This window comes from Diadema antillarum, unplaced genomic scaffold, assembly GCF_040938485.1.
Source record: "Diadema antillarum isolate AM-2024a unplaced genomic scaffold, OU_Dant_1.0 seq00001684_RagTag, whole genome shotgun sequence".
Lineage (NCBI taxonomy): Eukaryota > Metazoa > Echinodermata > Echinoidea > Diadematoida > Diadematidae > Diadema > Diadema antillarum.
This window is the reverse complement of record NW_027272379.1, coordinates 159,664-303,842: the sequence shown is the minus strand read 5'-3', so window position 1 is coordinate 303,842 and position 144,179 is coordinate 159,664. Positions and strand designations below refer to the sequence as shown.

General features: G+C 39.0%; 6 protein-coding genes across 6 annotated transcripts in view; 2 read left to right on the top strand and 4 right to left on the bottom strand.

Annotated features, from left to right (window-relative positions):
- Window positions 1–56,332, bottom strand: part of LOC139711683 (5-oxoprolinase-like) — a 58,371-nt gene extending 2,039 nt beyond the window's left edge. Inside the window, exons 1-28 of the mRNA XM_071623542.1 lie at window positions 56,321–56,332; window positions 55,548–55,672; window positions 47,390–47,579; window positions 44,782–44,973; window positions 40,261–40,392; window positions 37,421–37,527; window positions 36,225–36,340; window positions 32,726–32,858; window positions 31,848–31,960; window positions 30,892–30,980; window positions 30,134–30,251; window positions 28,228–28,370; window positions 20,168–20,296; window positions 19,383–19,495; window positions 17,321–17,491; window positions 14,843–15,119; window positions 13,991–14,167; window positions 11,848–11,985; window positions 10,905–11,015; window positions 10,046–10,147; window positions 8,994–9,168; window positions 8,166–8,275; window positions 6,905–7,126; window positions 6,082–6,216; window positions 4,209–4,358; window positions 1,742–1,816; window positions 827–909; window positions 267–427 (exon numbers count right to left, since the gene is read on the bottom strand). Of these exons, the coding sequence (XP_071479643.1) occupies window positions 267–427; window positions 827–909; window positions 1,742–1,816; window positions 4,209–4,358; window positions 6,082–6,216; window positions 6,905–7,126; window positions 8,166–8,275; window positions 8,994–9,168; window positions 10,046–10,147; window positions 10,905–11,015; window positions 11,848–11,985; window positions 13,991–14,167; window positions 14,843–15,119; window positions 17,321–17,491; window positions 19,383–19,495; window positions 20,168–20,296; window positions 28,228–28,370; window positions 30,134–30,251; window positions 30,892–30,980; window positions 31,848–31,960; window positions 32,726–32,858; window positions 36,225–36,340; window positions 37,421–37,527; window positions 40,261–40,392; window positions 44,782–44,973; window positions 47,390–47,579; window positions 55,548–55,672; window positions 56,321–56,332 (3,799 nt within the window). The remainder of the gene's footprint in view (window positions 1–266; window positions 428–826; window positions 910–1,741; window positions 1,817–4,208; window positions 4,359–6,081; window positions 6,217–6,904; window positions 7,127–8,165; window positions 8,276–8,993; window positions 9,169–10,045; window positions 10,148–10,904; window positions 11,016–11,847; window positions 11,986–13,990; window positions 14,168–14,842; window positions 15,120–17,320; window positions 17,492–19,382; window positions 19,496–20,167; window positions 20,297–28,227; window positions 28,371–30,133; window positions 30,252–30,891; window positions 30,981–31,847; window positions 31,961–32,725; window positions 32,859–36,224; window positions 36,341–37,420; window positions 37,528–40,260; window positions 40,393–44,781; window positions 44,974–47,389; window positions 47,580–55,547; window positions 55,673–56,320) is intronic.
- Window positions 56,333–73,028: 16,696 nt separating this feature from the next.
- On the bottom strand, window positions 73,029–84,399 carry LOC139711676 (N-terminal EF-hand calcium-binding protein 1-like). Its single transcript, XM_071623536.1, has 11 exons — window positions 84,281–84,399; window positions 83,222–83,246; window positions 82,755–82,889; window positions 81,160–81,257; window positions 79,206–79,342; window positions 78,622–78,734; window positions 76,527–76,648; window positions 75,911–76,020; window positions 74,953–75,030; window positions 74,524–74,615; window positions 73,029–73,190 (listed from the first exon to the last, which is right to left on the bottom strand). Exons 1-11 carry the CDS (start codon window positions 84,320–84,322, stop codon window positions 73,159–73,161), a joined length of 984 nt encoding a protein of 327 aa, XP_071479637.1. The 5' UTR covers window positions 84,323–84,399; the 3' UTR covers window positions 73,029–73,158.
- Window positions 84,400–89,006: 4,607 nt separating this feature from the next.
- On the top strand, window positions 89,007–102,112 carry LOC139711684 (small ribosomal subunit protein uS17m-like). Its single transcript, XM_071623543.1, has 2 exons — window positions 89,007–89,165; window positions 101,454–102,112. The coding sequence occupies exons 1-2, from the start codon at window positions 89,055–89,057 to the stop codon at window positions 101,760–101,762; spliced, it is 420 nt and encodes a 139-aa protein (XP_071479644.1). The 5' UTR covers window positions 89,007–89,054; the 3' UTR covers window positions 101,763–102,112.
- Window positions 102,113–109,194: 7,082 nt separating this feature from the next.
- LOC139711675 (RNA polymerase II subunit A C-terminal domain phosphatase-like) lies at window positions 109,195–117,335 on the bottom strand. The gene is given in 7 exon segments (XM_071623535.1): window positions 109,195–110,782; window positions 111,533–111,780; window positions 114,148–114,273; window positions 115,238–115,328; window positions 115,604–115,653; window positions 115,655–115,688; window positions 117,100–117,335. Coding segments are annotated over 7 exon segments (2,373 nt in total).
- Window positions 117,336–125,844: 8,509 nt separating this feature from the next.
- LOC139711679 (centromere protein L-like) lies at window positions 125,845–133,462 on the top strand. Its single transcript, XM_071623539.1, has 9 exons — window positions 125,845–126,323; window positions 127,392–127,567; window positions 128,154–128,247; window positions 128,783–128,982; window positions 129,480–129,567; window positions 130,341–130,470; window positions 131,015–131,117; window positions 132,280–132,342; window positions 133,354–133,462. Exons 1-9 carry the CDS (start codon window positions 126,173–126,175, stop codon window positions 133,432–133,434), a joined length of 1,086 nt encoding a protein of 361 aa, XP_071479640.1. The 5' UTR covers window positions 125,845–126,172; the 3' UTR covers window positions 133,435–133,462.
- Window positions 133,463–142,729: 9,267 nt separating this feature from the next.
- The window catches only part of LOC139711685 (transmembrane protein 208-like), a 4,685-nt gene continuing 3,235 nt past the window's right edge, over window positions 142,730–144,179 (bottom strand). Inside the window, exon 4 of the mRNA XM_071623544.1 lies at window positions 142,730–144,179. This exon is cut by the window's right edge and continues 242 nt beyond it. The gene's annotated coding sequence lies outside the window, so the exon portion shown is untranslated.

The window sequence follows — 144,179 nt, the reverse complement described above, 5'->3', positions numbered from 1 at the left end:
TGATATCAATACTGATCATTATCTTTTATCACCATAACCATAATCATTATCATCACTGTCATCCTCTTCATCTTATTGTCATCATCATCATCATCATCCATCATCATCATTATCATCATTATCATCATAAAAGCTATTATCACCATCATTAGAATAAACCTCATCTAGTTATCAACCATCATTATCAAAACATTCATCACCCACTATCAACACAAAATCATCGTCATTATCACAGTAAAAATCATTCAGCGTGTGTTCTTGGTCACCTTTCATTCCGTAAGGCCTGAAAGCTCTTCGCTCCATGAGCAGAGAGATGGTCAGAGGCCGCCTGAAGATGATCTCTCTAATGACCCCGTCTCCTCCCCGGTAACGCCCGTCTCCTCCGGTGCCTTCATTGAGCTGAAACTGTTTCAAGATCACTGGGTACCTGAACAGACCAAAAAATGTCTCGATATCTACCCTCAGCATACAGAACAATCCTTTACAGCACATACAATAACATGACAGATATCCACAGACATTCATCTCTTGTAGAGGTTTATATAATGTAAAACACAATATTTTCGCGGCATCAAATTTTTGCGAATTGGAGCCAACGGCCTTTTTCACGGCATGAAATTTTCACAAGTTGTCTCTAACATTCAATGCACATGGTGCAAACAATAACTTTCGCATGCATTTCAATTTCGTGGATCTTGCCTCTCGCAAAATTTGCGAAATTACAATGCATGCGAACATTCCTTGTTTTACAGTACCTTAGATATTGTAAGGTAATTTGGTACCAAATTAAGTGCTAACTTTTGAATGGTTTAGAAGAAGGACTTACCTCCTTTCAAAGAGTTCAGGATCGGTGATGCGAGTGTTGGTCATGTGACTATGTACTCCACTCCTACCATGCCAAGTGGGACCCTGTCGTGATGTCAAACACGAGCGAAGAAAAGAAAAAATGTACAGCATCTCGAAAACGATAGCTTGCGAAAGCATACAAGGATAAAAAACTAAAGACAACTGATTTGATCACTTCACATCCCCATGTAATCATATGAATTTGTGACAACTGTTGTGTGTGAACATGACCAACCATGGTCCGCAAAAAGGGCCAGACATGTAAAACTGGATTCTTGCCCACTGCCCCTTCATCCACAGCTTTGCGTTCACACCAAGGACCATCCATTCAATGGACAGACACAGACTAAATTGAACCATTTCAAGTGAATTTCATGAGGTACACAGCATGTGAATCCACAATCAACTGGTATGTTTTCCTGCAAAAGTCAATATTGGGAAGTGTTTTAAGAATGCACATACACATAAAACGCACACATCCATGGTACGGGACTACAAACACAAAAGGAAAGTTCAAAATAGACTGTAAATATAAGCCATTTTCATCATATGCTTTTCTCAATACCACAATGCTCTTTAACTTGTAATGGTGATCATCACAGAGTTTTGCTCTATCCATGAGGCAGACTCCTCAAGCTTTCCACGACTGATCTGACATTCTCACTGTCAATTTACTATCAAGTCATGGAATGTTCTTCTAGAGGAAAAAATTAGAAATTTTACGGTAAAAGTCCACTAAAAGAAGCATGATTTTTGTATTTTTTTTTCTTCAAATCTGTCAAAAGCCTACAGGGAATTTGAATCATATATCTTTGCTCTTGCTCTCTACAAAATGAAGTCTAGTTTTTAATACTGCAGATGGTTTCTAGGGATCTGAAACAATGTTAAAACTCACAGCTCCAGCTCCGCCTGCAATCGTCTCATAGTAACCAACGTCGTCATCTCCAAAAGTGAAGTTATTCATGCAGCCCTGCGGAAAATAGACAAAATAAAATAACAGAATGGGTTGAGAAAATTCCGCGATCTCATTAGTGGAAAGCTGCGTGCTGATCTTTATTAGCAGCACATTGCCTCACTGATAGCCACTGTAAACATATGTGACCCGCTACAACAAAAGGATCCTTAAGTCGCTGACGGCTGAGCCGAGAAAATTGAGTTTGAAGTTGCATCATCAAAATTGGTCAAAACAATCGGATTTCTGTTTTCGGTATAATTTTGTAGGCTAATGTTTTGTCTATCATCTGCCGAAATTTTGAAGCTAAATGATCAAAGGAAACGCAAGAAATTGGCGTTTTTCTGGGCCATGATTTTCTGACTTTCAATGTAACAGAAACGTGTCCAAAGATTTGGATTTGGCACCGCAGCTAGACTCCGCCCCTAGCAACAAGGGAGTGATCTTATTGGTCAGTGCGTGGCATCCTGATTACTGATTGGTTGTGCATAGACCGCTGGCACTAAGCTTGAATGAACATTGCGGAGGTCGCTATGAGCATTCCTTCTATTGTCAAGCGGTGAAAACTGTCCCGCCTCCCCTTGATCATGATAGCGTGGGAAGGAAAACTTTGTAGCCATTTTTCTCGAAACTCTGATTTCCTTAACCACTTGACATGCGCTAATAAAATCATTGATATCTCCACAAATGAGTGCTTTCATGAGTTGTGCTATACATGAAATTAAAGTAGAAGAGTAAGGGAATAATGTTATATCATTTTCAGAAAATTGTCCTACCCCGACTTTCTGATCCTTCTGTTGTAGCGAGTCACATATTAATATGCACTTGTAGCAAGAGTATGTGCACTTAGTAAGTGTTAGCACTACCAGTAAAAGATGCCAATTGACTAGCTAACCATGCATCCAGCATATTTATTGTGCATCCAGTAATTACTGGATGCTCAGCTGGAAGTACTGGATGCTTAGTATGCATTAATGGCAAGCTAAAAGGAAACATACCGAGTAAATTTGTAATCCAGTAGTATGATTAAAAAAGACGTACTTCTGGCAAAAATTTGTCCACCATTCTATAAAACATCTGGAGGAATACTATTCAATATTTCACAATGTTTTTGAGGTTTTTCTTTTCACCTTCCTTATTAATAAGTAAATACTAATCACATATTCATATATTTCACTTATTACCTAGGGGAGGAGGTTATGTTTTCATTACCGTTGGTTTGTTTGTTTGTTCGTGTGCAAAATAACTCAAAATGTAGTTAACGGATTTGGATGAAACTTGCAGGAAATGTTTAGAATGATACAAGTAACAGATGATTAATTTTTTGGTAGTGATCTGAGAATTTTGGGGGAATCTATGAAGGATTTTTGATACTTTGGCAGGTAGGGTCAATGAACTTCGGAGTTCAGGCGGCGCGTATTTGAGGTTTGCATGCGCGCACTAAAGCACGAGCTCTAGTTTCTGCTAGGGAGAGGCGCGCCGTGCAGCTGAGGGTTTATGACGTAACAAAGGCTTCTATATTGGGAAATTGGGCGATTTTTTAGCATGTACAGTGCTAGTACATCTATGGGTGGAAATCACTGATCTCTATGGAAGAGCCCAAAGAGCTTTTAAAATCTCTTTGGGAAGAGCAAAATCATCGGTGGAAAGTAGCTGCTTGGCGGAGGTCTGCGCTCTCAGAGTGCTTTTCTAGTTATATTTTGTAATGTCAATGCATGCACTTTGTATCTTCTGTAAAAAAAAAATGTATTCATATGTTTTGTTAGAGATGAAAAAATGAATGAATGAATAGTACGAATGGTGTCACTATGGAATCTAGTCTACACCCACTCAGCTTGTCCTTGTCGGTTGAAACAATTCCATAGTTACCTTATGCACACATATTGGTACATTTAACTCTCACCCCTCCCCCCCCCCCCCCCAAAAAAAAAAAAAAAAAAAAAAAAGAAAGAGAAGCAGAAACATGTTTTATTCTTAGGGTTTGTTCTCAAAACCATGGAGGTACACCCCCACATACTGTAAAAGTTGATATTTTCACATATAAAAATCATTTACATATTTTGTGCTCGGACAGGCCAGATGAACTTCACGTGTTTTTGATTATGTAGAATCAAAATAGAAGTAGTATTTCATATCACATTAAACAAAAAATTAATTTGTCCTCTGAAATATGCAAACATTTCCACATCTCAAAAATTTCCACTGTTACAGTAATGTTCTATCCCTTGCCACATGTGGTGCTCACAAAATGAGTTCTATGCATTTTTTTTTCATTGCTACACTGTATTTTGTGAGTATTTTTAATGTATTCATGGCCCTTTGTTAACAATGTCTGTAATTCAGCCTCCGAGCTGCGATAGGTATTGATGAATAAAACACCTTTTCAATTCAATTCAATTCAATTCCTTACCTGAGATGCAGCACACACTTGGAAGGCTTTGAGAATGACATCAACAATTCGCTGCGAGGTCTCCACGTTGCCTCCGATCACTGCGGCATTTGGGGAGGGATTTAGGACGGTTCCCTTAGGAATGATGGCTCGGATCGGTTTCAGACAACCCTGCCAAGAAATAATAGATGCACTCACGTACTGGCTTTCAAAATCTCATTTAAAGGGACATTCCAGACGATTTTCATAATTTCACATCATGTAGTACATAAATCGCCAACTCCATGTACAGATTTGTGGAATTTATTGTGGTTCTTGAGCAGAGAAACAATACTTTGAAAAACCTTAAACAAATTACACTGAACAAGGATGATGACATAGGAGGTTCACATATTTCAGAAATGTAGCAATGTAATTCCATTACAATACCGCTTGCTTGCGAGTTCACCTGTGCATAATCTATGCATGCCTTCTTCTTTTGTTCTGTTTCCTTGAGCCCCAACTCATGCATTCTTATGGTGACTCTGCCATGTCATCATCCTTGTTCATTGCAATTTGTTCTAAATTTTGAAAATATTCTTATTCTTCATCCAAATTATCACAAATTCTGAAACTCGGTCCTCAGTATAATTAATTTATAGTTGTTAAAATAAAAAAATCTGAAAATCATCCGGAGGTCTCCTTTAAGGCCTGTTTCATCAAGGTGTTTCATCAATCATGGTACAGTGTACTCACATAATAACTAAGTCCCTAGGACTAGCGTTTTCCTTTTGTTATATCTAAATGTCATTATATGTCAAACAATTAAGTATGTAAGGATGTTTACAGTTGGTAATTCTGGGACCTGAACTTTTACTTCATTCAAACAAGAATTTCTTTATAATCGTGTTCATTATAATGGGAGTGCACTGTTTACAGAAATGAATGTAATTAAGCGCAACCATCAATGTAAATACGACCGATTTACATTCTCTTTGTAACAGCGAGCTTTAGATCAGTGATTCTAATGTTTATACTCCAGGGCTGGACATTGGGAACAGCTGTTTGCACACGTGCAAAACATGATTTATGCGTTATAAACCTTAAGAGTTGAAGATCTAAAACTTGCTCTGTATCAGGACATTGCAAAGAAATCTTTTTTTTTTTCAGGGATCCTCCTGTAGGACCAGGAAGACATGGCAGCTTTGCAAGATGAATTCATATAAACTTTGACAACAGCATATGAACGCAAAGCGTGGCAGGCAGAGGTTTGGTTGGATGTAGAGAACTTTATCCAGCACTGAAACACGTTATCAGGACTCTTGTACAGGGTAGCCAACATTCACCCATTAAAATCAGAAGGTTTCAGAGAGCAACCAAGGAGATACTCATGCATTAGATGTAGAGGCAATTATAATAACTCCAAATTCGAGGAGACTCTTTATATTCTCTCGCAAAGAGAAGAAATATTATGTTACCACTGGGAGCAGTGATAAAAAATGTTTGAATTATCACATTTGATACATATGTGTAGTTCAGTCGTATCACAAAACATCCTATCATATAAAACTTTTGCAATAAAGCCACAAACATATGGAGATATCGCTAATTTTCGCAAGAACCATAACTGCAGATAGTTTAATCTAGAAATGATTTTAGTAAAACTATTGTTCACATTTCGTATATTAAACAAAACTTAACATTGATTATACTGACTGATACTTTGACATTGATCGTTTCTATAACTCACATTTTTAAACCGTTTTGAAGCACTGAAGCTTTTGTTTTTTTCATTTGCAAACAATAAATGGCGCCTTTCAGTTATCAGGAGTGTTCTGTAGAATTGGGGAGACTTATTGCAGCTCTAAATGATCCCTGGCAGCTGGCAGAATGCATTGGTGAGGTGCCTACATACCTGGTTGAGTGGAATATCGTGGCCAACCATGCAGCGCAAGCAGTAGATGATTGCCGACATTGTCACCGCTGCTGGGGCGTTCATATTGCCGTACACCTCTGGGCTGGTTCCGCTGAAATCGAACACTGCTGAACCCTGGAAGCAGGGAGGTGAGGGTAAGGCTTACGAATCAAACTTGTCACAAATATAAACCATTTTTCTTTCTGATTCATCCCCCGAATTGTGGAAAAATATGCATTTTCCCCTTTTATATCTAATTCAAATAGATTTGCAATCATTGTTGCAGTAATTGCAGTATTCGTAATTGGATACAGTAAGTAATAATCAGTTACTACGGCAGCAGTCAGGGAACATGTAATCAGCTCTAAGCACCAAAGTTGTTTCCATGGTACCTGTAATTATTGCCACTTACAACAAATAAAGACATCTTTATGAAACGGGCCAAAAAGGGGAGGACATAGAGTTACTGTCTGATAGGACATTTTAAATACTTCATAACAAACATAGTCATCAAATATGTATATCAAATGTTTATAGCACATGTAGATATAAAACATACATCATTTATCATTGCTGGGGTGACAAGACCTGGTATCTCAAAGTGTGGTGAAAACAACTTTTTTTTATTAATGGTCAGACAATCAGTTAAGTGATGCCCTGTCCAATCCTAGTTGTCTCACCCCCAAAATGAAGCCACCACGGCATGTCAAAGGAAAGACTATCCCATTTGATATAGTGCTTTGGCTGCCATGTTTTTGGCTCTCTTGAACATTTGACATTTTGTAGATATGAGGTCTTGTCATGACAAATATGATGTGTTCACCTTCTCTTCATCGATGTTGATCTTGAGTGCCAGCTCAGAGCCGTCATCCAGAAAATCCCTAGCGGTCAGTGTGGTGTGACCTGTGCTGGCCAGAGTCTTCTGTCCAATCTCCTTCATCATGTCTCTGACCGCCACCTCGGCATTGGCCTGAATGTGCTGCATGTAAGCCTGGACCACGGGCAGCGAGTACTGGTCAATGAGCTCCTTGATGAGGTAAATCCCCTGGACAAACATGACAGGATGGAAGTGATGGGGTTAACAAACTTTTACACTGAACATAAGGTCAAGAACCTTTTAACTCTTTATTTGCCATGGTGGAAACCCCCTGTGTACCACGTTATTCTGAGACACGAAGGTAGTCATGCTTTGAGAAAGAATTCTGTTTTTCCAATCTATACAACTTCTACAAATTTCTGTTGAGCTGCACATAATAGTGAGCAAAGTTGAAGAGGAATGCCAAGCTTTGCTTTGCTATAAATTGTATGACAAATCTATTTCTATTTATTTTTTCAATGACCAGTTGCTACATTACTGTAAAGGCGTGACTTTTGCACATGAAATCGTGAGAGAAACTTAGAATTTATACGCAAATTTAATTGGGGACACCGCTTGATAGTCAATCACCACATAGAATGCAAACTGTATGTAAAAGGAACAAAAGCGCGAGAAAAGCTTTCATTGTACCACGGGATTAGGCAATTTATCGATCGGTTTAAGCGGATTAGTGCGTTTGAGCGGAACATGCGAAGTTGGCACGCCGTCGACTGAGTGGGACGTGCCGACATGGCACATAAAGAGTTAAAGAGATCGCCACTGCTGCAAGAAAAATGTTAGTGATATTTATTAACGGTCTAACAAAATGACAATCTGTGACAATGAACAAGTGCAAAGAATCTCTGATAGAAGATGGGAAATGACCCTAGCAATAAATCTTGACAACTATTTCAGGATAGGAATATGACTGCTGCATTAAAATTAAATCTAAGGTGGATAAATAACATATTCTAGAAGAAGTAAATGCTTCCTGGAAAAAAAAAAAGGTAGAGAAGTCAATTTCCAAGAATAAATGAGACCTTTCATATCAGCTTGACATTTTCATGTCTGCATAACACTTACGCAACGTACAGCAGGGAAAAAAAAAAACAACTCAAAGTGACTGAATAATTTTGGCAAATGAGGTTTCAAGTTGCCACGACACCTGAGCAAACTAGGAAAAGAATGAAAGAAACGAATAACAGTAGAGCTTGTAGACTGAAGCTACCTTCTGATTGGCTGCAACCTGAGCCTGGAGATCACTCAGGTTGTCATGGAGATTCCTAGTACCACTGGATCCTGGGTATTGGGCAGGTTTCATCAGTTCAGCCGTCACAGCTAGAGGAGTGGGGATATAGGGAAAGGTAGTGGAAGGATCAATAGGCAACTTAAATGATATATTCATATGTTTCAAAGCGTATTCAAATGTCTGCTCATCTCGTTCTGACATTCTAAGTAGTAAACTATTCTCTAACCTGTTTCATGTGATTAAAGTTAGCTTGTCTAAACCCACTGGAGTGGATTTTCCATACATTACTTGTTTCTAGATTAGACGGACCTCTAGCAAGCTGATTTGTTGTCATGGATAATCTTTGATAAGAAAAAAAAAATATGGATGAGATTTGAGTGTAAATTCAAGGTGGTAGGGCCTACAAAATTGTATATGTCCTGTACTTCGGGCCATATTAATGAAAGAGACACAAGCAAAATTTCCCTTGCACTGATCTGAAAGGCAATTTGTGTCTCTATTTTCTAAAGTGTCCTAAAAATGTAGAAGCAACAAGGTGAGAAAATGAACAGAGGTCAGTTTTACTACACTCAACATTTATCATTTTCTCTCATGTAATGTGCATTTCACCAAAATACACACTTTATCTATCGATTTGTGAACATCATTGTTTTTCTCCATTTACCAGAAATACTCTGAAATTTCTTTTTAAACCAATTCAGGTATTTGCACTATCAAGAGGGCATCCTTCCAAAAATTTACAAACTTGCCATAAATTCCAAGAATTAGTGAACACTGGAGGATTCCAGGAACTGAATCCAAACAAACCTTCTTCCTGGAAGACGCCCGCTTTGACCAGCTTGAAAGACATGAAGATGGCACCCTCCTCGTAGATTGACTTGGAGTGAGGGGGCATCGAGCCTGGGTGGGTGCCTCCTATGTCCGCATGGTGGCCACGGCTGGCTACATAGAAGACTGGTTTGGGCTCGCCCGGATAAAAGACCTACAGGTAGAAGGAGAGGTGATTTCACATGAACAACTCAATTGCAACTGATTGAATACTTGCCGTTTATTGACGTAAATACACACCAATTATTCTGTGTTTTAGTAGTATCCATGATAAAAAATTGTGGGCAAACACGCTTTGAGTTGGACTCAAACTAACACTTTCCTGCTAACTATAAAGGCGTTATATTCACGAGACTACTGAGCTTCCACCCTACAGCCAGTGCAGGTTCTTATCCCTCATAGCAGCAGGTACTGTGTCTTTATTCAAATTAATAAATTCTTGCATCCAGTTGTTTTTATTGAAGGTGATTGAAAAATTGGCTTTCATCAACCTAAATAAGGAACCAGGAAAGAAGTATACTGCCAGAAAAAAAAACGGAAAAAAAACAACTCCTGTCCTATGGAATGATAAGAAGACGAAGCAACTCTATTTGGCAAAAGAAGTAACTGATAAGCACACTTGTGTCACACTGTACCCGAAATGTAGAAACAGATGTTTATTTAACAAGCAAAGCATCTTCAAAAAGTTCATGTTTGTTCAACCATATGTGGCAATATATGAGATCTTATCAAAAAATATAATTGTGATTATCTAGTTTGAATAAAATCCAACTGTGAACAGTGCAACAATAGAAATAAACAAATTCATAAATGCTCATTAATTTTTTTTTTTTTCATCCAGAATAGAGTTCCACTGCTGGAAAGAATCAAACAAACTGAAGTAACACAGTTATGTTTGATATTTCATTTTTGCCTGGTGAAACTTGCTCTAACTCACATACAGTCACCAGTGTTCTTCAAAGGAATGAGGAAATACAACAAATTATACCAGTATAACAGGTTAAGAAATGACCATTCTGAATTTTACTTACAGGAGTGATGACGGTCAGATCGGGAAGATGGCTGCCTCCGGCAACGGGGTGATTTGTGAGGATGACATCACCTTCTTTCAGGTCGTCACCAAGTTCACGCATCTGGTAGAAAGATTTGAGAATATGAACAATTTCATGGCATGATGTTTAATACAAGTGGGCAGCCAGACAACTTTCATGGCAAATTTCTTGTTTATAGGAGATTTTAAGTTCACTTTTGTTTTTTTTTTTTTTCTTTTGTTGTGTTTTACTTTCCATTTTTTCCTTATCCATACAAAGCAAATATATCATATTCAATTTTTGTTTTTTTATTGCCCATGCAAATATGTGTCTGAATAAGAAATGATCATTAGATGAACCAGTACTGGTGTAAACCCCTCCCCATCAAAAAAGGGGAACAAAATCTGTCACCAACACATACAAATTTTTAAAAATGAACAAATTATGCAACTTTTAAATTAACAAAAACAGGTTAATAGCTGTGAGCACCACATATGTTACCTCTGTATTATACTGTGTACGCCGTATATTTCACAAGTCTAAATTTTCGCGAATCGGGACTTCCCGACAATTTCGCGAGTGGTAAAATTCGCGATCGTGGAGTCCTGTGCTGAACGGAGAAATGTATACATGTACATCACATTCATATCGGCAGTAGAGTCAATATTTTCGCGTGTTTTTAATTTTGCGAATAGCAGATGACTCGCGAAATTCGTGAAAATAAAAATCTCGCGAAATATTCGGCGTATTCAGTTACCCTTTGTGTGCTTTGAGCGCTGATTGGCGAAGAAAATCTTATAGCTCTGTACACAGTGACAAAAGTCCCTGGCTTAGAAAGGGTTAAACAAAGAGTTCATACCTGGTACTGGACGGTCTCTTGCATGGCGCCGAGGTGGACTGGGATGTGAGGAGCGTTGGCCACCAGTCCTCCATCATGACCAAACATGGCACAGGAGAAGTCCAGGCGCTCCTACAAAAGACAAACAAACATGAGAACAATTTGTAGCAATACTACCTAATAATTTTGTGTGAAATATGTATAATTAACCTTCATGCTATTTTGTTCCTTCAAGGTTGAGGGTAAGGTGGAATAATTAAGATTATCATGCATTTGCTGAGCATAGATCTGGTAAACTCCATTCACAGGTCATGCAGTGTTTACATGTTGTGGTTGAAAGACTGCACATGCTGAATAGAAGACAAAACAACAACTTATATTTAAAATATATATTTTCTTACATTTTGAAGAAGAAAAAACATACACATATCTTTAAACATAATAGTTGGCAGCTCTGCACTATCACTGTGCAAACAATTATCATGCTATGTATCATTTGTCTTTGAAGAACAGTATGTAATCTTTTACTTTACCATCATCATTATCTACACATATATTTTTACCAACTTCAGAGTTGCATAAATTCGTAAAAGACAGGTGCTTGAAATCAAGTGGCAAGGACCACTGTGGAGTCCTAAGAAATGAAACTAACTCTGCAGAAACAAATAGCTTGATATCATCACTCGGTTTTCCAGTAGTTTTAAAGTGGTGATCACTCTAATTTTAGGTCTAATTCTCATTATTACTTTCATGATCACCTCTAATGTTGTTGTTTCCATCATCATCATCATTCCCTCACACTGTCATCAACATTATCATCCCATCATCATCTCATCCTCAGCATCAGCATCATCCTCACCACCATTATCATAATCATCATCATCATCACGATCATCATCTTCATCATTGCCATCATTACTGGATGAAGATGGTGATGATGAAAATGATATTAAAGGCACCTTACCTTGATGTTGGTGGAGATGGAGGTCCTCTGGAGGACACGCCCCATCTGCTCGGCAGTGCTCATGAAGCGATGGGAGAAGATGGAGAGCTGGATGGTGTCAAGCTCCGTGCCGATCACCTTGGAGCTCCCACTGCCAACCTGGAGACAATGAGGAACATTACAAACAAACAATGCACAGTGCTGAGCATGTTGCGGTGAGGGAGCACATTGTGTAAGTGTATCTACATTGGTGTGAAAGACACAATGCAACATGCCTTACAGTGCATAGCAATGACTCCATGTCTGTCGCAGACTCCAACCCTCCCGTTTTCGAGGGGAGATCTCCCGCCGAAAACCCATTTTTGCATAATCTCTCGTTCTCCTGGTTAAGATTTCATTTCTCCCGCCCTGGCTCTTTGTCTCCCGTTGGAAAGGATTTCTTACTTATTTCTATCGTGTGTTGAAGAAAATAAGCCTTAAATAGCACCAGAGAGCACTTCGCACTTCGCACCCATCAACTTGGAGTCTCCCGTTTGCTAGGGGTTTTAGGCGGGAGAATCTCCAGATCAGAAGGTGCTTTGGGTTGGAGTCTCTGATCTGTGTTTAAGTGTATTTACTGTTTAACAGTGTGAAACACACACAATGCACCATACCTGACAGTGCACGGCAATGACTATTAAAATGTCTGTGTGTGTATTAACCATTTCTATGCCAATGAGTTCAATGTGCACAAATTTCACACATAATCCTATTGAGCGGTATCCTACTGTGGCACACAGAGGGATAAGGTATATTCACATTGGTTTAGAAAACACCATAGCACCAGATATAGCAATATCTCAATGTCATGAATTCAGCCCAGTGAAATTGATTCACAGGAAATGTTTGCTACATACATTTATCTCTCAGATTAGAAACTCATGTGATATCAGATAACAGAACAGATCAATCAAGTTTTACACTTCACACCATGTACCAGCACTCCACAACCAAGTGACAGAGAGCAATATACACCCTGTACAATGTATAATGCTCATTTGGGGTTGTTCCCTTGCTGTATTTAGTATTTCTCACAGTAACTGTATGCACTTCCTCCCACTAATACAACATGCAATGCAACCTTCAACATACACACTGTAACCACCTTGTGCACTACAGAACCACGATGATACTAATGCATATTACCCACTTGACATCATTTTTGTTCAAGCCAGCACCAACTCAACTGTACAATAGCATAGCTCAGTATACACAGTAATATTCTATTCACATGTTCTCTGACCACATATATTTCAGTACTGTAAAGCGAATTGGAGCTGACGGCCTTTTTTGCTGCATTAATTTTTGCCACTGGCATTTGCTGCCGGTAGTATCAACAAGAACTTTCGAATACATTTAAAGTTTACAAATCTTGGCTTCCGCGAAAATTGCAAACTTAAAATGCACGCAAACACTTCTGGTTTTACAGTAGTTGGAGAGCAGTTGGCATGTGTCAGTAGATGCTATGATGGGTGGGCTAATCTTAGGCAAGAGTTCTCAATGTCGTGATCATTGGTTGGAGTAGTATGCATGACTCTTGAATACTTATGTGAATCAGTGTATTCTTATTTCCCTGAAATGACTGCGAGTACCAGTTAAAGGGATGGTACAGTATCGGTAGAGATGAGAATTGGACTTTTAACTTTTTGCGAGATACCAAGAAAACACTTATGAAATAGTACAGAGCATACCATTTTAAGAGGAATTCAAAGTTTATTTCATGAAAATCGGGTTTGGAATGACTGAAACATCCAAAAACAAAGTAAAACAAAATGATCGTAATAAAATGTGGGTCCCACACTTTATTAGAATCGCTCTTTTTTGGATATCTCAGCCATTTCAAAACCAATTTTCATCAAATAAACATTGAATTCCTCATAGAATTACATGCTCTTTCATATTTCATCAGAGGTTTCTCATTATCTCACCAAATAACATTAGAAACCTGAAATTAGGTCTCAACCAAAACTATACGATCCCTTTAAACACTTTTCTTAAAGTTCTTATAGCACAACAGGGACACTAAAAATGATTTGCAACAGTCTTCGCACTGCATGAAACCAATGCATGTCGAACTAAATAGTTTCGAAGAAACACAAGGAATGATAAATCAGAGAACACTCACCTGGATTTTGACGTCGCCATTGTCAGTGATGGATGCCACACAGTTCGGCTCGACCAGAATGGTACTGTTCTTCTCAATCAAGATGGCCGGTCCACGGATGGTGTGGTCACATGACAGCTCCTCCAGGCGATAGATGGTGGTGTCTAACTGACCCTCCTCAAAGTAACATTTAACCACCTGTGTCATGTAGGAAGCAGTTTCAAATCTTGATGGAAAAACCTTTGCTGAGAAGCACAAATATAGTTTGATCTGAGGACATCTCAACAAACCTCCCAACCTTTCTGACAGGAAAATAGGGATGGTTTGGCTCAAAAGTACGAATGAAGGAGCCATTCCAATAGGAACGTGTAGTAAAATCATTAAAAAAAATTATTCCTATATACCCCCTGACACACTATGTGTCGCAGAAGTATAATAACAAAATTCTATTGAAACAAGAGCTGGGTGTGGTCAAAATTCAGATTCTTTTCTCCAAATTCAGAATGGTCAGGAGGTTTGTCTCAAGCACTAGATTCTGCCAACAGTGTTGACATTCTTTGCGGACCCAAGGTCTACCTACATGTAAATTATCATGAATATTTCATACGCATGCATGCATTTTTTTTTTTTTGCTTCATATACACTAAGTTGATTGAGCTAAAGTGGTATTCACTTGTACTAATCTATAGCTTAAATACCCATTCTTCACACATACAGGGAAAAATTTACTGATTATGTTGTCACTATAATGAGAATTTGAATGATTGAATCAAATTAAATTAAATAATGGTTTATTGAAATGATAAATCAAATGATCATATTATCACTACAATTATAATGATAACAGGCACAATGGATATTCCCCCTTCCCACCTTTTCAACTCTAGGGGGAGCCCCACTTGGACTCCTCTTTGTATCCATGTCAATGAACGTCTTCCCGACACCTCTCACTCGGATGTCGTCGATCACAATGCGCCGCTCCGGGATGACGAAGCCGAACTCCCTCTTGTACCTCGCCATGAAGGCTGCCAGGAAATCGCCATGGCGACTGGTGCCATCTTTGGCAGGGTATGCTGCCGGCGAGCACATGAGGGCGCAATCCGTTTTGTCATAGCGCATGTGCAGGAAAGGCTCTGTCTCTATGTGATCCCTGGTAGGTAGAAGTGAGTATATTCCATGTAACACTGTGACTATGAAATATTTCTTTTTGTGAAATTTTACACATATGTGACCCGCTACAACAAAAGGATCCAAAAGTCGGGGGAGGACAATTTTCTGAAAATGACATGATATTATTCCCTTGCTCTTCCACTTTAATTTCATATATAACACGACTCATGAAAGTATTCTGTTGCGGAGATATTGATGATTTTATTAGTGCATATCTAGTGGTTTAGGAAATCAGCGTTACGAGAAAACCGCCTTCAAAGTTTTCCTTCTGATGCTATCATGATCAAGGGGAGGCAAGACAGTTTTCAACGCTTGACAATAGAAGGCATGATCTTAGCAACCTCCACGATGTTCATTCAAGCTTAGCGCCAGCGGTCTACGCACAACCAATCAGTGACCAGGATGCCACACACCGCCCAATGAGATCACTCTCTCGTTGCTAGGGGCGGAGTATAGCTGCAGCGCTAAATCCAAATCTTCGGACATGTTTCTGTTCCGTTGAAAGTCAGAAAATCATGGCCCAGAAAAACGCTATTTCCTTGCCTTTCTTTGACAATTTGGCTGCGAAATTTTGGCAGATGATAGACGATACATTAGACTACAAAATTCTGCAAAAAAACAGAAAACCGATAGTTTTGACCGATTATGATGATCTGACTTCAAACTTGATTTTCTTGTCTCAGCCATCAGCGACTTTAGGATCCTTTTGTTGTAGTGGGTCACATATATCTGCGCAGGCAGCGCAATATGGAACAAGTACATGAAAATACACAAACAGATTAATCACACAAAATTTCCACTTTCACACAAGCATGATTTGCCGTAACTGCAGGAGACTACAACATATACAATGTCACTGGATGATGTAACATCACACAGCACTCAACTATTCACTACAAAGAACAGGCACAATACACATTGTTCCACAGTAGTATTTTCATAACAGCATACCATAAGAGTGGAAATTTTCACACATTCATATTATGATGTTTAACAATCGCAAATATGAAGGCACACAAATTTTTTGCTTGTTTTGTATATAATACTACTTTACATTTTGATTTCGCATAATTAAATATACATGAAATTTATCTTTCCTGGCCAAGCATTAAATATTACTAGTGCCCACTGTTACCGTACACTGCTAGCCGGATGGGTAACTAGATATATCGCTACGGCTACTGATATGCCTCCGCCATAATGCATGGTTCTCCTAATAGGTCTATAGTACAATGTCTTGACAATGTGTGATGACAGTTTCACACAATTGGCAAAATATTAAAATGACAGGTTTGACACAAATGTGCTGAAAGTTCACTTTCCTAGAACTAGGTTCAATTGGATGAATGATTAAAATGTCAGAGTGCAGGTATTTGGGGAACTGATGATTTTTAGTTGACTTTTGACCCTTTTATAAGTTTATGCATTGAGTAATTTTCAAGGTATTGAGAAAAAGTATAATTTCAGTATCAAATGGGAAAATAGCATTATCTAAACCTGGCCTTTGACCTTTGACCTCACAGTTCCAAAGAGAATCACTGTTAGGTTGAACATGCATAAATATGTAAGTTTCATGATGATACCTTGAGTTACTTTCAAGATATGGAGGAAAAAGTGCAATTTAGCACTTTCACTTGACCTTTTACCTTTCGACCTTTGACCTTTTGGCAAGAAACTTCCCCAAAAATATATATTGGGTAATACATGCCATACATCAAGTTTAAAAAAAAAAAAAACCTTCAGGCATATTGCATTTTAAGGAAAGTAGTGATATTTTGAGGAGTTGACCTTGACCTTTGACCCCCCTGACCTTTGACCCATGACCCCCAACTTCCCTAGATAATCACTGCCCACCGGTACAAGCATATATACTAAGTTCCATGAAGATACCTTGAACCATTTGCGAGATATGGAGAAAAACATGAAATTTCAATTTTTTTTTCTTCACAAAATAACCTATGACCTTTGACCTTTGACCCTGTGACCCTAAAATCCACACAAAGTATTATCCCCCAAGGATATACCCTCATACCAAGTTTGATGTAAAACCACCACACGGTTCTTGAGATATCGACAAAAACAAAACGGGACGGACGGACGGACGGACGGACGGACGGACGACCCGAAAACATAATGCCTCCAGCCACTTCGTTGCGGAGGCATAAAAATTAGGTCTCCTACCTCGCAAAGCCCTGCCCCTCCAACTCCTTCACACACTTCTGGGCGAGCTCGTCAATCCTGGCATCGATGAGCTCGAAGGCGGCCTGCTCGTAGCTCTGGGCACTCGGCTCCTGGATGTCGTGCACCACATCGGCCAGGGCCATGCCATAGGCAGACAAGATTCCAGAATACCTATTTGTAGGCAAAGGGGATGGAGACACAAAGGTGTGACATCACTCTCACTTTATCAAATCAACTGGATTAAAGGTACAATTTACCATTTGCAGATGAAAAAAAACCCAGCATTAGTGCTTCAAAATAGTTCTAAAATACGAGATAGGGATAGAAACCGCTGTAAAAATTTGAATCAGCATAATCGATGTTAAGCATTGTTAAATATACAAAATGTAAACAATAGTTATAATAAAAATGTTTCCAGACTAAACCATCTACGGCTATGGTTTAATGAGAAAAATAGTGATACCTCCTTATATTTTAGGCTTTATTGCAAAAATTTTACATGATAGGATGTTTTGTGATACAACTGACCTACACATATGCATCAAAAGCGATATCTTGAACATTACACTGCTCCCAAAGGTAAACAGCACCTTTAACAACATTTTTCTCATTTGGTGTTGTATTTTTTCATTATGATTGGTACTATGCATTTGTGGCGTTTCATATGGTAGAGTCATTCATGTATTCTCTTTTGATCATGTCTAATTGTCCGTTTCTGCAGCAGAACTGTCATGAGTCTTTGAATTGCTTTATTTATATCTGATCTGTAAATTGGCAACACATGTCAGAATATCAAGATGCCTGTTTCTCAATTGGCAAATCTTTGGAATTTCTTTCTGATACTCTGCAGATTAAGTGCATTTAACCATTTCCATTTAACCTTTATCAATTTTAAGATATGCTGTGAAATTCACGAGTGACAATCTTCTATTTTATTATTTTTTCATGCTCAAAGGATGATAATTTCTGCGGTAAAGTTCTTTCTTGACTTGATGAAGCAGAACTGAATTCCACTCCATGTCCAAAGCTGACTTAGATAAAGAGATTTGAGCCAAACAAACTGTACAGCGACAGTTCACTGAATGTAAGACAAAGAGAAGAACACTGCGAAATTGGAAAGCTTCTTGTTTTTCTGAAGCATCAATATCAATCCAATCAAATACCTAAGTAAAACGAAGAGCTATTATCCCCTAACAACTTTAACATTGGTTTGTACTTCAATTTCTTTTTTTTTTATAAATAGAACACACAACAAGAAATCATAGAATGCCATTATTGCCATTATCACTGCAACTCTTGAATAATGTTAAGGGATCCAATACCTAGAAGAGAACATATGCTCACATGTTTGGACACTGTCAGACAGTGCAAATATAACCTAATTAATACCCATGACAGGATTGCTAACTAGACAAAAGAGATACTTATCAACAGCGCTTTAAATACAGAACTATAAACACGCCAGTTAGTTCCACAAGCAGCACTTTCTTGTGTGATTAATAGGCAAGCCAACATGAAAGCGGTGCTACATGTATGTTTTCTAATTACCAAATCCTCTAATGGGTCTCAAAATTAGATTTTGAGTTGTCAGACAGTCAGTGTCATGTTGTCAGACAATTCCCATCACAACACTGTCCAATTCACACAATCATGCAAGGACCACCAGAAGGTGACAGTCGCAGAGGTAGGCAGCCAAAATGCTGTATGTACAAACATTAAAGAATGAATATGACTTCAGAGCGCCCCACACTGATGTGCAGCAATGAGGACGGAGCCAGTTGACAATGACTGATCTCCACAGCTTCACACGTCTCCTCTACGATTTCCGCATCACAAGATGAATGATGTGGGACAGGACTGTTACACTTCAGCAAATCTTATTCTTTGGGTGTTTGTTCCTTTTAATGTGAAAACTGCTCTTACTTACTTTTTTTATTCATGAAGATAAAGAAACTGTGTGTTGTGTATGGGTCTATGGGGAGACTTGCAAGATGTAACAACTATTATTAATCTGTGTATAAAGCATATTCACATATGTATGTATGTATTTTTGGTAACTCACCTGTGTATAAAGACAGTTGACATTCCAAGAGACCTTGCAATGGCACATGCATGCTGCCCTCCTGCACCCCCGAAGCAAGCTAGGATGTGACGGGACGTGTCATGACCTCTGGCCTTGAAAAGTTGAAGAGGTTGCAACATCCTTAATCAAACAATTTCAATACCTTGCTATTACTTTTAAGAAGAAGACCTGTATGCAAAGTATAACTATATTTAAGCCGTCATTCATTAAACAACAAATAACCACATGTTCTTATACATATAAACACAGTGCTCATTAGATAATCAGGAACTGCTTTAGTGGCAACAAAACTTAATGCTGCCTCTTCCTTTGCATTGGCAGGTTCATAGGCATCATGACTTGATATGTACTGTGAACTCTGCAAAGGGTTATATTGTAAATCAAATAAACACAAGGTGTGTTCTGGTCACGCATTTGTCCTAACTACGAGATCGCTGTGTCCTTTTTTATCTCCATTTTGTGTCTGCATGTTGTAGCCAATATGTACTTGCTGGCATGGATATCAGTGGGTCCTGTGCATGGTTTAGTGTAATGCCCATATCCTGGCCATCATGTCTGGTGGTTTGCAGAGAGCAATACCAGCCAGCACTTAAGAGGAACTCCCGCTTAAACGGGAGAAAAGCTTGTTTCCTGGCCCCTCCAGATTAAGCGCCATCCACTTTATACTCTATGCCTGCACATACATACAGACATACCAATCATTCCAGTGTTAGATTCACAACTTTCCTCAGAGCTATGAATGAACTAACATATTATATGTTTACCTGAGTGAGAGCCCTGATTGGTCGACACATTGTCTCATTGGCAACTCTGATGAACCCAATGGCCACTTCCTGTGGGGTCATGGGGTCAGTCTTGCTGTCACCTGATTGGCTGGCCAGGAACTCATTTACCTGCATACCCAACAAGAAAAACAATAACACTTTCTCTTCATCTTTCTCTCGATCTACACATTGTTATGTTCTACGGATAGTCCAGATTACAAATCAGTCATTTTAGGAGGCGGATCTTGAGAACAATTTAGGCAGCATGGTTACTGCTATTTTATTGTGTTGATGAACTGCAACATAACTCATGATGCTCATGAGCGCATGAAATATAACACCAATGAACCTAATGGTATCATGCTACAACCCCCTTTCTTTCTAAAAAAAAAGGAATGTTCATTCTGACAACACTTGCTAAAGTGTGGCTATGCTTTCCAAACAGACATATTGTGACATAAACCTTGATTCAAAATACGTTTGAAATACGTTTCCTGTCATCTTATGTATTGACTACTTTTGTATTCTTATCCGAAATTAATTAACACTGAGCATACCCATACAGTGCATACATGTATACTCATCTGATACCATCTTATCCTTAAAAAGAAAACAACAACCTATATTCATCATACTCTGAACACTTCTTGCTGTTCACTAACTACTACTTAACACTATTTCATCTACTTCGGCGTTAAGGTATGTACTTATGTACATTTCACGCAGAGTCACGGTATCTTTCCGGTTTGTGAACTTGGCGTCCATACCGTGTAATGTACTGAGTGTTGGTGTCTGTGTTGTCCTGGTGATTTGGTTTGTCTGCATTTGTGTTTTGCCTATGAGGAGTGCTATACTCATACTTGTCTGCGTGTGAGTATGGTTGGGGTTGTTTGTAGGTCTCTCGAGTTTGACGGATGTGTCGCCTGTTTCTGCGGAGGACGTGACCACTATGGGTATCTACATCGTATGATCTAGGCTCAGACCGCTTGTGGACGATGCGGCCTTCTTCCCACTTCCCGGTTTCTTGGTTCTGAACACGGACACTTTGTCCCGTGGAAAGTGGAGGGAGTGGTTTGGTATTTTTGTCAAAGTCTGCTTTCTGCCTCTCCTGTCTCTCCATCAAGCGTTGTTTCACTTCGTCTCTCCTGGGGTCCTGATTACGAATGTGGACGGGTAAGTTTGTACGAATTTTTCTGCCAAACATCAGCTCAGCAGGTGATGGTAGGTGTGCATCTATTGGGGTTGCTCTAAGGCACTGGAGGGCTATGTTTGGGTCCACATGCCCGTCCTTTGCCTTTTTCATGGCAGCTTTCACAGTCTGTACCTGGCGTTCTATGTACCCGTTTGATTGGGGGTACCTAGGGCTTGACGTCACATGGACAAAGCTCCATTCATCCTTAAACGTCTGGAACTGTGCGCTGCTAAACTGAGGGCCGTTGTCGCTAACGAGCTTTTCAGGGGTTCCTTGTTCCGAGAACACCTCTTTCAGGGCATTGATGACAGCTGTGCTTGTTGGATGGTTTGGCATCTTCCGTACTACAGGGTACTTGGAGTACATGTCTGCTATCAGCAGGTATTCTGTTCCTTCAAGCATGAAGATGTCGGTTGCAACAACTTGCCAAGGCCTTGACGGTATCTCGTGAGGCCTGAGGGGTTCAGCTGGTTGTGCGTTGCCGTATTTCTGGCAGATTGGACACTTGCCAACTAGTTCTTCGATGTCCTTGTTGATTCCATTCCAGAAAATGCAGGATTTTGCCCGCAGCTGACACTTGGTGACTCCTTGATGGGCCTCGTGTATTTTGGTCAGGTATTCTGCTCTCAATCCTGCCGGGATGATCAATCTGGATCCCTTGAGCAGTACACCATTTTCGACGGATAATTCGTCTCTATATGGCCAGTACTTTCGAAGGTTCTGACTCAATTCACGTCTTTCATCAGGCCATCCTTGGATGATTTCGTCTCGGAGAGCACAAAGCTCTGGATCTTGCGATGTGGCTTGACGTATCTCTGTCAACTTCTGGTCTGAGAACATTACAAAGTTGACCTGGAGTGGCTCTTCTGTTCTTTCGTCTGGAAGTGGATGTAGTCTGGACATAGCGTCAGAGAGGAGCATGTCCTTGCCTGGCTTGTACCTGACTACCATATCATATCCTTGCAGTCGGAGGAGTAATCTCTGCAGCCTTGGGGGCGCTGCTCCGAGATTCTTCAGTGCTATCATCTCAAGAGGTTTATGGTCGGAAAGAACGGTGAAACGTCTTCCACAAATGTAGCTGTGAAACTTTTCACAAGCGTAGACCACCGCCAACATCTCTCTTTCTATGTTTGCATAGCGTTGTTCTGTGTCTGTCAGTGACTTGGATGCAAATGCTATAGGTCTGCCTTGCTGCGTGAGTGCTGCTCCAAGACCTCTTGAAGAAGCATCGACCTCGAGCACTACTTCCTTCTTTGGGTCGAAGTATGCTAAGGTGACATCTTGGCATATTGCAGCCTTGGTCTTCTCGAATACCATCTGGTGCGAAGGTGACCATGCAAATGTTGTGTCCTTCTTTAGCAGGTCTCGTAGCGGTGCTGTCAAACTTGACAGGTTAGGAATGAAGGGCGACATGTAGGTCACTATTCCTAGGAACTCTTGTAGCTCTCGCTGAGATGTAGGAGCTTGGATAGCTTGAACTGCTTCTACTCTCTGAGGGTCAGGGTGAGCGCCGTGTTTGTCGAACACTAAGCCGTAGAAGCGAATGCTCTCCTGCTTGATCCTACACTTGTTCCAGTTGAACACGAGTCCATGTTTACTGGCTACTCGCATCAAGTTGTGTAGGTTGGCATCATGCTCTTCTACAGTTTTTCCTACCACAGCAATGTCATCTGCCATGCAGATTACTCCTGAGCACCCTTCTAGGATTTGGTTCATCTTCGTCTGGAATACATCCTGGGATGTGCAGAGTCCAAAAGGGAGTCTCTTGAACCGATATCTCCCAAAGGGGCTGTTGAACGTTGTGAGTCGGCTTGATTCTTCGTCAAGTTTGACTGACCAATACCCATGTTTAGCATCCAAGGTGGAGAACACTGTTGCTCCTTCGAACCTATGTCTGGTTTCATCGATGGTTGGCATCGAGGTGTGGCTTCTCTTTATTGCCTTGTTCAAATCTCTTGGATCCAGACAAATCCGCCACTTTCCGTTAGGCTTTTGGACATACACTAGACTTGACATCCAATCGGTCGGTTCCTGTACCTGTGTAATCACGCCTAGCTCAACCATCTGGTCAATCTCAGTCTGGATGTCGTCTTTGATGTTAATGGGGCACCGTCTCGGAGGGTGGACGACTGGGGGTACCTCCTTATCGATGACTATGTGATGCTCGCCTTTGAAGTTACCGATTCCTTCAAACCGGTCTGGGTACAAACTTCTCAAGTGCTCCTCGTTCTGGATGGGACAACTCAGCTGTTGCTCCATTCCACAGTTTATGATTATAAGTTGGAGCTCAGTACACAAGGGCAAGCCAAGGATTGCAGGGCCGTCAGTGTCGACAACGTAAAAGTCGGAAGCTGCTTCCCGATCTCTGTACCGACAGTTCATCGTGTGTACACCTAGATGAGGGATAACATTCTTGTTATATCCAGTGATAATGGTCTGACACTTTTTCAGTGTGTCCTTGACTGGGTTCCCTTTTGCGTCGATGTTGTTTGGGTGCATCTGTCTGTATATTCGTAGGGGTAAAATGTTGCCTTGGGCTCCGGTGTCTGCCTTAGCCTTCAATGTCCCCTTTCTGTTTCCGAGATCCACCTTGATCTCAGCAAACATTTCATTGTTCTTGACATAGTCGATAGTGATGGTCTCAAACTTCAGGTTTTCAAACTCGTCAACAGGTGCTGTTTCCTCTTGCAGTTCGTGCACTGCATTCTTGTGAGCTTTACTTGTGTAGGAGCCTCCTCTCTTGGCTTTCTGCTTTTGTCCACTTTGCTTCGATCTGCAACAGGCTTCCCAGTGATTGAGTTTGCCGCAGCGTTTGCATTTGGTTCCATATGCTGGACACTTCCTCGGTGGATGTGACAGTCCACAAAAATGGCACTTCTTTTTTTCTGTTGTCGGTCCATTTTGTCTTTGGAAGTGGCCTTTTTTCCTCACGACATCAAGGTTGAGAGATTTCTCATTCAGTGACTTCATATCCAAACGTGTAGCTTCCTGAGTTCTTGCAACGTCAAGAGCTGCATCTAGTGTGAGCGTATCATCTTTGCCCAGTAGTATCTCTTGTACTTTCCTGTTGCTTGCACCAATGATGAGTTGCTCAATCAATCTATCGTCAATTTCCCCTTCCTTGAACTGACATCTCTGTGCCAATGTGCGACATCTAGCCAGAAAATTGTCAATGCTTTCATCTGGCTCCTGTTTCAGCTTCTGCAACTGGAATCTGGCCAACCGGAAGTTGCTCTTCGGTTCGAAATGCTTTGAGAATGCCTCAAACAGCTCGTTCGGTTTTTTCATTTCTTTGCTCCATGACTTGTAGATTCGGATACCTTCTTGTCCAAGCCAGAGAAGGATGTATGTGATTTTCTCTTGGTCTGTCTTTTTGTTCAAGGGTCCTTGAAATATCAGCTCGCAGTAATGTCTGAAACTGCGAAACGCGTTGGGAGGATCTTTCGTCTCCCAATCCATGGAGGGTGGTGTGATACCTGACATTTCTCCCATACTGAATGTGCGCGTGTGTGTGTATACAGTTTAGCAATTACTGCAATATGTGCATGCAATTCAAGTGCTTACAATTTGTAGCTACACATACATAACAAGCAATTATCACTGTGTAATCTCTGTACACTATCACTGTAACACAAAGGAGTAAGACCACTGTCTTATCCTAATTCAAGTATCGTGCGCGTTAACTACTAATACACAAAGGAGTAAGACTACTGTCTTATCCTGATCCGAATTCAAAATTCGTGGAATTCTACTAGTACTACTCATACACAAAGGAGTAAGACTACTGTCTTATCCTGAATTCAAATTTCGTGGAATTCTACTAGTACTACTCATACACAAAGGAGTAAGACTACTGTCTTATCCTAGTTGTGTGTCACAGGACTATATACTGTGCTGGTACACTAGTACATGGAGAAGTTTATAGACTGATGATATGCAAAAAACAGCATTTGGAATATTGTCTACATTCTTTCATGCTGCAAAGCGTCCATTTAGTTCAAGCATTTATTTCCAGCTTTGTATTTCTAGCGTTAGCGTCCGACTTGAGTGGCTATCGTACCACTGCCAATGACTGGCAATGTACCTCAGAGCTTCTATGATCTAGGTCTACAAGGTCTGTCGTAAATCACTCTGGAGAGCGTCCTTTAAAATATTGACAAAATTGCTTCCAATCTATCGAGTTATTCAATCACACTCCACGGAAATCTTACATTGAAATCATCAAATGGTCAGCGAGGCCAGCGATGTCGGTGATTACGTCCCTGTGTTCACCCGTCGTCGTCCAACGGTGATGGTACCGCTCTCGGTCCGTCTCAGGTAGCGATGTAAACCGGCTGCGCGTACGCGTTTCCCGTCGTATACTCGCAGGCTCTGCTGGTCTCCGTCCGCGTTGGGCTAGTTCGGTCCGCTCCGCTCAGCGCTGACATCAGGCAAGTGCACGATGAGCAATGGCAAACTGGACCGAAACATCTGTGTCGACCACAGTCAAATTCGCTATTCTGTGTTCCGTGAGCTTCGGAATCGTCGGTCAGCAGCGTGGAGAGCAGTCAGATGTATCGCTGACGGTCACAAGGGTTGGTCTGGTCCGAGCCGAAAATCAGTTCGGAGAAATCGTACGTGGAATTTACCCGTCTAAGGTGCTGCCTGTTGACTCGTAATCTTGCATAGGCCTATAGGGCCCGTTGTGTAGCGAGCGGAAACGATGTCACGTATGTACGCCAATGGGCAGTTCGTTGCGCGTACGTGATCTACGTGTGTATCACTGATGTTCATGTGTGTATCAATCCGCGACTAGTCACAGTCGGAATGTTCAATCCCGCGTCGTCTATTATGTCGCGTCGTCTGCAGGCAAGCTCTGCGTAGCTAGCTTGACATGGCTTCATGAACTCAGTCTTTTGCGTGTGACCAATATAGCACAGTTTTCCCCAAGCGGCGTCCGTCCGGTCCAACTAGGCCTGGCGCACAGCATAAAACTTCGTTGAAAATAACTCAGATAGACATGAACTTATCCGATTTCAGTCTTGTGGCGTCCATGCTTCCCGCTTGCCACCATGTTATGTTCTACGGATAGTCCAGATTACAAATCAGTCATTTTAGGAGGCGGATCTTGAGAACAATTTAGGCAGCATGGTTACTGCTATTTTATTGTGTTGATGAACTGCAACATAACTCATGATGCTCATGAGCGCATGAAATATAACACCAATGAACCTAATGGTATCATGCTACACACATGTGATATCAATCTCCACACACCAGTAACCGGATACAGTCATTACATTGTAGTTGTAAAGATGTAAAATATATGCAATCAGTGAAGCAAAATGGTGTATGAGAATGTATCTCTGAAATGTGAATTGTTCACAACTTGTGATCTTTTTCTATGCCATGAAAACTTGATAATCTTGCACACTATGTCAGTAACAGCACAATTTAAAAATTTTGGTCAATACACTCCTGCACTGTACATGTAGCATATATGAGCTGCTTCCTGTTGCACCATAGACAAAGGGAGGTCATGGTATGTAATGAATAAGAACTGTACTATAAGACACTTTGAGTTTGGGAGATTCAACCAGAAATCAAATACCGCTTATAGTGAGAGCATTAGATTTGAATGACACATACCTTGCACTAAATGCAATTTAGAAGAGCAAAATATATGATTTGACTCTGAGTTTTCAACTTTTGACTGTCCGTGTATACACAGTGCTTACATCAACGAGTTGCTGTTTTGCGTGGTGTGTGTGTGTGATGGGGGGGGGGGGGGGGGAGGGTAGTTGCACTGCTTCAATACCAGCAGCTACAGTACAAACAAAGTCCTAAAAATGGTAGTCATCAAAAACATATCAAATGACTTCTTCTTTCCTTGAATTTCCAAGGACGAAGCATAATATGCAACAAACAAGGGAAAAGAGAAAAGAAAGTCTGTCCTTTGAAGTAAAGGCAATACCAGGGTGTGGGGGTATTCATATGAGATTGAAACAAAACTTCCCATATCCTCATGAAAGACAACACAACAATTTATTCATTAGAGAGCTTTTACTTTAGGATGGAAGTGCTCCAGGAAGGAGAGTTTAGCGACTACAATGCCCGTACAATCTAGTCTCATCTCTTCATTGAATGGCACTTTCATGCTTAGGACAGAAGGGAAATGCTGTCAAAGAAAGAGTGTTTAATGCTTTTGTCTGTCCTGCTTCAGACTTTCAGTTTGTGCAGAGTATGCATAAATACCAATGAAAAGAGACACGCAATTAATGTTTGCACACATTATGTAAATTGTTGGTTCTGTTGTTGATAGAGCTACTGTGGAAGCTCTGAAGAACAAACACCAAATACAATGCATAGGACTGCTGGTGGTACATAACCTAGCAATTTGACGCATCAATGGACAAAGTTCAGTCTCAGTATTCCAAAGTAAGGCGTGAAATCAATAAATTCCTTTACCTTTTAATTGTAGATCACATAACTTTGTTTCCAGATTTTAGAAATGTAAAAAGAATTACTAACTGAAAGATTATTCAGGTGAATACGATCAGTTTTGAGTCACCTACTTTCAGTGACACGTGGAAGTTTTAGCAGCGTGATGGGAGTACAGTGCTTCTGTCTACCTTCAAGACTGAATACACAAGTGGCCTAGAAAAAGGGGACAGACAGTCATCTGATTTGCACACAAGCAGATTAGTTTTGCCATCAATATACCATCCTATCACCCTAATCATCTCAATAGCTCCCAATTGACAATTTGACAGAACAGACCTACTAAAATATGAATCTCAGAATACACTTTGCCTACATGAATATTCTACTTCCGAATCAGCAGAAAGCTGAGTGCAATATATAGCAAAAACATTCCAGAAAAACAGACCTGTGCTGTAAGTCCTTCGAATGCTTGCAGGGAAGCCTCCATGTCCAGTGGCTGGTCTTCAGTCTTACCAAAGATCTTTGGGAAGTAGTCCGGCAGGAGGCGGCCCAGCACCAGGTTGGCATCGGTAACACACAGGGGACCCCCTGGGAGGAACGCGAGGAATCAGGTGTCACAATGGAATGTACAAGTTTGCTCTATCATTTATGTACCTGCATTTCATCTTTTGTTCATCTTTCCATTATTTCTAGAAATAAGACAAAGGGAGGTCATGGTATGTAATGAATAAGAACTGTACTATAAGACACTTTGAACTTGGGAGATTCAACCAGAAATCAAATACCGCCTATAGTGAGAGCATTAGATGTGAATGACACATACCTTGTACTAAATGCAATTTAGAAGAGCAAAATATATGTTTGACTTTCTAAAAGGGCTGTGGTGGAATCTGCCCCCCTCCCCCCCCCACCTCAACGTTTCATGCAATAAATTTGTACCCCTCAACCCCCCCCCCCCACAACGTTTTAATGCAATAATTTTGTAACACAAGAAGACCTCCCCATGAGGCTTCTTGACTAGTGCTCTGTTATGAAACTCATTAAAAACACACTATTTTTCCTATAAATCACTTTGACTGATTAATTTCATGCAAATTATGGTAGAAAATTGGTCAGTGACGATTTCCAATGAAAAAAAAACCAAGAAAAAACAAAAGTTGAAACCAAAAATACATTAAAAACTTCCAAAAACAATTACATATAAGAATTTAAATGACTTTTGGAAGTATTTATGATGTACAATTGTGAGACTAATTAGACTTCCAATGCTTTTAATTCAATTGATATTCTCACAATTTCTTATGACAAGAGTGTCGTGCGTGTCAAAATTTCGTCATGATCCCACCAGTGCTGACTGAGATGGGGGGGGGGGGGGGGGGGGGGGAGGCATCAAAAAGGCTGACACCTTCTGGTTCACAATGTAAGCCATGACAACTGTTTGTGCCCTTTTGAACAAAATCAGTAAATGAAACATAAGAGAATGGCTTTCTACCAAGAGGGCATTTTCCATATTCCCTAAATGCCCTTCAGGTTTTGAGACAGCATGGTCTGTTGGGGAATCAGGCAGCACGAGTCAGAGATGGTGGCTACACACATGGTCACACCCTGGTGAGCTTCTTAGGCATGCTGGATGGGATTGTCCAGCTTTGATCAGCTGATGGCTTTATTACTAGGCAGCCAGGTGGAATTTCATTTGCACCACTGGACACACAACCTTGATTCTCTCATGAGATTGTCACACATTTAGGCTTTGCACCACAACCTGCACAGCAGGGCAGGGATTAACATACTGTGAAAGATATGGTGTGAATCAGAAAATATTGCTTCGAGTGGGGTGGCTATGCCTTAGACATTGCTTCTCAGATAAGACAGTCCTATTTTCATGCTTGTTCACAATCTTCAATACCTTCACAAAGTAAAAGGTAGTTGAAGGGGCAAGAATTCATCATCACCATCATTATCATTGTAATCTTCATCACTACATCATCATCATCATCATCATCACCATCATCATCATCATCATCATCATCTTCATCATCACATCTCCACCAACATCATCAATCATCATCATCAACATCATCTTCATCATCACCATCTCCATCTTCATCACAACCATCATCGTCACATTACGACCATCATCACCATCACCATCATCATCATCACCATCTCCTTCACCATCTCCTTCACCATCATCATCATCCATCATCATCATCATCATCATCATCATCATCATCATCATCATCATCATCATCATCATCATCATCTTCAATTTCACATCATCATCATCACCATCATTATCAACTCCATTCCCATCACCAGCACAACTGTTTCTGTTATCCTGAGGGGCTCACCTTTCCTGTAACACGTTGGCCCGGGGTGTGCCCCAGCTGACTCCGGTCCAACAACAAACATCCCTGAGCGGAAGAACAGTCTTGACCCTCCTCCCGCTGCTACTGTGTTGATATCCAGCTGAAATCAAGATCACAGCATAGAAATGCTTCATGATATTTTGTTTAAAAGTGTATATCGTCGCTGATTGTAGATATGAGGTCTTGTCGCCCCAGCGACGATTTGCTATAGGTTTGAAAGTGACCCATTTCCTCAAACAGTATCATATCCAGACAGCACAAATTATTAGTACAAAGTAGCTTTGTATACTACTTTAAACATATTTTCTGGATACTTAAGTTATATTCATCTTTTCTTGCTGGCCTTAAAAATAGCTTTACATACCACTTTAAACATATTTTCTGGACACTCAAACAGTATCATACAGCACAGAGTATTAGTACAAAATAGCTTTATATACCACTTTAAATATATTTTCTGGATACGTTCATCTTTTCTTGCTGACCTTAAAAATAGCTTTACATACTCCTTTAAACATATTTTCTGGACACTTAAAGTTATATTCATCTTTTCTTGCTGAACTTAAAGACTTCTTCAAATCTTTGGAGTGATGGTCGTCAATATGGCATGTCCCATCTCATGATATATAAAATTTGAGAGATTTAGCTTGAAGTTTGGAAATAAATATTAGATACATGTCCTCCTGAAGGGCACTGCCACTAATCTTGTGTATTTCCAAAGGAGAGCACATTCTCCTCACCTGTGGAGCTTGGATTGTCACTCCAGCCGTGGTGGTCTCAAAAACATGCTCATACTCTCCCGCATACCGACTCACATCGGTGGAGGTTCCTGCGGTGCGGAAATTTCAGCCAAGAATGAATTTAAATTAAGGTTAGCTGGGTTAGGACATTGCAAATAAACAGGGGCTGATACAGTAGTGCTCATGAATGAAAAACAAACTTGATCAGGATATATGTTAATGAATTCAGAGAGATTAAAATTTATGCAATTACAAGAGCAGATGTACACATGATCAAAAAATATTGTTCATACAATCCCATCATCAATATTACGCTTTTAAGCGGCAAAATCATCATAGGCTTATTGGCACTGTCCTTTGTCATCATAGTTGTTTTTCTACAATCATCTTTGCTTAACAGCAAAGATATCATCATTTTATCTTCTATGGTGACATCATTAGCCACCTTTGCCACCTGTTTCTACTTTGCCCCCTTCCCATTATCACCATCTCATGCAATTATAATTTATCACTATTGGTACTTCCAAAGGTGAGCTTGCTCAGTCTGTGACATGTCCACCCACCACACAGGAAACATGTGGTTCACAACCCTGAATGACCCACTGAGCCAATATCATGTGATCTGCTGTCATGTGGTCTGTCACATGCTAAAGCACTCTGTACCATTGATGAGGCATACAGTGAAGGTCACATGTATGAGAGAGTCACAAGTCATGCGTGCAAACAACTCCACAAAGCCTGGGTGAAAACTTGAGTGAAGTGTTCCACTCCAAACACACTACACAGGCATATGAGTGGATTCAATGGAGCCTTCATGGTCTATCCGTTAGTGGCAAGTATGTATCCAGCATGATCAAGTATAATGTTTAAGGAGACACTGGGCAGCTTCAAAAGCATTTTGCTATTCTTTGATCATCATCACTGCCCAAATACTGTGGTCATTGTGGCGTGCTCACCTCCCATGTCAAATCCTATCACAGGCAGACTGGACACTCGATTGTATGTGGTCAGTGCATGGCCTACTACTCCGCCGGCCGGCCCTGAGAGAATAGCTCTAGACCCGTTGAACCTGACATGGAAAATACAACAAAAATACATATGGTAATTTATTTCTCAATGCCAACAAGGAATGGTTTGGGTTACGTTTAGAGTTCAGAGTAGTGTAGAGTCAGGGTTATGCTTAATTTTTCTCACAAAGTCTTTCTAATTAGAAAACTTTATTGCATAGATAAGGCTGGGAGAATGTTCTTGAGAGAATGTAATTGCCAGGGGGTGTGATGACTTAAATAACCAGTGAACGTAACTTTTAAGGGAACATTTCGAATGAAATAAATGCACATGATATAAACACAACAAAAACAACACTGACAAATTCATATGCATGTGAACATGCATACCAACCAGCACAGGCAACAGAAAAAAATGAAAATGTAAAAACTCTATTAACACTTTCACACTAGAGGCTAAATCTCAGGTACTTGTATGCATGGCAAAGATTGAGAATGTATCAGATCAAAATGTGTTTGTGGGAATGGGGAGGGGTGGAAAGGTTGCCAGCTTGACATGATGTTGACTGCTACAGTACAGCTTCTCTTCTTACATACTGTAAAACAAGAAATGTCCATGTGCATTTTAATTTTGCAAATTTAGCGAGAGCCAAGATTCATGAAATCAAAATGCATGCAAAGGTTCTGGTCTACACTATTGCATTGAAAGCCAGAAGCGATTCACAGAAACTTCATGCCGTGAAAAAGGCCATCGGCTCCAATTCGCAAAAATGTCTTTCTTTACAGTAATAGATGGTGATGGAAGGAGAGGGGGATTGGGTACATACTTGTCCATCGGGGTAAGACCTCCGTCAGACTGCATGAAGAGAACCTGCTTGTCTTTGAGATTGTCTTTGAAACCTGAGGAGAAGCTGCTGACGTAGGACTTGATGCACGGAGTGAGGTAGGCATCAGCACAGGCTACAACAGAACAGAGAGAAGGGAAGGAGTACTGAACCTGGTCCATTTCAATTCCAAATATATGTTGAATTTCAATCTGGTTTGTGGTTTCATTTCACTTTCAATCTCGCTTTCATTTTTTCAAATGGATTTTACTTTAATTTTACTTTAATATTTCAAATTGATTTCAATTTCAATTTCACTTTTCATACTGATTCTGCTTCCATTTCATTTTCATTTTGAATCAAATGTAAATGTCAATTTCACTTTCATTACTTATCTTAATTTCAGTATCATTTTTTATCATATCCAATCGCTGAATAGAATGAGGTGGGAATTGGCAAGTGTATGGATTGAAGCATAACACATGATTTTATATTTCATTGACCTTTCTTTTTACTTTTGAAAATATTTTGAAATATCTAAAATGGGCAGATTTGTCAAATAGGTTCATTTTTTGTTTATTTCACACAAATGTGCTATCAAAGTGTGTGAGAAACCATGATTGTTGCAAGGCTGTGAAAAAAAAGGTTGGAATTTCCTCTCCCCAGGTTTTTATCAAAGGTAATGCTGTAACTGAATTTTTATTAAACCTCTAAGAATAAAAAAAAAAAAACTTAAATGATTGGCAGTGCATGTACATAGGTTGCAGTGGGTGAAGACAACAGCTAGATGCTTTTTGTGTCCTAGTTTTGGCAGTATACACTGTGACATCATACACTTTCTTTGTAAAATCAAACTACAGTATAGTGAAAATGGCATTATGATAAATACATGTAGACTAGAGAGGGGCCGTCATAGGCGGCAGACCCACGCCTAAGTACAAAGTCGGGGTAAACATAATGTGCATTCGGTCATCTACCAGAATTCGGCCACTTAATTGCCAGTGTGCTTTATCACCAGCCAGTGAGTTCTACCAAAGATCGTACACTGAGGAAGTGTACGATCTTTGGTTCTACAGTCACATCACACGCAAATCACATAATTACACATACGGTATTAACACTCATTCACGTACAGGAAAGTCCTTAAGTCTCCTCCAAAAATCCATCGAAAATCCCAAATTCCACCGTCAAAAGTGCAGAATCGGAACTTTTCCAAGCGCGCGCGAATTAAGTCCAGTTTTAAGAGTATTGTCTACGCGACGGGTCGCGGAAAAAGCTTTCTTGCGGGATATTTTGATTATAGCAAGCCGAGAGTGTGATGATATCAAAGGTCGTATGAGTGTACGATCTTTGATGGTATCCACAAAAGCAAAAAAGAAAAACAAAATTTACGTACCCCCTAGGCAATTCAGTTCGGGAAACCCACTCACAAGGGGGGCCCCTCCTTATAAGTAACCCGTCCCCCTTATAAGTAACCCCGTCCCCCTTATAAGTAACCCCCGGGGCACCCCTTATAAGGAGTCTCCACGCTTTTTTGCAATGCAACGCGAAAATGAAAGGACTGCGGCAATTCGCTTGATTATGTCCATAAAGCTTCACAAGTTTCCTAGTTACTCACGAAATTTGAGCAAAATCGGTTTGAGGCATCATATCTAAAATCATGGATTTAAATGCGATGTCAAACGACCCATGCGAATGCTGAAATGCGAGCGATTACTGGCGTGAGTGTCGCCAGCCGCGGCGGCGCGGCAATGCTTGAGTGCAGACGTGGCGACTGAGTCTGCCACTCAGTCGCCACGTCTGCACTCAAGCATTGCCGCGCCGCCGCGGCTGGAGACACTCACGCCAGTAATCGCTCGCATTTCAACATTCGCATGGGTCGTTTGACATCGCATTTAAATCCATGATTTTAGATATGATGCCTCAAACCGATTTTGCTCAAATTTCATGAGTAACTAGGAAACTTGTGAAGCTTTATGGACATAATCAAGCGAATTGCCGCAGTCCTTTCATTTTCGCGTTGCATTGCAAAAAAGCGTGGAGACTCCTTATAAGGGGTGCCCCGGGGGTTGCTTATAAGGGGGACGGGGTTACTTATAAGGGGGACGGGTTACTTATAAGGAGGGACCCCCCTTGTGAGTGGGTTTCCCGAACTGAATTGTACCCCTATGATTAGTGTCTACGGGAATTATTCAATGCAAGGGTTGAATGCAAATGTCTACTGCACCAGTATTCGGCCACCAACGAGCGCCGCAACGTCCCCGGTGCAATTTTGCACCAACAGTGTAGAGCGCGATGCATTTTCAGCGGCCTTGCACACGCATTGACATTGAGCACGCATATCGTGCAGTGTGACTGCGACCGAGCAAAATGCTCCTCCAACGAAAAAAACAATCAATGTTAATTTGAAAAATCATCAAATATCAAAGGTCATATGAGTGTACGATCTTTGATGGTATCCACAAAAGCAAAAAAGAAAAACAAAATTTACGTACCCCCTAGCAATTACCCCTATGATTAGTGTCTACGGGAATTATTCAATGCAAGGGTTGAATGCAAATGTCTACTGCACCAGTATTCGGCCACCAACGAGCGCCGCAACGTCCCCGGTGCAATTTTGCACCAACAGTGTAGAGCGCGATGCATTTTCAGCGGCCTTGCACACGCATTGACATTGAGCACGCATATCGTGCAGTGTGACTGCGACCGAGCAAAATGCTCCTCCAACGAAAAAAACAATCAATGTTAATTTGAAAAATCATCAAAATACGGGCCAGTTTGTGATGACGGAGAACGAACTTTCATAAATCTAGAAGGACATAGTCCCTCAAATAGGCCTAAACGTAAATTTCGGAATTCTTACGAACATTTGAGCAGCGAAGTCGGATCGTTGGGGAGTTTATGTGTTCGTATGGTAGCGGAAAATCGCAAAGTGAGAAACGGGAAATTTTCGGAATGGTCACTATACCATGGGGTCAAAACTTCAAGGTCACACAGAATTTGCAAGGGTCAACCGATTATCACCAAAATCTAATCGATTCTTTCCTGTCATTATCCAAACATTCCCTGAACATTTCGTGCAAATCCGTTTACCCGTTCTCTTGTTATCTTGTACACAAACAAACAAACAAACAAACAAACAAACAAAAAAACAAAAAAACAAACAAACAAACAAACAAACAAACAAACATACGGAACCCTTTACATAACCCCCTGCCGATTTTCATCGGCGTGGGTAATAAACATACACTTGTACAATAATGACATCAATATGGTACTACTGTGATTTTAGCTGCAACACTGACATCACATAGAATGATAGTGGCGGTGATTATCTTCATCTTTACTGTCATAATCATCATCATAATCCTCTACATCAATATTACTATGACTACAAAGCTTATAAACAATGTAACAAAATATTAAATAAGTTGACACATCTCACTAGGCTAAAATGTGAGAGAGATGAGTAAATACATCCTTGAAGGACATCTGAACTGACCAGTGTATCCCCTGGGTACTATCTTCACCATTGGCATAATGCTGCCGGACAGAGACACATGTTGGAAGCCCATCGCTAGAGCAAGGTCGCCGACCTCTCGCTCGTGATCTTCAAACCTGCAGGAGATAGTGACATTTGGGACTTTATCCACCATCCTCTAAACACTAAAATGGGATGAAGATGTCTTAATTTCATCTTATGATGGTACTTTACAATATATGAAGGAGGGTTTGAACCTCCTTGAAAGATTCTGTTTTTCTACTTTGATGATAGTCATGCCATGACCAAAATCTACCACTTCTCAATCATCTCATACAAGCTGCATCCTATTTGTAATTCCTATCCCTACTGACGATATATTTTAATCTAATCAATCAGCAGGCTATCTGTTCATGTGAATGTTATATGACACTGATTGCAAACACACACTCACACACACAAACAATACACACACACACACACACACACACACACACACGTACAAACACAAATCCAAAAAATCCAAAATGAAATGTAGGCATATAAGATAACTCATATGAATCTTAATTTTGCTTAGGGGAAAATCATTTTCATATGATTATACTATCATACTATCCATTTGACCCCAAGTGTAGCTACATTCCTTTTGGCTACTTCTGAGAGATCTTTCTGCAAGCTTAAAATCACAATATCAGTACCAATACCTTCTTTTTTTCTTGGCATTTTATAGTATGAGCTGTGATGACTGACATTAAATGTCATCATTATTCTTATTATACTGCATACCAATTCAATGTAACAATGAATTAGGGTATTCAGGGTAAACAAATACATATCTGTGCACTTCAGTTATTCACTTTAAAATGGTGCATTTTCTATGATGTACATTGTACATGCACTTTTCAAGGTGGTGCTTGTTCTATCACACCTACCAGGTATTCAAGACTACTGATGCATTGCAAGACACACAATCATGTAACTGCATGAATTTCTGTCTATTCATTAAGGAGTATGTGTCTTTGATGAAACAGAACAGCACATGAGGCTAACGAACTATGCATTCATCAAACACACACTTTTTATAATACATTCAAGATCAAACACTATCTTGAAAGTGTTTCATCCATTGTCTTTTATACTGAATTCTGCTTCCATTTCTCTCCGTATCTTCTTCATCACACTTCTAAGTGGGGAGATGATGCAGTCTGTCTACTTACATGTATGAATGCATCAGTACGACAGCTAAGCTTTTGATCCCTTTGTCCAGTACCCTTTGTAGATCCTTCCTCAGCTCAGCTGTGTCCACACTGCTCCATTCTAACAGCTGTGATAGAATCACGATCATACAACAGACGTCACGGGCGTGTGAACGCAGCATGTGCTGTGCAATAATCAATGTCTGTACTGTACACACAGTCAACAGCTCCAAATTTCAGTCCATTACAGCAACATCTTTGAAGGTGTGTTGGTATTTTCTTTAAAGAAAGTCACATGTTGTTCACTTGCCAATGGAGGCAGAGTTAGATTGAGGAAAATTCCTCAGCATCATTTTAAATCATTACCTGTCTGCTTACCACTATGGTCATTGTGAACGATTATCATATTTACAAAAAATTTAAGATCAAATTTTGACAATCTGTCACTTTCTAGTCAAGGAATTGACGACATTCCAATCTTTTTGAAATCACTATTTTTTATATAAAAACAAGGAAAAGTAGAAATTACGCGGTGCGTAAAATATGTCCCCGCATACTATATAGGTCAAAAGATCAAGGTCAAAGGTCAAAGACGTCAAAGGTCAACATTCTGTGTAGAAGTTTTGAAGCCCTCACCTACGTGTGTAGTGCCATCACATAAAGCAAACGGAATCGAAATCCGGTTAGAAATGGCGAAGGAGTAGCATTTTGTAGCCAATGTACAATATAGGTAAAAAATCAAGGTCAAAGGTAAAAAATCAAGGTCAAAGGTCAAAGAAGTCAAAGGTCAAAATTCTGTGTAGAAGTTTTGAAGCCCTCACCTAGTGCCATCACATAAAGCAAACGGAATCGAAATCGGGTTAGAAATGGCGAAGGAGTAGCATTTTGTAGCAAAATGTACAATACAGGTCAAAAAATCAAGGTCAAAGGTCAAAGAAGTCAAAGGTCAAAATTCTGTGTAGAAGTGTTGAAGCCCTCACCTAGTGCCATCACATAAAGCAAACGGAATCGAAATCGGGTTAGAAATGGCGAAGGAGTAGCATTTTGTAGCAAAATGTACAATATAGGTCAAAAAATCAAGGTCAAAGGTCAAAGAAGTCAAAGGTCAAAATTCTGTGTAGAAGTTTTGAAGCCCTCACCTAGTGCCATCACATAAAGCAAACGGAATCAAAATCGGGTTAGAAATGGCGAAGGAGTAGCATTTTGTAGCAAAATGTACAATACAGGTCAAAAATCAAGGTCAAAGGTCAAAGAAGTCAAAGGTCAAAATTCTGTGTACAAGTTTTGAAGCCCTCACCTAGTGCCATCACATAAAGCAAACGGAATCGAAATCGGGTTAGAAATGGCGAAGGAGTAGCATTTTGTAGCAAAATGTACAATATAGGTCAAAGGTCAAGGTCAAAGGTCACGACTGAAATTCTGTGTAGAAGTTTCAAAGCTCCCATGTAGTGCTATCATATAAAGCAAACAGAATCAAAATTGGCTCATAAATGACAGAGAAGTAGCAAATTGAAGATTTTGATCACACACGGACGCACACACGGACGGACGGACGGACGGACGGACACACGGACGGACACACGGACACACACACGTACGGAGCCCGTTTCATAGTCCCCTGCTCGAACTCGTTCGGCGGGGACAATTAGCACCAGTAGAACCTCTGAAAGGTATATTTTCTCCTGACAGAATATAAAAACCAGAAAATTTCTCATTTGCAAGAACTTATATTGTACCTACGTTCAAAGAAGCTTGAACAGTTATTCAGTTGGTTTTCTGCAACAATCGGAGTTGATTTGTATAAAGCTGTTGCTAGAAGAATTTGACTTATCACACAATCTGCAATGATTTGTGAATGAGGGCTTTTGCCCTTTAAAATTAGAGGGATTTAAGTCCCAACACTGTCAGAGCATTTCAACACAACACAGTTCAATGATTCTATGGGCAAGGCTGAAGATGCCATCCTAGGTCATGTGGGCCATGAAAAAATGTGCAACCATTAAAAAAAGAGGACAGCAATTGAATATAAAAAGTGGATTGCTCAAAATTGATAAAAATACAGGGAATGTATGACAATGTGACTATGCTTTTTGATTTTCAGCAAAATACTTCCATGAATAACTCTCAGTAATTTACATTCTGGTAGTAAAACCTTGTCCTTCAAAAAGTGGGGGCAACATGAATTCAACTATGTCTTTTCTTTTTTTTGAAATAAAGAAAGAACAATATAGTATTGCATAATCTTAATCCATCAGTCTGCAAGTGTTCGTATGCAAGTGCATTAGCATGTGTACATATGTATTGTATCAAGATGTGCCTGTATGTTTTTGGTTTCTTGATAAAGAACGGAAACTGACACAAAGGATCTCACTTAAACCCCACAGCATCCCTGCATCAAACCCCCTGTTCAGACGCAAGCCAGTTTATACCAAAAATAGATAAAGAAATGACATATAAAGAATCATTGTATAGCCAACAGACAATTTAGATGCTCATCTTGACTGTTCTGGAAAACGTCCTATAGATGTGCAGTTTCTCACTGTGCATGCCGTTATGGTCATGAGTGACAGCTATACAGTCACCTTTTGTGCATGCTCTTATTAAGCCCCACCCAGTTATACTGTTCTATGGTCGCCATACGTTCAGACGCATAATGGACATGATGGAATGCTGATCTGTTATCGAGTTCTAGTTTGAAATGATGCTCTGACTGTCATTTCATTATACGTCGTTTCATTATATGTCGTTTCATTAGTCAGCGTTCAGATGTATACATAAATTTATCGTTTAGCTATACTGTCTTGGTATAGCTATACCATTGTAGTGTAAAATTTTTGTGTCTGAACACCCTGTATGTTTACCTTCTCTGAGGTAGTACCAGTGAAGACCTTGGTATTTGGAGGGATTGGCAAGCCGCAGCGGTCCTGGTGGACTATCACCCTCTCATCCACTTCAATCACTTCTTCGTAGAGACCCTCTGGCACAACAATCTCCTGCACAGATCAGTAGAAATAAACACAGAATGAAAGTCTAAAACTACTGTTATGTCAATGGATGTAATATACCATCGGATGGAAACATACAAAGTGTAGAATGACACCTATTCATACTCAATTCCTATTCGTACTCAATTCCAGTGATATTTTCTTGTATGTCTGCATTACCTTAAGTGGACTTATGATAACTTGTGAGTTGTTCAACTTACTGTCCAGGGAATAATTTTCCAACTCAAATTTGATTAGCAATTTCAGCTGATGAACAATATTTCACATGGTATCCTGTACATTTCTATGGAAGAAAACTGCTACACAAAAGATAGTTTGTGTAGCAGTGGTGTAAAAGTGCATAGCAAATTGCGATGCGATACCAGGAAAATTATTCCCTGCTGTCTGTGTCACACAACCCTGACCAAGTGGAAGCAAATTAAAAAGTGCAATTCTATTACAAATTGAACACAACAGGCTTCATAAAACTTTTCAGCAATGTTTCACACTTTACTATTATCCCACTGAGGATTGAGGATGAACAGGTTATGCTATGTAACACATGTTCCCATACTCAGGTCTGCCTGACTATACTCTGGACTATTCCTCTATGAGTTAAAGAATGCTTGCAAGGATACCATGTTGAAGAAGAAGAAGGCTTCTTCTTTTCAAAAATAAATATGTTAGAGTTTTTTCTTTGGTAGGAAGGGAGCTTCCCCAACTCATTATCACCTTTGGACTCCTTCCTTTCCACAAACAACATGAGACAGACACATCTTCCTCTCACAGTGTTCATCAACACATACTTTAGTGCTGCACCTGTTACTAGTGGCAGCCTAGATTGTAGTATTTAAAGCTACCAAGTCTCACACATTCTGCGTGAGACTCAAGCATTAAGGGTCCGTCTCACGATCTCACGCATGGCGCCCATTATTCTCACGCATCGGGCAATGTCTGCAACTTGGGCCTATAATAATGAGCATAGCTCAAAGGATTAAAGTGATAGTTGCAATTGAAGGTATACATTTCCCTTTTGTCTTTCAAAATAAGTGAAAAATATAGTCACTTAGGCCCTAAGTATGCACCTGATCGCACCATTAAGAGCTAAAAATTGAAAAAGCTCCCTATCGAGAAGTGGGAGGGGGGGAAACCCCTCCCACACCCTCGCTTGCACGCACATTCGCGCGCTGAGATGCCGAGTCATGAAAATCTCACTAATAGAATTTTTTTGAACTTGGCATCCCTGAGTATTACTGGCCAGAGTTTTGGGCTCACTCCATGTGGGCAGTCCTACTACTGCAGGCAGGGGGGGGGGGGGGGGGGGGGGGTGGGAAGAAACTTCCACCTCCCTCCTGTGAGGTTAGTGTGACACACCAGAGACCCTGACTACCAACACAACATTCAAGTGTAAGAATCATGACTGATACAAGCTACGTTATAGTATCACACATGATAGGGAGAAAAGACACTTCAGTCTATAAGAGGCTTCACTACACCCAGGTACAATTCACAGCAAATCGGAGAGCATGAATTCAGGGAATGAGAAAATCCAGATATGGAATTTTGATGGAATCTGTACACAGCTAATTCATTGTCGATACATAGTATTGATTTGTTACTCTTATGTTGTGATGAATGCACTTATATTTGCACTCTGTGCCGATTTTGGAACATTACATAAAGTACATCGTACATTGTAAGTGTGCAACACCTTCGTCGCTGTTCTAAACACCAGGGAATATAAAGGGCTGACCTGACCTTACAGTCAATACATGTTTGTTGGAGTCTATGTACGTAGTACCTGGCATAAAACATGACCACATATGGTATTACAGGACAATGTTAACCTTTGAACACATTGTTTTTTCATGAAAGTGTACAGCTGCATAAGAAAATTGCTGATGTTGCACTTTCTGCTCCTCCATAGTATGTAACAGAGTTTAAGTTCAGTGTCTGGTTAAGTAATTTCCTGAACGTTTTCAGATCCCTTGCAGCACAGAGAATACAAACATTGTGTGGACAAAGTTTATCTTCCTGACCTACATTGTAGAAGACTTTAGGCTTAGACCCAAAACACACACTTGTAAATGTGCAGGGGTTGTAAGTGGTACCAATCATTTTTGTGGGTCAGGGCAACTTTACATTACATAGCTGCCACTGCACAGAATGAATACACATATCAGTAGGCCATTTATGCCCTACGCAGCAGGGAGCATAAAGGGTTGACCTGACCTAACAGTCAATACATGTTTGTTGAAGTCTCATGTACAGTGTACGTACCTGGTATTTATACATGACAACATTATGGCTTTACAGGGCAATGTTAACCTTTGAACACATTGTTTTTCATGAAAGTGTAGTGTTATGCATAAGAAAAATGCTGATGTTGCACTTTCTGCTCCTCCACAGTGAGTCACAGAGTTAAAGTTCAGTGTCTGAATAAGTACCGGTAATTTCCTTAACGTTTTTAGATCCCTTGCAGCGCAGAGGATACAAACATTGTGAGGACAAAGTTTACCTTGCTGACCTACATTGTAGAAGACTTTAGGCTTAAAACCAAAACAAACACTTGTAAATGTGCAGAGGTTGTAAGTGACACCAATCAGGAAAATAACAGTTTTGTGGGTCAGGGCAACTTTACATTGCATAGCTGCCACTGTGCAGAATGAAAATACATAGGCCATATGACTCATATCACAGTGATTGTGCCATTGAACTGATAACAATGAAGTTGCCTATCTAAAGAGCAGATGTAACTGACATGGAAGCACCAGATATAGTTGCATGAAGAAGATAGCTGCATGGAAAAGTAGAAACTGTGTTCTTTGTATATTTTGCAATTGTGAAATCATGTGCTGGGACAACATGGCAAGAGGAACTTCCTGTCGGAAATGAAAATTCCTCTAAATGTAGCTGAAATGTGTCAGATAAGCCTATCTGATGGCCCCAGACATGTTACAGTGTGATCAGAACTACCTTGCAAATACTGCTAAAGTAACGAATGGAACTACTGGTAATACAGTAAACGCTCAATGCATGGACAGTCAGCCATTCAGGGCAAATAAAAATGGCAACCTACAGTTGTATATGAATGCAAAAGGTCATAAAATATTTCTAGCATTGTATCCCAGAAATAAAAAATGAGTGCATCAAGGGACTGATTCATTTACAGTTTCATATCCAGAATCAGTGGGTCTGGCACTCAACTGAGTACCACAAGTTTACCTTCCATGCATCATTGCAGATTATTACCAAAGAAATAAATAGTAAACTGGAGGGGGGGTGGGAGGTTTGGGGACCTCCAGGGGGCATTGTGTCCACATGCATTCTGTCAAAATGGCAATGATACTTGCCTTGGCTGTAGAAAATTTGATAAGCATTAAACAAACAAACAAACAAACAAACAAACAAACAAACAAACAAACAAACAAACAAACAAACAAACTGTGAAAACTGGCCCTCAGTGTGGTCTCGGCCAAGATGGGGACACCCCGGGATCTTACATTTAATATTTGAAAGTACTGTCATTAGTGTACCTCAAAATTATTCCTGGAAGATAATTTCTGGTGAAATGATGATACTGTATACTGTAAAACGAGGAATGTTCACGTGTATTTTAAATTTGAGAATTTTGCGAGAGCCAAAATTTGCGAAATTAAAATGCAGGTGAAAGTTCTTGTCTACACTATATGCGTTAAATGTTAGAGGCAACTTGGGAATATTTCATGTGGCAAAAAAGGCCAGCGGCTCCAATTCACAAAAATTTCATGCTGCGAAAATATTGTGTCTTACAGTAATTTGGGGCTTCTGGCTGGGATCCCGCAGGATCCAATGAAGGGCATGGTATTCATTTGCACAATTCTACCATCCTAGTGTTTCCACAATTTGAAAAAATAAACAAATAAAATGTGAAATCTGGCCTCCAATTTGTTCTGCCTGACTTGATTAGTGTTAGATAGGAACGAGAGATGCCATTGCCTGGGTACATGTATGCATTTTAATGATCATCCCATAAAGAATTTGATTTATAGTGGACCACAAATCACAGCCCAGGAGAAACATTCTTAAAGCACTGCAATCACAACATTTTGACAATTAATCAGTTAACAACCAGCCAGGGCTTGCTTAACATGGAATAATCAACAAATGTACAAATGTACATGAGATTCTAAGGATTGAAATACACCCATGGGAATGAACTCACAGAATAAACTCATTATACAAGATCTTCAGAGGGCACACTGTATTATTTGCATACATCAATAAACTGGTCTTATGTGTAAATATGTTGGCAAGACTTTGGCACCCAGTACCAGGTACCACAGCATAATGTGAGCAACAAGACAGTGATGCATGGCGCTACACATATTGGTATGATGTGGGGCAAGCCACACTCACCAGGTCGAATATCTTGGGGCGTGCCTGGTTGCCGATGTAGAGGAGATCTCTGAAGCCCTTTGTGATGACCAGGGCCATTCTCTGACCCTTCCGCTCCAGCAGGGCATTGGTGGCTACCGTGGTCCCCATGCGGATCCACTCAATCTGGGACGTGTCTACCGGCTGGCTCTGTGGCATTGGTGTGCCAGTTTCCTGAAGGAAGAAAGAGAATATAGTTCGTTTTTTTTTATTTTTACACTGATAGCTAAACGACAAAGCTAGAAGAAAAATAACAATATTATTGTTACTACTATTAACTATTACAACAAAAATTAATACTACTACTATTACTACTACTACTACTTTTACTACTACTATTGTACAACTACAGTAGTACTGTTGCTGTTGGCTGCTACAACTACTGTAAAACATGATATATTTGCGGCATGAAAATTTCACCATTTGGAGCCAACGGCCTTTTTCGTGGCATGAAATTTTCGCAAATTGCCACTGGCGTTCAATGCATATAGTGTAGACAAGAACTTTTGTGTGCATTTTAATTTCGCGAATCTTGGCGCTCGCAGAATTCACAAAATTGAAATGCATGCGAACATTCCTCTTTTTACAGTACTTCAACTACTACTACTACTTCTGCTGCTAGCTGCTACAACTACATGTACTTGTTGTAATAACAATAATCATAATAATACTGGTATCACACTGCATCATAGTCAATCTCTTGATAATGATAAATGCTTCTTTCAAACTACAACTCGTAGGTGAGACCATTTGTCCCACTTAGCCCTCGTGACTAGTTAATGAATACTCATGAAGTTGGTGCATTTTGTATCATATGTAGATGAATGTGTATTCTTTTCAGCCAAATTAATAAGAAATCATTCATGCAGCATTTATACATACAATGCTACTTTCCGTTAGGCTGCTTTAACCACTGTTCTTCTAAGTTCTATTCAAAAGATAAATCCATGTTTTGAAAAGTCTGTGGTTCAGAGACCATGACAGACAAGTGCTAACTGTGCACTGGCTTATTGCGCCCTTTTAATATACTGTTTCAGTGCTCTCTTCACAAATTTGCGAGTGTGCTGGCTTGCATGTGCTGGCTTGTGCTATTCACCCATCTGCTTCAAGTGTTCTCAGTCTTCATGAATACAGGTTATGTAATCCCGCTACTAAGTTCACTGCCAGCTGTGTACCAGTATGTCTCATAATGATCCTCTGTGTGGGATTACTACATTGTTAGACCTGAATGGGTAGTGGTCAAGGTGATAGGGTGGGGAAAGCCACTGAAAAGAAGGAAATATCCTGGCTAGTCATGGCTAAGGCAAATAAAACATAGAGGGTTGACCTGATAGTGTAAAAAACAAACAAAACAGCAGCACTGAAGCAAAGAATACTTCCTTTGACCACAGGTTTGTGTGAGATTAAAGTAAAAAAGTGAGCTGGGGGTGGGGGTTGGGACTACAGAATAAAGATGAAATATCTAGGTAAATTGTGGCTACATTTGTACGTAAACTGACACATAAAGGGTCGACCTGAGAGTGAAAGAAAAAAAGGCCCCTCAAAGAACTGATGTCAAAAATACTCCATTTTGATGATGAGTTTCGGTAACTACAACTACAGTAAACCCATGTTCAAGTTGGCTTTTTCATACATTAAGTGAAGTAAAAAAACAAACAACAACAACAGTGAAACTTCACTAAAATCAGAAACAGCGAAACTTCACTAAAATCAGATCAATGTGTTTTTAAGAGGTGGGTACAGAATTTAAGAATTTCTTATAATCCCACAAAGCAACACCATTTCAATCATATTTGTGCAACTCAATTTGTTACCGATTATTCATACAGAAAGATATCTGAATATTTTTCACTGTAGGAGAGTCAAAAGCAAATGACATCACTGCCTCATCTAGTAATTGATGAATAACTGTGAAAAATTTTTTTGTGTGTGTTTATTGAATATGAAAAAATCACAAACTCTGAAATATCCCTCTCATATAATTTGTCCACACAAATTGAAATTTGTCATGTTCTAATACTTGAATTACTCTTTTGATTAAAGTCAATTTTGTGGTAAAGAATTGCCTTTAAATGCATAGTTAGTATGCCATATTTGATAGTGTCTTTATACATATTTCCTAAATTTGGACTTGAAAGACAAATTTGTGAGTGGTTGAAATCAGACTCAAGAAGCAATAGCACTGTTTCATGAAACAAAGTGAGTGATTTCCCACTTTCCCACAATATACAACATGCTGGTGTTACTGGAGGCAATATATTTGTTAGTTGTTTACTATTGCCGTGGATGTCAGTATACTCGTGGCATTCATTTTAAAAGCAAAACACTGTGATAATTTTGCTTGTGTTTAAACCCATAACAATTATGTTACAGTACTCCAATCTCCTTGCGACAAATGGATAGATAATCTTCTTTATTTATTTTTTAGTACTTCCATGTGTCATATTCTTTCAAATAGGTTTAATCCTAAATGAATGGGTGAAATGATTCCTACAGGTACATACATCAGAGATCTCCTGTCTGTAACAAGTAAGGGGTGAATTTCAGGCCCATGAAATGACCCAATGAAAATGTAGGATTCCTGCATTACCTGTTCGAGGATGCGTCGGATCCCTTCCATCGGTGCATCGGAGTAATTTGAAGGGTCAACGGACAGAAGCTTCATGACCACCTCCTTCCCGCCTGGACATCGGCAGTAGATGTCCGTGAAGGTGCCCCCGCGGTCAATGGCAAACTGGAATCCATTTTTGCTGGCCGACGTCGTCATAGTGACTTGATGTCTAGATGATAATTGGGCAAAGAGTCACAAACACACAAAATGTTACTGGCAACATTCAGTTTTTAGTAATAGTCAAACCTGTCTTGGACATGATAAGAGTAGCTTTGAGTGAATAGGGTTCAGCTTTGTCTTATTACTCTATTCTTCACAAATGTGCTTTGATGGAAGTAAGGTGTACATTGCAATTGTATTGGTTTTGATGGACATTAATGGTCTCTGCACATGCTCCGGTAGCTGAATGGGTGAAGCTACACAAAGTGCACATCTTACTGTAAAACCACAAACATTGTAATCAAAGCACAAAGCGTCATGAATTACAGCCAAACTTTCTTGAACTGCCATGTGCAGGCATTCAATATGTTGTGTAGACAAGAATTTTTTAAAAGCGCATTTTACTTAGACAAATTCTGACTCCTCGATAAATTTGCACAAGTTTCATACAAGTAAAAATGTCTGATTTTACACTACAGTACATTGTTACAGCTGTGATACTCCAATTCAGTGGTCATAGTTCAGCATACAATGTGTTTGATTGCCTATCTTCATTGTAGTGTTATGAGAACCAAGAAGATTATTCATTATAATTTTCCAACTTCATTCTGTTTCAATACCCTAGGCTACTTTTTGAGAAGAGCAAATATTTGCTTAGAAGCAAGATGTTAAAAGGTCCTGAAGACGAGACTATCTATATCCAGGTTAAAGTCACCATGACTCTGCAAGATTAGTTTTACAGAACGCATTTCTTTTCAAAGACAGAAAATGGATAAGTTGTTTTTGTTTTTTTCTTTAAAGACATGCAGTGTCATTCTGTAGAACAGCGTTACTGTAACAAAATGCAATGAGTATTCCTGCCAAATCCCTTTAAAATGCAAATGAATTTAACCCATCACCAGTGTTAGTGTGCTGTGGGGAAAAAGAGAGAGAGAATAAAAGGGGGGAATCAAAATAAAAAACAAAAAGGAAATCTGGACCACAGGGTCTACAGCAATCTAAATCAACGAGTTCTTTTATATGATTATTTCAAAACAAGTATGGTTGTAATATGTTTAATGCTTTCCAGTTTATTTGGTATGTTCTGTGTCCTTGCAGGAACAGCATTATAAACACACAAAAATATACACACACACACACCAGGGTTCGAAATTGGCGATGGTCCGCTGGCCATTGGCCACCCAAAATCATGTCGGACTAGCTAAAAATCATAAAATTCTGAAGTAACTAGTCCGTCTGGCTAGCAAAAATATTGCTTCAGTGTCAAAATTGATTCTAAGTAGTCCGCCTGGCTAGTTAAAAAAAAAGTTAAGTGCGACCCCTGCACACACACACACACACACACACACACACACACACAAGAAGCAGTCACTTTGTGGCTATTACGCAGCCCTTCCCTCCCCTCCCCTCCCATCCCCCCCCCCTCCCCCACCCAAGAAAAACCCTCTCCTAGTCCTACAGGTCATAAGACCCACATCATGTGTGCATTTCCTTCCATTGCACTCTCATGTGATAACAATACCCTACTACCATATTCTTTCTGCTGCAGTCATCCACTGCATACTCAGGCTTTACCAACCTTAGCAAAGTACAATGCATTATATAGGATGTTGATTGAGAATTTTCACAAGCAGTATAAGGGGGTTCATGTACCCAGTGGGATACCAGTGAGAATCAGATGCAGGAGTTGATCTCCCATGCACACATGACTTCACAGTGCCCTTTCATCTGGCTTTTTGTTGTTACTGGTACTGTCGCACCTGTTTTTTTTTGGGGGGGGGAGGGGGGTGTGGAGAGAGCTTTAATACTGAAGTACATGTACAGTTTCCTGTTGTTCCATATGATTGGGGTCTCTGCATCTTTTAACTATTTTTCAACAGTGAATGTCCATGAAGTAAAGGTATTAAATGTATTTCATTTCAATACTCCTGCATCTTGTAAAGTCAGTGTTTATGATTACAAGTGCCCAAAGCAAATGAATAATGAGTTTCCCTTAGTTTGACTGTAGCTCCCATTACCGGTAACACAGCCTCTGAGGTAGCTATCAGGCATATGCTTGGCTTTGTATGGCACACAAAGACGTGGGTTTCTCTGCAAGAATACACCATATATTGAAAGATTACTACACTGTACGTCGCTGGTCATGCATTATGCATTGCTCATGGATGCATTAAGTTTCAGTTCTTGACTGCTAAAGCATTCACAATAGTCCAGTTCTCCTCTCTGATAGAATATATATAACGGGAATTTTGATTTATGGGAGCTTTGCGAGGCACAGGTTTACATGATATCCATCGATATACACTGGTATGTTCACGGCTGAATAGAGCTAAAAGCCCCTCACACCTGAGCGAATGCAGGGGGACGAAGGGGGACGAATGGGAAAAACGCACGAAATGCGCGCGAATTCAACGATTTCAAATAAAATTGCCTTCAAATCATCCGATTATAAACTAAAGACAAATATGATTAACGAACGGTAAGCGAAGGATAAATATGACATGCAAAGGATAGCGATTTTTTGGTTCACTTCTTTGAATAAATTGCGGCCGAAGGCGAGCGAAGGGTTGATATGACTCGATAACACGAACGAACAATGAGCAATGGTTTGATATGGCGTGCGATTGGAAACGAAGACAAAAGAATATAGATCAGGCGTTCTCGTACGTGTGTGTGCGCTCCTCGGGGAGTATAAAAGCGACCAGGTCAGTTCAGATTTCAGTGCGCCCAGATAAATCATCTACGCAACATTTACATTTAAAGGACGTCAAAGATAAACAGTAAAATCAGCCGGAAGATTCCAGTATTTTTGGCACTGTAAACATTAATGTTTTTTTTTTCGCAAAAATTGTGCGAGTACGTGGAAGGTGATAGTCATCACGATGACGAGTTGGGTAGATATGAAAAGAGTTATTTCTTATGAACAAAAGTGCAAAAATGTCAGGAAGCTCATCAATTGAAAATTTATACATAAAAATACCAACATTATAATGAAACAAATTTTTTACATATAGTTTGTATTTTTTGCAAGAGATTTTAAAAAGTACAGTTATGAATATTTTATGATAATCAGTGGCACATAAATCTGTAACGCTGGATGCATCTGGAAGGGATATAGATTAGGGCAGTCCGCGGACTACAGTTATTTAGTTAACTTGCCCAACGCCTGGCAGCCCTGTCAGGTGCATTCAGTGTTACGGTATTTTTGTGTTATTGTAGGCCCTATTGATTTATTGTTTTGAGCTTTGTAATTGATTATGTATTGCATGTTTTCTGCCCAATAAAATAATAATAATAATAATAATAATAATAATAATAATAATAATAATAATGATAATTATAAAATCATTCAATTTCAATCAGTTTCAGATTTTTGCTTCTACACAAAAGATCATTTGTGTGAAATAAATATCCAATATTATTAATTATTCTTAAAGCACGTTTTTGAAGAAGAAAAAGGGTATCAAGCAAAAATTTAAACGAATTGCCCCAATTGCTATCATTTTAGCAACAAAAATAGATATTGTTCACAGTAACAATGGAGGTGAGGTGATAACAAATCTGACGTACCCCTAAATTGACTCGACCTACCCCCTTTCCCCTATTGTATCATACCTACCACCAACTTCGAACCAGATAAATTTGTAGTCACTGTCCACTATAGCCAACAGGATTATACTAAAAAGCCCTTGTAGTTGCAGCATAGCGAGCCGGACAGAGGAGGCTTTCTGATGGCCACATGCTTGCCATCAATAGCTGCCACACAGTGGGGAAAATTCCACCGCTTGTAGAATCCACCTCCAGCAAGTTGTTTCCATCCATCAGGGGTTGAAGAGGCTGTCATGACTTCATCTGCATACTCGTCACATATGGCCTGACACACTATCTTCCCTGGCCACTACATATAGGGCGTTTTCAGGCACCCCCCACCCATACTGCATGTCGGAGTACTTGGTGCCAGACACAAGATGACGGAGAGTAGCTGCCAACTAGAGACCTTCTTCCAGCGGCTCCCTGTACCAGGTGTACCTCCTCCTGATTCTTCCTCTGACCCTCTCCAGGATTTCATCGTAGAGTTCAGGGGGCATGTAGAGAAATTTCTTGAAAGTCGAAGGGTCTTCTCTTCGGAGCTCAACCAGCAGCTGGTCGTAGATTCCAAAAGCCCTTCTTCTGGCAGGGTTCAGCCACGTCTTTCACCAGATACGACGTCTTCTGAAGCCTCGTCTCCATCTGAAGCGGCCTCTGATGAACTGGTGTAGGTTCAGCTGCTGATGTATAATATCATTTTGAGCCATTGCCAGTAAATACTGGACTCTGAGGCGGGCTGCATCTTCCATTTTTCTGAAGATACTTTGAAACTTTCAGGTGGAATGTTTATAAAAATATATGAGTTGCGTGGTGAGTGGCTGGTCACATAGAGCAGCTCAGCATTCGCCATTTTTTTTTCATCAGGTCATTCGCTCGTATTCATATCACTTCGCAATCCATAGTTTGTCATAGTATCTCTTAGACTTGCCTTCATGTATGCATCGCCTTTCAAATTTTAGTTTCCCTTCGCATAGAAGATGGCAAGCGAAAATACGTTTGTCAGAGTATCTTCGTTTCTATGCGCAAGTCATATTTAGTCATCGTGTTGCTTCGTTTAGAGTTCTTTCGAGATCGGTCCACCTTGGAAAAAGCGCGATGAGGGACTATGCGTGACAATAGCACACGAACGACAAACGAACGATTACCGCAGACTAAATATGAGATGCGAATGACAGACGATCTTTCAATTTGTCGGGAAATTTTAAACATGTTCAAAAATCCCGTGCGAATTTGAATAATCGCAACTGTTAGTTCAGAAGGTGTACGAACCCAAACACGAAGGGTGAATATGACTTAACTATCAATTACCATTGAAAACGATTTTTCCAAAAATGCCTTTCGCCAGCCATCGCAAGTCATAATTCAGGCAATTCGCTCAGGTGTGAGGGGGCCTTAAAAAGGATTGTTAACCAAAGACATATAGTACAATGACTACATGGTGTGTATACTTACATTCACTATGCTCTAGGGCTTTAAAAACCAGCACCCCTGTCACAAAGGAACCAGGTATCTTCACCACCTACACTGTGGGCATTTCCACTGTAAATGGGTACATCTTAGGGATGCTGCTTTATCTACTGTTTCAAATCCAACGGTTAAATTGTGTGTTTCATCAGTGGTGCCTCCATGGTACAAGTACGTGTGTGTGCGCACATTGTTTGCTCTACATTGTGGTACTCAGTATTCATTTGAGCGCATGCGTTACTTTCTGTGCAGGCTGTACATTTGAATGGATTCCAAGCAGGACATCAATTTTCACTCTAGGAAATGTCAAATTGAATTCTGTCTTTTCTTTAACTAGTGTAAGAGCGTGAAAGAGCGTGAATTGTGAGTCCCTTGTCGGGTGATGTAGCGTGGTACAATCACAACTCTTACTGTACATTCAGACGCGAAGAAATACAAAGTACACAGTTCGATATTCAGTTCATAACGTGTGTATATTTATTGGTAGTAGATATACACAATCTGTATATCCAGCGTAGAATGACAGCGAATATATATAAGAGCACTCCCGATAAGGTTACAACATAGCCATCTATCTGATGGCCAGGGAGAATCAGAGTTGAGGACTTCTGCCCAAGACAGGGGCGTCCAGAATGATCCCTCTCAACATGTGAGGGTCAGATATATCAGGGTTAGTAAGTAAGGGGTCTTTAATGTAAGAATTACTTTGGTTACCTGTAATAAAACTAGACAAAGGACTGACGGTGGGAATTGTAAATACAGGAGTCTGGATTGACTTGGGCTTGACCGGGAGAACAAAGGAAAGGATTAAGTATCAGTTTAATGGGGGTTTACTAGAGGAAATGGTATATTGTGCTGGTGGGCTATTACATGACCAGTTTGCTGGGAAGTTCACTGACATTGCTAATGAAAGAATATAGTTACTTTTAAACTGTGGGAATTGTAAACAGGAGTTTACTGAGAAGTTCTATGACATTGCTAATGAAAGGATGTAGGAACTTTGCAACTGTGGGAATTGTAAACAGGATTTCGGGTGGACTGGATTTCTCAATGAACCAATGTTTAGGGTACCATCTTTCCGTCTTACACTAGGATGAAACATACATAATGTACAAGTAAGCAGTTATGCACTGCAAATTCAAGAATCTAATGTTTATGAGATACTCAGTGCCAAAAAAAAATGATCACAAAAAAATATTAAAATTTACACTTGTAGCCATTGGCACATTTTATACTAACTGGCAATAATATTTCTCAAAGCAGCAACAATAGAACCCGGATGGTTATCTTACCCTTCTTAAACATTCAAACACATACAGTAGTTCATAGTTCAGAGGAGCTCATTGTACAACTTGCTCCGAGGCAAAACTGCTTTTTCATGTGGATCCACAAATTATTTTGCAAATAAGCCTGCCAGTGCAAATATAATACCGGAATAAGATACACTGCTTCAACCCCCAAGACACACACACACACTATACTGAGGGCTGCAACAAATATGGGTATAATTTAATTTCTTTTACATGTGAGAATGAAGCTTCAATAATCTTCGACATATCGGAGGTCCTGTTGGAAGGTCTGCCTTTTTCTCTTTTTTTTCTTTTTTTGCCCTCTCTTTTCTTTTGTCTCTTTGGTTACAGTGACTAACTATACATGTACAAACCCCCTACCCTGTCATTTAGCTCTTTAGTTGTTCAAAATCAATCCTGTCCATTGTTATTTGGATTTTAAGACAGAAGGACAGGCTCAGGTACATTGTACCCCTATCTGAAATCACATAGACCTACAGTGTCTATGCCCTCCCCCCCCCCCCTCATGTGTTGTTGAATGAATCTACACTTTCATCTCTTCTTTTATTAATATCTTCTGAAATAAATCTTTCAGGTCCCAATGTATTGATTGCTACCTGTACATAGTATCGAACCCAGAATCTCCATCTTACATTAGCATCATCTTCAGATTTCACGCACATGAATGCACAGTGTAGTGGGATTTGGTTTTGGGGGATGGTTGGTTTTAACTTCCCCTCCTATCTACTGTACCTCACGACCTTAACCAGACCCGGACTGTGACTTTAACATGACTAGGGGGTCACCTGACTGACACATCCAACTCTATATCAGGTGACAATTGACCCCCACGACCTTGACTCGACGCTGAATGGACTCACGGATTAGGAAGGAAACAACTACAAGGCATACACCTGTATAAATCTACCTGAATCCAGTCCATCGTCAGCCTGGCGTAGTCAGTAAGTATTTTACGCTGTGAAGTGGACACTACTCCCACTTTAACAGTTATACGTACAGAAAAGTTACATGTACACTTGTACATGTAATACACGTACGAATGCTGCATTCAAAACTTTCCTTCATGGAATTTACCAGCTGCACAAGATGTTATCGATCATCATGAGAAATACAATAAACACAGAAGTACATTTGTTACAATAGTTACAAGGGCTGTTTTGCTTATTGACCAAAAGATTGGTCTGTATCTGTGTGTAGTAGATTCTATTATTAAATATTCCTATAAATACACCTGTAAGGCTGTAATCCACTGAAAGAAAAACTTACATTGTATACACACACATACACACACTTTCTGAGGACTGCAGCAAATATAAACGAATTTCCTTTACACATGAAAATGAAGCTTTTGCCTTCAAAGGTATGCTCACACCAAGATTACGTAACCAGTTTGGTAATGTCCGACTAGAAATATAAACATGGTAATATTGGTATGTATTTAAACGGGCGAGCATCCAAAGCTACATTGGTCATTACATCTCTGTTCTGGACAGGACACCGCACTGTAGCCATGTGTATGCTTGCACGAATATGACTGCTACATCGCATTAGTGCATTATTTACCTCCCTCAAATCTTCTTATCTATGAACGTTTTTCTTATCTGTACAGTACTTACTTCTGCGATTTTCCAGCTCTTTTCTCCACTTGCCTAATCGAAGACGAATCTCCGTTTTCCTGCAGCCCGGCTTCGCTGTGGAGGTCGCACGTCGCAAGGGTATCGGCTCGACTGATTCTCCTGCTCTAGCTAGCTATGCTGTTGTTGCTGCTAGCGCTTAGCTAGAGTGCACGGGTACCTTCACCGGTCCTGTATGCTGATGGGAATGAAGTGTGAGTGTATCAAAAGTCATACGGGCGCACATACACACACATCCGATGTGGTGTGTGCGTCCTTGGAAGTAGGCCCTACTCATAGAGTTACATATCAAGAACTAGAGTGCGCACTAGCAATATTGCCCTTCAGCGCAGTCGCACTCCGACCAGTTAAAAAACATTCTCTCCTGCATCTTCTTCCTCTTCTTCTTCCAGGAAGAGTGCAGCTTCAAGTTTTGAAGATTATCGCACTGTGAAATGTGTGTGAGTGTGTTGGACTGTTATACCTATCCGTACAATTTCACATGCACAGATGTGATGTACAGTTGTAGTAGTAATAGGACACTTTCCCGACGAAGTAAAATTCCATCTTGCTTCCGAAGAATAAGTGGAGTGTGAATTCTGAAAAAGGACTTCATGAGCTCTTTATTTATTTTGCAATACTTTGTTATACACTTTCACTCATCTGCGTGTAATAATAATTTCTTGTTTTGTTCTGTTTTTGTTTTAGTTGTTGACAGTTGTTGTTGTTGTTTTGGGGAACCTCGTTTAACAAGCTGTGCTTTTTCAAGGTCTCACGCAATATTCCATGCAGCTAAACATCAACCTAGTTCATTTTTTTTTTATTATACAAAACAATGTACTCGTCCCCACAAGGGGGCTGTGTTACATGTGAATTGTTTGTGATAATACATAGAAATTGAAATTGAAATTGAAAGTACGAATGTCAAAACATCAGCAAGAAGCTATATTAACAATATGGGTTCCTCGTAAAAGAAACTTATATTATCTAGTGCACCTAAACAGAACAATACAGAACACACAAATCCCCGGAGCAACGATAACTTCTAATAACAAAATAAATTCCAACCCCTGAATTGAGGAAACCTTTAAAACGTGCATGCCAATTTGAGCTACCATGGTTCCACTTGAAATAACAATTGATAATTCATCTATCCAATATTAGTCTTAATTAACTTAAAAACTAAAAGGAAATGATTGAAAAACAATTCTATATTGCTCAAAACAATTAGTCTTGATTATATATACTGATCTTTGTAATGAACCTATAACTGGGCCCGTTTCATAAAACTTGTCACATGGGCGTCACCGCGGGGGGGGGGGGGGGGGGGGGGTGCGTTGGGTGCGAACGCACCCCCCTTCAGACCCTTAAAAAAAAAAAAATCAGTCTTGTGAGCGACCTCAACGCCGGACCATAAATAATAATTATTTTTTATTTATTTATTTATTTATTTTTGAAATTTTGCATCGGGGACAAAAAAAAAAAAAAATCGTGGGCAAAACAATTCGCACCCCTGGTTCTGGCAGCACTGATTTTATACATATCTACTAGTACAAGTGTATTCTATATATACAGTGTTTTACTATTTAGATAGATTTTGGACATCCTTCCCATGCTTGGTCACTTCGACGCCACCTCGCTGGTCATACCTCCCCAGTCATGAACATAAACCGACACCCTTGACTACCAGTGGTGGATTCAGGGGGAGGGGCGCTATCGGGCGTCCCCCCCCCCCCCCCCCTGCCCCCTTTTAATTTCCAAAGCGAAAAAAGTACAGCTACAAACGGCAGTTTTTGGACTGTAAAATGTTAGAATTTTCAAGCTCGCTGGCTCCGCTCGCTGGCATTTAGTCGTAATGCCATTCTCCTGAAGTTGCTGCCAGTACGCCCCCCCCCCCCCCCCCAACCTTACTGCAAAAAAAAATATATATATAGCTACAAACGGCAGTTTTTGGACTGTAAAATGTCACAATTTTCAAGCTCGCTCGCTCCGCTCGCTCGCATTTAAATTCTCCTGATATTGCTGCCAGTAATTGCCAGCAGTTGCGCCCGGTGCACCCTCCTTAATTTCGAAAGCAAAAAAGATATAGCTTCAAACGGCAGTTTTTGGGACTGTTAAATGTCAAAATTTTCGAAGCTCGCTCACATTAATCCTGCAATTCCCCTGATGTTACTGCCAGTAATTGTCTGCAGTTGCGCCCGGTTTGCCACCCCCCCCTTCATTTCCAAAGCGAAAAAATATAGCTACAAACGGCAGTTTTTCTACTGTAAAATGTCAACATTTTCAAGCTCGCACTCTTCGCTCGCTGGAATCGTTATGCAATTCACCTGATGTTGCTGCCAGTAATTGCCAGCAGTTGCGCCCGGTGGCATCCGCTCCACCCCCCTTATTTCCAAAGCAAAAAAATATGGCTAAGAACAGCAGTTTTTGGACTGCAAAATGTAAAATTTTCAAGCTCGCTCACATTTAATCGTTATGCAATTCACCTGATGTTGCTGCCAATAATTGCCAGCAGTTCCGCCCGGTGCGCCCCCCTCCCTTAATTTCCAAAGCGAAAAAATATGGCTAAGAACGGCAGTTTTTGGACTGTAAAATGTAAAATTTTCAAGCTCGCTCTCTTCGCTCGCCCGCATTTGATTTTAATCGTTATGCAATTCACCTGATGTTGCTGCCAGTAATTGCCAGCAGTTCCGCCCGGTGCGCCCCCCTCCCTTGATTTCCAAAGCGAAAAAATACGGCTAAGAACGGCAGCTTTTGGACTGTAAAATGTAAAATTTTCAAGCTCGCTCGCTCCGCTCGCTCGCATGTAATCGTTATGCTCTCCTGATATTGCCGCCAGTAATTGCTAGGAGTTGCGCCCGATGCGCCCCCTTAAATTCCAAAGCGAAAAAAATATAGCAACAAACGGCAGGGTTTTTTTTTTTTTACTGTAAAATGTCAAAATATTCAAGCTCGCTCGCTCCGCTCGCTCGCATTTGATTGTTATGCCTTTCTCCTTATGTTGCTGCCAGTAATTGCTGGCAGTTACGCGCCCGGTGCGAAAAAATATAGCTCCAAATGGTTTTTTTTTTTTACTGTAAAATGTCAAAATTTTCAAGCTCGCTCTCCTCGCTTACTCGCATATAATCGTTATGCCATTCACCTGCATGATGTTGATGCCAGTAATTGCAGCAGTTGCGCGCGGTGCGCCATCCCTTAATTTCCAAAGCAAAAAAATATGGCTACAAACGGCAATTTTGGGACTGTAAAATGTCACAATTTTAAAGCTCGCTCGCTCCGCTCGCTCGCATGTAATCGTTAAGCCATTCTCCCGATATTGCTGCCAGTAATTTGTCGTTTCACACCGTCATTCCATAATCCATTTGTAGGGGGACAACCCCCTCCAACAACCTCCCCCCTTGCTCGTTTCGTTTGTTCGGGCTCGGTCGCGTTCATGACATCAGTGTAAGAATTATTACTAGAAGTTTATTTGAATTATACAATTTATAGGCAACTTGTTCAATAACAATTTACTTCAAAATGTACTGATACCTTAAACAAGTGGGACTGTTTGAAGTCGATAAAACACGCAAAATACCTGCATCAAATTGCACCATTTACAACATCAAAATGCAAAAAGTGCTCACCATGGGAGGGGGACACTCCCTCCCACATCCTCCCCCTCGCTCACTCCTCTCGCTCTTGCTTGGCCGCGTTCATGATATTCAGTGTAAATATTAAAACAGGAAGTTTATTTGGATGATACTATTTTATAGGCAAATAATTGTTCGATATCAATCTACATCAAAATATACTGCTTTACTTTAAACAAGTGGGACTGTTTCAAGTCGATAAAACAAGTGGGACTGTTTCAAGTCGATAAAACAAGCAAAACATGCATTAAATCCCCCTTGCTCTCTCCGCTTGCTCGGGCTCGGTCGCGTTCATGACATCAGTGTAAGAATCAATTCAAGAAGTTCATTGAAATGATATAGTTTATAGGGACATTGTTCAACAACATATTCCATCAAAATGTACTGCTAACTTAAACAAGTGGGACTGTTTCAAGTCGATAAAAACACGCAAAAAGCCTGCATCAAATCGCACCATTTACAACATCAAAATGCAAAAAATTCTCACAGTGGGAGGGGGGGGGGGGGACAACAGGCACTTCCACACCCTCCCCCCCCCCTTGCTCGCTCCCTCGCATACTAACACCCCCCCCCCCCCCCCCCCAAGATGAAATCCTAGCTACGCGGCCGGTGCCCTTTTCCCGCTTGGTTTCCCTCAAAAACAGTAAAAGTCTAGGAATTGAGAGCTTTCTATATTCCAAATGTCTGTCAAAAAAAAAAAAAAAAATCTCGTTACATTAGGGTCAAAACGCACCCAATTGAAAAAAAGCTGGTGACGCCCCTGTGTCATCAGTGACAAGTTGTCATATAGATGTGACAAGCAGTCACAAGCTACTGAAATCCTTGCATCTGATTGGCTGAGAGCAAATTTGTCATAAAAATGTGGCAGTTGTCACTGATGACAAGTCAGTTAATTTTATGAAACGGGCCCGGTCTTAAGAAAATCTGTCCTCATGCTCAGAATTGAAATAATTATCATATAATGGAATCACTATAAGACAACATCGCCCGGCGATGAAAATCGTAACTTTCCGCGAGAACATTGTTTTTAAAGAAATCTTTGCCAAACTTCTAATAACATAAAGAATGTCTTTAGGCCTGATAATGCACCCCTAATATACTTCACATAGCGAGGTTTTGAATATACCATAGTATATAGAATTAATCATGCCAAGGAAATTTGAAACAAATTAGTGAATGAGAATGACCCTTATAAGTCTTGCTCGTGGGCCTTATATGACTCGGGGTGTTGCAGTCTTGAGATAACTTCGTATCATTACGTATAGACCAGGAGCTGGCTGCTGGTCAATTTACCCCATCAAGCCCAAAAGGTTTGACCCCTCAAAGTTACTGGGGCCACCCCCCTCATTACAAAACTGGGCGTCAGCCTGATACCTGAGGGCGGGGTCGTCCCCCAGGGACCCCCCCCCCCCCCCCAAAAAAAAAAAAAAAAAAAAAATGGCCCCCGGCGGGTGTAATTTACCCCATGGAGCCCATGGACCAAACCTGGTCTAAAAGAATGGCCTAGGGGTGTACATAATAAAAATATAAAAACTGACAAAATATCTGGTCGGGAAAGGGGTTGCCAGACCGTCCCCCCCCCCCCCCCCCCTGGGCGCCCCCCCCCCCCCCCCCCTGGCGGGTGTAATTTACCCCACACAGCCCATGCACCAAACTTGGTCCAATGAAAGTACTATGGGTGTACATAATGAAAATATAAAAACTGACACGATATCTGGTTGGGAAAGGGGTTGCCAGATCCCCTCACCCCCCCCTCCCCCCTCCCCCCTCCCCCCCCCCCACCACCACCACCCATTACGCCCCTTCGTGGGTTTAATTTAGCCAACAGCACCCATGGATCAAATTTGGCTGGGGGAAAGTAGGCCCCACTATGGGTGTGCAAAAAATAAAGATAAAAGAGTAATCAAACATATCCCCTACCTTTGCTACCCTTATATACTTTCATTGGACCAAGTTTGGTGCATGGGCTGCGTGGGGTAAATTACACCCGCCAGGGGGGGCCCAGGGGGGGACGGTCTGGCAACCCCTTTCCCGACCAGATATTTTGTCAGTTTTTATATTTTTATTATGTACACCCCTAGGCCATTCTTTTAGACCAGGTTTGGTCCATGGGCTCCATGGGGTAAATTACACCCGCCGGGGGCCATTTTTTTTTTTGGGGGGGGGGTCCCTGGGGGACGACCCCGCCCTCAGGTATCAGGCTGACGCCCAGTTTTGTAATGAGGGGAGTGGCCCCAGTAACTTTGAGGGGTCAAACCTTTTGGGCTTGATGGGGTAAATTGACCAGCAGCCAGCTCCTGGTCTAGTAATACTCACGACTGGAGACCCCATGGAAGACCATGTAGCTACGTAGTGCAGGTGTATCCATGCATCTTGTCGCATCGAAAATGAATTAAGCAAACAAACAAACATAACTATAATACCTCTCCACATGAGGGCGAATACTTTCTGAGAGGAACTTCCCACTATATGCATTAAACACACACACACATACACACACACACACACACACACACACACACACACACACACACACACACACACACACACACACACACACACACACACAAATTAACCAAGGAGCCCGACCAGAAGCCTTGCGAAGCACGGCATCTACATCAGCGACAGGGCTGATATAGTTTGCACACAAGTAACAATTTTTACCGTCTATATTTTGAATTGCAAGAATGACCAATACAACTTGCAAAACTGTATATATTACATTTACTATATGATATTATCGTGACGTAAAGTCCCTCTACCCCTCGGCTAGGATAACAACACACACGCTTCTTTAAATTTTTTTAACGTTTATACGTTTTTGAAAAGTACATTGTATAGTGTTTTTGTCCCCGCCGAACGAGTTCGAGCAGGGGACTATGAAACGGGCTCCGTATGTGTGTGTGTCCGTGTGTCCGTCCGTGTGTCCGTCCGTCCGTCCGTGTGTGCGTCCGTGTGTGATCAAAATCTTCAATTTGCTACTTCTCTGTCATTTATGAGCCAATTTTGATTCTGTTTGCTTTATATAATAGCACTACATGGGAGCTTTGAAACTTGTACACAAAATTTCAGTCGTGACCTTTGACCTTGACCTTTGACCTATATTGTACATTTTGCTACAAAATGCTACTCCTTCGCTATTTCTAACCCGATTTCGATTCCGTTTCCTTTATGTGATGGCACTAGGTGAGGGCTTCAAAACTTGTACACAGAATTTTGACCTTTGACTTCTTTGACCTTTGACCTTGATTTTTACCTGTATTGTACATTTTGCTACAAAATGCTACTCCTTCGCCATTTCTAACCCGATTTTGATTCCGTTTGCTTTATGTGATGGCACTAGGTGAGGGCTTCAAAACTTCTACACAGAATTTTGACCTTTGACTTCTTTGACCTTTGACCTTGATTTTTGACCTATATTGTACGTTTTGCTACAAAATGCTACTCCTTTGCCATTTCTAACCCGATTTTGATTCCGTTTGCTTTATGTGATGGCACTAGGTGAGGGCTTCAAAATTTCTACACAGAATTTTGACCTATGACTTCTTAGACCTTTGACCTTGATTTTTGACCTGTATTGTACATTTTCCTACAAAATGCTACTCCTTCGCCATTTCTAACCCGATTTCGATTCCGTTTGCTTTATGTGATGGCACTAGGTGAGGGCTTCAAAACTTCTACACAGAATTTTGACCTTTGACTTCTTTGACCTAGGTGAGGGCTTCAAAACTTCTACGACCTTTGACTTTTTGACCTATTGATTTTTGACCTATATTGTACATTGGCTACAAAATGCTACTCCTTTGCCATTTCTAATCCGATTTCGATTCCGTTTGCTTTATGTGATGGCACTAGGTGAGGGCTTCAAAACTTCTACACAGAATTTTGACCTTTGACTTCTTTGACCTTTGACCTTGATTTTTGACCTATATTGTACATTGGCTACAAAATGCTACTCCTTCGCCATTTCTAACCCAATTTTGATTCCGTTTGCTTTATGTGATGGCACTAGGTGAAGGCTTCAAAACTTTTACACAGAATTTTGACCTTTGACTTCTTGACCTTTGACCTTGATCTTTTTACCTATATTGTACATTTTGCTACTAAATGCTACTTCCGGCGGGGACATATATTACGCACCGCGTAATTTCTACTTTTCCTTGTGTTATTGTTGAAACCAAGAGTCATCATTTCAATATCAAGGGCTAATTGTTAATTGTACACATTGTAAGATTATTGCCCATTGTACACTAATGTGTACAAATGTGTCCTTTAAGAGCAAAGAGCGTGAATGAGTTAACTATGTGTAAATCATATGTCAGTGTCATTTTACTTCTTCACAACTAAACCTCAGCACTTCAGTGGGATTTCTTGTATTCTACTCCGCAGCGTGTTTTGAGAAAATGAGAGATTTCTTATACTTTTTCACTTTATAAGATATTTGTAATAAGTAATGCTATATTTGGTATCATAGGCTCCTCAATTTAATGTCTAATGGACTTCATTGACTTCCATGTCTGTAATTAAAGGGGCAATCAAGCACAGTTTTACTCTTCTCCATAGAACTCTTTAATATGACTTACTCTGATTGACTGACATTTGTTGCTCATTTCAGATATCTGTTTCTTGGTGATGCTGACTTCTTCTGTCTTTGTTGTGTCGGAGATTAAAAAGTGGGGTCATCGGCGGTTGCATCGGCGTCACATCGTCAAGCAACCGTGTGATTTTGAACTTGTTTGACCTGACGATGGTCTCATTGATACTTGGCAGCAATCTTGTGTGGTTTTGCAGTATTTCTGAGGCATTCAATCTGTCAAAAATCTTCATGCATGTACTGGTGGACATTTGTTTTGGTTTGGGTATACTCAGTGAAAGTCATTAATAAGTGAAGACTGTGGCCACTTGTCTTGACATAATGGAAGTGTTCCTGTTTGCACAAGGTTTTATATTTCAGTATTTCTCATGGTTCTTATAATGGGCATTTACGTTAAACAATTATGACTGATAATGGTTTATTTGATGATGAAGGTTGCCAGCAATGCATTTATATTGATTTAATTTCTTTGATCTGTAGCATTTGATTTGCATGTATTTGAAATTTTGCAATTGGTACATGAATACCAGCTCTTTTATCTACACTCTTGCAGTCTTTCAGCAGTTACAGATTTTTATGATGTTAAGATGACAAGAGCAGTTTTAATGTGTAATGCTGCTTAAAGGGACGAAACAAATCATGCCCCTATGAACTTGAATTCATGTTAGTTATTTCCCTCCCCTCCCCAATTACATTTTCTGCTAGCATTGTTATTGATATATTTGCAAGTTATACAAGACTGGCTACTCAGAGGAATACCAATACCAATGTCAACCCATCATTCTCGGTCAAGACCATTTTTTTCTTTTAATAGCTGATGATGTTAGGGGAAGGGGTAAGGTTAACTGTGTGGATCATTGCCAATCATTCCAATGTCTAATCCACTCATAGTGTATTTGTCACATCCTCAGTCATCATGATGTCAAAATCATATCTTTGTATTTTAATATCTTTACTTTAATATGACATCATTACATCCCTATCACATCACCCACTCATCATCGACATCACATCCTCACATCATCTTCATGACATCATCAATCAACATTATATCATTGTGATGCACTATGACATCACTATCATCATCATTAGATTATCATGACAGAATTCTGATAGCTGAATTACATTCATTGATGTGAACAGGACCCACGAGGAGAACAGTGCAGAGATCACTGAAGTGGCTACCATCTATGAATAAGACTAAATCATTCATCATCATCATCATCATCATGACATAATTCTGATACATGTACCTTCATTACATCATGGCATCATCCTCACATTATCTTGACATCATCACCAAACATTGCGACATCATCATGACACTATTGTGACATCACATCATTTTCCTATCATTCTTCATATCGTCCCTAAACCCTGACATCATCCCGCCGTCATCCTTACATCGTTTTCCTTTTACCCACCCAAATGAATAGCATTTTTAATGGAATAGAGATTTTATAGTCCCTATGCAAGGGGTAGACCCATTTTATCCTCTATGATATGAACAGGTGTAGCTCTGTAATAATATTTGATATCACCTTGCTCAGTAGAAATACTGTCTGTGGTGTTGTTTCTTCAGTATTCATGACTCTTTAAATTGCCGGAGGATACAATGTAAGTATCTCACAATACTGCTCCATTTTAACTGAATCAAATTTTATGATAAATTCATTTGATCACTGTGGTCCAACTGAAGTGTACTTACATTGTCAGATTACATGATATGATTTGGAGGACCCCAGACTGTAAACTAAACTGCCATGTGTAGCTTGTTTAAAATAGTATGGTTTACAATGGAAAGGCGGGATTTACATCCTGGTGCTGGGAAGAAAAATTCACCTTCCATTTTTCACATTTACTGTGATAACCCTGACACAGAATGAATAGTATTTTTCTCTCAGTTTTCTAGGGCTTTTCCATAGTTCAAAACAGTGATTTAGTCCACAATGTAAACAAAGTCCTTCATAGGCGTGTGACTTGTGTGTCTGTCTGCTTGTCAGTGTTGTTGAGTGTATGTGAATCTTTCTGTTGGATTCAGAAATTATTCGTATATTTACAAATTATTGTCTTCTTGTAAACTTTTTGTTTAATTACTTAGCAATGTACAATCCATACAGGAGTGCCTCTCTTGATCTTGTTTTCCAACTTATCTGAGATTCTAATGTTATAGATTTTCTGCAGCAAGTTTAATTGGGTAGTGGTATCTCTAGACTGACGAGTATCTGCGTAGTTCTATTTGTCTCAAAATTTAATTTTAAAGGGATGTTGACTTGAACCCTGTTTATATAAGCGATCAATGTGAAATATTTTTTTATTTACTTACGGTATTAACGATTGTTACTTTGACAAGAAAGACAGTGAACAAAGTTGTCTACAATATACACTGGAACTGGAAGTCATTGGCACCTTCATATCTGTATGGTGATATTTTTGCTGCTGGCCACGTTGGGTACATGTGTTTTACACTCTACATCTTTATCAAAGTGGGACATGCAGAATAATATATGTGGTAACAGTTAACCCGTTGAGGACGAGTCCCGAGTATACTCGGGCAGGTGTCTATGGGAAATGTGTGTTGTAGCAAAATCAGCCCGTCCTCAACGGATTAAGCATTGATGTTCATAGGGCCTTGTATGTATTCTTGACTTTCAGACCCACCTTTTCTTTGACACAGTTGTAGTCTGTATCATGTTAACTCTGATTGTTTGCAGGTTGTTTTCACAGTGAAGTACACAGCATGATCCTGTATAGACAATTGACATGCAGTAGTCATACTCAGAGAATAGGACTACATTGAATGATACAATATTTTACATTGATTGTCTTTGTCCTGTAATGGCGACTGACAGTAGACTGGTGTAAGCCAAGTTTTCATGTTGACAAGAATCTGATTACGTGTTCAGTGCCTTCAAAGATCAGTGTACCACTCTCAAGTAAAATTTGTTTATGTCTGAAGGTGTTTCAAGTCTGGCTTGACAGAGTTTAGTGTCATAAGCAAATATCTGCCCTCTCTGATGGAAACAGGCTTACAGTATACAGCATAATGTCATAACAAGCATTGTACTTGCCATTTAAAATCAGCATTCATTGATTATTGTGAGACTGAAATAAAATGAATTTGAAAAATAAAAAAAAATCAAGATATGTGACAAGGCATGTACATTTCTGCCAATCACTCCATGTAGATTTGAGAAGATTGGAATTTGTGACTCTTTGAATGGCATTAACCCTATTTTAACTGGGCTCAGTATTTGAGACCAAGTTTTTACTGGGGGGGGGGGGTCAATTTGACCCCCCCCCCCCCCTTCAGATCTCGGTCGCCGATCACGCGATCGCCGCAAAATTTTGCCTAAAAATAGAGCCGGATGTCAATTACAAGATTACATGGTCATACAATAGAAAAATATTGCCTTTCTATTTTTAATGAATTAATTATGCAAATTTATGCATGAAATCATATTTTCACCTATAACTCCATTAAAAAGACTGAAGGACTGCTAAATTTTTGTGTCAGAATTCCTCAAGACACATCAATTTTCTTGAAAAAAGCACAATCAAAATCAATTTCTTTTGTTTTTTATTGTTTTGTTAATTTCTTATGTTTTTATTGTTTTTTCGACCTTTTGTTTTCTATTGTTTTTTGCCAAAATTTGTTGCAGGCACTTTTTCAGGCTTATCTACACTAGAATTGATTGATTTCAATTGTTAAAAGTTGAAATAATCTAATTTATATCAATTTAACCAAAAAGCACAATTTGCATTGGATTTGCACACGATTTCATGAATTTGAGCTGTTTTGGGGTTGACATGCATATGCAAAACATTACGTAACTTCAGAACGGTGTTCCCGGACATGGCAAATTTGGTCTCAGAATATGCGGGAGACTTTAATGAAAAAAGTCATGAAACGACGCATCAAAATTTTTGCGCGTTGCGGAATCGTGGCGTGAAACGTCGAGGAGGGGTCAATTTGACCCCCCCCCCCCCCCCCGTTAAAATAGGGTTAAAGGGAACCCAAGCCCAAATAGCAATGTGGATTGAGTGAAAGCAGCAATATTAGTAGAACACATCAGTTAAAGTTTGAGGAAAATCGGACAATCGATGCAAAAGTTATGAATTGTTAAAGTTTTGGTGTTGGAACCGCTGGATGAATAGACTACTAGAGGTTATGATGTATGATTGGACAACAATATGAAGAAAATATAAAGAAAATTTCACAAAAATTCACTTTTCTAGCATTATGAAAGAGCACTTGACTAACCACTTTCAGAAAACAGGGGGAGTAATTGCTGCCCTTAACATATGTCAGTATCAAGTTGATAGAATGTGATTTTCATGAAAAATGAATTTTTGTGGAATTTTCTTCAGTGTACAAGTATTGCCAAACAAGCCTCAACCACATGACATGTAAGAAATATTGAAGCATGGAGGTTGAAGGATCTGTCTGGATAGAACAGAAAGATCCCTTCTGAGATGAATCAAAGCTGCATATACTTGGGACTGTTTAACGTGTAATATTTCAAATATTGACACATGGTGTCTGGATGTGCCCTGCCTACTAGTCCACTACATGTTAGATTGTAAGTGGATCAGTGCTGTAATTGTGGAAGTGCTGTGTGTCTTTTTTGAAAAGGCACTATGTACTGTAATTATTGGTTATCATATTATTATGTTTTATCTGTGAGTGTCTGAAGAAAATTTAGTGTTTCAATATCTCTCGTGATTCAACAGAAGAGATACGGGGGTTATTTCGGTGCATATTGTGATATACAATGCAACTTTTACAACATAAGCATAAAAGCTTTACCTGGTAATACATGTACTCAGTAATATTCTGTAATGTTCAGACCTTACTCAGTAAAAACTTTGAAAAAGCAATGCCATGTCAAAAATAATGCCTGCTGGCTTATCTGTTAAATTACTGTATACGCCGAATATTTTGCAAGGTTTTTATTTTTGCGAATTTCGCGAGACAGCTGCTCTTTGCGAAATTAAAAACACAAAAATATTGACCCTAATGCCGATATTCATTAATTCTTTCATTCTTTATTGGTCTATGTCAGACATAGAAATTTGGCTTCCATTGACATTACATTGTACTGAAATGAACACGACAATACAAACACATTTTGCATCACAATTACATAATTACGTCTATGATAAGCACAATGAATACAAACAACACCCTACAAATCTATTACACAATTATACATATACAATATATCATTGTATGAATGTGACATACGCATTGTCACATTTCTCCGTTCAGTAGAGGACTCCACGATGGCGAATTTAACCACTCGCGAAATTATTAGGATGTCCCGATTCGCAAAAATTTAGACTCGCGAAATATATAGCGTATACAGTAGTTCAGCCTCTGAAATCTTATTACTCCTGGCCATAAGGGGGCGATACATGACAAGAAACAATTTACCCAAAGAACTGAGTGACCTTCAGATCTGTGACATCTCTTGGGTCTGTGGTGAGTGGAAAATACGGACTGATAACAAAGGGACTGTACCCAAACTACTGTGAAAGCAGTGTGGTTCAGAGCTCTGAGGGTTTTACACTGTAGTAGGTTGTGTGGAATGCACACAACAGCAATGTGAGCTGTCTTGTTGAATAATGGCAAGCCAATTTGAATTTACAGTGTTATTTACAGTGACTTTGTATTTCCAGCATATGTCAGTTTTTTGCCCAGAATTGTTAATGACTGTGATTAAATTTCAGTCTTGTGATTGGTATGGCATGAATATCTTTCCCTGTTAACTTGGCATACAAAGTGAAAGGAGTGATTGAATGAATGAGTGGATGAATGATACACAAGATAAATTGATGATTGAAAAAGTGAGATAGTTACTACAATACTACGTACATCATACAGCTGTGTAAACAACTGAATGACACCATCCCACAAACTGTAAGTTTTCTATATACAATGTATTGTAAATTGTGCTACTGGACACAACCAGTTCATTGTAAATGGGCAAATTAGTTTACTGCTGCTCAGAAGAGTGTGCTAAAGGTGAATGACTGAAAAAGTTATAGAGATTTTTTCATACAAGATGCAGTGCAACATACTACTCGTGGAATAATAACAGTGATTAAAAGTATGGAGACCTAAGTGAACAAAGCATAAGAGCAATCAAATGAAAAAACAAAAACAAAAACAAAACCAAAACACACACACAAAAAAAAAACTCGGCACATAACAGCATATATGTTCCTTTTCAATCCATGACTATGACTGTGGTGAAATTAGTGTATAATACTTGCAAGCTTTATAACATGGATTTTAAGTTTGTATCCAACTTTACTCAATCTTGGCTGCTGAAAAAGTTTCAGCATGAATGAAAACTTATTGTTAATCAGTTGCAATGAATGAAAATAGTTCACCATATTCTACAAACTTTTATTGACACTATGACACTTAATATGTTTGCAGTGGTTCATTGACACTTTCACTAACCACCACACAACAGTTCTCTCATCTATTCAGTCATGAAGTTAATGACCATCTCCTAGTATACAGATATGAAATGCTCCTCAGGGTATTGTTGATATCATTACCACGAGGGATCTCGGCTCCATGCTATGACCCAAGGAACCTTAGAGGGGGAATAATAGCAACAAACGCCTTGAAGAAAAGCAGTTCATATCTGTATTATAATAATGAATAAAATTGTATGAAAATTTAGTACATTGATGGCAGTAGCTCTAGCCAGTTCACACATCTGCACTGCCATTTCACATGCATTGCGATTGTATTGGACATCGGTCACCTCTCGCACCATTGAAGCCAAGTGCTTACTCTACGCGTACCCTGTGTGCTGCTACGAATTAAGAGGGCAGTTTAGTACTATGGGGCAGTTTGGGTTCTATGGGGCTACAGGAAATTGTTGAGTTTATGCCCCAAATTTTAACCAATCAGAATTGAGGATTCATCAAATGAGGTAAATAACTGGTTGTATAGTGAGAGTGGCAAATTTGTAACTGGTTGAAAACTCATCTCTTTCACCTCTCCCCATATTCACTCCTTATACTACCCTCATGATGTCTCTTGCTGTATACTATACCCTCTTCCATCATACTACCTCCCTCTCACACTACCTCTCTCAGATTTTCTTTTCAGAACAACCACATACACACGATAGACTGCAAATCTACAATATACCAGGTAGCTTCATATTATTTTTAACGACCAGCAGCAAATTGTTATTTATTGTGCAAAGTTGCATTACAGTTGTTTGAATTGTGTCAGCTTTATGTGTACTTTACTACATCACCTGTAATGTGTTGACCTTTTTGCTGCAAATTAGTCTCACCTCTGACCTCTAGTCCTATAATCACAGGCCAATATTTCACAATGAATAATTTGCATTGGGCCCTATTGTACTACGAGCAGTTGAATCAAAGCAAATTATACAAAAAAAAAAATTGTTTAAGGCCAACACATGTACAGTAGTTGCTGAATCAATCTTGACAATCATCAAATATTTGTTTGCTCTATACACAAGAAAACACCACTAAGTACCAGAGGAAAGACTTTGGACCTTTCGTAACATACTGGACTACAGGTGAAAAGAATGCTACTCTAATACAATTGTACTTGGAAACGCATTGCTTATTGTGCGATATGACTATTCATTGGTTCATTAATTTGATAAAAATGGCCTGCATAAACATCATAGGCAACTCTTTCCATGTACATGTATTTAGTAATGCAACTTCTATCTGATACACCTCTTGTACATTATTGAATGTAATCAAATCTACAAACTCTAGCACTGATATTAATGCTTAATGATAGACACACACATGAATTTTCCTAGCATTGGTGGGACAAGACGAAAAAAAAAAATGCACTCTTTCTAATGACATCACAAAGTCAGAATATTCCTTGAGCAATCAAAGCATTACGCTCATAATCAAATAAATTATGAAGTTAGAGTCAATTGAGATGTAGGTATAATTTGAATTAGATTCCTCTTTTTCACATTAGTACAAGAAATAAAGCCGATGACATTCATGACTTTCCTAATCAATCATATATACCACCTTTGTGCAAGACTCAGAATTTTGCCCCTCTTCCTTTTCATGAGAGAGCATGTCAAAATTGACATCTACCCTAAACTCCAGGCTCTTAATGTCATGTCAGTGTCACAACAGACAGGTACAAATTACATACAACTGTTGTTAAAACTTGTGCATATTTTGTTCTCGCAAAACAGAGCCTCTTAGTTCTTTAGCATACATACAGATGCAAAATGGTATTGCTTTGATATCACTTAAATATATAAGATGCACTTAACTTGTTCAACATATCTACATGACATAAAGACACAATAGTACCATTAAGGTTATTCAGTATCAAAAACTACACATAAATACCTTGTTTGGTCTACGACACACAAACCTACAGAAGAGTTTTCATAGCTCTCGTGCATCTGCCTCTAACACCACATACTACTTCAATCATTTCCTCCTTTCATTATTGAAGAGACACTAAATTGCCTTTCATCATTGGAAAGAAACAAAGTTGCCTTTCATCATTGAAGAGATACAAAGTTGCCTTTCATCATTGAAGAGACACTAAGTTGCCTTTTATCATTGGAAAGATACAAAGTTGCCATTCATCATTAACAAGATACAAATTAGCTGTGCATCATTGAGAAGATTCAAACTAGCAGTTCATCTTTCAAAAGCTACAAGGTAGCCTTTCATAACTGAAGAGATACAAAGTTGCCTTTTATCAATGAAAAGAAAAACTGACTTGCCTGACATACAGAACATGTCACTAGAGTAGTAGGACTGACCTTATGCACTGATCAGGGTTTTCCACCTCCCTGCACTGAGAAAGTTGTCTATCAAAGTGATAAACAATGGAATGTCTTTCTAACCCTATACCTGCAGGCTATTTACAGTACACAGCAATACAATAACACTCATCTTTAGCAGTTTGATAATGAAACCATTTCTGTGTTCAATCATTTAATACACTTAAAGAACACATTTTCCTCCTCCATGAATATGATTAAGAATAGCATAAAAATGCAGACTACTTCATTCTTCATTTTCATTACCATACTTTGCACCAAAATATCTTGCAAATCACAAGTAGAATAGGCAGTCCTAGTTTATGTCATCTGGGCTATCAGAATGCAATCTGTTTACTCTAAAGCAAATTGCTAATTGTTAATTAATCATTTAAAAACTCAAACATACCGACAAACATAATATTTCATGACACTTCTTTTGGCCTGCAGAAGATAAATATTGGCATGTGCCTTATCACAGAAACGCATTGTACACAATAACACAAACTAAGCATTAGATCTGATGAAATAAACCAAGGATTCCGACAAAAATTGATTGCATAAGTTCATCAGTTTGCATCAGTCTTGATGATCCATTTGGCTGTGGGATAAAAAGAGAGAAAGCAAAGTGTCAGGGTTTTGTTAGCTGAGCACATCTTGAGTAATCACAAAAATGAAACAAAAATGCAAAAATAAGAAATCAATACATGGTGACTGTTGGAGAAAAAAAAACAAACATCAATCTACTTCAGTTCTTCTGTGTAAACACTGTTTAGAGAGTCTTCCATGCCTGTATTTGAATAGTTACTCCACCATATGATTATCTTTGAGCAGAATTAAGTAATGCTACTCTTATAGCGAGATCGGCTATAACGAAATAACTGCTATAACGAGATAAATTTTGTGACTTCCAAACAAAGAAAAACATAGTAAATCAAACCTGCTATAGCGAGGTAAAGCAAAATGCCTTCGGTAAAGCTTTACTTCGCCTGTGCTATCATCTTCCGAGATTGTACAGCTTGATGCGCCAAAAACTGTCTTGTACACACATAATCATTTTCTTCAGTGCACTCCAGCTAGCACTGCATGTTGTACGTGTGAAGTGTGTGTGTGCACGCACACTGATACATGCAGAAAATGTGGTGGGACGGCCATATGTATACATGACATCATCATGACGTTTAGCAGGTGTGAGGCAATCTGATGCTGTAATTGGCCTTATACTTAGGGAATTCCCCGTCTTCACACACACACGCAGTCATACAGAATGTGTCACATACACACACAGCATTGTGCAGACCATAATTATTCAAGCTTTCCACACAACACACACCCATACGATATACAAGTCTTTTGTTTTGTCATGCAAATGCAAATTAAAGCAAATATAGCTAACCATAAAAACCAGAAATGTTCATGTGTATTCTAATTTCACAAATTTCGTGAGAGATTCACAAATTTAAAATGCACATGAAAGATCTTGTTTACACTATATGCATTGAATTCTAGTGGCATGCCGCCAATATTCCTTGCTTTACAGTATGCACAAAATGACCTCCATTGGGATGTAAGAACAACATTTTGTGTACGAGAGAACAGAGGATGTCCTTACGAAACCGGTACAAGCTTTTGAGTATTGCAACACAAGTCAAACACTCTAGAATCTACAAGAAACATCTTTACATCATTCTGTCTTCATTTCTTCCTGAATCTAAAGCTCCTTAATGATTAGCTGATTTACATAACTACCTTTTGGTGAGTCGTAAAATTTTGATATGTACACTGATCAGGATCCTCTGATCAAATAGTTAGCATTGCACAAATATGGCTCCTGTAATAAATATATTGATTTAAACACAATTTTCCCACTATAAGCCAGGGTTAACAAGAGTTGAATTTGACTTCAGCTATCATTGGGGTAACATGACTCTCACCTGGTATGGCCATTGAGGACAGCTGCTCTGGTTTGTCCAAGAGATCCACGTTCTCTCGACGGAAAGACTTTGACTTGGCACCAGCAAAGTTCCTGCAAGAACACAAGACAAGCTTATCAACAAAGGACATGATACATAAATACTACAAAATACCACAAACCATGAGCAGTTACATCTGGTACAGAAATCCAAACAAACAAACAAACAAACAAACAAACAAATAAACACAAACTACAATAACAGTGAACACATACTGAGCAAGACTCTTTTTTTTTTTCTTTTTATACTGCACAATTTATCCTGACAAGCAAAGTATGGAATTGTTTGGTTGATTTTCTGCTGAACTAAATATATGTAATATGGAGCTACAGAGTCAAACCTTGGCAAAACCACTGCTGGATCAATAGAGATCAAAACAAAGTGACTCACGTTTTCCAGTCCTCTTCTGTTTCCCAGATCTCGTAGACGGCATAGTTACAGGTCCCCTCAAACATTCTCACACTGATGCTGCGGTTGTGTAGGAGTGGAAACAATAGAAATACAATGCATGACATTACTGGGTAAGTATACCTTTCTGAACATAATTTTATCAACATGTAATAAACTTGATGTTGAGAAGATGAACTGAAGTGTTTCCAATTAGTACCATATTGTTGTACTTGTATTAAGGTTTCTCTAGGTATTGATCATTCTTACGACTATTATAGTTTGCCTACAATATATTCAGATGAATATATTGCAATTCTGCAAGGGGGATAGCGATGATAAATGATGATGATGATAATAATCATGACTACAAACATCATCATTTTCATTATACTAATAATAACAATAATGATAATAATAATAATCGTGAAAATTTTATTATGACTACCATCATTACTTTACTATTCTTGATATCATTATTACTAGCTTTGAAGAAAAAACAAATCACTATATTCCAAGTTTATCACAAAAGTAAAAACATTTAGAATGGGGCATCAAGTCTTGACTTCCTGAACTTCATCTTTGAAACTTTAGTTTCAAGACACACACACAAAAAAAATAAGTAAAGAGGCAAAATTAGAACACAACAATTTTCAAACAGTACAACTACTTGACTGGATTAGGCATCCAGAATTCTGCTTTGTTGAAAGATAGTGATGGCTGTTTATATCAAGTATTTATATATCCTCTGAGAATTGTTCACTCAGCTTATTCAATCTTATAACTTTCCATAAGAACATCCTATTCATAGAAGAAAAACAGAAATAAAGTCAATTTCCCTAAGTCTGTGATTAGTATACTATTACTGAAGCACTCTCCTTTCAAAATATCACACCGGTGATGCACATATAAGTCTTAGACTGACAAGAAAAAATCTTGCAAAGAGGACACAATAGCTTACCTCACACATCCATCATCTCTTCCTGCTGCATCAACGTATGTCCTCAGGTTGTCACGGAAACTTCTATCCTTTTCCTCCAGTACGGCGAACTTCCTGCTGACAATGAATGCCTGTGGAGCGTAATCGTGAATAGCTGCAATCAGCAACATATAATACTGACCTGTGACAGTAAATCTAGTCCTGTTGGGGGGGGGGGGGGGGGGGAACAACTAGCAATCTATATTTCATGAGGAGTTATATCTCACATCCTAATTCATGACAGAGATTACGAGAGAAATATCTGTACTTGTTCCACTGTCTCTTTGTAAGTTAGTGTATACGCTGTTATTTTCGCGTACAGATATTTTCCTGAATGAGGTCATAGACATTTTCGTGAGATGTTGTTTTTGCGATAATGACGCTGCCGCTATTAAACATAAATGTGCTATTACCCTAGCGCATGGAGACATTATCGCGTGTTGTTAAATTCATGATCCAACTAAGATGCACGAAAATTAAACCCTTGCGAAAATAACAGCTTATACAGTAGTAGATTTGTGGGAATATATCCTTGCACCCGAGACTCTGGAATGATGTCAACAAAATGTCTGAACATCAGGAAATAAGCTTTTCTCACCAGAGATCCTTTGTTGGTCTCAGTCACAGTATCTTCATCCACGGGATCAATCTTGACCTTCTGCTCCAGACGTGCCACCAGGTCAGCAAGACGACTGACCTCAGCAGTCAATAGATTCATCCCTATAAGTGCGGGAGAAAAAGACAATTACATGAGTTTGTGTCCGTGACCTTTGACCTTGTGATGAACTTTCAACTCCCCAAAGGACATCCACCATCCAAGTTTGGTCACAAACAGACATATGGATCAAAAGTTTGGAGCCATAATCAACTAGAAATGTCGCTACAGCGACTGGTATGCCTCCACCATAATGCATGTTTCTCCTAATAGGTCTATAGCACAATGTCTTGACAATGTGTGATGACAGTTTCACATAATTGGCAAAATATTAAAATGACAGGTTTGTCACAAATGTGCTGAATGTTCACTTTCCTTGAACTATGTTTAATTGGATGAATGACTAAATTGTCAGAGTGCAGGTATTTGGGGATTTGAGGATTTTTACTTGACTCTGACCCTTTTATAAGTTTATGCACTGAGTAATACACAATGTATGGAGAAAAAGTGTAATTTCAGTATGGTAAAATATTTGTATTTAAACCTGGCCTTTGACCCTTGACCTTTGGCCTTAAAGTTTCAAAGAGAATGCTGTTTGGTAGAACATGCATAAATATGTAATAAATTTCATGATAATACCTTGATGATTTTCGAGATATGGAGGAAGAAGGGAAATCTAGCACTTTCACTTGACCTTTGACCTTTGTGACCTTTTGGCAAGAAACTTCCCACAGAATATCTATTGGGTAATACATGTATATATCAAGTTTCAAGAAAAATCCTGCAGGCATTGCATAAATATGAAGGAAGTAGTGACATTTTGAGGAGTTGACCTTGACCTTTGACCCCCCTGACCTTTGATCCATGACCCCTAATTCCCTAGATAAGCACTGCCAGTCAGTACATGCTTATATTAAGTTCCACGAAGATACCTTAAACCATTTGCGAGATATGGAGAAAAGCGTACAATTTCAACATTTTGACTTGACCTTTGTCCCTCAACCTTAGACCTCATGACCCGAAACTCTCTATGGAGAATCTTTATTTAGTAGTACATATATACACAAAGTATCAAGAAAATACCTTCAGGCATTGCATGGATATGGGGGAAATAGTGAAATTTTGAGCATTTGACCTTGACCTTTTGACCTTTGACCTTGAGCATGTGCACCGAAACGTTGATAGGCACAACTTCGCCCATTCATAAATGTACATGCCAAGTTTCATTAGGATACCTCAAAAACAGTTTTTTAGTTACGCTGTCCACAAAATTGATTACGGATGGAAGGACGGACGGACGGACGGACGGACGGACAACCTGAAAACATAATGCCTCCGGCACTTCGTGGCGGAGGCATAAAAACTTAACATAGGGCCCTAAAAGTTCATTGACCCCTGTCTATGACCTTTGACCTTGTGGTGACCTTCAAATCCCCAAGGGACATCTACCATCCAAGTTTGATAACAAACGGACATATACATCAAAAGTTATGAGCCATAATCGAAACGCGCCGTAAAAACTTAACATTGGGCCATAAAGTTCATTGACCCCTGCCTGTGACCTCTGACCTTGAGGTGACCTTCATGTTTGGTAAATTGTGTAACTTTGAATAACCATTCTTCCCTCCATGTTTGATTGAAATTGAAGTCCTCAGTAGAGAGTTATTCAAGTGTTTGTAGCGTTATGGACGGACGACAAACGGACAGATGCCGCAGGCGATCCCTTAGTCTCCCCTCACCCCTGGTGGGCTCGACAAAAATCACTTCCTATCTAACCACATGAGACCTTTTCTGAAGAGCTATGAATAAAGGTAAGAGCAATAAAAATTTCTTAAAATCTACTGAAAAGAAAATACTGTCTGTTTTCCCCAAATTATGCCACCTTTAGATGTCTTGGATGGCATTCACTGCAACTACCAAACAGAACCATGAGTGTTTAAGACTTTAACACTACCCCAGCCGCCACAACTACACTGCACATGTGGGAGGGTATTTGCTGATTGCTTGATTGAGTTTGTGTGTATACCAATGTACTCACCTTCTCCTGGCACACTGGTCTGTGTGGACAGTTGACGTCTTGTCCGTCTAGCTACCCAGCCAGCGCTGGAGCTCCGGACGGGCTCTACCACCGCCACCTGACTACTTCCAGGTCTATTTCAATGGTGATACAAGTTGGAGATAATCAACAGTTTTGACCACACACTATCTATACAGCCATGAGTTGTACAGCACTTTCTTTAAAACAAAACATTTACATATTTAAAAAATAAAATTATTTCAGGAATATTCCGGCATATACGGTATATTCATATTCTGAAATATTTTAATCTGTAAATATATAAAATTGTCTGAACCCGTTATTGTCTATCTGATAAATGAAAGTCACTATTGTCTGAACCCGTTATTGTCTATCTGATATATGAAAGTCACTAAATACTCTTTTTATCATACAGCTAAATGACCAAGTTGCTCTGGTCATCTTCCACAACAGATTGACAACTCAAATAGCAATCTAGTCATCTACTTCCTAATATATCAGACATATTTGACAAACTTGGCTGTAATCAAGAGACATGGTTCCTGTCACTACACCTGACATCGACTCCTAGTCTTGGACCTCACCTGTCCTTCAGGGCTTCATGTTCCAGGTGGTCACAAGCAAAGTCCAGATTTTTGGTCAGGGCCATAAACTGTCCAGAAACTTCCTTCAGCAAGAAGCGAGTAGTGAACTGTTGGTGGAAGGTCTCCGTAGGATACTCCTGGGAATACAAACAAGGCAATTCCTGATTAAGATAGAGTTTGAATTCAGGACTACTGAAAATACTGGCTGTCCAAGGGCGGATCTAGCTTTTTGCTGGGAGGGGGGGGGGGGGGGGAAGCCAATGACGATGGGTCATGACAAGCAAAAAAAAAAAGTCTTCACATCTCTTGCTACCACTCTTCTCCCAAAATCGGCTGACACAATGATGAGCAAACAAACAAACAAAAGCAAAAACAAAGAGGAGGGCCGGGATTTAAACCCCTAAACAACAAAACAAAACAAAGAGAACAAAAAAAAAAAAGAGAAAACCACGAATGGGGTTGAAGATGACTATCCCTCCCACTGATCTGTCACTGCTGTGATTCTTGTTTTCATCAAAGGGCACGTCAGAACAAATCTGACTAATGACACCAACAGACTTTTAACTATAATCACTTGCACATTATCCAGCAGCAGTTCAGCTATCATCCATACCAGGTACAGAAGCACAAAATGTATGTGTCTGAGGGTGCATTTGTCAACTCCTTTTCTCGGCAGAAACAGGTTATCCAAACAGCTTTCAAGGAATTTTTAAGAGTTGATAAACGCAAAGCTGTTTTGAAAGCCCTTTAGGAAAGCCTTTACGAAAGGGTGCGTTTATCAACTCTCCTTTCTCGGCAGAAACAGGTTATCCAAACAGCTTTCAAGGTATTTTCACGAGTTGATAAACGCAAAGCTCTTTCGAAAGCCCTTTAGGAAAGCCTTTTCGAAAGCCCCAAATTTGTGGCTATCCAAACAGGTTTCCTAAACAGGTTTTCAGAAACCTGTTTGTAAAAGCCTTTTGGAAGTTGATAAACGCAAAGCTGTTTTGAAACGGCTTTGTAGTCTTGTACTTCAGTACTTGTACTTCTCCTCGGGTCGAATAGCGCAATGCAGCTGTGCAGTGACAGGCCAGTTAAAAAATCGTTTTCGCGAAGAGAGTTGATAAACGCAACTATTTTGAAAGCCGTTTCTAAAGGGCTTTGGAAAGGGCTATCAAAAGCCGTTTAAACAGGGGAAAGTTGATGAACGCAGCCAAAGTCTCATGCCGCCACTCAGAAATATTTGAAGTATGTGCTAAACTGGAGCTGCCTCACAGATAGGAAGACAATTGATTCATGTGGCATTGCATCGTGACTCGTCACTCTCAAAGGAAGATATGTCTTTATGATGGTAATTGCTTTTCGCCGTCCCTTCTTAGAAAACAAGCGGCACTTTAATAGTACAGGCAGTCAGGGCTTTGGAAAGGGCTCTCGAAAGGGCTATGGAAAGGGCTTTCGAAAGGGCTATCGAAAGGGCTATCGAAAGCCGTTTAGAACAGGGGAAAGTTGATAAACGCAGCCTGAGACAGATTTTTGACACTCACTTTCTAATTCCCCAAAACTGTATAGCTAGGTATGTCATAGTAGGGAGGTGGAAGAGAGATGGAAAGTGCTCCTTGGGAAGCTAAAACAGGGTGGGATTAAATGGGATAAAATTCAGGATTTGATTGCGATAACAGCTCAGATACCTGTCATCATAAGGCCAAACTGACCGCAGCTGGCCGGAGGTGAGCAAATCTTGAGTAATCTCTCCTCCACTTCCCTGGTCATAGCACTGACATAACACACTTTTGTTCATTCAGCATCAAACATTATATACACAAATATTCACAATTACACTCCATATTCACACTTGTAGATACAATCTTTCTGGTTCTGAAGTGATCTTTATATCTATGATTCAAAACCAAGGGAAGACCAAAGGGGGAGCCCTGTACAGACCTTTATATTTCTGGAAAGCAAGGTGCTTACTTACATCTGCCATTTTCTGCAGAGCTGATGACACAAAGCCAGAAAGGTCTTCTAGGCTGGCAAAAATGTCCTTAAAGGGTCCCAGGTGGCTCTTGAAATACTCTGGGAGGGAAAAAATGGGAAAATAGAATTAACTTCGAATGACAACCCCCCCAAAAAAAAACAAAAAACAAACAAACAAACAAACAAACATATTTCTGTTCAAGCGTTTTTTCTGTTTCTGAAGATCTCCAAGAAACACTGTAAATATTTGATTCACCAAAGCTTGATAGATTCTACGCAGAGTGTACAATAAGTAAATGACTGCAGTATGAGTTACTATAAGAAAGAAAGAAAAAATATGTGTGAAGTGACCATTTGCATTTGTAAGATGAGTTCTGTTTTTATCCATATACTGTAAAAGTGGATATTTTCGCGCGACTAATTTTTCGCGCTTGGCCGTCTGAGAAGAGCTTCGCATGTTTTTTAATCCGCGGAATCAAGACATCAAGTACTGGAACATATGGCACGCAAAAATATTTGCGTGCTTTTATTTTCGCGCTAGCTTCTGGTTGCACGAAATGCGCGAAAATTTCAACACCACGAAAATTTCCACTTTTACAGTACTTTGCAGCACTCATCAATTGCTTGTTGCCCAAGGAAAAAGGTACTGCTAACTTCTTGACCGAACTGCAACATGAAATCAATTACTGCTCTACCCATCATATCCAATGTTAGCTCGACCTGATGTCATGCAGAAGCACGGCATCTGCCTATCGCGACACTTGTGTACAGCGACAGGGCTGTGCATAGTTAATCCAATGTGGGAATTCACTATTTTTTCTCATTGAAAAATGATGATTCTCTGTCATTCTACCATGTGGTCCTAGATACGGAATTGAACCACTTTGACTTGTGATATTGTCTCACAAGTCCAAATTTTTAAAACAATTATTCTATTTGCAAAATATATTGAACCAGTAACATTCAGAATAAAAATGTATTTTCCTAAGTGATTGGATCAAAGATAGAATACACAAATGTAAATTTTATGTTTCAGATGTATAAATCCCCTAACAAGAATACAGAGACTCCAACCCAAAGCACCTTCTGATCTGGAGATTCTCCCGCCTGCAACCCCTAGCAAACGGGAGACTCCATGTTGATGCGTGCGAAGTTCCTAGGGTTCTAGATGGTCTCTGGTGTTATCTAAGGCTTATTTTTTCAACGTACGATAGCAATAAGTAAGAACTCCTTTCCAACGGGAGACACAGAGCCAGGGTGGGAGAAATTAAATCTCAAGCGGGAGAACGGGAGATTTTGCAAAAATGGGTTTTCGGCGGGAGATCTCCTGTCGAAAACGGGAGAGTTGGAGTCTCTGAGAATAGCTAGCAAAATCTCAAATGTTCAAATGCAGAATTTTTTATTACACATTTTACATGCCTTAATTTCACATACATTCAAAGGATTACCATAAGTTGTTGTTGTTGTTTTTTTGGTCTAATTGCTATAAAAATATAAGCATCACTAATATACACCAACTGTGGATTTCATCCCAATTCTTTCAAAATATAAGCAACAGGGATCAATGACATTACATGCAGATAAATGTACACTCACCGCATAGCTCCCCTGTGTCAATGTTGTTGGTGTTGTGGGTATCTATTTGATGAAAGAGGTTCTCTAACTCCTCATTCGTCAGGACCCCATCCCCAAAGAAGGATTTGAATTCATCCAAAGAAAGACAGTTGTCATCTAGCAACAAACAAGTAAAAACAAGGAAAAGATGAGCAAGACATAATGAATGAAGTGAGGTACAAGTTTAATCTTCATCACCACCTTTCACAAACTGGAATTGTTATTGACCATTTTTGTTTTCTCATACAGAAATCTGCAAGTTTTATATAATATGTCTGAGAAAAAGAGGGAACAGGGTCTACCCCATGATGGAAAGAACAAAACAAAACTGAGCTAATCTGGCAAACACAGGAAATGTTCTTTTAATATGTACTCGTCTCTAAGTTGTCAAAGTTATTCATCAACTTTATTTTCATTTGCTTTGGAAATTATTTCTTTGTTCAACTTACCATTCTTATCTGCCCTTCTAAAAACCTGAGAAATTCAAAGTAGAGAGAGAGAGATAGAGAGAGATAGAGAAACAAACAGTGAGAGAAATACTTAGTCAAACTACTTAGTGCTTTTTGATCAAAGTGAGTTGAATTTCAAGAAAGAATGGATTTGTTGATTTTCTTTATTTGTTGATTTTCTTCAAGGTTGAATGACAACCATAGGTATCAATTACTGAACTCATTTTAACTACACATTTGTATCATTGATGGCTACTGAAAAAAAAATACAGCTGAGATAATTAAAAGTGTGATCCACTTAATGCCGCATATCCCTGTCACACCAGTCACCAGGAAGGGGGGGGGGGGGGGTGTTTCATACTTTTAGAGTTTTGAATGACCTAAGAACGACTGCAACACTATGGAGAATTTCAATAATTCAGCACAAGAACTGAACACTAGTCGTTCTTTTAATCCAATGCATGGCCTACTCCTTATATTATGAATGATGTTATCTATTTTATATTTTTTAATTTTATCTTGTAACGGTTAGTGGAGTCTACATGGCTACATGAAAAAGTCTCCAAAATCTTCATTTTCATTAGTAGGTGAGTGTAAGTTGAGCAACATTGAAGACATACATAGCACACCATTTTTTAGTAAATCTTTAATTATAAGATCGACTTTGCTTCTTTGTGAAACAGGCCCCTGGTCCTGAAGTTCTACACTAGAAATAGGCGTCCAGGGCCCCGTTTCATAAAAGATGTTAGGATGTCAACTCTTGCTGGAATGGCAACTTCCCATAGCAACAGCCAATCAGGAAGCTGGATTCTTGTCGTTACCATGACAATTGCCATTCCAGCAAGAGTTGCTATCATATCAACTTTTTATGAAATGGGGCCCTGATCGACAATTTGGCTTACTGACAGTAAAACAACAACTTGGACGTTAACCGCAGCAGCGACCCCAATACGTACCCATTTACAGCTCCCCGCGCCGGGGTTACTTCATGACTTGGACGTATAAAATGAAACCTCGTCCTCTGAATGACAACTTAAATCAAAATGTAGCAATACTCACATCAAGGAAAACAGACATTCCCTTCTCTATTTCACCAGACATTGTAATTTTGCTTGTGACAGTGTAGATTTCCGACGAAAAATAATTTCGAGCTGACCCTCAGAAACGCAGGAGCACTCAAATAGCAAACGCGCCACCGGTTGTCTCTGCAAGGAGGTACTACGGTCTCTGCATGTGTGGATACTCAATACGTACATGATTGTGTACACCACATACTAGTACTTCATCTGTGTAGAATATCGATAGAGATCAGGGCCAGGGGGATGCGAGATACATAAACAACAGGAAAATCGTGCGAGTTGTGGATTTGATCGCTAAAGTGATAATCACCATTTGGGCGGAGTTGTGGGCGTGGTCCGCAAACTGCGGCTAGACTGTCATTTGACAAGTCAAGTGACAGTGTATAGAATGAGCCCCCACCCCACACACACATACTAGTTTACTAGGTGTTACAAAAAAACATTTCCCACTTTTTATGCTTAATAGCTCGAAAACTTTATATCAGATAAAGCTCTCATTGATATGAGTAATAGCTGAATAGTGTACAATTTAGTTGGAGGTGATTTGAATATGAAAATCTGTATCAGTTTCATGAAATCCATGATTAATAATAATAGTAATAATAATATAGTGGCTACTTGTATAGCGCACAGGTCCACTTTTCAGTGCTCATGGCGCTTCAGAATGAAAAGATATTACATGCATATACATATTCAAACATTTCAACAAAGAAGTAAATGGTAAACAAAAACGAATATGTACCAAATAAAGAATACAACATATACCAATTAAAAATACAATATTGATCCAACATTAATGACATACATTAATTTCAAAGTTAGGTCCCAGATTTTGGTCAAATTTGAACCCTCTGTACAAAACCTGAACTTTACACAGGAACTAATGGTGTGTATGTGAGTGTGTAAAACAATGACCCTGAACAATGGACCTGGGCCCTGTCTTATAAAACTTGTGATAGAAATCAATCAATCACAAATCTCTTGAAAGCTGCAATCAATCGCAACCTGTGATTGATTGATTGCAGTTTTTAGTCTTAATTTCAATCATAACTTTTTTATAAGATGGATTTGCATTCAATCATAAAGTTGTGATTGATTTGAATCAATCACAAGTCTTTATAAGACGGGGGCCAGTTACCACCTGTTCAGAGCTCTGCTCCAAGGCACATGAATACTTTATTCATGATGGATTGCCCTGGGCATTGCTAGTCTGAATTCCTAGCAAAGGGTGAAATGCATGCACATGAAAAAAGTAAGCACATGTTTCCATGTGCTTGCATACACCATATGTTTTAAAATGAATAAAGACTATGTAATAGTGGAATTCCCCATGAATAAATAATGGCCATTAAAATCCTGGTCATTGTCCAGGACCATTGTCTGGGTGTCAACAACACACACCAATGGACTTCTGTGCAAAGTTAAAGTTTTGTACAGAGGACGGTTGAATATAGAGCAAAATCTGAAACCTAACTGAAATTAATTTCATGAAACTGAATTATGTTGTCATTTTAAAATTGCCTCCATCAAAATTGTACACTATTCAGCTATTGCTCTTTTCAATGTCAGTGTTATCTGATACAGTTCTCTGAACTATTAAGAATCAAAAGTGGGAAATGTTTTTTTTTTTTTTTGGTAACACCTAGTACCATGTAAATTTCATATGTACGGAAAAGGGGAGTGCTGTCCCCACCCCAACTATACATAAGGGAGCAACGAAAAACTGAATACGAAATTAAAAACACATTCAACCAAAGCCGTGTTGGAACCGCTGGATGAGGAGACTACTAGAGGTTATGACGTATGAGAGGACCACAATATAAAGAAAATATAACAGGAATTCCACAAAAATTTGCATCGATTGCCCGATTTTCCTCAAATTTTCACTGATGTGTTCTACTAATATTACTGCTTTCACTCAATCCACATTGCTCTTTGGGTTTACTTTCCCTTTAATGGGAACACCACCCTTCGTCCAAAGCCCCCCCCCCCACCCCCCCCCCCCCCGGTTTTGCCGAAAGGGTGCGTTGGGAGCGTTGGGTCGCGTCGCGTTGACTGGAACCCCACCCTTCGTCCAAAGCCCCCCCCCCCCCCCGGTTTTGCCGAAAGGGTGGGTTAGTACTTTTTCTCATGTACTATTAAAAGACGAGTTTTGAATCCATATTTAACCTTCAAACAACCATTTCAAAGAGGCTATCGTCCGGATCTAATATTTAGTTCGTCCAATGTTCATTTGGTCCAATATCCATTTGGTCTAATATCCGTTTCTGTTTTACATTACAGGGCATGGATCATGTGGATAATCAGTGACTAATCTATATATAGTCCAGCTGCTGGGGGTGCTGGCGGCCATCAACGAAGCGACCAAGCCCGAGCGCGCTTGCGCGCGAGGGGGGGGGGGGGGGGGGGGGTGTGTGGGAGGGGGACACGGTGTGGACTCTTTTTGTTTTTTAATATCAAAATATGAGATTTGGTGCATACTTTTTAACCTTTTAACCTGCCTGAATACGGCGTTTTTGAGGAACGAGTTCCTTGTAATTATTATTAGTATTCTAATTACTAGCTTATTTTAGGGAATCAACGCACAATGAAGGGAAAATATGACTTCCATTTCATTTTATGGTGAAGTTTGCTACAAAATCGGTAGATCAGAAGAGAAAATCGGTAGCCTGGCACCATGGGGGAGGGGCGAGGGACCCTAAACTTTACCCTAATCTTATTTCACGGTATATGAACATCTGTTTTCTCCCTCAATGCACGGGTCAGAGGGTAGTCCGTAATCGTAGAAAAAGACCCCCCCCCCCCCCAAAAAAAAAAAAAAATAGCCCAGTTGGTCATAAATATAGACGAAACGATAATTGGACCAAATGGTACCTGATTAGACCAGGAGGCTGGCTATTAGACCAAATGACAATAAGATCAATGGTTATTCGACTAAATGGGTGTAGACTAAATGATGATAGACAGAGGCTAGACCAACTGGGCAATGGACCAAAATTAATGATGTGTATACACCAAATTTATATGGGACAAATTTGGTTTTATAAGACCATTTGATGATTAGACGAAATGGAAATTATGAGACCAACTCATAATAGACCAAATCGATATTGATGATATAAATTGGTGTTAGACCAAAAATAGACCAAATGGCTATCATTAGACGAATTGACTGTAGACCAAACAGTAATTAAACCAAATAACAATTAGACCAAACAGTAATTGGACGAAATGATGACTAGACCAACTGGTTATTAGACTTCGGCACAAGCCTTATAAGGCCCAGCTTCGATAAGATATTCACATGTAGTAAACAAAGCTATACCATCTCATGGATTCAGACTTTTATTGCAGAGAATGCATGCACTGAATAGGCCTAATGAGTAAATCTAAAGATATTGCGTTGTCTACTCCTAAAGAAAAAATACACAAAATATTAGAAAGTTTATATTTAGAATTGATTGATTCATTCATTCCAAGTAACATTTTCCTTCAATACCAAATCCTTCAATGAAAATCAAATGCAATGACAATTAAAGGGATAGATAGTTCCGGTTGAGATATGGGGCTTCAGGTTTCAAACTTTTTTTGGTGAGATAATGAGAACCTCTTATGAAATTAAGGAGTATATTTCTAGATGAATGGCTTTATTTGAAGGAAATTTGTTTTGAAATGGCTCAGATATCAAAAACAAAGTAATCCTGCATTGTTTTGTTTTGTTTTTGCCCTCTTAGCCATTTCAAAACCAATTTATTTTACTCAAATAAACTTGAATTCCTCTTAGAATTGATGCTCTTCAACAATTCATATAGGTCTAGTGGTTTCTAAGTATCTTGCAAAAAAGTTAATCAATACCATCCCTTTAATGTACGTGGCACCAAAAATCACAGCATGTATCAAAAATTACAAGCATGGTCATAAACTGTATTCATTTAATGTAGAGATATGACAACTGCATTAACTGCTTGAGTAGGCTGTTTTTTCATGCCAAATGAAAAGGATTTTAATGTTTGCAATTTCTCATGACTACTAGGGATGACAATTTATTCCATAGTCATTTGTTATATCTATCAAAAAATGGTAACATAAATAGGTTAAGAGGGGATTATAAAGACACAATAATGATGATGATGATGATTCCTCATGATGAATATCATGATAGCAGGAGAGAGAGAGAGAGAGAAAAAAAAAAGATGTTCGACGTGACAGGAATACCGGGATAGGATACACTACCCGTCATGTATACTGTTCTGGAGCAGACAGGCAAATAAGTATAGTTCAGGTCCACAGATAAACAAAAATAGATGAACAATAAATGGAATAATATGACTGTGTTAAACCATTTGGCTCGAATTCACGAAGGTGGTGAAACCTGGTTTTATTTGTACCACCTTCGTGAATTCGGGCCTTTGAGTGCTTTTGAGTGCAGATTGACACAGAAATTGAATCTGCGCATACCGTCCCAAATCCTTGGCATAAAAGTTTAGCACTCAGCTGTCCTGCTGTCGAGCCAAAGCGTTACAGTGAAAACCAACCAAACCAACATTGTGCCGGGTACGCTGTGCTGTGCATTTCGACGGCTGGTACACGGAATGGCAATTAACAAATTATCACTTCGCTAGTAAACAACGCGTGTGTGCGTGCGCGTGTGGATACCGGTATATCAGTCGACCAGATATGTACATTATGTATTTGCGGCACCGGTAGTAGTGGTTTCTCACAAGCTAGTCTTCTAAAAGGAATTAAAAAACCTGATGTCTGGACAAGTTCGTAAAATTCTTCTAGGCCAAGTTATTGGCACGAAAATGAAGAAAACGGCGAAGGTCAGGGTCAATCGACTGCAGCTTGATCCGTTTGTGACGCAGGTAAGTTTGATCGCATGTACTCAAGCCGTATCCTATGTGTGCTGGCATGCTGCGCTGGAGTCGGCAATTGGTCGTTCCAACTTACAAAGCACATTGCGCCGCTGGTACTGGCGTATGTCCGTCCCGACGTGCCGCTCGATCAACATGTATGGCAGCGCGGCGTTCGGATCGATCGGGACAGGAGTTCCATAATGATCCCCTGCCCGGAATAAATACATTATTGTACTAACCAACCGTTAGAGGTCTAACTTTAGAGATTAGGCCCCAGATTCCTTAGACCCCCTATGTTGATTTTTTATTACGAGTAGTGATGAAACTTACGGATTCTAGTCGACAATCTATTCAGATCAAGATTGTATTTCTAGCTACTTAAGTTGTACACAGTGTCAGTATATCAGTCCGGGAAACCCACTCACGAGGCCTGCCCCCCCCCCCCCCCCCCCCCCAATACAGTACGCGCAATAGAAAACGCCCGACGAAAGTGCGTCCAAATTTCGTCCCAACGCTTTTTTCGTTGTTGATTTCGTCGGGGACGTTTTCAACGCTTTTTGCGTCCAGACTTCATGGACGGATTTTGGACGAATTCAACGAATTCAACGAAATCCCCGAACGCTTTTCCGAAGCTGTGGACGCATTCAACGCTTTCAGCGCTTTCAACGCTTTCAACCCTTTACACGCGATCACACACACACAGGAAAGTTAGCTCTAATCGCGAATTGCTAGCTCTTCTTTCGTCGAAGTTCTCTAGGTTTCCCGTCCATTTCTCTCATTTTCTCTCTTTTGCTTTCGTATCATTGTATCCCTTTCTTTTCAGAGTACAATCATACTTTAGAGAGTATTTTTTCTCATTTTTATTAAGTGATTACCGTGTTTGCCACAATTTGGGGTGAGTTTTTGTTCGAGTGTTTGTTGAGTTTTTCGATTGAACGATGTGTCGATTATCTTCGTGTGTGCGAGAATATCGTACCCACTCGTTTGTTTCCGTGTAAGTATTTTTACCGTAAAGTGTCTTCATCGTTCGTCTTCACGCATCGGGTTTTCACCCTAGTTTTCCTCATCGTAGTTTTCCACATCCATTTTTTTTTCCGGTGCAAGATACTCTGTGTATTTTCTGCTACGGTAAAATGCCATCGTCGATATTTTTTGTGTATTCATCGTAGTTTTCCACCTCCATTTCATTTTTGTGTGCAAGATGTGTAGCTAGGTCTGCGATGTCTGAATCGTTTACAGATGTGTTTTGTGAGAGTATTAACCACGATGATTTTGAGGATTTTGAGGGTTTCGCGGTGGATGAGATCGACTGGAATGATAGTGATAATGATAATGAATCTACACTATCTAGTGGTGTTGATATAAGAGCTCTTATGATGATGCAATTTATTTCGTGTGACCGACCATCATGAGTTGGCGATGACGAGTACGAAACGAGTAGCCTATACATGTACAATGTAGGCCTGTAATGATCTAAGACGAGAGTGACACTGACGACATGGCCTGGCCCTGGGGGCTGTTTTAGTGTTGCCTGCTGAGTAGGTGTTCCATTCTATCCTTTCAGTTATCTTTCTATCACTTTCTTCTTTTGACCCTGGATGGAAAAAAAAACCCTATCTTGCCATGTAAAGACAGAACACATACCATCATGAAATATCATGACATTACTAAAGTAATAAAAGAAATAAGTAAGCGATGAAAATTCTTGTTTGTAAAATCATAAATCAAAGGTGATTTCATATGAACCAGCTCTTTGAAACGTATTTAATTTGCCTATTGATACTTGCTTTGCAAGTATACATTTTCTCTCCCATGGACTTTGTGTCCCCCCTTTTTTTATGTGCTTTAATGATTATTCTAATTTGTTTTGTCAATATCATCATTATTGCTGTATTAATATTACCATACTTTGATATGGTTAATTGCATTTGTTGATTGACTCTAACTTTCATTTTGTTGCCTCCTCTTGGTACTTGTACAGATCCTTTCTAGGGCTTGCTGTTTGCTCACCCCCCCCCCCCCCTTTGCTGTTGCTATTTCACTCTTTACCTTTCTTTGTCTCTCTGTTGTTCCTTATCTTGTTTGATGTTGCCTCCATATTCATCCTTTTCCTTCAATGGCTGCCCCCTGGCCCTCACGACCATTACTAACCTTCCCCTGCCTTTTGTCTGTCCATCCTCCTGCTCTAATCCCCCTCCCTTTACCTGTTGGGCTCATTGCCCATGACATCCTACCCTCTCCTTTTGTTTTCTTTGTTCCTTGTCCCTTGCCTGTTCCTGACTGTTCTTGTTGTGTGAAGTCGCTTTACATGTGTGTGGTTGCTTTTTCTGCCTATTTGCCATTTTGCTTCTGACGAAGATTCTGCTATGATCGAAAACTTAGGTCCCTTTTGACTCTATCCTAAAAACATTCATGTACACTCCCAAAACTTGCTGGGCTAGTAATGAAAACTTCCATTATCTAGCAGGGGAGAGGGAATGCTTTCATTTTCTCAAGAGAGCTTTTGTGTGAGAGAATGCAAAACTTGATTGAGTGTTGCCAAGTTGTTTTCAAACTTCTTCATTTTATTTGATCTTAAGCATAATCACTTTCGTAAGTACATGTACAGTATTACGATTTCTTCTCCCCTGACTGTAATCGGAAAGTTTGCCATAAGGACGATCGCTAATGTGTTTGGATGTGCCGATATGCGAAACACGTGGTTCAAAAGAATGCACCATGTGCTACTTACAGTTGTACTGCCTTAAAGGTTACTGCAAGTTGAATGGATCGAATGCGCCATAGGCTTAGTTACGGTAAACAGTTTACGTTCGATGCGAATAATTATTACGTCTTTCAGGATCGAGGAATAATACACACAAAACATGCAAACAAACAAATCCACGAACGAGTGTTAATAACCAAAATTCATATGAAAAGTAATAGGCAGTTTTGATGAGCGTGAAATTTTATTGTCATGATTTTGCCGTTTAATCGGGTGGTGGCTGCATCACATAGGACATCTCAGTGAATTTGTCTAGGCATATGAGACTTTTCATATAAATCTGTGATTGCATTTTTGAGTGATTAATCAATTCCTTTTTACAGTTCGGGAACCAGAACATCAGAACATTTTTGCAATGATTCCTTTAACTCAACTCACCCGCGAGTTCTTCGATCGATATACTACACCAAATGCGCGCATTCTTTCGTCTGGCACCTGGGGTCTGGCACGCACCTGGTTTTGTGGAAATTTCCACAAAGGGAGAGGGTGGGGTTTTTCCAATCCCAAGAGACCGCATTATACACAAGAAGACAATCTCGTCGCTTCTATCATTTTCCGTCACTCGTGTTTTCCCCTTATTCTTTGCTAATAATGAACATTTCGATTGAACTTAACGATGGTTGTTCACACGTGGTTCCTTTTGTTGTGAGGTGTAGGTATTTTCTTTTTTATCATTCTTGGGAGGGGAAAGAAGAGTAAAAGAGGGAAAACTTATTTAAATAAACGAAGGGCACGTACGCTCAGCATCCACAGCAAGCCGTCTTTTACATCAGCATCGTTGATTATCATCACTTGCACTATCATCAGGCATCACTCGGATAATTTTGTCCTTTTTTTTGTAAACATTTAGAAACACGATCACCATCACTCGAGATAAACACGTAACAGTGGCAGATCCAGAGGGGGCGCATGAGGCGCACGCCCCCTTTATTTATCGTGGAAAAAAAAAATAGAAGTGAAACCCGGAAGTGGCACCAGAAATATTAGTTGCGCCCCTCCCCCCTCCTGTACAGAATTCCTGGATCCGCCCATGCCTGTACGAAAATAAATGCAAACAGACAAAGTATCAACAACCTCCCTGACAACCACATAAACATTACCACAGAGCACACCGAAGCGGCTGGCATCAAACACCCTTCGAAATACTGCAGCAAAGCGCGAAATCGCCGTTACGAAAATGCATGTATATATACACAGTGCGAGGCAATTGAAAGATTACCTTTAAATATTTCAGAATATGAAAGGAACAAATAAAGTGATATGAAACGAAAGAAATCGTACACCAAACGAAAGGTATAACGACCTCCAATAGGCCCTTAGCCGCAGCATATCAATAAACATGACGTATAAGCACACGGAATATGCGTGTTTCGGATTCCTCCCTTCTATATTTCTTTCCTGAACTATTCCCAATGCCCGAATAAAATAATGACTAGTTTGTTACACTGATTTCTTCTTCTGAGGTAAGGAAGTTCGTTCGTCCGAAAACAAAAGGATTGACACTCCGAAGGTTTGCTAATCGGGCAATGCCCCCCCCCCCCCCAAAAAAAAAAAAAAAAAAACAGCCCACAAAATGCTCGTTAATCAAAACATTGGTTAATAATGTTAAAGACGATAATAATAATAATAATAAAAATAATGATAATAATAATAATAATAATAATAATAATAATAATAATAATAATAATAATAATAATAATGATAATAATAATATAACAATAGACAGAAATAAAACAATATATGGCCCCCTATAGCAGTTACCCGCAGCATGATTACATTTTCGAATCAACAAACATGGATAGGCACAAGGAATATGCGTGTTTCGGATTCGAAATAACGCCGTAACCATCGGAATAGCGCACCCGTTTTCTTTTTTTCGGAATAATGAACACCACGGAAATGAATAAATGATTTCAAACTAAGAATCCATCGTAATTCTTGCCTTAAAGATTTTCCTCCCTTCTATATTTTATTCCTGAACTATTCCCAATGCCCGAATAAAATAATGACTAGTTTGTTACTCTGAAACATGGTGTTGTGAGTTAAGGAAGTTCGTTTATCCGAAAACGAAAGGATTGACACTCCGAAGGTTTGCTATACCCATCGAACAATGGGGGAAACAAAATAATAGTAATACATTTTATTTTCACACTAGGTACGAACATCTACAAAATGTAGGGAATTTGCGTGTTACGGAACATTTTATCACTTTCGCATCAGCGAACTTTACGTGCATTGGGTACTACAAAAATGCCTCCCCCCCCAAAAAAAAAAATGTATATATAATTACACCAACGCTTGAGCATAACAACAAACAAGCAATCAAACAAACAAATAAACAACTTAAGATTTAATCTCATAGCTGCTTTGAATATTTCACGTTCCGTCTGCATGACTGTATATATACTTCTTTTCAGAATCATCTCTCGCTTCCCGCTTCACAACTAGGAAATAAACGATGTCAAACTACAGGTATATAAGAATTAAACTTATTGTCTTACTCTGAATATAAAATTCATTATTTCAAAAGTTCGTTTATCCTTGAATACAACAGGCTCGATACTACAGTACTCCGAAGGTTTGCTAATCCGACAATAACGCACCTATCCAATCACAAATATTCGTGTATTTTCGAATTATGAATCATAATTTGACTATCACATTTACGAACATCTATTTTTCGTGTAGGGAAGTCGCGTGTATCTGAATGTTTCATTTTCGTCCTAATGAACCTTATGGGTGCATGGGTACAACGAACATGAACCTCAAACCCCCCCCCAAAAAAAATAAAATAAAAAAAGAAAGAAAGAAAGAGCCAAGTCAAACTAAGAATCAGTCTGAATTAGTCGCTTTGAAAATTCCACGTACCGTCTGAATTATCTCTCTGTCCAATAAAGAAATAAACGATATCAAACTAAGAATTAAACTTATTGTCTTGTTTTGAATATTATTATTTTTTTTTTGCTTTTCTGGGGCCCGTTGCATAAAACTTACCATTGAATTTCAATAGTAACTACCGTCAGCATCAATGATTATAAAATTTACCGCTGATTTAAGACTTACCGCATAGAAAGGAGCGGTAAGTCCAGCGGTAAGGGTTTTATGCAACAGGGCCCTGATTCAATAAAAAAACGGGCAATGTAACGCGCAATTGCTGAAGAAAGAAAATATATTTAATGACCAAATAACGGCGAACAAATCCTTCTAATTTCTTTTTTCCTCTTTTTGGGGGTTAATTTTCTTTCTATACTCAAATGGATTTTACGTACACGCAATTTTAATGAAACCATTTTCTTTTTGGTCGGCATTCTACGATAAGGTTCCTGTGGGTTCCTGTGGGTTCACCCTCGCCAAAATTGCGTGATTTCTCTTAAATACTATGAACCCGAATGATCTCTGATTGGTAATTTAGTCTATTTCATGATCAACAGTTGTTTATTTTCTGCTTGTAAAAAAAAACAACAACACGTGAACAATTAGTAGGCCTTATACTGGGTCTTGTCATGTATCGTACATCTCTGTTTCGTTCAGCCGAGCGAGCCATGCCATGGCAATTGCGACGCACATACGGCGCACTCGCCTTTCCCACACGTGCACATTCCCTGGTTACATGCAGCCCGCATACCAACATGTGATGTATCAGGTGACGTACAAATGCAGTGAATAATCTGCTAACGGTGCCGTACTTACAGCTAGGGTAAGGGAAACTAAAACTTTTACAAATTGCTTCAATGAAAATGACATCGATGTATGTATACATGTTACCATTCTTAATAGTATTATGTGAATCAGGTGAATTCCACGCCTGTCTACTGTTCTCATTCCCGACCGCTGTGCTACTACTAGTACTTGTTGAGTCTAATCTTGCAGTGATTCTTGCCGGCTAGCGGCTGTGGATGTGGCCACTACACACACACGTGTGTACTGTATTCATGTGCGCCTTGGATCACGGACGCTTTTAACGAAATTTGGACGAAACTGCCGAGCTCCGAACACGCATTTTCCGAACGAGCAACGCATTTGCCGAACGAAATTGAGCGGGCGGTCGTGCGTGAAATGCGTCCACAAAGCGTCAGAATCGTTGCTACTGGATCGATAACGAAATTTCGTCCAAATTTCGTCCAAATTTCGTTGCTACTCGATCGATAACGAACTTTCGTTGGAAAACGAAATTGACGGAGGCGTTTCTTATTGCGCGTACTGTACGAGCACTGCCTCGGCTCAGGAGGCCCCCGGAAGGCCTCATGAGGCCTCCTGGGGGAGCCTCAAGAAGCTCCCCATTCACTTTTTATTCATCTCACATCTGACGTATAAATTGTCGCAACTTTGCATGGTGATTTTTTGTTGCACACACATGTCCACTATCCTATTAACCACAGCAGCGACCCCAATACGTAACGTACCGTACAGCGCCCCGCGCCGGGGTTACCACTATTCTAACTATACACAGCCCACTCGCTGTACGTAGGTATGTCTTACAGCGTCTGGCCAGGCTACCACTATCCATGATGAAAAGAACAAAAAATTCTGTCCTTTTTTTTTTTTTTTTTTAAATCGAGTTTTAATCAACTGATGCAGAGCAACCTATCAAAACAAAGGCGCCAGCGTGTTCGCACAATGCAAGACTGCCGCACCTAGGGGCCTGATCCGACTAAATATTTTCGCCTTTCGGTGCTTTTTTCTGCGGCTCTCACCTCTCCGTGCACTTGAAGTTAATGTCAATACATATTAACGCTTAAAAAAACAACAAATTTGGTTCAAATTAACGTACTTGATTAGAAATATTAAAGGTTCATTGTATTAAATTTATATCCTGTGATTTTGGTGCAGTTTGGTTTGGTGGAATTTGGCTATACATTTTGTACATGTACATGAAAACGAAAGTACATTAGCGCCCACTCTTCGTAAGTAGGGTTGGGGGTACCACGTATCGTCACCCTAAGCCTTAAGGATCTGTAGCTTGTTTATTCTAAAAATATAACACAAATCCGCCTAATTCTTACCTCAAATATGCCATAAATACTGCAGTTTTGAATGTCGTGACCGTCTCGTTGATTATGAATCTCCGTTTTAAAATAGCGCAATTTTAGTGCGTGCGTTCCGTTTTCTTCGCGCAGCTAAAAAGGGAACCTTGCGATCGGCACCCCCTCCCCTCCATAGGTATACACGTGAATTTCACAGCATAGGTAATACACGTGAATTTCACAGGCCATAGGTAATACACGTGAATTTCACAGCCATGCGTCGTTACTGAGTGGATGTGTAATTTTTAGCTTGGTTTGTTTGAGTTTGATTTTCGTTTCTTCGTTTTTATTGTCTTTATAGCTAATGACACTTAATCCCGCACGTACCTTTTCGTTCTATATGCAAACAGCCGTGATACGCAGGGTACCGATGGGAAGGTGCCCTGCCGATAGGTGGTGCCCCAACCATACATACATTGTAAGTGCATGCATGTATAATCAGAACCAGAAACCACTTTATCAGGTAATGTCGGCTGAAACACTTCTTCGATCTTCCCTCATTTAGTATGTCTGAAAAGGAAAGGCTACACTAAAATCTATGACAGATCAAATGACATTTAAAGTATGGTGAACAAAAAAAAAAAGGATGATATTCATAAACAAGGTGATTTATACATTTCTGGAAAGCTTAAGTCTCTAGGAATATGAATAATTAACTTTCAGAAGGTAAAAACGTCTCCAGAACAATGGAGAGATGGTGTTTTGAGACCCTTTTTAGACCACCTGAACCCAATCTGACGGCAAAATTTTGGTGACCAAAATTATTACGTCGCGAAATGTGTGCTGTGCTGCGCATTCCATCCACACAGTGGGCTCCGTCTATGGAAGGCCGTTGCGGACATAATTCGTTTTGGGCATACGTATGGAACGGGCATATGTATGCAACTGCCTTTAGCAAACGTTTGCTAATTGACCAATCAGCGAGTGTTGTTTGGCAAACGTTTGCACGGTGCGATAACATACATTTGCAAGTTTTTTCGTTAGCAAACGTATTCCGTTTTTATACGTATGCGCAGAATGCCAGTAAATTGATTTTCAAGGCAACCAATGAAGTTAGCTGTTAGAACCAGCTGATCAGCTCAGTACGGCTCAGTACTGCTCAGATCAGCTCATTATGGCCAATAAAACTCAAGTGGAAAAAAATTGCGGTAAGTGCAAAAGTTTCAACCAAAAAAAAAAAAATCTTCAGCTCATTGAAGAAAGCAGATTTAACCATGTTCCAGCTGAGGAACTAACAAAGTACGGTGTGAGATTTCCACTTACACATATTCATATACTTAGTACCTTCTTGCTCAGATCGGGCTCGAGTACCTACCGTGCACACTATACACACACGCAACATAGACACATAAATTAAAATACAACTGTACAAATGCATTTTAAACGAAGTACCTAATTGGTTGATATATTGCATACATATGCCAGAGCTCGACACTAACGGTGGCCCGGGGCCACCAAAAACGCGCGTCGGGCCACCAAAATTTCAGAAATGAAGATTTTGGTGGCCCAATCGGGCCACCAAAATGTTGGATAATTGCCTTTACTTTTGTAGATGGACAGCGGTAACAATCGGCTCCGTAAGATGCTAAAATGAATGTCAGATGTTTGCTTTTTATTTTGGAAATGAATAACGGTAATATTCGGCTCCGTATGATACTAAAATAAGTGTCGGATGTTTGATTTTGCGTTCGGAAATGAATAAGGATAACATTCGGCTCCAGAAGATGATGAAATAAATGTGGAATGTTAGCTTTGACGTTCGGAAATGAATACTAATAACATTCAACTCCGTACGATGAGAAAATAAATGCCGGATGTTTGCTTTTTATTTTGGAAATAGATAATGGTTATATTCGGCTCCGTATGATACTAAAAGAAGAGTCGGATGTTTGGTTTTGCGTTCGGAATTGAATAAGGATAACATTCGGCTCCAGAAGATGCTGAAAAAATGTGGAATGTTAGCTTTGACGTTCGGAAATGAATACTAATAATATTCAACTCTGTACGATGAGAAAATAAATGCCGGATGTTTGCTTTTACATTGGAAAGTAAATAACAACAACATTCAGCTCCAGAAGATGCTAAAGTAAGTGTCGAATGATCCCTTTGACGTTCGGAAATGAATAAACATGATATTCAACTCCATATAGATAGTAAAATAGATACCGGATGTTCACGTTCAGGTGAATGATAGGAATAATGTCTCATGTTTGCTTTTATGTTCGAATGTATATAGCAACAACATTCAGCTCCGGATGATGCTAAAATAGATGTCGGATATTAATTTTGCTCTGACGTTCGGAAATGAACAACAATAATATTCAACTCCATAGATCACTGTAGATAGTAAAATAAATACCGGATGTTCACGTTTAAGTTTGAAGTAAATAGCAATAACAGATCAGCTGCGGAAGATGCTAAAATAAATGTCATATAATCCCTTGCCCTTTGACGTTCGGAAATGAATAACAATGATATTCAACCCCGAATGTTGATTAAATAAATGTCGGATGTTTGCTTTTACTTTCCAAAGTAAATAGCAATAACATTCGGCTAAGGAAGATGCTAAAATAAATGTCAGATGATTGCTTTTACGTTCGGAAGTAAATAGCAGTAATATTCTGCTCCATACGATGCTAAAATGAATGTCGGATATTTGCTATTACATTTCGAAATGAATAACAGTAACTTTCAGCTGCGTTTGATGGTAAAAGATGTCTGCCTTGACGTTCAAAAATGAAAAACAGTAAAATCCGGCTCCGTACAATGCTAAATTGTCAGATAATTCATTTCACTTTCGGAAGTGGACAGCAATAACATTCGGCTCCGTACGATAATAAAACAAATGTTGGATGTTTGCTTTTTTAATTTTAAAATGAATAACGGTGATATTCTGCTCCGTACGATGCTAAAATGAATAACAGATTATTGCTTTTACATTTGGAAATGATTAATGGTATCAATCGGCTCAGTTAGATGCTAAAATAAATCGGGGATGTTTGCTTTCACGTTCAGAAATGAATAAGGATAACATTCAGCTCCGTAAGATGCTAAAATGAATGTCAGTTCTTTGCTTTTACATTTGAAAAAAAAAAAACAATTAATAGTAACATTCGGCTCCGTATGGTGTTAAAATACTAGTAAATGTTGGATAATTGCTTTTACAATCAGAAATGAATAACGGTAACTTCCAGCTCTTTATAATGCCAAAACAGATGTCGGATGTTCATAAATGTCTGCAAATGCTCCCACTCTATCGTTTCAAACGTAAGTTTTGACCACCTAAATAGGCATCAACTTTTATAATAATCTATAAGCCTATTTGCTAAATCTTAGAACTCAGAATAACGGTAAGATGATTGAATTTTCTCTTCATTTATTTTAGACATGGGTACATGTATCACTTCAGTAATACTTAATATTTCATTTTCTATGTTCAGTAGGACCGATTTAGTATTTATGTTTTTCTTGATTTTTTTTTCGGGCCACCAAAAAATAAAAATTAATGATTTTGGTGGCCCGATTGGGCCACCAAAAATAAAAGTTAGTGTCGAGCCCTGCATATGCGCAGTAAATTAACACACGTATGGAATGGGGCATACGTATTTAATAGATAACATGCAAACGTTTGCTAAAGGCAGTTGCATACATATGCCCACTTCCATACGCATGCCCCGAACGAATTATGTCCGCAACGGCCTTCCATATCCGTCGCCTCTCCCTCGCTTCTTTTACCACCCCGACTTTGCCACTGTCACTATCAGTGTCATTGTCACTGTTATCACTCAATTCATTCTCGATGTCAAACTCAAAGTCTTTCCGTACAATATAAGGTAAAAATTGGACGTTTTAATGTCTCAGCCGAGAAAGCAGATGCGACTAAAGACAGACCAGATATTGCATCCGCTCATCAAGAAATACATGCTTTATGAATGGCGGCCTCGATGTCCCGCTGCACTCATAAAGGGTTTTGTTCATTTCATGACGTCATATTTTAGGGCTCGAAAAAGACGGCTGTTCCTGAGCAAATATCGGTGAAACAAATCAGTCAGTTGTAACTCACGATTTCTCAGGGGCACGAATATCTTTTAATAAGTCACATTAAAAAATCTGTTTTAGGAGACATTTCCCTCTGCTTTGACACCTTTTATATGATTTTCTTGATTTTAATGTCTCGTTCACCATACTTTAACGTTTGAGAGCTGACAAAGGATTACACTGTATCTCATTGTCATCAAGTATCAAGTACAATGTACAATAATGTACTTCTGCATGTCACTACAATGTGCTTGTATAAATGACTGAAAAGCATAGCATTACAGTGTACACATGTACATCAATATATTAAAGTCAACCACAAAGAAACTATCTCAAATGTAAGGAGATGTGATGTAACAACATCTTGCACACTTTACATTGTATGTACGGTACAAGCATGATGTGATGAAAGTTGCCCGACAACATATTATGACCCTGTTATTTTACTTATTGTTTCTGTGTCTGTCTTAGTATTTTTCACGCCGGTCAACGGTCTTTGCTCATGACCCAGAGGAAGAGGCCAAACTTGGAGACATTGTGTTGGTCAAGGAACTGCCCATCAAGAGATCAGAGAATGTCAAATATCAGATGGATCGCATTATCTACAGCCTTGGCAATGTGATGGACCCCATCACAGGAAAGAAATGTGATGGACAGTCCTACTGGAATGATGACCAGGCATCACTGGCCGAGGAGAGAGACTCACAAGCTGGCCTTGGGGAACGTGCAAGAACTGCAAGTGAGCTGGAAGAGTTACAGAGCGAAGGCACACCTGTATGAGAACAGTATCTGACCTGTCTGTGACAAAGGATCTATTCAGAGGAATGTGTTTCCATCGCAGGATGCACTTTTTGAGGTGGATAGTCCCTCGTTTAGAAGGAACTCATTAATAAGTTCTAGATGGACACTTGTTGACCTACTCAAGAGAGATCTAGTTATACATGTGTAAAAAACATTAACTCTGCCCATGACCTCATATAAGCTGCATGTTCAAAGATGTGCCTGTTACCTACCACAAAGCACACAACAGTGATCATGTTGTGGATGGGACCTACCTTATGTTACGTTCTTATCCACAAAGCCAGTGGGAGCTCAGATAATATGGAGCCCATATGCTTGTGGTGCTCATCAGCAGGGGTTGTCACTATACTGTATAATCATGTAGTATTAATGCAGACAAGTATAGAAGGTGGTTACTGTACTCACAGTAAAGCTGGTTTTGACATGGCATGTGATTTTGCCCGCAGTTTGATTAGGGACTACAACAAAAATTGACCTTGTTATATCAGCACAAGTTATTTTTTGTTTTCTGGCCCAATGATTATCTCAAAATAAAAGAAACTGCAAATTTCCATCATGGGATGGTTAGAAACCAACAATTAAACTTGTTTGAAGTAGATTCTTGTTGTATCCAACATCATTTTAACCAGATTTCCTTTACTGTGCTAAGGCTGTGTAGAAGGCAGTCTATCCACTCTACAGTTGTAGATACACCGAGTTCAAAAAATGTTTCATACATTTGCCCACTAGGTATTAGTCTAGACTTGCATCATTCTGTGCCCTAAACTATAACATGCTTCTGGATTTGAGTTGCAAGGCTAGTGTCAAGATGCTTAATCACCAGGGCCAACTGAATGTATGGTATATCACATTGTATCTGGCCAACTGAGGATTAAGAAGTGTACATTGTACAAGTGTACTAAAATCCATTTTTGTCAGGAACCATCTCATGCTTCAATGGGAAAAATAAAGTGTCCATGCCCATTATACCTAGCTGTGAGCTGAAATTTACTTTGCCCATAACAAGGACTCGTTTTTCACTTACAAAATGAAATGGAAGAAACAAGAATGCTGGAAATTACACCAAATTTATTACATTTACAATTCAAACAAGATTGCTACTGCAATATCAGTGCCATTGTTTTACACAAAATGAAGAAGTCCTGCTTAATTTGATGTTTCACACATTTCACTCGGAAAATATGTCAAATGTGATTGGTTTGACACTTTGTTTTTGAAAAACAGCACCCTGCTGCTAGTACTAAAATATAAATCTTGATTTCTGTACAATACGACTGAATATCTGTCTCTGTTATTTTCCTGTTGTAACAAAAATAATCAGAACTATCACAATTGAAAAGACATCTACAAAATGTTCTCTGTACTGATCCATGACTGCCAACTATACGTCATATTCATCAATATATACATCATATAATCTCTGACAAAAAATCATAAAAAGATGCCATTATGCAGTGGATTTTTCAGATACAAACAAAATCTGCATGTGTACTTGGAAATTTGAAATATTGCCCAGATGAAAATACATGATAGTTTTGATAGACAGAAAGGATTTTTTTTTTTTTTTCTAGTGAAGGTACAGTGCACTCCCGTTATAACGAACACGGTTATAACGAAATTTCGTTATAACGAAGTAAATCTTCTGGTCCCAAAATAATCACCATAAAAGTCTATGGTAAAAAATTCGCTTATAACGAACACGGTTATAGCGAAATTTCCGTTATAACGAAGTCTTTTCCGAGCGCCATAGACAAAGAAAAACAAAAGAAATGTGCTCCGTTATAACGAAATGCGAATTGCTTTCAAAAATTCGTAGCGGAACAAGCATTTATAGCTTCTCTGCATGGGTGAACGCTTCACACCACTGTGCGTTCGCTCTTTGTGTCACGCACAGTTTCTGAGGGGAACTTGCGTTTATTATTGTGATACAGTTATCCCATCACATTTCACATAGCTTTCCAGTGTATGATGAGTATTCAGCAAACAGAATATGATATGTACACGTGGTTTTCTTGTTTTCGTTATATATTGTACATACATGTGTATTTGTTCGGTTATAACGAAATTTCGTTATAACGAAAGAAAACTGCCGGTCCCGAGCATTTCGTTATAACGGGAGTGCACTGTAGTAGCTTTCATTGCAAGACATAAGGTTCCACTTTGGGATACATGTATCTATAACAGAAGTAGGATTGTAGCCATAATTGGAATTTATAAAAATGCCATGAGATAAAACTTCCACCAACTCTAAATTAGCTGTGTCCATGTAACCAGTTATATAGCAGACCCATGATGCAAGTACACTATGTTGACTATGAGATGCATGACCTGTTCAAAGAAACTTTAACGGTGAAATTCAAAGACTTGTACATTGTATATCCATCAGTTACTCCTAAAAAGGCTTCTGGAGAAACATCACTTCCGATTACAGTGCCATTTAAGATGATATAAGCTAAAACTCGGAGGGCTTGAAATGCCTAGTGCACACACTTCAAGATGAAGATAAATCAACGAGAAAGTGTTTGATTAATAGCAGTCAAATGAAAGTAGCCCTTGATGTTATGTTAATCAACACACACCTAGAAATGTCAACTTACACAAGGCTTACTGTAGTTCCCCAATTATGAGTAAACCCAAACATACTATGAATACTATGACAATTTGAAAGGTAAAAACTACTGCACCATGTTGCCCCTTTTTGACCCATAAAAGTGACCATGAATATGCATCAATGACATCTGCTGTACAGTACTTATTGTGTAGCTTGTTTTTTCATTTTGACATAATAGAAATGTATTTTACATGACTGTACTTAAATATAAAATGTTACCTCTTTCAGGTTTAAAGTCGTAAATATCTAATTACAATGAAAATTAAAGGTTATGGTCATTTTATGTAAACGGAAAATGAAGACATTTATTTGAAGGATACTACTACCCACAGACCAAGATATACAGTCAACCTTCCTTAAGTAGACCTCGAGTGAAGTCGAATACAACGTATAACATACATGTACTGCAATCGCCTTTGAAGTCAAAGGTCTTTTCAATTCCTCTTTATATTCTATATATGTTAATCCCTCATAAGTCAAATTTTCTCAAAGTCAAAGCTATTTTTTCAGTCCAAATAGATTCGACTTAGGAAAGGTTGACTGTATCTCAAACTGTGGTTCAGTAGATATGGTGGTGATGTACTCATATTCAAAGGGACATAGCTTAGTCTTTGTCTTCTCCCAGATTTATCATTGTCCTTTGTTCAACTTTCTCTATGGACTAAATCTACCCAGGAGAATAATAGTGGTGGATTAATGCTTGACATCTGGAACATAGACTCCCAAAACAACAAACTTGGGCGTCATTTGTGGTTATGATCAAAATATCTGCCTCTTAAATTTGACCGCTCTATCTCAAGCCCACTGGAAGACACCTCGTTCAGTTATATCACAGAAACATAAAGATGACTACTCAGGAATACTACTACAATGCACTTCTCTGCAGACTACCGGTGGTCCACAAGTACATGTACCAGTATTTCATGTAAATATCACACATGTGCATTCTGACACGACATCTTGACTTTGGATTGATTTTGACAAAAGAAGGGAAGGATGCAAATAAGAGCTACTACCTTTTCACACTAGATATGCAGGTAAAAGCACCTGAAATTAGGAAATAGCGCAATAAATTCATTTTGTAAATATATTTTGAGTGATGAAAGTAAACAGCATTTGCATAAACCAGGGAGGTGAGATGACCCCAACCTCCCTGCATAAACATACTGAGTGGTTTAAAATACACTAGACTTGCATATTCATCTGGGAGTGTTGCTCACTGGTGGACATCAAAAAAATGAGCAAAGATGGCCAAAAAAAAAAAATTTAAATAAATAACGAGCATAAGGCATGATTCTGAAAGAAAATCTTGAAAAAGGAAGCGGAGTCATTTTTTTTTTTTATATTCACACATCACAATACATTTCACAGCATTCATAAAGTCTTTTTTTTCAAGTTAATTTGAATCTTATCTGTTTATATGACATTTTTTCTTTCAAATGCTTGAAAATATGAGTGCAATTTGATGTGCCACAGGTACTGGTACTTATAATTGGAGTAGGAGCTGGAAAAGCTCACTTGGAAATGATTGCTTTTGCCAAGATGGCAATTAGGTGATGAATGAACTGATGGCAACACACTCATTTCATCACTTTCATCTGAAATTAATCTTCTTACTTTCACTCTGCTTACAATAAATCAAACTCATTTTTCTTCAAAACATTGGGGACACAGTGGTTATGAGTGGGTAAATAATTATGCTAGTCAAAATGTTAAAAACAATGAACCATGATCATTTGTAGAGTCAAAATATTTCTACAATGAGGCATACATGTACTTTATGTTGACTTGTAGAGGAGAGCCCTCAATCAGTAAATTTTTCTATGTACAGAAACATGGAAGCCTCAAACTAGCATTTTTTTTGTTGCTTTTTTTCTAATGGCAGCGACATAAAGTAGCAGATCAGTAGAAATGTAAGCATAATTGAGCAAATAAGATAACAAATCATGTGTTGACATGTTACTGATGCTTCTTGCAGGTACCCCGTGTTTGTAATGTACATGAAGTGTTGATAATTCATGATTGTCTCAAAGGAACGTTACTGCAACCTTGGACAAGCATGGACAGAAAACCATTCAAATGTTTGTATACAAAACACACTTCAGGAAATTCCTTCTAATTATGTGAATGTACTGTTTAACGAGGAATTTTCGCGTGCACTTTAAATTCGCGAGCGCCAAGATTCGCAAAATTAAAATGCACGCGAAAGTCCTTGTTTACACTATATGCATTGAACGCCAGTGGCACTTCGCGAAAATTTCATGCCACGAAAAAGGCTGTCGGTTCCAATTCGCGAAAAATTCATGCCGCGAATATATCATGTTTTACAGTATCCTTTCCTTGGTCTTCTGGACTTCTAGACATATTGATTGATTTTTCAATTTTCAGATGCTCACAAATTAATTGCCGAACTTTTGCTTGATTTTTTTTTTTTCTTTTGCTGAGCTATTGATTTTGTCATAATTGCCTTCATTCAAAATGATTTCCCCCTGAGGGTTGCTTCTTTCACTACAAGCATATTTTAACATCTTATCTTGGTGCAAAGGTGCTACAGTATATCTCATATCTCAAGCAGCATCTAAGCTTACCAAACATGAACATATTTATGACGGCTACTGCTAGGAAGTTAATGTGGCAAGAAACAATTGTGTATTCCAGAGAAATTTTACTGACAAGCCAGACACAGCTGTCAAGGTACAACTCAAACCATCTTCAGGAAGTACAAGCAGCTGCTATTCTGTACATTACATGATACCATTTGCTGCCAGGATTATCAAGCAGGAAACTTAAAAGCCTACTTTCCATGCTATTCTCCCTAAGAACAGAAAAAAGAGAAAAATACATACATATTTTCATTAAAAACAAACATTAATACAAATGGTTTCAACACATATCAATTAATTTAAAATGAGCATGATGTGTCATGTTCAATGACAATATGAACAAAACATAATGGGATGTCTCCGTTGGTCCTAATCAACACATACAGAAGGGTCATTTCAAAGGGGCAACTACATAAACAAACATATGACTACAAATTTAAAAATGACCTGACTAAATTGTACACAATGTCAAGGTGTTTGGGGTTTTTCCTTTAACCCTATCTTAACTGGGGTGGGGGGGCAAATTGATCCCCCTTAACATTTCACGCGATGATTCCGCAGTGGGGATTTTCCAGCGCCATTTCTTGACTTTTTTCTTTGAAGTTTCCAGAATACATGTATTATGGGAATAAATTTGCAACGTCCGGGTACACCGTTCTGAAGTTACATGTTTTTACATGCATGTCAGCCCGAAAACAGCTCAAATTTGTGATGTTGTGTGTAAATCCAATGCAAATTGTGTTGTTGATTTTGGTAAATTGATACACGTGTATGAATTTAATAAATTATTTCAACTTTTAATCATTTACACTAATTAATTCTAATGTATAAGCTTGAAAAAGTGTCTGTGCACAAATTTTGGCAAAAAAACAAACACAAAGGGTTGAAAAAACAATAAAACACTTCAGAAATTAACAAGACAATAACAACCAGAAGAAATTATTTTTGATTGTGATATACTTTTTTTTGTAAGAAAATTGTTTGAAGTGTCTTGAGGAATTCTGACACAAAAATTAGCAATCCTTCAAGCCTTTTTGATGGGAGTTACAGGCCAAAATATGATTCGGTGGCCGAGATCTGAAGATGGGGTCAAATTGACCCCCTCCCCCTGTAAAAACTTGGTTTCAAATAGCCCAGTTAGAATAGGGTTAAAGCTGCCATTCTGTCTGCATCTATTTTGTACAAAAGATCTCATTCTTTTAAAAATGAACAAAACAGAACAAAAAACAGCAGTAGAACAAAAAAATGACATGTGTGGCTACATCCTGCTTCTCCTGTTTATACACTGTATGTAACTGGTTTACACTTTTCAAGGCAAAGCTATGCTTCCGTCCAGTGAATAATTGCAAATGTGGTGGGCATGGAGATGAGACAGTAGTAGAATCCATGAGTGACATGTTGACAGGGACAGTCACACCTTACAAGTTTGGTTAGATGATTGGAAAATTACATTCAGAATAAGGACCTGGCAGTCCTGTCAATCATTACAGCAGGATTCCTTAGAATCCAGGGGGAGTGTACTTGAATGCTCATAAGACATACATTTATGGACAGTAAAACACACACACACACAAAAAAAAAGGCTGCAAAATACATTTTGCTGCATATCTTTTTCCATTTGTTTCTTTGCCACCAAATGACACTAGTTACAGCTTGCAAATAGCTTGATAGAATAGGTGGCATACTAGTGGTTTGCAAAAGTGCAGTTGTACAGAAGTGGAATGAGCATGCACTGGCAAACTACAATAGCTTCCTTGTCTACTTTCATTATATACAAGATAGTCAATGTACATTCACCCGTATTTAAACTTGATAGTTCAGCATTTCTTGCTGAAAAAATGGGGGACAACACATGATGGACTTTTACAATAACTACTGGGCATTTTGCATGAATTTACCTTTGTGTGTCAACAGAGCAAGCCACAAACTTTCACAATCTTTCACATGAAGTGCAAGGATTGATAATACTGTAATTTGTCTTTAAATTTGTGTTTCTACAAAGAATTACGACATCAAGTGCTGCACTGAACTTATCTCTAACTAGTAGCTTGATCTTTGCTACATCTGGGAAACAACTGAATTGAAAGGACGGAAATATACAATCGTACCAAATAAAAAACATTATGATGTCTTTTTCCCAGAGAATTGAGCTGTATTGACTAAGTTCATTAATTGGAGAATTTCCAAGATCTTTCATTTACCCTTGATCCCATTTCCTAACACTACGCTTATATGTCAGTAGGTCATCAATGGCGTTGGCCATCTTTTGCCCTTCTTCTTCACTGAACCACTCTTCCTCGCTCAACCCAGCACTTGAACTACTATCCTCGTGGGGTCTCTGAAATGGATCAAAGTCATTCATGTCATCATCATTCTCAGAGTCCATGTCGTCTCTCTTGCGCTTCCAGCCTCGTGGACTCTCCGCTGTCAGACTTTCATCATCACTGGACGATGATGCAGGTCTCGTTACACTGCCAAGGCTGGTCGGATTGCTGCGTTCATCGTCCTCCGAATCACTGCTCCCACTGTCACTAGTACTATCATCACTGCTGTCACACATGTCCTGCACTTCTCTGTCCATGCTAGCAAGGTCTTCAGAGGAGAAGCTGTACATGGGGTTGTAGTCCTCGGACAGGCTCAGAGGTCTAGCCTTTGTTCGCTGGGCAGGGTTTCCTACACCTGTGGATTTTCCATTAGTGCTGGCCATAGACTTAGACTTGGCCTTTCCCTTGCGGCTCTTCTGTGAGCCTGTACTCTCTGTGTCACTGTAACCAGGAGTGCTACTCCTACTGCCGTGTTTGCTTACATCAGGCAGGAGGAATAGCCTCTCATCCACTCGTTCCCATCTCTCCCAACAGCACCACAGCCAGTCAGGTTCCACGATGTAAATCTTCCTGCTCCGCTTAGCCAGGTGTACCTTGGAAGTGCCAACTGTGGCTGCCACAAGATGTGTTGTTGCTCTGCCTTTGCCTTGGTCTTCTTTGCTCTTTGTTATTACTTGGGGTGAAACTTTGGCACCAAGAGCATTGGCCACTTTCCAAGCTCTGCTCTGCTCAGGAGGCATGTTGGTAGGAAACACTCCACTAAACACTATGTTACAACCTTTCAGGACAGATGTCTTCATCTTAGGAAGGATAACCTTGAGGTCAGGTAGTGGTCTGGGTGAGGGCTGTGCATCCACCTGACTGAAATAGGTCCTGTGAATGCGAATCAGAATGTCTCCCAGGTACATGAAGTAATCATCCCCATCCTCCTTTGCTTCTTTCTCCTCGGCAGTGGTAGTCACCTTTTCATTGTCACTATCCTTCTCTTGGGTGATCTCCCCTTCTTCCTTCTCTTCCTTTGCTTCTTTTGTATCACCATCACCATTCTTCTTTGTCTTTTCACCTATAGCATCTTCATCTTTACTGTCTTCTTGTTCAGCATCCTTTGTTGTGGAAGAAACCTCAGAGCTACACACTTCACTTTCGACAGCTTCTGATTGCTCTGTTTGGTTTTTGCCTTCATCCTCCTCTGTGATCCCAGAGTCCTCTAACTCTGCAGATTTTTTGGCTTCCTCACTTTTTGATGAACCAGATGATGATACGTATGTTGTAGATGATTCGCGGGGCCTGTGCACTGGTGGTGTCCCGCGATCATTAGCAAGGTTTGGAGGAGTGTTTATATCCCCAGTACCCTCAAAGAAACGAAAAGGAGGAACCTGGATCAAATTGGGGGCATAATTCCAGACGTCGTCTCGATCATCGATGATACACACCATCTTGTCACCACGAGGAAATATGGATCTGTTGGCAAGGATGGTCACAGAAACTTACATGAACAAGATATCAATATGCCGATACCGAGTAGCCGCTTCTCCCTACACCAGTGTTTATTTCATGGATCAAATGCAAGTCATCTGCTTGAAATATTTCTTATAATACTCATAAGTTCAAACAAAGACACAAATCACTCAATACTACTTTCCACTTGTGACTTATGATAAGTTAATAAATGTCTAAACCAATTGCTGACAAATAAAGAGTGAGATATCTTCATCCCTGGATAGTGTTTCATAGATGTGCGCCCAATATATAACAGTTGCATACATCAATATTCATCCAACACGCATGACCAAAATTCAACAAAGGCCAAAGCAGTAATCCTGTCTTGTTTTCACTTAAATTATTGTCCCAATGCTTACTTTTCCTTTTGAAATAATGATGTGTATACCAGAACTTTACATTAGCCTGGTGGCCCAGGGCTAATACTCAAAACTGATGTTCTCATATCAAATTTCCAAAATTAAAAGGCTATCATTTGGTGGCCCAACAGGGCAGCTAATATTCAAAATGAATGTTTATACTTTCTTTCATTTCGGGCCACCACATTTTGATTTTTTCAGGTCACCAAAATTTAAATACAAAGATTTCAGTGGCCATATGTGACCAATCATTTCTTAGTTGTGCCTCACAGAACTCTACAGACAAGACTCAACTCAGACAATGAATGAAATGAAAACTACAAGAATAAGAAAAAATTGGAATCGAACTCACTTCAAATTGGCTGTCTTGGAATTTGGGTCAAAGCATTCATCCCTGGACAGGATACGATGAGAGAAAAACTTCCCATCTGGGTCAATGATCTCTGCCACTGTGTGAGCATACAGGCGTACTCCCATAGTGAAGATGTGCAGCTGGTAATACTGGCTGACTAAGTCCAGGAACTGGTTGCATCCATCCCGGATCTTGGTATGGTACCAAGGAAACAACGGGCCCTTTCTCAGCTGGAAGTGATGCACACCCTATTACGGAGCATAAGATAGTCATGGGAGAGATATGTCATTTATGACAATGACAGACTTTTAAAGAAGTGAAATATGGTGTGGAACCTCTGCATTATTAAACACATTTACATAGTTGTGCAATTAAGACTTTCAAATAGCTAAAATGATGCCTTAGTCCTGATCTGAGTAGAATAAGGGATGTTTCAAAACTATATGGAAGCAACTATCCTGATTGATATGTCGATTCTAAGAAGTCAACCATCAATATGTACAATAAGAGAATGATGAGAGAGTTTCTTTAAAATATCTAAGATTCTTCTCTACTAAAAATCTGAGAAAATGCTCACAGAATACTACATGGAAGGGGCATTTTTTTCATACTCAAGTGAGTGATGCCATTAGATTCAAACTTGACATCAACTTAGTGAACAGATGGAGGTCATCTCCTCATAAAAATTCGCTTGACCCCTTCTGACTTTTGAACAAATACTGTATCTGAAGGTGATCTTTTGGCATCAGAACTACATGTACAGTCAAACCTGTCTATAGCGGCCACCCAAGGGAAACAACAAAAGTGGCCGCTATAGCAGGGCTCGACACTAACGGTGGCCCGGTGGCCCAGGGCCACCAAAAATGAAAGTCGGGCCACCAAATTTCAAACAAGGCAAATATGGTGGCCCGCCTCGAGCCACCAAAATTTTTTGAAAAGTATGTGAATAAATTCGTAACTTTTTGCGCCAGAAATTAGCAGTTAAATTTGTTCAAAGGATGGATGAAAAGGACTGATTGAATGCCTGAGAGTGAGTGTTGAAGTTTATTTGAGTAGATATGTCCAACTTCTAATTCTTACTATCATAAATCTTAAATATCTGACTCATTAAAAAAAAGGACTTTTAATGTTTTTTATTGTTTTTTCGGGACACCAAATTTTTCTCTCGGGCCACCAAAAATATGAAATTTAGGATTTTGGTGGCCCCATTGGGCCACCAAACAAAAAAGTTAGTGTCGAGCCATGGCTATAGACAGGTGGTCGTTATAGACAGGTTGGCGGCCATTTTGAATTTCATTACTTGCATTTTATAATAGCCGAAAATACCGCATGTTATTCTTAAAAAAAAAAACATACAAAAAACCAACATATAAGTTTACATGTGCAGCAGCTCTACTATTATGGGGATTTTCGTTGTACAATATATTCACTTCCTTTTTTTTTTTTCATTGCCTCCTTCTATTCTTTTGATGTTAAAATTAATATTTCCGGCCTGAGAAGTGCTCTGGTTCATCCCTACCGGTTTGCATATACGGGGTTCACGAGAGCTGAGTTCGATTGAGGATTGATAATGTGTAAAATTTAAGTAAACTATAGAAACAACACCCAGACAAGTACCATGTTGCCCTTATTCAAAGGGACTTAAACACTAATTAGTCTGCATTTCGGTAACAGTCTAAGTTGTTATTAGAAGTTGTCTTTGCCTTTGTAGCATCTATTCAGGGCTGCATTACTGAAGCCTAGATCTAATCTAGTCAAGTTGGTGGTAAGACGGGTTTTCGTGGCAAAGAGCTGCATTAATATTTTGTCAGTCATGTCTGTGTGATTGTGACTGAGCTAGGACTCGGTAGAAATCAAGCAATGAAAGTAAAAGACATCGTACTCATTGCTGATTTAATGGATCAACTCAATTTTTGTGGCCGCTATACGCAGGTTGATATTCACCAGGGGAGACAAAATGAGTGGCCGCTGGCCGCGTTAGGCAGGTGGCCGCTATATAAAGGGTCTATAATACAGCAATTGAGTTCGGGGGATTTTTCAGTGGCCGTTATAAGCAGGTGGCCGCTATAGAGAGGTGGCCGCTAAGACAAGTTTGACTGTACATGCATTTTAGAACTTATCTGATATTGGTGATAAGCAGTAAAGAGGGCGAGTAGTTAAAAAAAAATGAGTTTTTGTCAATTAAATTTCTTTCATTGTTTTTTTTGTGTTTGGGATAAAAGGGTCTGATTCATAAATTATTAGCAAATGTCACACTGTGATGTTATGCACAATCGAGCTATCACATCAAGATATAGTATATGAATTAACATGTTAAATTTAATTCTGTGGCAATAGAGTACCAAAGTCATGATATCACAGTCTTTTTTAAAGCTTGGGTTAAAAGCAAAGGTGCGTGCTTAAACACTCAGGCCAGGTGAGGTTGTTTAGAACCCATTTCCATGGCAATAAATGGCTGTGACATTATGCTTTGGTACTCTATATTTCTACGTGAGAGTTAGAGCCTTATGCAATTCAAGCATCACAATTACACGAAATTTAAAAATGAAACAGAAAGTTTCCAGGAAGAGGATTTGCAGGCATGGACAGTATATTTCCCTGAGAAGCATCTTTACCGGCATGTCAGGGGGCACATCATCAAGAGTGGTGTGTATGAGGGTCTGGTCCAGATCCACCAATAAGACTAGCTTCCTGTGTTTGATCAGTGAATCCTCATCCTGCTTGGCCAAGACAGCTGCTTCCTGTAAACACACAAATTCCAGCTTTGAGAGTTAACTACCAACACACATTTATGAGCAGCTGCAAGGCCCCCATGAATCTTGCTAGGGCATGCACGAACACTGGCACTTGCATGAATTAATATAAGAATAACAATACACACATTATCATTATTAAATATTTTTTGTGAAGGGGGAATGACATTAAGTTTTACTTATTTTTTATCCATGCTCTTTGTATAATACACTTATATATCAGAATGTGTCTACTTTTTTAATCTAAAAAGTACGTAGCACAGTGGCATGGAAACTGGTTATCACTGATCAAATGACAGTTATTCATATATTAACATCAAAGCAGTTTTGTCAAACTTTTTTTTTGTCAATATCTAAAATAGCATATACCTGCATTTTTTAAATATTATTCCACTGCATTTGATATCTTAATTTTCATTTAGTGTTACCTACTTAAATAGTACCAAAAAAACATATACCGGTATCTGAAATAAGTCTGAAAAAAAAAAAAAAAATATTGCAAATGCTATTGATCTATGGGAATGAGAAACATTGATAAAAGGAGTCATGAAAAGTAAAAGTGCATGTGTACACCAGGGAGGTGGGAACCCCACCTCCCTGTGCACACTAGATGGCAGATGCAAGGCTGTTAGAGAAATTTTGGTCATGGGGTAGGATACCTGGTTCCTAGCCTTTTCAAGGTTATAAAGTGTATGTGCAAAAGCAGGACATTACAAAGGCAATTCCCCCAATTGCCTCAAACAGGCATTTGTGGGAAGGCCCCATACTTCAGGCAGTAAGTGCTTATTCAGATTACTTGCTCTATACCGGAGTTTCAGTTGCATCAGTGAGTGGGCTTGAAGCAATGTGAGAAGTGATGACTGTCAATGAATTGGAAAAAGAAAGAAAACTACAGATAAAACAATAATATTTGCTAGGAAGAGGGTAAGGAGGAAATACAGTTGAATCCTACCTCTTTAGTGACATGAAGTTCTGGAATGCTGTGTACCATAGCAACAGAAGCTGTGCTTGATGGTGCTTGCTTCTTGGACACATCTTCATCCCTAGAGAAAAATAGAATGGCGCATGCACTTACAATAGTCACATTGCACAGATTGTACTAGCAAAAGAGTTTTGCATATTTTGCGAAAGTTAGAAAAACATCATATAATCCTGATCATTGTTACCGGTATCTTGTTTTCACAACTGTTTACATGCTATGGGGGGTTGTGTTTCCAGACACTTAACGTCTTAAGTTCGCGCGTGAAAACTTACCTATTTTACATAGAATATGCACCCTTCTTTACCTCAAAGACTTGATATAGGACAATGTACTTACCTCCTCAAATCCTCCCCACACTCTGCACACATGCCTTTCATCACTGTAGGGGTGGGAACATCTTGACACTTTCAGCAATACTGCCCTGAAAGAGAATACAGACATCAACTTATTTTGACAGCAGTTTTCAAGGATGTAGACCACCGTTTACAAAGGGCTGTCCTAATATCATCACAACATTTCAGCTTGTCAGCTAAATACTAGTACGAAATATGTAAGAAAAAAAAAAGGGAAAAAAGACGAAAAGAAAAAGAAAGCATTTTAAATTGCAATTCCAGACTAGAATTGTAATCCAGTGAAACGCGGCTTGTTATTTTTTTATATTTGTGCAACATGGTTTTTTAGGATCAGAATAACATGCAAGTCTAGATGTAAAAAAAAAAAAATCAATCAAGCCAAAAGGGATTGAAGTGATCCATTGGGGGGGGGGGGGGGGGGGGGGGGGGGGGGGATCAAGCTTTGACAATGTTACGTTGGTATCGGTACATTTCATTTTAATAGTATGGTGAGCAGGTGCATGCAAGACCTCAAAATTTAAGGGCTTCAGCATATCAAATGTTTGGAATATCTGGGACTCTTTCTTTTCATTTTCTAGAAAAATTATATTTTGGGGAGTTCAGCATGAGACTACTGCAAAACACACTACCAGTATTTTCGCGGCATGAAATTTTCACGAATTGGAGGCGACAGCCTTTTTCGCGGCATGAAATTTTCGTAAGTTGCCTCTAGAAATTCAATGCATATAGTGTAACGTTAGACGAGAACTTTCACATGCATTATTTTCATTTCGCAAATCTTGGCTCTTGTGAAATTCGCAAAATTAAAGACAGAACAGTGTGCGAGTATACTCTTAGGAGGTTCTGCACATTGAATAGGCCTAACTGTTATAGGAAGAAGAAGAACATTCCTAATCCTTGTTTTTTTTACAGTAGACCCTTCTGTTAGCTTAGATCTAGAGTGTCTATGGCCCTATGGGGTATGCTCATCACAAGTAGGCGCTAGGCCAAGCAGTTCGTATGAATTAGAATTGGGTTAATTGCATGAGAGTTGGCAGTCTAGTCTTGCTTCTCTTCACGACTTTGAATTTCATGTCAGTACCGGGTAGCTCACTTCTCTCCTCATTCCACCCCCCCCCCCCCCCCCGCCACACACACGTACCCATAATCCATCGAGATCTGTGTGCGCTTGAACTGTATTGCGTGTACTGATGACTGCTTTGATATCTATGCACAAGCAACCATTCCAAACGCTGAACGGAACGCCCCTCCCTCGCCCTTCTCGAACCACCAACATCAACATAGTAGGCAACTTACTGGGTATCTCTGTAACGAACACTTCAAAAATATCTTTCAGAATTTGTTATGTATTGTTATATAGTTACTAATCCTGGTTAGAAAATGCACCCTGCAGTCACATATTTCTTGCAATAACAAGCCCATAACACGACAAATTCACGGATCATATTACAACCCTAAATTTCAAGGGACGGTGTTTACCCTGGTTCAACAATATCTCCTTCTTTGGCCAGCACTTCCTGTACGGTGCCGACATATTGCGACTTCAACTTCTGTTCTCCTGTGTCTTTATCGGAGGCATTTTCTTCACTCACGGCTCTATAAAGCAATAATATCGTTCCTGCAGATACTTTTGAACCTAACTTCACCTTCAATTTAGTAATTTCACATGATTTTGCTTCGCACAATGAAATTTCCAGGGGCGCAGTTGCCGCCATCTTGAAAAAAGAGAAATTTCGTGGGAAAATTTGCAGTAAATAATATATCAAAATAGCAATAATGACTATATCAAAATGTGCATATTAAATGTTTATTCTGAAAATAATTTTATTTAGATCTAATTTATTTCTAAAGTAGTGGGAAATTGATTTATTCTTTGCCTGAATATGTTCCCACTCAATGTCGATTTGAGACTGGATCTTGAACACTGATTGATCTTTACAGATATGGTCACAATACAGAGGCGTTCGAGGGTACAGTCACAGAACTCACAGTACGTCCGTACACCTTTAATGCAAGAGATCGGAGAACAGTCTATTTAGTCAACCGCATCGGCTAGCTGAGTTCGGTGGCTGTGGGCTGCATCTTCGTTCTCATATGCGCATGCATCCGCGGGATCCGTGCACAAGATAAGAGCTGACAGTACCGTACTGATCATATGGGCGAGTTATGGCGCCTAGTTCGAACAGCTAAAACACCCACAAGGTACTAGTATTGTACGTAAATTTACTCATCGCTCGTTTATCTTCAGCTAAGACTCCAACGTGTCCAACGCGTTAACGCCGCTCGTAGTATGGTGTAGGACAGGAGCATAGTAACTACTGTTTATGGTTTACCGGTACATGTATCCTCTTTTTGTAATCTCTGTATATAGTCTAATCAATATCTTTGCACTTTATTAATTGCAGTGTTGAAATGATGGCCACATCCATCCATCAACCTGTATGATATATTTTAGATGGGGGTTTGTTGTGTTTACTTGGAGTTTACTTGGATGTAGATCTAGAGACGTAAAGCGTTGCTTATTGCCCCTCCAGGTTTCATTATCCCTCTGATATGGGTTGTACTTTAGGGGATGGCTCTGTTCCAGTGTTTCTCAAGGATAGATTTGAATTGATTAACGCTTGTTTCCGGACACTTTGTCTTAAGTTCGCGTGTGAAAACTTACCTATTTATTTTACATAACGGTTAGAATATGCGCCCTTCTTCTTTACCTCAAAGACTTGATATAGACTCCTCTCATATCTGATATACTAACGTTTAGACAACATACTCTGAAAACGGCGTGAAAATTAACCTGCTAAATCATTGAATTTTCCCCTTCAAAGTGACTCCATGTTATTTGTGCACACGTTGATTTTGTACGGGAAATATATGGGGAGCGAGCATGCAGGGTGTTTACTGTTACAACATACGCGGGTCAAAATTATGAAGAGCCATGAAATGACACATGAAGAATATTTTGCCTCATTCTCGCCGTATGATCGACGCTATCGAACATTCGATCGAACTGGCCTAATAATGACGTGTGTACTAGTCTACATAGACAACTAAATAACTCGTAACACCTTGTGAGACTTTCACTTCTGATATAGCCCTATTGTTATACCGGCAGCAAGAACGACACGCATCGCAGACAGCGAGAGGTATAAATTACAATACATACATATTACTATTAGCAAGAAAATACTTCTTTTAGTTAGGTGAGAAAATGAAAGAATTATCATATTTTATGAAATTATGAGACAGTTATATTTACTTAGTTACATTTTTGCGTCGCATCTAGATCTATCTATGACTCAAAATGAGAATTCCATTCCCAGGGTTGGTTTTATTCCTGGGTGCGTCATTTTCATTACAGACGCACTTACAATACGCGTCCGGTCCCACAACCTGTCCGGTCCCACAACGCTTGGTCATACTATAGTTAACTATACACACTTCAGTCGCTGTACATACGTAGCTGTATTCGCGCAGCATATTAACAGCGTCTGGTCGGGCTAGGTCATAGTGTAATGTTAGCTGTGTTTCGTAACGTACTTCACACATTCACATCACCATTGGCATTACATTGATCACAGCGCGTTCGGGCTGGTCGCTGCAGCCGGTCGCATATTAAATACTACTTAAACGCTAGATCTACTGCTAGTAGTAGTAGATATTGCTAAACTAACGTTACACGGTACACCACGACACTACAGCCCAGATTTGGTAAGAAAGACTACGCTAAAACCTTACTGCGACCAGCCCCAACGGCAACGCAATACGAAGGCAAGCTCCCACACCACAGACACAGTTATAACTGTGTACTGTGTAGATCTACAAGGAGTGCCCCGGGGTTAATGCTTACAATAACAAGCCCACAAGTTCCAACACGACAATAACAAGTCCGCCACAACACTGAACACGACAAATAACAAGCCCAAGTTATTAGGTGATCCGAGTATCCTTCGGATCACCTTCTGTATCTGTACTGATTCTTTCTTTATTTCTCCTCAAAAGTTGTGCAGAGGTTAGCTCAGAAAGTGCATTACCTATCAATGTCAAACTTATACCATATATGTATCATGTCGCAAAGACGACAGATCTAATAAAATCATAGTGATCAGTCGACCGTGACGTCACTATGACGTCATTATATGAAAACACATTCTCATTCATATCTCAATAATGGAATGGAATTTTTCAATCAAATTTACGTCACATATAGTTCAAATTAACTTGATTCTACTCATGTTTTCAAAATTTATCTATACCCTTAAAACGTGCGCGTACGCGCGCGTTGAAATATTTGTATGCTCCAATCGAGCTCAAAATTTTTTTGCACACGTTTCAGACCATTTGGAGCATTTTTTGAAAAATTGAAAAAATTGGACGGACGCGTACGCGCGCGCACATATACGCATGCACAGCTCATATGCAATAGAAATTTCCCGTTTTTTCACATGAATCGGATGTCTGAAATGTCAAGGAATATTTCTACCAAGTTTCAAGTCAATCCGACTCTATATGACGTCATACGGGCCCGTCAAAGTTGAAATTCCGCGCGCGCGTCAATGGCGATATACAGTGCAACTATGCCAAAAAACCGCCAATTTTAAATCCGATTTTACTCGTCAGGATGGACGGTGACCCCCAATTTTCTTTACATATTTTAAAAGCTGATGAGTTGTACATGTCATTTCATGGGGTGGCAATGCTGGCAAATTGATTAAAAGATATCAAATTTCTTAATAAAGTAAACAAAGTAAATTTTCAAAATGACGTCATCAAATTTCAAGTTTAGTCAAACGTATCTTATCAATCCTTTATCAATTTTCACCCAGATTTCAGTATGTTGTAGTTTATTTAATGTTCTTTCAAACATAAGATTACAAAACTTTGATTGGATATCAGCATCACCTCGTAAAAATGGATTGAAAGTAATCTTGTCAAATTTGACCAGTTTACGTGTTATCTCTATGGGAGTGCAGTTTTTCTGGAAATGAAAATTGACACGACTATCTTTCTCGAGCACTAGCTCACTTACCCTTCGGTGAATTTCTCCCAAATTTTAATAGGTTCTAGCTGAGACTTTACGCTACCGTAAGTGTGCCCTTCATTTTTTCATACGATGTCGGGATCACGTCAAAAATTTTGGTTGCAATTCAAGCTTATTTTCGATGTATTGAGATATTTCTTTCTTTCTGCAACTTTCTTTGCAATAACTCAAGAAAAACAGACCCTATCACCCCCATCTTTGGCACATGTTTAGTTCATGTCACGTACATTATTTCATAAAATAACAACTACATGAGCAGACACCATCTTCGGTATGTAAATTAGGGTCAAAGGTCATAAATGTTTCATCCTGTATCTTGGTATATACCTGTTCTATCTTTCCCATATTTTGCACACGCAAAGACCATATTACAAGGATCATTTCACAAAATAACCACTTTTTGCTCAGATGCCATCTTGTCTGTGCAAAGTGGGGGCAAAGGTCATATGTACATCTTTCTGTGTCTTCGCTATGACGTGTTATGTCTATGGGAGAGAATTTTTCTAGATGTGAAAATTGACGTGATTGTCTTTATCGAGCCCTAGCTCACTTAACCTTCGGTGAATTTCTCCCAGATTTTAATATGTTGTAGCTGAGACTTTGGGCTATCGAACGTGTGCCCTCCACTTTTTCATACGACGTCGGCATCACGTTAAAAAACTTGGTGAAATGAAAGCTTATCTTCGATGTATTTTCATATTTCTTTCTTTCTGCAACTTTCTTTGTAATAACTCAAGAAAAAAAACAGGCCCTATCACCCCCATCTTTGGCACATGTTTAGTTCATGTCACGTACATTATTTCATAAAATGACAACTACTTGATCTGACAACATCTTGGGTATGTAAATTAGGGTCAAAGGTCATAAATTTTTCATCTAGTATCTTGGTGAATACCTGTCCTATCTTTCCCATATTTTGCACACGTATAGACGATGTCGCAAGAATCATTTCACAAAATAACCACTTTTTCCTCAGATGCCATCTTGGGAGTGTAAAGGTGGGTCAAAGGTCATTAGGTGATCCGAGTATCCTCTCGGATCACCTTCTGTTTTTGTACGGATTCTTTCTTCTTCTTCTTCTTTTTAGGTGATCCGAGTATCCTCTCGGATCACCTATTGTATCTGTACGGATTCTTTCTTCTTCTTCTTCTTCTTTATTTCTTTCTCCTCAAATCTTGTGCAGCGGTTAACTCAAAAAGTCCCCCACCTATCACTTTCAAACTTATACCATGTATGTATCATGTCCTAAGGACAACAGATCTAGTGTATCAATGTGATCAGTTGACCGTGACGTCATTATGACGTCATTATCTGAAATCACGTTTACATCAATATCTCATTAATGGAACGGAATTTTTGAATGAAATTAAGATATCATATAGTTCAAGTCAAGGTCTATTGATATATTTCATAAAATTTAGTCACGTTCATAGTAAACGAGCGCGTACGCGCGCGTTGAAATTTAAACATGCTCTAATCAACCTCAAAATTGTTTTGCACACGTTTCAGGTCATTTACAGCATTTCAAAAAAAATCGACGGACGCGTACGCGCGCGCGCATATACGCGCGCACAGCTCATATGCAATAGAAATTTCCCGTTTTATCGCACGGATCGAATGTCTGAAATGTCAAGGAATATTTCTACCAAGTTTCAAGTCGATCCGACTCAATATGACATCATACTGGCCAATCAAAGTTGAAATTCCGCGCGCGCGTCAATGGCGATATACAGTGCAACTATGCAAAAAAACCGCCAATTTTAAATCCGATTTTACTCGTCAGAATGGACGGTGACCCCCCATTTTCTTTACATATTTTGAAAGTTGATTAGTTGTACATGTCATTTCATGGGGTGGCAATGCTGGCAGAATGATTAATAGATATCAAATTTCTTAATAAAGTTAAAAAAGTAAATTTTCAAAATGACGTCATCAAATTTTAAGTTCACTCGAGCGTATCTCACTTATCTTTCATTAATTTTCACCCAGATTTCAGTATGTTGTAGCCTGTTAAATCGTCTTTCATTAATGTATAATAATATTTTGCTTGGATGATGGCATCACCTCGTAAAAATGGATTGAAAGTAACCTTGTCAAATTTGACTAGTTTACGTGTTATCTCTATGGGAGTGCAGTTTTTCTGGAAATGAAAATTGACATGACTATCTTTATCGAGCACTAGCTCACTTATGCTTCGGTGAATTTCTCCCAGATTTTAATATGTTGTTGCTGAGACTTTGGGCTATCGTGAATGTGCCCTTCGTTTTTTCATACGATGTCGGGATCACGTTAAAAAACTTGGTTGAATTTAAAGCTTATCTTCGGTGTATTGAAATATTTCTTTCTTTCTGCAACTTTTTTTGCAATAACTCAGGAAAAAACATACCCTTTCACCCCCATATTTTGCACATGTTTAGTTCATGTCACGTACATCATTTTATAAAATAACAACTACTTGATCAGACGCCATCTTGGGTATGTAAATTAGGGTCAAAGGTCATAAATGTTTTATCCTGTATCTTGGTGAATACATGTCCTATCTTTCCCATATATTGCACACGTAAAGACCATGTTACAAGGATCATTTCAAAAGATAACCACTTTTTGCACAGATGCCATCTTGTCTGTGCAAAGTGGGGTCAAAGGTCATATGTACTTCTTTCTTTATCTTCGTTATGACGTGTTATCTCTATGGGGGGAGTTTTTCTAGATGTGAAAATTGACATGATTGTCTTTATCGAGCACTAGCTCACTTACCCTTCGGTGAATTTGTCCCAGATTTTAATATGTTGTAGCTGAGACTGCGGGCTATTGCTAAGGTGCCCTTTGTTTCTCATACGGTATCACGTCAAAAATCGTGGTTGAATTTAAAGCTTATCTTCGATGTATTGAGATATTTCTTTCTGCAACTTTCTTTGCAATAACTAAAAAAGGACATTCCCTATAACCCCCATATTTTGCACATGTTTACTTCATGTCACGTACTACATTTCATAAAATAACAACTACTTGATCGGACACCATCTTGGGTATGTGAAGTAGGGTCAAAGGTCATAAATGTTTCATCCTGTATCTTGGTAAATACACGTCCTATCTTTCCCATATTGTGCACACGTAAAGACCATTATACAAGGATCATTTCAAAAATCACCACTTTTTGCTCAGAAGCCATCTTGTCTGTGCAAAGTGGGGTCAAAGGTCATACGTACTTCTTTCTGTGTCTTCGTTATGACGTGTTATCTCTATGGGAGGGAATTTTTCTAGATGTGAAAATTGACATGATTGTCTTTATCGAGCACTAGCTCACTTACCCTTCGGTGAACTTCTCCCAGATTTTAATATGTTGTAGCTGAGACTGCGCGCTATCGCTAGTGTGCCCTGTGTTTTTCATACAATGTCAGGATCACGTTAAAAAACTTGGTTGAAATTAAAGGGTCAAAGGTCATAAATTTTCATCCTGTGTCTTGGTGAATACATGTCCTACCACATCCATATTTTGCACACGTAAAGACCATGTTACAAGAATCATTTCAGAAAATAACCACTTTTTGCTCAGATGCCATCTTGTCTGTGCAAAGTGGGGTCGAAGGTCATATGTACTTCTTTTTGTATCTTCGTTGTGACGTGTTATCTCTATTTGAGGGAATTTTTTAGATGTGAAAATGACATGACTCTCTTTATCGAGCACTATCTTACTTATGCTTCGGTGAATTTCTGTCAGATTTTAATATGTTGTAGCTGAGACTTTGCAGTATCAGGATTGGAATCATTGATTTAAAAAAAAGATCGGATCACCTTAATTTGTCAGTGATGACAAATTACAATCTCTAGTTGTACCTTGGCTTTGCTTGCCTTGTTTGAACTAGACAGAAAGATCCGTGTCTGTCCGGAGCCGGAGGAGTCTTTTATTTTTTTGACGCTATCACTCTCCGTAGGAGGAGGGGATCCGTGAAGCCAGACGCAGTCTCCACGGAACACATCCCCGACGACCAGATACAGACCGATCTTTCGGTCAAGCCTTGTACCTAAGTTACTGCGGCCAGCCTGAACGCAAAGCGTTCGGGCAGTAAAACTCTTCTTTGCTTGAATTCCTCCAGTCAGGAGAACTGCCAAAGTTGCAGAGTTGTCTAAAATGTAACGTGAGCAATGGTGAGGTCTATGAATAAATAGTATACTAGTAGTAGCAGTAGTAGTAGACAAGGTCACAGGATAACAATGATACTTATTTATAGGATCTAGAGGTCTATAGCTGTATGTTTGGTATGTAATTTATGTCAAAAAGAAAGCTCAGAGATAGGTTATGAAACAGAGAGGAGTTTCTCCAGTCAGAGAGGGAGATAGTGGAGTTGCAGCAAGATCCAAGAAGAGCGAGTCTGGTAAAGCATTCGGCTTAACTGTGTTAAGGAGCACCCCGGGGTTACCTTGCTTGAACCCTGCTTGACGAGAGATAATCCCTGATGAACTACTAGTACAACTAGATCATGTACGTAATCTACTACCAAGTAACAACAAACGAGACAAGTTTTGGCAGAGAAAACCAAATTAAATACCAGTAGAGATCTAGACCCTACATGTAGTAATCACCACCATTTTCTGCTCGTGATGAACTGCATGTCGACAAAAAATCAAAGTCTTTAGTCTCCTGCACTGCTAACCCCGGGCGCTCCCTTAAAGTCAACCATTAAACCTTGTATTTGTAAGTTGTACAGTTGTAAATTGTGTAGTATAGTTTACTGCTTTGAATGCATACCCTATAATGCACTGCTGACATAACAAAAGATATTTGTTGGAAGTTGGCAGCTGCACTCGGCTTAAAGTACGGTATCAGGTATGGACGATGGTTCTGGCTGGATTAACCCCAGGGCACTCCTTCACACAGTTAATGTGGCGTCGGGCTGGTCGCAATAGGTTCTGGATGTGTACAGTGCAATTTTGTTATGCAGTATTTTTTTTTATCATGATACACACGTAGGTTGCCTACTTGTATCTTTTTCTGCCTTGTTTCTCTATATTGTGAATGTATCATCAACGACTTTTTGTATTTGTCAGTTTTCACTGAATCTTTCACTCAACCCTTTCATTTCTTCAAGCTATTTACAGTCAAGCAGTGATATAGAAATTAGAACTGTTTTTGAAATCTTATTTCTGTGCTTTTTAATTTCTTTTGAGCATTTCATTTAGTTTGTGAGGATGCCTTTTGATTTTGTTTACATGCTGAAAGCTATACATCAAGCAATTCGCGGTATTCTTGTAAGACATACCATTACACACAAACACACACACTAGCACACACACACATACACATATGTACAGAGAAGAGAGACAGAATGAGATACATACAAGTATCGAAGGCTGCCCTTAGAGGCTGCACTGCTTCATTGGAAAGCTTCCCTTTGGATCTTAGAGTGTTTCTTCATATGTTCGTGATGTCTTCTCAAACTCTCTCTTTATTTGTTATTTTAGCACCAGGTCAGTGTAGTGCGAAATTTTCCTGTGATAGAGGAACCATGTAAGATGGCATCTAGAGAAACCCCATCGACAAGAGTTCAGGTTATCACTCCAAGCCAAAGTCTTGGTCAAACAGAGAGAAGAAGCAAGAGTCGTTCCATAGCAAGGAGGCTGCATGCACCTTACACAAAGACTCCAGGGTCTCGCAAAATACATGGTATGTAGACAATTAACCCACAACAGAGGACTGCTTTGGTGTATCCAAAGTGCCCTTTCATTAAATAGTATCAAATGACCTCATAAATGTAGCACTAACGGGCATAGACATATATCGTTGCTGGGGCGACAAGACCTCGTATCTCAAACCTGTCAAATGTTCAGGAGAGCAAAAAACATGGCAGCAAAAGCACTACACTGTATATCAAATGGGATAACCTTTCCTTTGACATGCCATGATGAAATTTTGGGGTAAGACAGCTAGGATTTGGACAGGACATCACTTAACTGATTATCTGACCATTAATCAAAAAAAGTCATTTTCACCAAAATTTGAGATACAAGGTCTTGTCACCCCAGCGACGATATGTATTGTGCTAATGTCACTGGGCTATTGTGTAAATGTTTGTTTGTAGATAACTAGTTTGTTCTTGTCTTTCCTACATACATGTACATAGTCATAAGATATGATTGTGAATCTATATGACTTTTCTGTTGGTTTTGGGAGTAAACCAAAGCTCTACAATATTCATTGAGGTCCAAGCTGTCAAAACTGAAATGTCATGAACAAGTTTCTGCTTTTAATTGAATGTCCATCTAATGCACAAGCTTTGTAAAGAACATGCTGAAGAATCTGTAGTTGTAGACTTAATTTTAGTGCAAACAGCATAAGAAAGTATTATCCTGGTTTCATCAATTTTGTTCTTTTTTTTTCAAGAAATAAATTATCTCGATTGTAATCAGAATTTATTTGGGTATTCTGTATCTGTGCATCATGAGATATAAGATCAATGTGATATTAACAGTTCAAATAGAAGCTTCAAGTAGGTTTCATGGCTGTTTGTAAGAACAGATGAGTGCTATACAAGAGACAATCAGAGACATATAAAAGAACTGACTCTGAAGATTTTCTTTTGTGGGATGCCAATTCCCCAATGATTGGTGATTCACAGATAGCATAGAGGTCATAATATGCTATCATTTTCAAATTTTGCTAAAAGAATGGTAGCTTTTATTCAAAACATTTTTCCCTCTTGAGTGATGTCAGTGTGATATATTTCTTGTCTAGGTCTGAGAAGCAGACTATCCCGAACACCCAATGACTCCCGGGCATCCAATCAGAGTCTGCATAGGCTGGTCAACAAGACATGGCATGCCCATCATGTGACACCTCTTTCCAGGTTTAGCACAGAAGCGACTGCCTTGCGCAGGTTTGCCCGACATCTATCCTCCCATCTTCAGGCAGTAAGTGAACTTGATTCTTGGCACGGCACAGCACAGGGTAATCTTTAAAGGAGAACGTAACCTACCAGTAAATGTATGCTGAATTGAGAGAATGCCGCAATATTAGTCAAACACGTTAGCAAAGTTTGAGAAAAATTGGACAATCTGTTCAGATGTTATGAAGTTTTGGTGCAGCCATCAAGACTACAACACTTTGTTAGGTCATGTATGGACAACAACATAAATTGAATTATGAAGAGAATTCAACTTATCTTTACTTTTCAAGCATAATGAAAGAGCACTTGACTTACCTCTTTCGGAAAGCAGGGGAAATAATATTGCAGTTAACATGCATATGTCAAAACACAAGTCAAATAAATGTGTACTTTTCATAAAGATACAAATTTTGTGGAATTCTCTGTGTCATTGCATCAGATTGATATGTTGCTTCTAAGTCAAGAGCACTTTTCCCTTTTTGAACAGTTCTCTCAATAAGACTACACTACAATCAACATGTTACTAGGAACAATTCTTACTCAATGGACTCTTGATTTACTTTTGTCTGTGTTTTGTTTGTTTTGTTTTGTTTTTGTTTGTTTTTTGTCAGGAGTCACAAAAAGGTGTTGGAGTGATAGTGGAGGACAATATAATTTCCAAGTATGCAGTGTTTACCACACTTCCTACTTCTATCACTGACTGTGGTGAGTGATTCAAACTTGTTCAGGTTTACAGTGATGAATTGTAAACTAGTGATGTGAATTGATACAATGCAAATATAGAGTGTTGCTAACAGCATGGGATCATTTTAGAAATAGAGATAATTAAGTATCCGTGAGTCATTTGAAGTTTGAAGATTTACAGTAGGAAGAAAACAATTGTAGCTCTTTCCTCTGTTAAATGTTAAAGACATCTGTTAAGTTTTTAAGCCTAATTAGAAATAACATAAGTTTACTAACCCTGACAATGATCTACTGACTTAAGTGTAACAGTTCGTGAAAAAACACATTTCATTTAATATCATCAGTGATACTTTTGTTTTGTATGTAAGATTATTGATAACATGTAGTAGGTTCCCATGTTGCGTGTACATACATTGTTCTCATACTTAACCCTCACATTACCATTGCAGTAAACTTCCAATATGTACCCAGGTGTCACTGTGTAGACCCCATCACTCCATCATACAGTGATTTCAGCATTCCATCAAACATTAATCACTCCTTGGTGTGATTGCAGAGCTCCCATCTGTGGAGTTGAGCATTTTTGGGTCCAAGAGCCAAGCTGCGGCGGCTGGGAGTTCTCCATCATGGACAGCCATTTTGTTTCCATCAGCGTCCATCCAGACCTCCAAGGACTCGGCAAACTTCTTCTCCTTGCCTTTGATGCTGGTCAAAGGTGCAGTCAGAACCACACAGTGTGTTCTTCACTGGATGGAGGTATGATGGAGCAAATTACACTTTAACACACTTACCGTGCATTTTCATAGGAACTACCGGCATTTAAACAGAGTTTAGCATGATCACAAATTTAATGTGTCCAGCTGTAACTGAATTTCTCTGATTATATGTTTTTCTAGTGATATCTCAGCTTTTCTTATGATACAAAAGTATTCTCAGTGACTAGCATTCAAATGTCCCAGATTTATCGCGTAAAACCCTACTTCTGTTTATGCTACAAGTAAAAGCTCACCAAACGGTAGTTCGCATAAATCAGGGGGTCCTCAAAGGAGCGAAGCTTCTAAGAGATGCTCATTCAAATAAACAGTCATTGAGTACAATATACATACATAGATTTAACTGCTATTTCTCCTTAAATATTTCACAAGTTTTCAAATGACAAAATGTATTGCTGTACTAAAAAAGTAACAATTCTAGTGTTCTGTGATTTGTCTATTAGGTGGATCTTTCTATCTTCCTTTTTTTTCCTTTTCCAGATGCAGTTTGACTGTTGCATAAAGAAACTGACCTTTAACCCCATGTACCTGTCATGGATGGTGTCAATGTGGGCGGGAAGTCTTCCAGGTTTGTTAACCCTTGACCTTTTGTACATAAGCTGACACTATTTTGGTGTTATTATCAAGTATGGTACGTAGAAGGACGTTCAGCATTTCCTCATAAGATTGCAGGCAAAGTTGTCTCCCCATCATTTTCACCTTGCTATTTCTGCCTCGATGCTGGTAGGTGCATGAATAATCATACAATTGTATGTAAGAACATTGTCACAGTATCACTCTCTATTAGCAACATATAGCCTGTTCATCAAGTTCCAATATTTTTTTAAAATTTATTTTACACTCTACACAAAAACATTCAGTCTGAATGGAAAACGTCCTTTCTGAAAAATTTCACATTTGATGCACTGTAACACCACACGATTGCAGTGGAAATGAACCTGATGCAAAGAAGCTTGCCATTACTGTGAATTCTGAAAAATGTATAATAGTCCTGCTGTGAGCTCATCTTGTCATTATGTTTTTTAACTTGTTGTTTTCGAAGATATGGAATCATGTAAAGGGAGAACTTGTGTATAAAATGAAGGTCTTTGATTTAAATACTGGTCCTCTTGAAATGATGTGACTGCATTTAGGAATGAACCTAGAACAACCCATCACTCCATGTACTCTATGTACTAGACTATGTCTCTGTAGTAAAGCTGTAGTATTTTTTTTTTGGGGGGGGGGGGGGTGGGAATTGGGCTTGATTTGAAGCTGATAGTGCTCAGAATAAACACACACAGCCTATTCTGTATATTGAACAAAATGTAAAATTATCTATTACCTTATTTATTTTTGCAGATCCAAAGAAGAGTGGAGGGGACAAGAAGTGTGGTGTTGAGCTGGTCTACTCAATGCCGAAGGGAATCACAGGGCTCAACAAGGTTACCATGACAATTGATGCAAAGGATGCCAAGGCATTGTGGGAAAGGTATTTTTTGGTGCATTTTTCCTTAAAGTTCAAAAATTGTGATAGTGTATACACCATGCTTTTGTATTATTGACATTTGCAACTGTATTAACTTTTATGATTCATGATCTAATGATACTCGGGTGCATCATGAATTATGCACGTAACAGTGTAGTGTAAATATACATGTAAATGATTTTGGTTCACATGTATAGTCAGTGAGCTTTGTAATAACAGCGACTGCTAAGTGTGTCAGGATAATTTTGGAGTCGTGTCTTGTGTGTGTGGCATTAGGCATCAATCTAGTTCTTATTTAATCATTACAATATTTTGAATAGCCTGCATATTGCCGTGAAGTAGAAATACTCTCTTTCTCATTCAGTAAGTTCTTATTATTGTTTCTCATGAATTGGATTCCATGGCATATTTGTTGAATAGGAATGATTCTGAGACACTCTTTTCGTGCAAGGCTCACTGGACACGTTAAAAATTATGGCTAGATACAAGGCAGCATGTGTACTTCTATGTATTCATGTTGTTGTTATTTTGATATTTATTTTGACAGTGTACATGATAATACATCAGATGATGCTAAGGAGGAGGAAGTGACGGCTTTCATGAAGGCTCTAGAAGATCACTTCCATGCCTGCTTCAAGGTTCATCTATCTGTGAGTTAACCCAGCTCTCTGATGTTGACTGATTTAACCCATTGAGGACGAGTCCAGAGTATACTCGGGCATGTGTCTATGGGAAATGCGTGTTGTAGCAAAATCAGCCCATCCTCAACGGGTTAATGCTGCTTTGTTCTTGCCCCTACAATGCATTGAATGGCTCATTGATGCAATGTGGTGTTAATCCTGTGTTACCCTAACCCTGTTCATACATTTAACCTACAGCTGTAATTCTTTTCCCTGCCATAAACTAGTTGACTGTTAGAAAGGGCCAATGAGAAGCAATTGCCCATATGGCAATGCTTCATCTCCATAATTGCAATGTTGAGATTTTGCTGTTTAACCCTATTCTAACTGGGCTATTTGAGACCAAGTTTTTACTGGGGGGGTCAATTTGACCCCCCCCCCCTTCATATCTCAGCCGCTGATCGCATGATCGCCGCAAAATTTTGCCTGAAGATAGAGCCGGATGTCAACTACAAGACTGCATGGTCATACAATAGAAAAATATTGGTTTTCTATTTTTAGTAAATTAATTAGGCAAATTTACGCATGAAATCATATTTTCACCTATAACTCCATTAAAAAGACTAAAGGATTGCTAAATTCTTGTGTCAGACTTTCTCAAGACACATCAAACAATTTTCTTGTAAAAAAGTAGCACAATCAAAATCAATTTCTTTTGTTTTGTATTGTTTTAATTTCTTATGTATTTTATTGTTTTTTCGACCTTTTGTTTTCTATTGGTTTTTGCCAAAATTTGTTGCAGGCACTTTTTCAAGCTTATCTACATTAGAATTGATTAATTTCAATGGTTAAAAGTTGAAATAATCTAATTTATATCAATTCAACAAAAAAACAAAATTTGCATTGGATTTGCACACGATATCATGAATTTGAGCCGTTTTCGGGTTGACATGCATATGCAAAACATTATGTAACTTCAGAACGGTGTACCTGGACGTCGCAAATTTGGTCTCAAAATACGAGGGAGACTTCAATGAAAAAAGTCATGAAACGACGCGGCAAAATCTTTGCGCGTTGCGGAATCGTGGCGCGAAATGTCGAGGGGTGGTCAATTTGACCCCCCAGTTGGAATAGGGTTAATGTTGTTGGAATATGACATCACTGCCCATTTTTCTTCAACTCATTTCATCAGGCACTTCATCTAAAAACCATTGGTACAGCTGCAGCGTATGTTGGAGCAGAGGGGAGAGTGAAGGTAAGGAGTGCTACAGCCTGTCTATCAAACTTATCCAGTTCATATTTTTCTGTATGAAAAGTAAAGAAAAAATAAAATGTGTTGCCTCAGATATTCATACTAGTGTTCGCAAACATATCGTAGGTCGGGTAGGTGACATCAGAGGAATGTGTAAAAATCAAAAGATAGTGGTTATATAAATGCTTTGTTTTTACCATGCTTTTCTCACATTTTGCTGTCTTTTTGCATCATTAGGAAAAATATTTCATTTTTAGATCGACAGATGTGGGAAAGTCAAGAAAGAAGACAATTTTGAAGCTGAACTCTTTGAGGATCTTAATCCTACCAAGTAATTTTGCGTATGACGTCGTACTAGGGATTTTACTTCAGATAAACTGCCTGAGCAGTGCTGCATAGCCTTTTCCAAGCAAGCTGTGAACCGATATTATAGGTCCATCCCAAGTGATATCAAGTACTTCAGCAATTAATCTGAAGCCAGAGTTTGATATTAAGCTTTATTTCAAGATAAGCAGTACTAATGGATAAAGTCACCCTCACATACTGTACACGCCATATATTTCGTGAGTCTAAATTTTCATGAATCGGGAATTCCTGACGATTTTGCAAGTGATTAAATTTGCGATCGTGGAGTTCTGTGCTGAACGGAGAAGTGTACACGTCACATTCACATTGGGATGAGAGTCAATATTTTCGCGTGTCTTTAATTTCGCGAATAGCACCTGACTTGCAAAATTTGTGAAAAAATAAACCTTGCAAAATATGCATGTACAGTACATCCTTTCCTTTCTAATGTGAAATGTACTGGAACTACAGAGACGTGTGCATACATTTATATTTATCTCTTGTGTGACAGAAAGAATTGTTAATTTTTATAAAGTGACCTGTCCATATTGTAAACCTGTGCAAAATTGTGTATCAATTTCTAAGTGAAAGTTAGTAATGCCAGAGCTGTTGAGGTACATGTTGTAGTCTCATTCTGAAGGACTGTGTTTATTTGTCATTTGACATCAGATGCTGTCAGTCAGAGAAGCCGGTGGTGTCTTGCAACACCTCCTGGAACTTGCTGAGGAACAGAACGCAGACATCCTGTGATCCGGACATTGGGGCTAAACTGTAAAAGTGGAAACTCTCATGCAATTTGTGATGCATCATCACATTACCCATATGAAGTCGGAGATCATAAAAGGAAAAAAAAATGTGTGCAAAGCTGACTTTGGCAGTCTAACCTCTACAGTTTTCTAATTTTTCATGCTTTTTAAAAATATTTTCCATGTGATGATGTAGGGCAAATTACATATCAATTTAAAGCTCAGCATCTAAGGTGTTCAGATTTGCAACAACAAAAAATATATGCAGTGCACTCCAGTTATAATGAACACAGTTATAACGAAATTCTGGTTACAATGAAGTAAAAATTCAGGCCTCAACGTTATCCACTCTATGTATTTTTATTGTTTATTTGTTCGGTTATAACGAAATTTCGATATTAACAAAAGAAAATTACTGGTCCCGAGGGCTTCGTTATAACGGGAGTCCACTGTATATTTATTTTCCTGGCATTATATGGCTTTTGTGATGACGCATCACATTTATGATTAACCCTTGGCTGAGTAAAATGAATTTCAGGTAATTTTGATTGTGCTGATCATCAATACATTACTATATATATATACAGTGCACTCCCGTTATAACGAAATGCTGGGGACCGGCAGTTTTCTTTCGTTATAACGAAATTTCGTTATAACCGAACAAATACAATGTATACCAAAAACAAGGAAACCACATATATTTGTATATCATATTCTGTTTACTGAATACTCATCATACACTGGAAAGCTATGTGAAATGTGATGGGATAACTGTATCACAATAATAAACGCAAGTTCCCCTCAGAAACTGTGCGTGACACAAAGAGCGAACACACAGTGGTGTGAAGCTTTCACCCATGCAGAGACGCTATAAATGCTTGTTCCGCTAGGTATTTTCGAAAGCAATTCGCATTTCGTTATAACGGAGCACATTTCTTTTGTTTTTCTTTGTCTGTGGCGCTCGGAAAAGACTTCGTTATAACGGAAATTTCGCTATAACCGTGTTCGTTATAAGCAAATTTTTTACCACAGACTTTAATGCTAATAATTTTGGGACCAGAAGATTTACTTCGTTATAACGAAATTTCGTTATAACCGTGTTCGTTATAACGGGAGTGCACTGTAGTACAGATTCATGCATGTGAAGTACTTTGTAAAGCAGAGTATAGCCATATTTTGTACTGGTATCACATGGCACAAATGCTCCAAAATGTCAGCATTGCAAACTTCATGGTTTATCAGGTCTGGAAATACACACACACACATTCTAGTAAGATGCTTCAACCAGGGATATGATACTTTGCTCAAGGTAACTGGGAATATTCCATTATTTGTTTCTGTTTCGTTATAATGAACACAGTTATAACAAAATTCCGGTTACAATGAAGTAAAAATTAAGACTGCAACAATATCTGCTGTATGTTTTTTATTGTTTATTTGTTCGGTTATAACGAAATTTTGATATAACGAAAGAAAACTGCCAATCCCGAGGACTTTATTAGAACGGGAGTCCACTGTAGAGAGAAAACCTTTCACCTACATACAGGTCTTAAATATGCAGAATGGATGGGTGCATTATGTATATTCCAGGGTACCCCTAGGACCTTTTCATTTGTTTAAAATATTCCGAACAAAGAGGCATATGCCCAGTGTGAAATGTATCCCTGTTTGCCTGGAGTGAACACAACAATACAGTATCCCTGATTGAAGCCATTTACAAGAACACACACACACAGAGTTCTGTAGTTATCAAGGTATGGTTTAATCCTGAGCTGAAAAGCCCCAATTTGAATTCTGCTCAATAAGATCATCCTTAACCCTAAAAAGACTGGGGGGGGGGGGGCCTAAAAGGCCCCCCGTCGACATTTCGCGCGATTACTCTGCAACACGCAGTGCTCTCGCCGCGATGCTCTATGACTTTTTTCTTTCGAGTTTCCCGCATATTTTGACACCAAATTTGTGACGCCCGGGGGTACGGTTCTGAAGTTACATAACTTTTTGTACATGCACGTGAGGCCGAAAATGGCTCAAAAATGTGATTTTGTGTACAAAGTCAATGCAAATTGAGTTTTTTCACATGGTTCATATAAGTATGCTTATTTTTACTCTAAATGGCTAAAATTAATTTGTTTTAGGAGTATTATGCTTCAAAAAGTGTCTGCCACAAATTTTGTTGAAAAAACAACAAAAACAAAAGGTCTAAAAAACAAAGAAATACATAAGAAATTCATAAAACAATAAAATAAATAAGAAATTAATTTTGATACCAAATTTTTTTTCAAGAACATTTGCTAAGAATGCCACAAAGAATAATTAGACCAAAAATGAGCACTTTTGGAGCTTTATTTACTGATTTAGATCAAAGAGTCTGATTTCTCGCATAAATTAGCATAATTAATCAAAATAAAATAAAAGAAGACTATTTTGGAAAATTTAAATATACGATCTTGTAGATTACATCGCACACTACCATTGTGCAAATTTCCGCGGCAATCGCGCGATCCACGGCCGAGATCTTAAGGGGGGGCCCTTTAGGCCCCCCCCCAGTCTTTCGAGCTACCAAAATAGCCCAGTCTTTTTAGAGTTAAAATGCAAACCGTGCGGTTTCCTCTGTAACCCAAAGAATGGGTATTATAATTGTTTTCATTATTTCATTTGGTGTCACATCATGGTGTCAAGGTTTGTGTTGTACAGCTTTTAACTTGACCTTACCCTAGAGTTGTGGGTTCAAGTCCTGGCCAGCATGCAATTTAAGCATAAAAGTATGACAATACTCTAGTTGCTAGATGGAAAAAAAGAAGAAGTTGTCTTTAGCGGAGCATGCTGCCAAAATTGCTGTAGCTTACTGCGGCTATTACAGTGTACAGAATGAATACGTATGTTACTCGTGTTTTCCTCTGACAAAAATGTGATCCTGAATATGCTCAGATGATCGCACCACCTTAAAAATGGATCATGCTTGACCAGCTAGACAGGCAACATCACATTGTACTTGCCCTTATATGGAAGCTTTTATTGCCCCATGCTGAAAGGCTTTTTGGTTTCTTGAGCACACTTGATAATGTGTTTGAAGAGTAACAGTGTCAACCCCAAGGTTATACAGTCTAATAATGTGTGCAGGTGACTGCTACCCACAGGTCACTACAGTATTTTAATATTTGAAAGTGAATATTGTGCACTCACTCGTCAGTTTTGTTTTTGATTTCATAGTAGACCCTACCTGACTGAAATGAGTGATTTTTTTTTATTTTATTTTATTTTTTTTTTTGGGGGGGGGGATACATTTTCATTTACTGTTATACCCTTCCCACTCCTAACCAAGCAAAAAAGAAACATAAGTCATGATATTAATAGTATTTCCTTTAAAAAATCCCAAGGCTCAAATGTGATATTATTAGTGCATGTCTTTGTCTTGGCCAAAAATTTCAAAGCAATGAATGCATTACTTACAGGAAATGGCTTTCGCATCATTATTTATCTTTTGCTGGCATTAGAAATAAATTTTCCGTGTGTTTTTAATAATCATCTGCTGCAGCAGTTTGTTTTGTGTTAAAATTGATTTAGGTCTATCTTTTGTATTTTCTTCATTTTTTTATTACCAGGAGGAAGTATGTGTACATAGCTTGTATATGATTATTTTATGTCTTTGATTGTAAACTGTTTATAAGAGTAAATAAAAGCTACTTAAAAATACAAATGACATGTACTGTTGTTATTTATTTACTACATGAATTCTGTACATCTGTAAGCGTTGTACAACATGCTTCCTAATTAAACCACATACATTGCATCAGAGTAATGAAAAGACAACAATGTCTTTATCATAAGTCTCTCCTTTATTTATATGCACAAGATTCCAGGAATACATTAATTCAAGAGTAAAATTCTAAATCATGCAGTACAGTATATTGTACAGTGTATTCCAAATTCTGGAAATTTGGTAAAGAGAGGTATTGAAAAATGTACGAACGAGTGCTTTGAAAGCAGCAAGACACAAATTTAGTGGGCAATTGGGCAAAAGCCTGGATTTGAATACAGCTGTACATAGAAACTACCAGCTCAACCAGCTCATAGAGGAAATGACATGCGGGCTATCAAGTCTAAGATCACCCAATGCACCCAACACATGTCGGGGCTATGAATGTAAATGGGAACCTCTTGATTTTCATTGACTGAGGCAATTATTCAACATATTATGCACTGTATGTTGTACATTAAACATCTACCAGTCGGTAGCCTTTGAGTGAAGGTCAATGACGGGAATTGAGAAGCCACTCGTGTTTTGTACTCGACACTTCATAGTCAAAAGGTCAAGTTGTCTTGACAAATGGCTTGGAGCCTTTGCAGTATCTGTAATAATAATAATAATAGGTCTTATTTATCCAGGGTAGCCTCTTCAGTGTTGCCACTGCTCCACCAGAGGGCCCTGCCATTATTATTACCCCAGCATTGCCAGGTACCCATTTATACTCCTGGGTCGAGAGGGACATAGTGGGTAAAAAACATGTTGTCCAAGGACGTAAAGCACTGGGCGGGAATCAAACTTGGGTCCTCTGATTGGGATTCACGAGTCTTGTCCACTATGCCACAGTGCCCTGTACTCGAATCCTTGGTTATTAGATCAACTGGGCTTCACTCAGTTGCAAAAGATCCATCAGTAATTTTAATTCTTAATAATAATAATAATAATAATAATTTCTCAGCAGGATCTTCAGTGCAATTTTCAGCACTCATGACATTCTGGAACAGTAATTTTTTCACTGCTTCAAGTAATAACAAGGTGTTGGTATGTGTTACACATTTGTTTCGCAGCAGTAACAGAACCTTTCATTGTTATACAGCTGTATTAATTGTAGTCTTAAAAAATTCACTTCTATTGATTTATAATCAACCAAGCCCCTGTGACTTCCTCTTACGTTCCTGTACATACCATTCACTTAGTTTTGTATCGAACACCATATGCATATCTTGTCATCAAAATATATTCATAGAGATGAATTAAAGAAACTTAGACTTGATCACTTCATACTTTATGTTAAACTTTTGTAATACTCTAGCTATGAAACAACCTTTAACAACTTCACAATGTGCAACTGTAATTTTGACAATATGAAAGGCACACAGAATAAATCTACCTGAACACATATGTGTATATACTTCTTATGTTACAGCATCACAGCTTCATAGATGTTATTCAAATTCATGAAATTCTTCTGTCGAGATGCTTTCATTGCAACTGATTGACAAATTGCCCTGCATCGACGTAAATAAGCACTGAATTGATCAGTGTTTTAGTAGTAGTCATGATAAAAAATCATGGGCCTATATACTCGAGCAGGATTCGAACCCACGACGGGGGGCATTTCATGAAGCATTTTTGTCCGACAACTTGTCGGACAAATTTTCTCCCAGCCAATCAGATGCAAGGATTTCAGTAGCTTTTAACATTTTGTCAGACGAAATATCTGACAAAACGCTTCATGAAATGCCCCCCTGATCACCGGACAGGCGTCATCTCCACTTGTTGTTTGTGAAAAGCCTGTTTCAGAGCAAAACAGCCATTGTTTAGGTTTTCTTTCCCTGAAGCTCCACAATGTCACCTTTCCCATCAATCTGTCATCTGGATAAAGGTAGGTCACAGTCCAAACCTTGTTGATATAACCTTGGATTATCTCATATCAGTGGATAACACAGATTATTGCAGAGACAACACACTACAAGATGCACTGTTTGGTGGAACTGTTGATGGTAAATGCTCATTGTTTTCATGTTTTGTAGCATACCACATGAGGTATACATTGTATGGATCAAACTGCATGCTATTTTTTTAAGCATTTCTGTTTAAGATGCTATGTCCTCTGTAAAGTTTGCAGCATAGGAAAAGAAGTTTGACAAATATCAAGAGACTCCACTGATACAATATAATGTACACATGCATAGACACACCTAAAAAATGCATTCTTGAAATTCGTTACAAAGTACGTTAACATACACTGTACAGAAAAAACTTGAATTTAGTGAAAAGTCCTAAATTATGTAATTGGCATGAATAGACAAAGACATGTTATTCAAAGACCTGTCATTCATGTTCAACATGTACATTTCTTCTTTTTTTTTCTGCCAGCCTCCAGAAAAGGGAACTTGCTAAAGAGTACCAGTAGATTACTTTCAAAACTTTATCAAGGAGAAAGAAAACCTGAAGTGGGAAACTCAAATTAATAAACTGGGTGACATAGTTCCAACTCCAATTTTCAAGTACAGTGTACAGTGTATTGTATGACATCCACTGGCTTAATTTGATTCATCTGGAATAGTGACAAACTAGATCTTAAACACTTTGGGTGGTATTCTGAAATCCTTCCTAGGAAGAAATTTCTTCCGAAGTCAGGATTTTTTCCTAAGTGGTATTCTGAAAATCTTCCTAAGTTTCTTCCTAAGTAGATTTAGGAAGAAACTTAGGAAGGGGGCGGGAATATGCAAATTTCTGACTTAGGAAGAAGTTGGTATTCTAGAATGCACTTAGGAAAGAATTTTAGGAAAATATTTAGGAAAGCTCCACCCCTGTCCTAAGTACGTTGTTAAGAATAGCAAACTGCAAGCATCGTGATAGGTGCGCTTGTCAGTCATTGCGCGCACATGTACTTTGATGCGCGAAATGAGCGTGAGAAAGGGGACATGCCGCGCACTCGTGTATTTGACCCTACGTCATAGTAATATGCGATTGTCATTGGTTAGTTCCTTATGATACGGCATTTCGTATTGGCTTAGGAAAGGACGTGGGCGGGGATAAGGATGGCCTAATTTGCATTAAGAAGTGCCTAGGAGGAAATTTCAGAATACCAATTTTGTCTTTCCTAGGCACCTCCTAAGTTTCTGACTTAGGAAGAAACTTAGGAAGAAACTTAGGAAGATTTTCAGAATACCACCCTCTGTCTACATTCAGATTTTACAGTTAAAAAAATATCCAAGCTAAAAGCCTTCAAAGCAGAATCAGTGGTTGAGGAAACTACCTGGTACACATTTTGAAATGGTTCACTGTTTCACGTGTAAAGGACAGCTTTATTCATAAACTGATGGCATAAATTTGTACATGTAGTATGTTTGTATAACCAGGTTGGGAAAATAGATCGTGTACATGAGATCTATAGTCTGTTCATTTGAGGGTTGCCCTGATGCAACACAAAAATACAATTTGCCGTGCCTCCATTGGTATTATTGAGCGAGTCAAGTGTAATTTTGGAAACAATGGCTTTCAAACCTTGGTTGTTAGTGGAATACAACAGTAGCTGATTAGTTTACAGGATCATTGATATCTCTGAAGATTTCTGAAATTCTCTCTCTTGTGTTCAAAGTTGTATTTTCTAATCTTTTTTCTCTTTTTTTTTTACCTTAGATTGTGCTTGACATATTCTTCCTGAGTTTAGGAGACTCTTTCAATGTTCACATAAAGACTCTTATTCAATTACATGTATAGCAAAAGGCACATCCACAGTATATAACCAGCTTAGTACCAGACAGAGGCAGCTAAATCACACAGACCAATCGTTCACAGCGGTATCCATAGTGGCAAACTTTTGACCAATCAGGATTCAGAGAGATATCAAATGTTCCTATGCTGATCAACCCATAATACACTAAGAGATGAAGTCTAGCATTACATTTGTCTTGTGCTAAAGCAATTGCCGTAATAAAACAAATGTGATTAAAGGGGGATTCATGAAAGTACAATGTAACTATAGGATCTCATAGCCCTTCTCATATTATCTTGTATAACAGCATGCATTGGTCCAGTTTGGCCAAATGTAATGGATACATGGAAAAAAAGAAAAAAAAAAGAAAAAAAAATCTCCAATCTGCATACCTGCCAATCCTAACATTTGCCAAATAGGGATAATTGGGAGAAAATAATGCAAAAATATGAATTTCACCCATTTTCCATTCATCACTACAGTATTAACAAGTGTTAGGTTGAATAAAGCTGAATGAAGATGAGTATCAGCAAAACTGTGTACACAAACTCTTGCGTAGGGCTTTCTTTAATTTGCCACATCAACATTTATCAACAGGACAGTTTATTCCTTTAATATTCATATCATTTGTAAAGGACAATTATCAGCAAAGGTTGTATTTAGTGTGTGTGTGTGTGTGTGTGTGTGTGTGTGTGTGTGTGTGTGTTTTGTTAATACGCTTATTCCCCAAATAAAAATATTCCCCAGTCTGATCTATACTGCCTAAATGCATTATGTATTCATTTCTTTACCATGTTGGAATATTACTGAACTACAATTGGATGTGGAAACTTAAAGGTTGACTACCAGTGGAATGTATGCAACTTACTTTTACTGCTACACTGAATATGCATAGAAATGAAGCAGCTGGCTTGACACTGACTTCTTCTCTCATTTGAAAACCACCACAAGAACCTTGCAGAGGTTCTGGTTGCTTTGAAGTCTTCCTGTTTGTGGTAAATGCTCTCATCTCCAAGGAAGACTCATTTTACAGAACGTGTCTGAAAAAAAAAAAAAAAATCTTTGTACAATATACGCAAGACTGAGTCTTTTCAATTCCTAACAGCAAACAGCTGATAATTTCTCTCATCGACACAAATTTCTACCATCTCAAACCACAGACACTTTTGTCCCATTTTGATAGAATTTAGCTCCACAACTAGTTACTGCCATGTCATTTTTGAGAATCAATCATTTTCATATACATGCGCAAAGTTCATATATGACTCTCAACCTGCAACATAACACCAAAATATTGCCCTATATCTCTAGTTTTCCAAACAAAATGCAACATATCCAGTGATACTCTACAATACACTCTAATAAACATATCTCTGTATACCTATTCATCACAATCCACTCACTCTGAGTTACATTTGACCCGTCTGACCTGCCTGAGTTCAATTTTCTAAGCTAATCAAGTGAAATGCACCCAAATACTTCACTACAACCTTTGACCTCTGACCTCCTAGACAAGACACCTAAAATTTGAGTCTGTGTCCATTTCACTTCTTAAACCAATCTGATCAAATTCATGTTTCAAAAGTTATGTCCTATAAACAATACATTTGACCTTGAATTTTGAACTCTAACATCAGAAATAACAATCCAGGTATCATTCTTTCCTTTCTCTTAGTTCAATACAATTTCTAAAGCATCAACACAAAATTGTTACATTTCAAAAGTTGACCTTGATCACTGATCTCAACACCATTTCACAAAGACTTATTGCAATTAATCTTGAATAGATTTACTGGATGCACCATGTCTTACTAAATTTTATTATATGTAGTTAATTCTTGGCTTATCAACTGAAGCAGGATTAGCAATCAACAGAATAGCATTTCAGAAGCTTATACTGACATCGGATTTACATAAAATCTTGAGTATATATTGAAAACTGGAGAAATGTATTAAAGTTTGCAACTTATCACTGTATAAAGTTAGATTGTACATTGTATTTCACTCCATAATTTTTTATTATATTACGGCATTTGGCCATAACCCTGTTATTTTGGGGCCATTAACCCCAAAGAAATATAGTACTATTTGTGTGATAATGCATGGCCTTTCTCAACATAGCCCAGGGGACGAAGTGAAAGTTAGTTTTTGAAAGAAATTTCAGAAAAATATGAAAGTACGTGTTTGCCCTAGTTGACCAATCGCCAGCTGCATGATGACCATGAAATTACTGTGCTCTTGTTGTTTCTCAATTTCTTTTTTTATTTGTTTCAGTGGGTTTTTTTGTATAGTTCAAATGCCTGCTTGATGAAGGAGAGGTATGAGTATACAAATGTTTGCAGCATTTGGGAGAAAGTATGGTACAGAAGAACAAAAATCCAAGGCAGCATCTGAAGGTAACATTATAGATGTGAAACCTCTTGTGTCCAACAAACTGTTAGTTACAATACTCTTCACCAACTCAAGTAAGACGTATGATATAATTTGTTCATATTTTCAATTTCAGTGCCTTAACTTCACCTCAACTCATCCAAATACACAGAAGGTTTTGTCCCAGCTTCATCTAAGGGTACATTGGACTTACCTTGAACTGAAGTTGATCTTTGGTTAATTTTAAAGGACTGAATTACATGTTACTCTAAAATAGTTTGACTCTTCACACAGAAGACGATGACAATTTATATCAGAACGATTTCAGCAAAGGATGATGTGGATTCCTGTTACAAAGACTACTTCCAAATGAAAAAGTTTGGTAAACAGCAAGGAGTAAGATAATTTCAAAGATTCTTTGTTTGTTTCTATTCAGGGCATGACTGCTATCACAGAACAAATTTGAAGTGGATGGTAATAGACATTTCTTTTCATTACAAATAACACCAGTGTGAAGCAAATATCGGCTGTCTTATCCTTCTAATAACAAGAGGAAAAATCCTAGAATGAGCATCTAGATATAAAACCAAACATGATCTTTCGAAAGTATTTTACACTTTGTTAAACATGGTTTGGTTGTAACCTTTCAGATGTTGTTCTTAAACTTGTATGATATATTGGGAGGAAATGGAAGGGTTTGTTTTGTACTAGATATTGGTCTAATACCAAAGATGCATGGCTTCTAATGAAGTTGAGGCACAATCTGGTCTTTCTCTTTCATGCAGGGACACACAAAGCTATACATGTAATAATGGATGTACTTCCTCTCATTTACGTGTACATTGTAGTTGGGGACTGCCTCAAAATACCCCAACCTGACGACCCTTTTGCAATGACAGTACTTCTAACT

Excerpts from the sequence above, each read along its gene's own strand:
- LOC139711676 (XM_071623536.1), bottom strand. The coding sequence starts at position 84,322 with ATGTCTGGTGAAATAGAGAAGGGAATGTCTGTTTTCCTTGAT. Across the intron at positions 81,258-82,754 it reads TGACACAGGGGAGCTATGCG|AGTATTTCAAGAGCCACCTG; the intron begins GTGAGTGTACAT and ends TTTCCCTCCCAG. Across the intron at positions 76,021-76,526 it reads AGACCAACAAAGGATCTCTG|GCATTCATTGTCAGCAGGAA; the intron begins GTGAGAAAAGCT and ends TACGCTCCACAG.
- LOC139711684 (XM_071623543.1), top strand. The coding sequence starts at position 89,055 with ATGTCTGGACAAGTTCGTAAAATTCTTCTAGGCCAAGTTATTGGCACG. Across the intron at positions 89,166-101,453 it reads TTGATCCGTTTGTGACGCAG|TATTTTTCACGCCGGTCAAC; the intron begins GTAAGTTTGATC and ends TGTCTGTCTTAG.
- LOC139711679 (XM_071623539.1), top strand. The coding sequence starts at position 126,173 with ATGGCATCTAGAGAAACCCCATCGACAAGAGTTCAGGTTATCACTCCA. Across the intron at positions 128,248-128,782 it reads TACTTCTATCACTGACTGTG|AGCTCCCATCTGTGGAGTTG; the intron begins GTGAGTGATTCA and ends GTGTGATTGCAG. Across the intron at positions 128,983-129,479 it reads GTGTTCTTCACTGGATGGAG|ATGCAGTTTGACTGTTGCAT; the intron begins GTATGATGGAGC and ends TTCCTTTTCCAG.